The 144,179-nt window shown below is 43.6% G+C and overlaps 1 protein-coding gene across 1 annotated transcript; it reads left to right on the top strand.

Moving 5' to 3' along the window:
* Positions 1 to 31,439: 31,439 nt before the first annotated feature.
* Positions 31,440 to 125,531, top strand: LOC148514810 (C-type lectin domain family 2 member A-like). Its single transcript, XM_088480936.1, has 9 exons — positions 31,440 to 31,459; positions 32,743 to 32,805; positions 47,569 to 47,616; positions 48,306 to 48,353; positions 68,187 to 68,318; positions 87,530 to 87,616; positions 94,059 to 94,228; positions 118,238 to 118,350; positions 125,170 to 125,531. Exons 1-9 carry the CDS (start codon positions 31,441 to 31,443, stop codon positions 125,291 to 125,293), a joined length of 804 nt encoding a protein of 267 aa, XP_088337062.1. The 5' UTR covers position 31,440; the 3' UTR covers positions 125,294 to 125,531.
* Positions 125,532 to 144,179: the final 18,648 nt, after the last annotated feature.

Raw genomic sequence — 144,179 nt, 5'->3', positions numbered from 1 at the left:
TATAAAGCTCTTGAGCCCACGGGGATATTAGAAATAGTGCAGGTGGCACGTTAGTAATGCCGATCCCGGCATCATATGTGCAATGCAGAGAGATTCTCGGACTCTGACATATTAAATATACGCGGCCGAACTTTTCAGAAATAACTGTTAACATTGCTGCTCCAGCAAAGTGTGTGATTATACAGGGGTAACAGAAAGAGTACAGACGGCACTTTAACAATACCGATCTCGGCATCAGATGTGCAAGACACAGAGATTGTCTGACATTGATATACTCTATAGATGTAATTTTGCTTTAGCAATAAATATATGTTAATATCATTTGCATCACAGTATATAGTAGTAAAAGCAAATTACAGGCTAAATACTGCTACTCTCTAAAGCTGACTATACGCAAGGTCAGATGAATACTAATATTGAATGATTATTTCCATCTGGAAAAGATATTGAATACGGTATATAACAAATATTAAAAAATACAATTGCACAAAGTTTTACATAGTTTGATAAAACAAAGCCATAATATTGAGTATATCATATAAGGACTAAAAGTAAGCTGAAATTATTACCCATATGATTTGACTAATATGGTGACAAACTCAAGGAATAGATGTCCAAACTAATAACTGTGAAAAGAGGTGATTGTCAACCTCACTTATAGAACAAACAAGAAAATTACTGCGCTCTAATACTTGAGTTGGGACATTAGTAGACACAAATTGAATATATAAAAAATAAAAATGTTTAATAGACACAAAGACCAAAAATAAATCATATACAAATTAAATTGGATAAAAAAGTAGAAATCACATACATTAAATTATAATTACGCATGAACAATTAACTACTTAAACACTGAGACTGCTTGAATTGTTAATATAGAAAATAAAAGAAGAGAGTTGATCAGGCTCTCTATAAATAGTGTAGATAAACACATCGAGTCCCGTGTAAACAGCACGACCTTGGCTGAATGTAGCTGTTTAATAGAAAATAATTCCGGATTGCAATTTTGTTATATCCATAAAGCTGATGTAATTGCAATGTCCTCAATAATATTTCCATGGAGATTCTCTCCTAAAGCGTATGTATATATACACATACCAGCTCTTCTTTAAATAGTATACCCTGAATTGAAGAGTAGCTCGTCACAAATAGAATAATGGTTTGGCAGTGAAACGGGTTAAATAGACGAGGAAATGTGTATCCGGCAGAAAACAAATATAAGATCTGTCTTACTGTAGTAGCAAACAGTATATAAAGCTCTTGAGCCCACGGGAATATTAGAAATAGTGCAGGTGGCACGTTAGTAATGCCGATCCCGGCATCATATGTGCAATGCAGAGAGATTCTCGGACTCTGACATATTAAATATACGCGGCCGAACTTTTCAGAAATAACTGTTAACATTGCTGCTCCAGCAAAGTGTGTGATTAATTATACAGGGGTAACAGAAAGAGTACAGACGGCACTTTAACAATACCGATCTCGGCATCAGATGTGCAAGACACAGAGATTGTCTGACATTGATATACTCTATAGATGTAATTTTGCTTTAGCAATAAATATATGTTAATATCATTTGCATCACAGCATATAGTAGTAAAAGCAAATTACAGGCTAAATACTGCTACTCTCTAAAGCTGACTATACGCAAGGTCAGATGAATACTAATATTGAATGATTATCTCCATCTGGAGAAGATATTGAATACGGTATATAACAAATATTAAAAAATACAATTGCACAAAGTTTTACATAGTTTGATAAAACAAAGCCATAATATTGAGTATATCATATAAGGACTAAAAGTAAGCTGAAATTATTACCCATATGATTTGACTAATATGGTGACAAACTCAAGGAATAGATGTCCAAACTAATAACTGTGAAAAGAGGTGATTGTCAACCTCACTTATAGAACAAACAAGAAAATTACTGCGCTCTAATACTTGAGTTGGGACATTAGTAGACACAAATTGAATATATAAAAAATAAAAATGTTTAATAGACACAAATACCAAAAATAAATCATATACAAATTAAATTGGATAAAAAAGTAGAAATCACATACATTAAATTATAATTACGCATGAACAATTAACTACTTAAACACTGAGACTGCTTGAATTGTTAATATAGAAAATAAAAGAAGAGAGTTGATCAGGCTCTCTATAAATAGTGTAGATAAACACATCGAGTCCCGTGTAAACAGCACGACCTTGGCTGAATGTAGCTGTTTAATAGAAAATAATTCCGGATTGCAATTTTGTTATATCCATAAAGCTGATGTAATTGCAATGTCCTCAATAATATTTCCATGGAGATTCTCTCCTAAAGCGTATGTATATATACACATACCAGCTCTTCTTTAAATAGTATACCCTGAATTGAAGAGTAGCTCGTCACAAATAGAATAATGGTTTGGCAGTGAAACGGGTTAAATAGACGAGGAAATGTGTATCCGTCAGAAAACAAATATAAGATCTGTCTTACTGCAGTAGCAAACAGTATATAAAGCGCTTGAGCCCACGGGAATATTAGAAATAGTGCAGGTGGCACGTTAGTAATGCCGATCCCGGCATCATATGTGCAATGCAGAGAGAATCTCGGACTCTGACATATTAAATATACGCGGCCAAACTTTTCAGAAATAACTGTTAACATTGCTGCTCCAGCAAAGTGTGTGATTATACAGGGGTAACAGAAAGAGTACAGACGGCACTTTAACAATACCGATCTCGGCATCAGATGTGCAAGACACAGAGATTGTCTGACATTGATATACTCTATAGATGTAATTTTGCTTTAGCAATAAATAAATGTTAATATAATTTGCATCACGGCATATAGTAGTAAAAGCAAATTACAGGCTAAATACTGCTACTCTCTAAAGCTGACTATACGCAAGGTCAGATGAATACTAATATTGAATGATTATTTCCATCTGGAGAGGATATTGAATACGTATATAACAAATATTAAAAAATACAATTGCACAAAGCTTTACATAGATTGATAAAACAAAGCCATAATATTGAGTATATCATATAAGGACTAAAAGTAAGCTGAAATTATTACACATATGATTTGACTAATATGGTGACAAACTCAAGGAATAGATGTCCAAACTAATAACTGTGAAAAGAGGTGATTGTCAACCTCACTTATAGAACAAACAAGAAAATTACTGCGCTCTAATACTTGAGTTGGGACATTAGTAGACACACATTGAATATATAAAAAATAAAAATGTTTAATAGACACAAATACCAAAAATAAATCATATACAAATTAAATTGTATAAAAAAGTAGAAATCACATACATTAAATTATAATTACATATGAACAATTAACTACTTAAACACTGAGACTGCTTGAATTATTAATATAGAAAATGAAAGAAGAGAGTTGATCAGGCTCTCTATAAATAGTGTAGATAAACACATCGAGTCCCGTGTAAACAGCACGACCTTGGCTGAATGTAGCTGTTTAATAGAAAATAATTCCGGATTGCAATTTTGTTATATCCATAAAGCTGATGTAATTGCAATGTCCTCAATAATATTTCCCTGGAGATTCTCTCCTAAAGCGTATGTATATATACACACACCAGCTCTTCTTTAAATAGTATACCCTGAATTGAAGAGTAGCTCGTCACAAATAGAATAATGGTTTGGCAGTGAAACGGGTTAAATAGACGAGGAAATGTGTATCCGTCAGAAAACAAATATAAGATCTGTCTTACTGTAGTAGCAAACAGTATATAAAGCGCTTGAGCCCACGGGGATATTAGAAATAGTGCAGGTGGCACGTTAGTAATGCCGATCCCGGCATCATATGTGCAATGCAGAGAGATTCTCGGACTCTGACATATTAACTATTCGCGGCCAAACTTTTCAGAAATAACTGTTAACATTGCTGCTCCAGCAAAGTGTGTGATTATACAGGGGTAACAGAAAGAGTACAGACGGCACTTTAACAATACCGATCTCGGCATCAGATGTGCAAGACACAGAGAATGTCTGACATTGATATACTCTATAGATGTAATTTTGCTTTAGCAATAAATAAATGTTAATATCATTTGCATCACAGCATATAGTAGTAAAAGCAAATTACAGGCTAAATACTGCTACTCTCTAAAGCTGACTATATGCAAGGTCAGATGAATACTAATATTGAATGATTATTTCCATCTGGAGAGGATATTGAATACGGTATATAACAAATATTGAAAAATACAATTGCACAAAGCTTTACATAGATTGATAAAACAAAGCCATAATATTGGGTATATCATATAAGGACTAAAAGTAAGCTGAAATTATTACACATATGATTTGACTAATATGGTGACAAACTCAAGGAATAGGTGTCCAAACTAATAACTGTGAAAAGAGGTGATTGTCAACCTCACTTATAGAACAAACAAGAAAATTACTGCGCTCTAATACTTGAGTTGGGACATTAGTAGACACAAATTGAATATATAAAAAATAAAAATGTTTAATAGACACAAATACCAAAAATAAATCATATACAAATTAAATTGGATAAAAAAGTAGAAATCACATACATTAAATTATAATTACACATGAACAATTAACTACTTAAACACTGAGACTGCTTGAGTTATTAATATAGAAAATGAAAGAAGAGAGTTGATCAGGCTCTCTATAAATAGTGTAGATAAACACATCGAGTCCCGTGTAAATAGCACGACCTTGGCTGAATGTAGCTGTTTAATAGAAAATAATTCCGGATTGCAATTTTGTTATATCCATAAAGCTGATGTAATTGCAATGTCCTCAATAATATTTCCATGGAGATTCTCTCCTAAAGCGTATGTATATATACACACACCAGCTCTTCTTTAAATAGTATACCCTGAATTGAAGAGTAGCTCGTCACAAATAGAATAATGGTTTGGCAGTGAAACGGGTTAAATAGACGAGGAAATGTGTATCCGGCAGAAAACAAATATAAGATCTGTCTTACTGTAGTAGCAAACAGTATATAAAGCTCTTGAGCCCACGGGGATATTAGAAATAGTGCAGGTGGCACGTTAGTAATGCCGATCCCGGCATCATATGTGCAATGCAGAGAGATTCTCGGACTCTGACATATTAAATATACGCGGCCGAACTTTTCAGAAATAACTGTTAACATTGCTGCTCCAGCAAAGTGTGTGATTATACAGGGGTAACAGAAAGAGTACAGACGGCACTTTAACAATACCGATCTCGGCATCAGATGTGCAAGACACAGAGATTGTCTGACATTGATATACTCTATAGATGTAATTTTGCTTTAGCAATAAATATATGTTAATATCATTTGCATCACAGTATATAGTAGTAAAAGCAAATTACAGGCTAAATACTGCTACTCTCTAAAGCTGACTATACGCAAGGTCAGATGAATACTAATATTGAATGATTATTTCCATCTGGAAAAGATATTGAATACGGTATATAACAAATATTAAAAAATACAATTGCACAAAGTTTTACATAGTTTGATAAAACAAAGCCATAATATTGAGTATATCATATAAGGACTAAAAGTAAGCTGAAATTATTACCCATATGATTTGACTAATATGGTGACAAACTCAAGGAATAGATGTCCAAACTAATAACTGTGAAAAGAGGTGATTGTCAACCTCACTTATAGAACAAACAAGAAAATTACTGCGCTCTAATACTTGAGTTGGGACATTAGTAGACACAAATTGAATATATAAAAAATAAAAATGTTTAATAGACACAAAGACCAAAAATAAATCATATACAAATTAAATTGGATAAAAAAGTAGAAATCACATACATTAAATTATAATTACGCATGAACAATTAACTACTTAAACACTGAGACTGCTTGAATTGTTAATATAGAAAATAAAAGAAGAGAGTTGATCAGGCTCTCTATAAATAGTGTAGATAAACACATCGAGTCCCGTGTAAACAGCACGACCTTGGCTGAATGTAGCTGTTTAATAGAAAATAATTCCGGATTGCAATTTTGTTATATACATAAAGCTGATGTAATTGCAATGTCCTCAATAATATTTCCATGGAGATTCTCTCCTAAAGCGTATGTATATATACACATACCAGCTCTTCTTTAAATAGTATACCCTGAATTGAAGAGTAGCTCGTCACAAATAGAATAATGGTTTGGCAGTGAAACGGGTTAAATAGACGAGGAAATGTGTATCCGGCAGAAAACAAATATAAGATCTGTCTTACTGTAGTAGCAAACAGTATATAAAGCTCTTGAGCCCACGGGAATATTAGAAATAGTGCAGGTGGCACGTTAGTAATGCCGATCCCGGCATCATATGTGCAATGCAGAGAGATTCTCGGACTCTGACATATTAAATATACGCGGCCGAACTTTTCAGAAATAACTGTTAACATTGCTGCTCCAGCAAAGTGTGTGATTAATTATACAGGGGTAACAGAAAGAGTACAGACGGCACTTTAACAATACCGATCTCGGCATCAGATGTGCAAGACACAGAGATTGTCTGACATTGATATACTCTATAGATGTAATTTTGCTTTAGCAATAAATATATGTTAATATCATTTGCATCACAGCATATAGTAGTAAAAGCAAATTACAGGCTAAATACTGCTACTCTCTAAAGCTGACTATACGCAAGGTCAGATGAATACTAATATTGAATGATTATCTCCATCTGGAGAAGATATTGAATACGGTATATAACAAATATTAAAAAATACAATTGCACAAAGTTTTACATAGTTTGATAAAACAAAGCCATAATATTGAGTATATCATATAAGGACTAAAAGTAAGCTGAAATTATTACCCATATGATTTGACTAATATGGTGACAAACTCAAGGAATAGATGTCCAAACTAATAACTGTGAAAAGAGGTGATTGTCAACCTCACTTATAGAACAAACAAGAAAATTACTGCGCTCTAATACTTGAGTTGGGACATTAGTAGACACAAATTGAATATATAAAAAATAAAAATGTTTAATAGACACAAATACCAAAAATAAATCATATACAAATTAAATTGGATAAAAAAGTAGAAATCACATACATTAAATTATAATTACGCATGAACAATTAACTACTTAAACACTGAGACTGCTTGAATTGTTAATATAGAAAATAAAAGAAGAGAGTTGATCAGGCTCTCTATAAATAGTGTAGATAAACACATCGAGTCCCGTGTAAACAGCACGACCTTGGCTGAATGTAGCTGTTTAATAGAAAATAATTCCGGATTGCAATTTTGTTATATCCATAAAGCTGATGTAATTGCAATGTCCTCAATAATATTTCCATGGAGATTCTCTCCTAAAGCGTATGTATATATACACATACCAGCTCTTCTTTAAATAGTATACCCTGAATTGAAGAGTAGCTCGTCACAAATAGAATAATGGTTTGGCAGTGAAACGGGTTAAATAGACGAGGAAATGTGTATCCGTCAGAAAACAAATATAAGATCTGTCTTACTGCAGTAGCAAACAGTATATAAAGCGCTTGAGCCCACGGGAATATTAGAAATAGTGCAGGTGGCACGTTAGTAATGCCGATCCCGGCATCATATGTGCAATGCAGAGAGAATCTCGGACTCTGACATATTAAATATACGCGGCCGAACTTTTCAGAAATAACTGTTAACATTGCTGCTCCAGCAAAGTGTGTGATTATACAGGGGTAACAGAAAGAGTACAGACGGCACTTTAACAATACCGATCTCGGCATCAGATGTGCAAGACACAGAGATTGTCTGACATTGATATACTCTATAGATGTAATTTTGCTTTAGCAATAAATAAATGTTAATATAATTTGCATCACAGCATATAGTAGTAAAAGCAAATTACAGGCTAAATACTGCTACTCTCTAAAGCTGACTATACGCAAGGTCAGATGAATACTAATATTGAATGATTATTTCCATCTGGAGAGGATATTGAATACGTATATAACAAATCTTAAAAGATACAATTGCACAAAGCTTTACATAGATTGATAAAACAAAGCCATAATATTGAGTATATCATATAAGGACTAAAAGTAAGCTGAAATTATTACACATATGATTTGACTAATATGGTGACAAACTCAAGGAATAGATGTCCAAACTAATAACTGTGAAAAGAGGTGATTGTCAACCTCACTTATAGAACAAACAAGAAAATTACTGCGCTCTAATACTTGAGTTGGGACATTAGTAGACACACATTGAATATATAAAAAATAAAAATGTTTAATAGACACAAATACCAAAAATAAATCATATACAAATTAAATTGTATAAAAAAGTAGAAATCACATACATTAAATTATAATTACATATGAACAATTAACTACTTAAACACTGAGACTGCTTGAATTATTAATATAGAAAATGAAAGAAGAGAGTTGATCAGGCTCTCTATAAATAGTGTAGATAAACACATCGAGTCCCGTGTAAACAGCACGACCTTGGCTGAATGTAGCTGTTTAATAGAAAATAATTCCGGATTGCAATTTTGTTATATCCATAAAGCTGATGTAATTGCAATGTCCTCAATAATATTTCCCTGGAGATTCTCTCCTAAAGCGTATGTATATATACACACACCAGCTCTTCTTTAAATAGTATACCCTGAATTGAAGAGTAGCTCGTCACAAATAGAATAATGGTTTGGCAGTGAAACGGGTTAAATAGACGAGGAAATGTGTATCCGGCAGAAAACAAATATAAGATCTGTCTTACTGTAGTAGTAAACAGTATATAAAGCTCTTGAGCCCACGGGGATATTAGAAATAGTGCAGGTGGCACGTTAGTAATGCCGATCCCGGCATCATATGTGCAATGCAGAGAGATTCTCGGACTCTGACATATTAAATATATGCGGCCGAACTTTTCAGAAATAACTGTTAACATTGTTGCTCCAGCAAAGTGTGTGATTAATTATACTGGGGTAACAGAAAGAGTACAGACGGCACTTTAACAATACCAATCTCGGCATTAGATGTGCAAGACACAGAGGGCCTGATTCAGAGCCGCTCGTAAGCGGCCGCTCGTTCGCTCCGAGCGATGGTCGCATATCTGCGCATGCGTATAGGTCATAATTAGGGGTGTGCACCGGCCACTTTTCGTGTTTTGTGTTTTGGTTTTGGATCTGGATCTTTCTTCGTGTTTTGGATCCCGGATTGGTTTTGCCAAAACCACCCTTCCGTGTTTTGGGTTCTGGGTTTTGTGTTTTGGATCTGTATTTTTTGAAAAAAAAGCATAAAAACAGCTAAAATCACAGAATTTGTGTGTTTTTCTGCTCCTATGCTATTATTAACCTCAATAACCTTAATTTCCACTAATTTCCTATCTATTCTGAACACCTCACACCTCACAATAGTGTTTTTATATCCAAATGGTTGCACCGAGGTAGCTGGATGACTATGCTAAGAGATACGAGTGGGCGGCACAATCACGTGGTCCATCTAGGAGTGACACTGCAGTGGCAGACAGGATGGCAGTTTGAAAAACTAGGCCCCAAACAGTACATAATTCAAAGAAAAAAAAGAGGTGCAAGATGGAATTGTCCTTGGGCCCTCCCACCCACCCTTATGTTGTATAAACAGGACATGCACACTTTAACAAACCAATCATTTCAGCGCCAGGGTCTGCCACACGACTGTGGCTGAAATGATTGGTTCGTTTGGGCCCCCACAAAACAAGCTGGCAATTAATCTGTCCCTGCACAAACTGGCTCTACGGAGGCAAGATGTCGTCCTCATCCTCCTCATCCACCGATTCCTCACCCTCTTCAGTGTTGTGTACATCCTCATCCTCACAGAGTATTAATTTGTCCTTGCTGGAATCCACAACCACAGGTCCCTCTGTACGTTCTGGAGGCTGGTCTCCCTGGAAGAGTTGATAATTCATTTTATAAACATCATCTTCTCCACATTTTGTGGAAGCAACCTCCTACACCTTTTGCTGACAAGGTTCCCGGCTGCACTAAACACTCTTTCGGAGTACACACTGGAGGGGGGGCAACTCAGATAATATAGAGCCAGTTTGTACAGGGACCTCCAAATTGCTTCTTTTTCCTACCAGTACAGGAACGGACTGTCTGACATGCCTACTTGGATGCTGTCACCGATGTAATCCTTTAACAGACAGACGCACGTTTGTCGTTGCTGCTTTAAGGATGCAGGTGCGGCTACAGCCCACACATTTCACAAAGACAGAAAAAAAAAGAAGAATTTTTTTATTGTTTGTGGAGCGCACTTTGATGGTTACACCACCCTTTAACAGACAGACGCACGCTTGTCGCTGCTGCTTTGAGGACAGTATCATATGCAGTGACAGTAGACTTGTCAGAATTTGTTTGCACGTCCTTCAGTCCGGACCAGATGTCCAAACCGGCCCTTGACTTATGACACAGGCGCATGCTTGGCACTACTTTGTTGATGCATGTGCGGCTACTGCGCACACAATTCACAAACACAGAAAATATTTTTTTATTTGGTTTGGACTGGAGTGTACTTTGGGGGTTACAGCACCCTTTAATGGTCAAGCCAGCCGGCCCTTTACTTATGACACAGGCGCACGCTTGGCACTACTTTGTTGATGCACGTGCGGCTACTGCGCACACAATTCACAAACACAGAAAATATTTTTTTATTTGGTTTGGACTGGAGTGTACTTTGGGGGTTACAGCACCTTTTAACGGTCAAGCCAGCCGGCCCTTTACTTATGACACAGGCGCACGCTTGGCACTACTTTGTTGATGCACGTGCAGCTACTGCGCACACAATTCACAAACACCGAAAATATTTTTTTATTTGGTTTGGAGTGTACTTTGAGGGTTACAGCACCCTTTAATGGTCAAGCCAGCCGGCCCTTTACTTATGACACAGGCGCACGCTTGGCACTACTTTGTTGATGTACGTGCGGCTACTGCGCACACAATTCACAAACACAGGAAAAAATATTTTTGATTTGGTTTGGAGTGTACTTTGGGGGTTACAGCACCCTTTAATGGTCAAGCCAGCTGGCCCTTTACTTATGACACAGGCGCACGCTTGGCACTACTTTGTTGATGCACGTGCGGCTACTGCGCACACAATTCACAAACACAGAAAATATTTTTTTATTTGGTTTGGACTGGAGTGTACTTTGGGGGTTACAGCACCCTTTAACGGTCAAGCCAGCCGGCCCTTTACTTATGACACAGGCGCACGCTTGGCACTACTTTGTTGATGCACGTGCGGCTACTGCGCACACAATTCACAAACACAGAAAATAATTTTTTTTTTGGTTTGGAGTGTACTTTGGGGGTTACAGCACCGTTTAACGGTCAAGCCAGCCGGCCCTTTACTTATGACACAGGCGCACGCTTGGCACTACTTTGTTGATGCACGTGCGGCTACTGCGCACACAATTCACAAACACAGAAAAAATATTTTGTTATTTGGTTTGGAGTGTACTTTGGGGGTTACAGCACCCTTTAACGGTCAAGCCAGCCGGCCCTTTACTTATGACACAGGCGCACGCTTGGCACTACTTTGTTGATGTACGTGCGGCTACTGCGCACACAATTCACAAACACAGAAAAAATATTTTGTTATTTGGTTTGGAGTGTACTTTGAGGGTTACAGCACCCTTTAACGGTCAAGCAAGCCGGCCCTTTACTTATGACACAGGCGCACGCTTGGCACTACTTTGTTGATGCACGTGCGGCTACTGCGCACACAATTCACAAACACAGAAAAAATAATTTTTTTTTAGCACTTGGGGGGAGCACCCCTGATGGACAGAGCACCCCCTGGACAACACTACAGCACCCCTTTAGGACTGGGACACTGCACAGGACTTTGGAGTGGACACAGCCCCTATGGACAACTGACTGCACAACACAGTCCAGCCAGCCCCTATGGACTTTGAAGTAGTGGACACAGCCCCTATTAACAACAGCAGCACAGCACAACACAGCCAGCCCCTATGGACTTTGAAGTAGTGGACACAGCCCCTATGGACAACAGCAGCACAGCACAGCACAGCACAGCACAGCACAACACTACTCTGCACTACACTACACTACACAGCCCAGCCAGCCCTAACTCCCACCCTCCCTCTTCACTGTCCTCAGCCGAGTGAGAAAATGGCGCCGACGCGGGTACTTTATATAGGATCCAAAACCCGCGAGACTCGGAAAGTGGGATGATGACGTTTTGCCTCGATTTCAGAATCCGAGTCAGGCGGGAAAAGTCTAGCCTGACTCGGATCTGCCTCGGATCGGGGGGGCTCGGGGGGGTTCGGATTTCAGAAATCCGAACCCGCTCACCCCTAGTCGTAATGCCCATGCGCCAACCAGTCAGTGCGGTCGGAGATCGTGTGCTCGCAAAATAGCGAATGCCTGCTAATTTGAGTGACAGGATGAGGCGTTTGTGGGTGGTAACAGGCTAAGGTGCTTGAAAACGGGGAGTGGAGATCTGAACGCATTCGTGCCAAACGGTCAAAACGGGAGTTTTAAGGGTGTGCATAATTAACAAAGCAGCGTCATCGACCACGTCACTTGGTTGTCTTTTAGCCTGAACTGCTCGCATGATTGCGGTAGGAAAATGCTACCACAAGAATAGCGAGCAGTTCATACGCCTTTCGATGTACTCGATTAATCTAATAAATAGCGGAGATGATGTATGATGCGAGCGGCCAAGGGGCGTCTTTACAAAATAGCGAGCGCATGTTTCGGACGCTCGCTCAGACATAGAGGTGTCAACAGACCGCAAAGAGCGAGCGCTCAATTTAAATAGCCAGCCCCATTTTCTGAACGAGCGTCTGCAAATAGCGTCCGGCTCTGAATCAGGCCCTGAGATTGTCTGACATTGATATACTCTATAGATGTAATTTTGCTTTATCAATAAATAAATGTTAATATCATTTGCATCACAGCATATTGTAGTAAAAGCAAATTACAGGCTAAATGCTGCTACTCTCTAAAGCTGACTATACGCAAGGTCAGATGAATACTAATATATAACTAATATTAAAAACTACAATTGCACAAAGTTTTACATAGATTGATAAAACAAAGCCATGATATTGAGTATATCATATAAGGACTAAAAGTAAGCTGAAATTATTACGCTTATGATTTGCCTAATACAGTATGGTGACAAACTCAAGGAATAGATATTGAAACTAATAACTGTATAAAGCTGCTGTATAAACAGATCATCTCCTTATTTCTGAGATATGAACAACTAGCCTGCCATGTGTATCTAAGGAAAGTGGCAACAATTGTATCCTTGTTTAACCAGCTAAGCAGAGGTTCCCAAACGTTTTTGAATCGCGGCGCCCGAGAGTATCAGCATTATTTTCATGGCACCCCGAAGCCAAAAGTCTGTTATTGAGAAAAAAATTATATTGCAATTACCTGTATCCTCAGGTTGAGGTATGTGGTCTTGGACAGGTTTGCCACATATTTACATTACATTGACCATAAATAATATGATTTGGTGCTGGTACACCAACCTGAGGCACCCCTGCAATTGTCCCAAGGCACCCCAGGGTGCTACGGCGCACAGTTTAGGAACCACTGAGCTAAGAAAACAATAGATACTTTGTTTACTAATATGTAACTCCTGTAAAATACCAATCACATCAGCAAGCAGTCATAATATATTTAAGATCTCCATTTAGGAGTAGATCCAGATAATAACATTCATATTTGCTGGCTTAATTATTGCCTAGAATTATTTAGTTTACATAGACAACCAACAAACACAATTAAAATAACACTATATACAGTATATAAAATCAAGACAGCACACGCCCTTGTTTTTAGATAAACTTTATTATTTTCACAATATTCTTTGTTTTCTTATCACTCTATATTTTGTATTATAAGATTTGTTTTAATATTTTGCTTTATAAGGCCCTACTCTGGGAAATACTGATAACAATGTGTTGATATTGAATATCATTGAGAAACAATTACCACTGATACAGAACATTGATGTATAAATAAAATAAGCAATATATAGCCCCTCTTATTGTATATTGAGAAGCCCGATTAATCATTTTAAAGCATATCCAATAAAGTTTAATATATTTTATTTTATTAGGAGGGGTCTGATAGCACCCTTATTTAAATTGATTCCCTTTTTCTCTTTCTTCACATAACAATATAAAGACCACCTGTAGATATACAACTCTCCCTCTATGTGGACACAGGACCTGATTCAGCAAGGATCGCTATTCTGCTAATACGCAGTTGCTAATATCAGCGGTGAAATGCAAATGTTTGCAATTGCATTGCGATCACAGCCTAACATAAGGATGCCCACGTCCCCTTACTCACATCCGCAACATAGCAAAATAATCGGTAATATTGAGTAACATCGGTCAAACCCCACTCAGGAACTGCTAACTTTAATGCATGCTATGAGGCCTCAGGCTGCGTAGGGCATAGTGGAAAATTTATGCACGCCCCTGCAACAGCGTTGCAACGCACAGGCACGCTTGCGTTCGCCAGACCAGCCCCCATCACCACCCACAGACGGCACTTCCTGTCAATCACTCTGCCATGGGTCTGCGTACCCTTTGTAATCGCAGTTTGGATCGCAAATGCTAGTTCGCGCATGCGCAGTGCGAATTAATCACCCGATTGCGTGCATATTGGCAACTATGTTCCTTGCTGAATCAGGCCCTCAATGTGCACTCACTGCTCCTCTGTATCGCCTCCTTATTGCTCCTGGCAGGAGAGTCCTATAACAGCCTTTATTGTAAGTAGGGGTGAGCGGGTTCGGATTTCTGAAATCCGAACCCCCCCGAGCCTCCCGATCCGAGTCCGATCCGAGTCAGGCTCGACTTTTCCCGCCTGACTCGGATCTGAAATCGAGGCAAAACGTCATCATCCCGCCTTCCGAGTCTCACGGGTTTTGGATCCTATATAAGGTACCCGCGTCGGCGCCATTTTCTCACTCGGCTGTGGACAGTGAAGAGGGAGGGTGGGAGTTAGGGCTGTGTAGTGTAGTGTAGTGTAGTGCTGCTGTTGTCCACTACTTCAAAGTCCATAGGGGCTGGCTGTGTTGTGCTGTGCTGCTGTTGTTAATAGGGGCTGTGTCCACTACTTCAAAGTCCATAGGGGCTGGCTGGACTGTGTTGTGCAGTCAGTTCTCCATAGGGGCTGTGTCCACTCCAAAGTCCTGTGCAGTGTCCCAGTCCTAAAGGGGTGCTGTAGTGTTGTCCAGGGGGTGCTCTGTCCATCAGGGGAGCTCCCCCCAAGTGCTAAAAAAATAATATATTTTCTATGTTTGTGAATTGTGTGCGCAGTAGCTGCATGTGCATCAACAAGGTAGTGCCAAGCGTGCGCCTGTGTCATAAGTAAAGGGCCGGCTGGCTTGACCGTTAAAGGGTGCTGTAACCCCCAAAGTACACTCCAGTCCAAACCAAAAAAAAAATTATTTTCTGTGTTTGTGAATTGTGTGCGCAGTAGCCGCACGTGCATCAACAAAGTAGTGCCAAGCGTGCGCCTGTGTCATAAGTAAAGGGCCAGCTGGCTTGACCGTTAAGGGTGCTGTAACCCCCAAAGTACACTCCAGTCCAAACCAAAAAAAAAATAATTTTCTGTGTTTGTGAATTGTGTGCGCAGTAGCTGCACGTGCATCAACAAAGTAGTGCCAAGCGTGCGCCTGTGTCATAAGTAAAGGGCCGGCTGGCTTGACCGTTAAAGGGTGCTGTAACCCCCAAAGTACACTCCAGTCCAAACCAAAAAAAAAATTATTTTCTGTGTTTGTGAATTGTGTGCGCAGTAGCCGCACGTGCATCAACAAAGTAGTGCCAAGCGTGCGCCTGTGTCATAAGTAAAGGGCCGGCTGGCTTGACCGTTAAAGGGTGCTGTAACCCCCAAAGTACACTCCAGTCCAAACCAAAAAAAAAAATATTTTCTGTGTTTGTGAATTGTGTGCGCAGTAGCCGCACGTGCATCAACAAAGTAGTGCCAAGCGTGCGCCTGTGTCATAAGTAAAGGGCCGGCTGGCTTGACCGTTAAGGGTGCTGTAACCCCCGAAAGTACACTCCAGTCCAAACCAAAAAAAAAATTATTTTCTGTGTTTGTGAATTGTGTGCGCAGTAGCAGCACGTGCATCAACAAAGTAGTGCCAAGCGTGCGCCTGTGTCATAAGTAAAGGGCCGGCTGGCTTGACCGTTAAGGGTGCTGTAACCCCCGAAAGTACACTCCAGTCCAAACCAAAAAAAAAATTATTTTCTGTGTTTGTGAATTGTGTGCGCAGTAGCCGCACGTGCATCAACAAAGTAGTGCCAAGCGTGCGCCTGTGTCATAAGTAAAGGGCCGGCTGGCTTGACCGTTAAAGGGTGCTGTAACTCCCAAAGTACACTCCAGTCCAAACCAAAAAAAAAATTATTTTCTGTGTTTGTGAATTGTGTGCGCAGTAGCCGCACGTGCATCAACAAAGTAGTGCCAAGCGTGCGCCTGTGTCATAAGTAAAGGGCCGGCTGGCTTGACCGTTAAAGGGTGCTGTAACCCCCAAAGTACACTCCAGTCCAAACCAAAAAAATATATATTTTCTGTGTTTGTGAATTGTGTGCGCAGTAGCCGCACGTGCATCAACAAAGTAGTGCCAAGCGTGCGCCTGTGTCATAAGTAAAGGGCCGGCTGGCTTGACCGTTAAAGGGTGCTGTAACCCCCGAAAGTACACTCCAGTCCAAACCAAAAAAAAAATAATTTTCTGTGTTTGTGAATTGTGTGCGCAGTAGCTGCACGTGCATCAACAAAGTAGTGCCAAGCGTGCGCCTGTGTCATAAGTAAAGGGCCGGCTGGCTTGACCGTTAAAGGGTTCTGTAACCCCCAAAGTACACTCCAAAACAAAAAAATATATATTTTCTGTGTTTGTGACTTGTGTGCACTGTGGCTGCACGTGCATCAACAAAGGAGCAGCGCCAAGCGTGCGCCTGTGTCCCATAAGTAAAGAGCTGGCTGGCTCATTTCTTAAAGGGTGGTGTAACCCACAAAGTGCACTACTCTCCAGCAAAAATAAAAAAATATTTTCTGTGTTTGTGTGCGCTTTAGCCGCACGTATATATCAATATAACATAAATGGAGGACCAAACTTTCTCCGATAAAAATAAAATAGGGAAAGATCAAGAACCACTTCCTCCTAGTGCTGTTGCTGCTGCTGGGAGTTGTTCATCATCCCAGAGAGGAAGTAGGAACATCACTACTTTTACTAAACAATTGACCCTCCAACAGTCCCTAGCGATGAGGATGAAGTACGACAGCAGTCATCCTGAAGCAAAACGTATAACTGAGGCCTTGACTGCTATGTTGGTGTTAGACGTGCGTCCGGTATCCGCCATTAGTGCAGTGGGATTTAGACAATTGATGGAGGTAGTGTGTCCTCGGTTCCAAATCCCGTCTAGATTCCACCTGCATCCTCAATGCAGCAGCGACTAGCGTGCGTCTGTCTGTTAAAGGGTGGTGACACCCTCAAAGTGTGCTACACAAACAATTAAAATATTGTTCTTTTTTTTCTGTCTTTGTGAAATGTGTGGGCTGTAGCCACACCTGCATCCTTAAAGCAGCAGCGACAAGCGTGCGTCTGTCTGTTAAAGGGTGGTGACACCCTCAAAGTGTGCTACACAAACAATTAAAATATTGTTCTTTTTTTTTCTGTCTTTGTGAATTGTGTGGGCTGTAGCCGCACTTGCATTCTCAAAGCAGCAGCGACAAGCGTGCGTCTGTCTGTTAAAGGGTGTTGTAACTCTCAAAGTGCTCCAAAAAATAAAAAAATTATTTTAATGTGTTTGTGACTTGTGTGCGATGTAGCCACTCTTGCATCCTCAAAGCAGCAGCGACAAGCGTGCGTCTGTCTGTTAAAGGGTGGTGACACCCTCAAAGTGTGCTACACAAACAATAAAAATACTCTTCTTTTTTCTGTCTTTGTGAATTGTGTGGGCTGTAGCCGCACCTGCATCCTTAAAGCAGCAGCGACAAGCGTGTGTCTTTCTGTTAAAGGGTGGTGACACCCTCAAAGTGTGCTACACAAACAATTAAAATATTGTTCTTTTTTTTCGGTCTTTGTGAAATGTGTGGGCTGTAGCCGCACCTGCATCCTTAAAGCAGCAGCGACAAGCGTGCGTCTGTCTGTTAAAGGGTGGTGTATCTCTCAAAGTGCTCCAAAAAATAAAAAACTATTTTTTTAATGTGTTTGTGACTTGTGTGCGATGTAGCCGCACTTGCATCCTCAAAGCAGCAGCGACAAGCGTGCGTCTGTCTGTTAAAGGGTGGTGACACCCTCAAAGTGTGCTACACAAACAATAAAAATATTCTTCTTTTTTCTGTCTTTGTGAATTGTGTGGGCTGTCGCCGCACCTGCATCCTTAAAGCAGCAGCGACAAGCGTGTGTCTGTATGTTAAAGGGTGGTGATACCCTCAAAGTGTGCTACACAAACAATTAAAATATTGTTCTTTTTTTTCGGTCTTTATGAAATGTGTGGGCTGTAGCCACACCTGCATCCTTAAAGCAGCAGCGACAAGCGTGCGTCTGTCTGTTAATGGTTGGTGTAACTCTCAAAGTGCTCCAAAAAATAAAAAACTATTTTTTTAATGTGTTTGTGACTTGTGTGCGATGTAGCCGCACTTGCATCCTCAAAGCAGCAGCGACAAGCCTGCGTCTGTCTGTTAAAGGGTGGTGACACCCTCAAAGTGTGCTACACAAACAATAAAAATATTCTTCTTTTTTCTGTCTTTGTGAATTGTGTGGGCTGTAGCCGCACCTGCATCCTTAAAGCAGCAGCGACAAGCGTGCGTCTGTCTGTTAAAGGGTGGTGACACCCTCAAAGTGTGCTACACAAACAATTAAAATATTGTTCTTTTTTTTTCGGTCTTTGTGAAATGTGTGGGCTGTAGCCGCACCTGCATCCTTAAAGCAGCAGTGACAAGCGTGTGTCTGTCTGTTAAAGGGTGGTGACACCCTCAAAGTGTGCTACACAATCAATAAAAATATTCTTCTTCTTTTTTCTGTCTTTGTGAATTGTGTGGGCTGTAGCCGCACTTGCATCCTCAAAGCAGCAGCGACAAGCGTGCGTCTGTCTGTAAAAGGATTACATCGGTGACAGCATCCAAGTAGGCATGTCAGACAGTCCGTACCTGTACTGGCCGGAAAAAGAAGCAATTTGGAGGTCCCTGTACAAACTGTCTCTATTTTACCTGAGTTGCCCCCCCTCCAGTGTGTACTCCGAAAGAGTGTTTAGTGCAGCCGGGAACCTTGTCAGCGAAAGGTGTAGGAGGTTGCTTCCACAAAATGTGGAGAAGATGATGTTCATAAAATGAATTATCAACTCTTCCAGGGAGACCAGCCTCCAGAACGTACAGAGGGACCTGTGGTTCCAGCAGGGACGAATTAATACTCTGTGAGTATGAGGATGTACACAACACTGAAGAGGGTGAGGAATCGGTGGATGAGGAGGATGAGGATGACATCTTGCCTCCGTAGAGCCAGTTTGTGCAGGGACAGATTAATTGCCAGCTTGTTTTGTGGGGGCCCAAACGAACCAATCATTTCAGCCACAGTTGTGTGGCAGACCCTGGCGCTGAAATGAATGGTTTGTTAAAGTGTGCATGTCCTGTTTATACAACATAAGGGTGGGTGGGAGGGCCCAAGGACAATTCCATCTAGCACCTCTTTTTTTTCTTTGCATTATGTACAGTTTGGGGCCTAGTTTTTCAAACTGCCATCCTGTCTGCCACTGCAGTGTCACGCCTAGATGGGTCACGTGTTTGTGCCGCCCACTCGTGTCGCTTAGCATAGTCATCCAGCTACCTCGGTGCAACCTTTTGGACATAAAAACACTATTGTGAGGTGTGAGGTGTTCAGAATAGACTGGAAATGAGTGGAAATTAAGGTTATTGAGGTTAATAATAGCATAGGAGCAGAAAAACCTACAAATTCTGTGATTTTAGCTGTTTTTATGCTTTTTTTCAAAAAAATCCAGATCCAAAACACAAAACCCAGAACCCAAAACACGGAAGGGTGGTTTTGGCAAAACCAATCCAGATCCAAAACACGAAGAAAGATCCAGATCCAAAACCAAAACACAAAACACGAAAAGTGGCCGGTGCACACCCCTAATTGTAAGTCTGTCTGTCCTTGATGTAACAGTACAGTAACTAACAATATAAATACACAGGAACTTGGCAGCAGAGCCTTTTACCAGGGCCGTAGCTAGGGTGGTGCGACCTGTGCCATGGTACAGGGCACCTCAGGACAGGGGGCGCTGTTTGGGCCTGTCAATTTTCCTGTTTCTTACTTGTAGCTTCCTCTTCTTTTATTCCCAGCATTTCATGGCTGCTCCAGGAGTACCCCTATCTCTTCCCTGGCCCTTCCAGTTGCATTATCTTATGTGGAGGGGGGTGCCATTGCTCTCTCTGGCACAGGACACCAAAAAGTCTAGTTACGGCTCTGCCTTTTACAAAATCTTATTTTCCTCCCTGAGAATAGAGAAACTGAGACTTACTGTATATTCCATAATACTGACCTGTGACGGGGTCCTTCATCATGTCCCTTCTTCACCTTATGCACCATACGTGGTCTCTGGAACTTGCTTTCTTCTTCAGTATCTCTATACATTAGCTGTATTGTGAGCTGCAGGAATGATGGGTGTGCTTGTGGTGTGACTACAGGAATGGGTACTTCCTGAAATAGGTATGCAGACCACAGAGACATCATTACATTATATAGCTAACATACAGTATTCAAAAATGATATATAGTCAAGGAGCAGACATCAGACATGACAACCTTGAAATCTGTGATGGACACTGCACTGGGAAGAGGGCTAATAACAGAATAAGGGGTATTTTACTAAAGTACTGGTTCACAGTAGTGGAGTTGTTGCCCATAGCAACCAATCAGATTCTACTTATCATTTATCTAGTATCTTCTAGAAGATAATAGCTAGAATCTGATTGGCTGCTATGGGCAACATTTCTGCTTCTGTAAACCTGCACCTTAGTAAATAGACTCCTAATTGTTAATATCAATGTCATGAAAGTGAATGGCATAAATCTACTGGTATTCCTGGAGCAGGGCTTCCTTAATCCTGTCACTAATTGCATAGAGACAACCAAAACATATAGATAGAGCACCAAGCTACTATACCCCAACTACTCGATGACAGGATGCAGGATAAGTCACATGTACAGATCTGCCCAGCTATTTTGTTGCTCATGGTGTGGCGTGAGTCGCGCCATGGACTTGTGGCGTGGCGTGCAGGCCTCTGAGTCGCGCCATGGACTTGTGGAATACCGTGGTATTCAACGAAGGATATGCTACGGCATGTAATACAGTGCTTAACCGCTGGGTGGCGAGTGCTCCACTTTTGTAATTGCATGTAATATAGTGCTTAACCGCTGGGTGGCGAGTGCTCCACTGTACTGAATGCCTTGTACAGAATGCCATACTGTTAAACTTACAGTAAATTGGGTGGATATCACATTCACAGCATTTTCATGTACGCACAACCCATACTGTATTTTTAATGTCGCATAATATACATATACAGTATATAGTACTGTACCGTACGTATCATCTTATAACAGGATGAAAATCACTGCACATACTGTATTATACATACGGTACGGTGCAGTAACTGAATAGTAGAGAAGTTGCCTGAGTTGTTGTCACGGTATAACCGATACTGTAGATTAATGAGATGCACGCACAGCTTTCACTGATATGTAATGCATTACAGTATGACAATTTTTTTTTTTTTTATTAAAAAACAGCAGCGGGAGCAGTGCACAAGGATGAGGCCACTCTCTGTGGTTCACTGTAGCTGTCGTGTGGGCTAGTGGTTAGGTGATCACTTTGGTAGAATTATGGTTCCGGGTTCGATCCCTGGAAAAGAATATACCGTACCGTATATTTTTTTTTTGTCACTGTCACTGACACTATAATGAAACTACAGTACTTTAGTAGTGTTGTACTGTACTGTAATACTATAGTGTTGTTGTTTACAAGGCTGCTTAAAAGTAAGACATTACAAACAGATTCTGTGTTTCAATAGTGCAAAACTTTCGTCAATGTCTGCGCTTTCGTCAATGGGATTTCATGCGCATGCCCAGTGGAGGGTTAACAATGGGATCTGTAATGCCCAGAGAGGGCTCTGTATTTCACTGAATAGTGATTTCATACTGTGGCTATGGTGGCTGTCAGCCATCTGCTGTCTAGAATGTGAGACAGGGCTCTGCATCACAAACTGTGGGCCAAAAATGCAAAACGCAAACATGCGACAACTCATATGCGGTCTCAGCCTTGTTCACTATGGCTATGTCCCTTGGACTGTGTCTGAGAGTGGTTTCCGTCTGTGAGAGAGCGCTCTGTGTTCAAAGCTGTCTGTGCGTTTGAAGCGCAAAATAGCGTTGCATCGCAAACTTATGACATTGGTGATGCTGCTCCAACCTTGCACACTAAGTACGGTAGTAGTGGGATCTGTATGAGAGAGAGCTCTCTGTATTACACGGTTGGCGCTATGGTCACTGTCAGCCATCTGCGATGGATTAGAAATGTAGGGGGGTACAATGGGATCTGTGGCGCCAAGCCATACGCCATGTAGCGCTATGCTATCACTGAGCATGCACAGTTGGCTGTATTCCTGCAGTCAGTACAGTATTGTACTCTATGCTGTTGCATTTCCATCTCTGGCGGGCGCATGCCCAGTAGGAGGGTTGCGTGGCGTGAGAGATAGCGCTGTGATGCCATGTTATAGCTGGGCACATCAGTAGCACTGGCTGAAAAGACTTTGGCATAACTAGGGCAGGGCCGCCGTGGTTCTAGAGCCCCACCGCACTGCCGGCTATGGTACAGGTCCACCCTAGTCAGTCAGTGTAATGCAGACCACAGTGAGTGCGGTGCGCACTACACACTTACACACACATTGCTGCCAGTGCTGGGTAGTACACTCATTGGCTGCTGCGCTCACTGCCAGAGCCGGAGCTCACTCATGATCTCTGCATTCCAGCTCCTGCAGTGGGTGATGGGAGAGACCCAGAGTACCGAGCAGGAGGACGGAGGAGCAGACAGCAGCAGGGATTCAGGTAAGTCAGTGAGTGTTTTGTGTTTGTATGTCTGTGTCTGTGTGTGTGTGTGTTATGCACTACTGGCTGGGGGCATTGTATCACTACTGGGGGCACTGAATAGGGAGGACCACTATGGGGGCACTGTATAAGGGGCACTGCATAGGGGGATCACTATTGGGGCACTGCATAGGGGGGATCACTACTGGGGGCACTGTATAAGAGGCACTACTGGGGGCCTACATAATGGTGATCACTACTGGAGGCACTGCATAGGAGGGACTGTATAAGGGGCAGTGCATAGGGTGGCACAGTGTAAGGGTGCACTACTGGGGGAACTTCATAAGGGGCACTGTATAAGGGTGCACTACTGGAGGCACTGTATAAAGGGTACTACTGGGGGCACTGTATAAGGGTGCACTACTGGGAACATTGTATAAAAGGCACTACTACATGGGGCACTGCTACAGGGGCACTACTACAGTGGGCATTGCAAGAGGGGCACTACTACTTGGGGTATTAAGGTGCATATGTAATGGAAAGGAATGTTCACAGAGTGACAAGAAAGTGGTGTGTGTCATGTTGACATGCCCATTTTTCAGTGCCCACAACCCTTGTGGCATGTGACCACACCCAATTTTCACAATGGGGGGGCTCCAGTTTTCATCTTGCCCTGGGCTCCAAATACCCTAGTTACGCCACTGCTTTGGGGTGTAACTAGGGGTGTAACTTTGCCTAATACTCTGCCAGATCTTTCCTTATATAGGGAGGAGATTCTAATATTTCGCCAACATGGCGTATACCTTAGTAATATCAGCATTTATTTGCAGCAACTTTCTTCACTTTTTTAATAGAATTACACATAAGAAAATACCCTAAGGGGTTATTTATTTTTTACATTGTCTACTTGTGTGTTTTATTTTTGGGTGAAAGGGAGAGAACAAGCAGGGGCGTATCTTCCTATTGGCAAGGATGGCACTTGCCAGGGGCACGGGCTGGTGGGGGGGGCGCCACCCGGCAGTGCCACCTGCGGGCAGTTCTGTCTGTCAAGTCTGTGCTGCTTCTGATCTTGCAGTCAGCAGCATCAGCGCAGGCGATGAGGAAGGGGAGTAGGGGCGATCACCGCCTGTACAGCCACGGCAGTGTCTGTTTACTAATTGCCAATGGGGGGACGCCAGGCCCTTACTTTGCCAGGAGCGCTCAGTCCCCTAGATATACTCCTGGGAAGTTTCATTACACTTACACTATAGGTGATAGGGGTATCCCTGAGCTTACCCCTGTTAAATTCCCATTCCTAGAAGTAAACAAAGGTTCAGGTTGGGGTAAAACCAAGGCACAAAAATAGTTCCAGGTAGTTAGTGTCACTCTGTCACCCGTGCAGATGAGCGATTGTTCTGAAAAGCACAAAATAGTGATAGAATGGACTCCATTGCTGAAGGAGGAAAGAATATGGGATCAAAAACCTGCTCACTGGCGATGAAAGGTGTTTTTGGAACTGAAGCGAAACCAGTGAATACATCCAACTTGTATAAATATGTCCGACTCCTAACAATAATAAAAACTGGATGTAGGAAAAACAGTTATGATTGGCTGGAATAACACTTCTACCTCTAATCACTGACCCCCATGCAAGCTGGTATTGTTAACTATTGAAAGTTTCTATTAGAGGTGATTTATTTTTTTAAGCCTCATCACTGCAGCAATGTATATTTGTCAAAAAAAATTGACAAAAAATGTAAAGTAATGATGTCTATGTGGGCAGGGTCATAACTAGGGTAGTGCGATCAGTGCCATGGCACAGGGCACCGCAGGGTAGGGGGCGCTGTTTGGGCCTGTCAATTTTCCTGTTTATTAACATTCTCTCTTTTAGCTTCCTCTTATTTTATCCCCAGCATCTCCTGGCCTCCCATAACTCTGCCCTGGCCCTTCCCCACTATCTTATGTCCCTATCTAAAAAATGAGGGAGGGGGCACCAATGCTCTCTCTGGCACAGTGCACCAAAAAGTCTAGTTATGGCTCTGTATGTTGGCTACATACCAATTTCAGGAAAAACCTGTTATTGTGATCACACCACAAGCACACCTGGCCTTGCCATACCCTGCAGGTCAAAGCAGAGGTGTAGAGACACTGAAGAAGGAAGCAAGTTACATAGACTACAGAAGATTCATAAGGTGAAGAATGAACATGATTAAATACCCCATCACAGGTCAGTATTATGGGTTATGAGCCTGTGTCTCTGCTCTCAGGGTGGAAAAAAATATGACTTTGTGAAACTCTCTGCTGCCAAGTCCCTGTGTAGTATATAGTTACCATATTGTATTGTTACAGTATATAGTTACCATATTGTATTGTTATAGTATATTGTTACCATATTGTATTGTTATAGTATATTGTTACCATATTGTATTGTTACAGCATATAGTTACCATATTGTATTGTTACAGTATATTGTTACCATATTGTATTGTTATAGTATATTGTTACCATTTTGTATTGTTACAGTATATTCTTACCATTTTGTATTGCTACAGTATATTGTTACCATATTGTATTGTTACAGTATATTGTACCATATTGCATTGTTACAGTATATTGTACCATATTGCATTGTTACAGTATATTGTTACCATATTGTATTGTTACAGTATATTGTACCATATTGCATTGTTGTAGTATATTGTTACCATATTGGATTGTTACAGTATATTGTACCATATTGTATTGTTACAGTATATTGTTACCATATTGGATTGTTACAGTATATTGTACCATATTGTATTGTTACAGTATATTGTTACCATATTGTATTGTTACAGTATATTGTTACCATATTGTATTGTTACATTGAGCACATACAGACAGATTTAGTACGTTAGAGACTGTAATGGGACTCACCTGCCAGGAACTATACATAGGAGATATAGAGGAGCAATGACTGCAACACTGTGACCACATAGAGGGAGAGTTACATACCTATAGGTGGTCTTTATATTGTGCCCCCAAACATCCCAATGCAGCAGTGCTGGATCCGGGGGGGGGGGGCAATTGGAGCGATCGCCCCCCCTACCACAGTCCGTCCTCGGCTCGATCATTTCACTCTGCATCCATTCCTGACCTGCACGGAATTGGTTAAGGAGGTCCGTCACTTCCCTTCCTCTTATCTGCACATCTTCAGCTCTGAAGGGAGCATTTCATGTCGATCTGTCAGCTGTGCAATGTGATCCTGAGGTGGGGGGTTCAGTTGCCTGAGAAAGCTGCAGTATCAGGAAAGTTATTCCTGAATCCTCCATGCAGCCAGCTCCCAGCCTAGATCAGGTCTAACGGCGGGTATCCACTACCCGATTAAGCAGAGCGATTGCACGATTACGGCATCGTAATCGTGCAATTGCTCACCAATCGGGCACAAATCAGGCATAAAAATGTCAGAAACGATCAGCGATGTGCGCTCCTGCTGGTCGTTTCCAACATCAATCATTGCCCGAACATGCCGGTCAATCTGCCGTTAACGACAGATTGACCATGTTTGGGGGTAATGGATGGTGCCTACACTGAACGACTGATCATTCAGTGTAGGCTCTGCAGGAGATGGGGAACAACTGTATGATTATGATGTCGTATTCGTACTGTCTTTCCCTAATCTTTTAGTGGATGTGTGCCATAAAGGCACAAGCCGGGAGAGTGCGTGGGATGCTGAAAGCTCCGTTCAAGGAGCTCTGAGCTACAGTTAGCAGAGACAGCAACCAGCAGCAGCAGCTGGTATGATTCTGTACTCTCCACACTACACCCTTGCACTGTACACCACACAGCATGTAACCCTCTGCCTCACCTAAGTAAGTGACCACATATCTGGGCACCTGCCGGGGCTGGCACCTGGCTAGTAGTGGCTTCTTGTGCTTACTGTCAGCAGGGTCTGGTGAGGGGTCCCCCGGGCATTGTGCAGGGAAAACGTCTTGCACGGGGCTGGAGGGGAGATGCCAACGGCTGGGTGCCTTGCAGTGTGCCAGTGCCAGGCAGCTCTGCTCTTACCATTGGTCCTTATTCAGCATGGAACACAGATTAGATCGCAATTCTGCTGCGAAAATATGCTAATGACTGCGATCGCACTACCGTCACATCCCAATATAAAGACGCCCAATTGCCCTCTCTCACTTCCGTAATACCTTGCAAGTCTGCTAAACCATCAGTACCATCAAGTAACATCAGAGCCTCATGCACAACTACATAAGGTTAGACCGTACTCAGAAATTGCTAACCTACTGGTATGAAGTGAAAGCCCAGTCTGCGTATGCTGTATGCCCTTGTAACACTGTTCAAACGCACTGACACGCCTGTGTTTCGCCGACCAGCCCCCATCACCACCCCCAACGGTCACTTCCTGTGATGGGTCTGCGTAATGTCTGCGATCGATGTGGTCCCTTTGCGCACGCGCACTGTGATGCATGCACGAGTACGCAACAATCGGCCGTTTGCGTGCATAATCACATCTGCGGTCCTTGCTGAATCAGTCCCATTGTTCCCTACTGTATATTGTACTGTTTCTAATACTTTCAGATCTCATCTGTGTCTAGTCCCTACATGTAAACGTTCATTCACCATCATCACCACATTATTCCATGTGTCCCATTGAGCCAATACAAATGGATACATAGCTCATTATTCTACAGAATAAAATCACTTCCTTTTCAATAATTTATACAGAGGGCTGACAATCAGCTGAAAGACTATTAGGCAGTCATGCAGCGACCTCATAGGCATAAGGGTTGGTCGTCGCCTTTGGATTGGATGTATTTAGAAGAGTGAAAGTTTTTCTGGGCGGTTGTTGATCATGTTGATGTTATAGGGGTGGGATCTGTGAAGCTTTTTAAGTTCACCGTTTAGGCATGTGAGGCCTTTGTGTTCCGGATATTACCAGAGAAAGGTGTGTACACCGTGCTGTGCTATGTTATTGTGTTTTATCTTACAGCGCGTTTCTCTGTCTGTTGTATTTCTTTCCTCGCCTTCTCTACCTTTGTCCTGTCTTATTTTTATTTCTTTATTTCATTTTTCATCTAGCTCAAGTTAGTTTTGTTGTGTTTTGCTCCCAGCCACTTGCTAGACGTGCTGGAGCTCTGTTTGGGGGTCCCTCCACACCTGATCTTGCCCCCAGGTGACATGGTAGGACCTTTATTAGTTCCTGGACTGTGCACAGTTGTTGGGCTGGTCCTCCCCATGTCAGTTCCCCATGGGAGCAGCTCGTCTAAACAGGCCGAGTGGTTCAGTGGAGAAATTGGCCTTAGCAACTAATTATCTTCTACCTATCATTTTATACAATGTACTTGATAAAGGCTAGCTAGGAGCTGATTGGTTGCTATGGGCAACTTCTCTACTTGTACAATTCTCTAGTCTTTACATCTCTCCCATAAAGTGATGACAGCCACAGCTAGTACTCCTCTCCTGCCGGGGGCCCTGGAGTATCTCCATTGTCTACATATACAGTATTATACCTTTAGCAGTAGTTTATATTATTCTACTTACTTTACTGTTTCCCCCTACAGACTCCTGCTGCTTGCTTGACAATACAGTATGTCTATGGCAGCTTAGTGGATATGGCAGGGCTATTTAAACATAACAAGTGCAAGTTGTGTCCCCTTTCTCTCCCCTCTGTAAGGTATTATATGTGGCATTCACTATAGCCTGGTATTACACGGGCAGCACTTCAGCCTCCTGCTAGCGCCTTGTGAATGGACATTAATAGCGTCACTGTATTATCTCACTTTACTGTGTTTTCATGTCCAATCTGTCCTCTGTTTTATGTTTATGGGTGACTACAGTTGCAGCGTGTTCCTGTGTGACTCCTTGTATAATTTACATGTAGCTTAGAAATAAGCCACGCATTTTGGGGAACTGATTAGTTGTCATTGTATCTTATCATGTGAGGTGTAGCATTTGATGTGACAATTCAGTTACTGGCTTAGGATATGTCTGCTGTGGTGATTCCAGTACTGCTGGCAGAAAGGTGCGGCTGGCGGCCATTTGCTGTTACATGATGACTCGTGCTGTGATGATTCCAGTACTGCTGGCAGATAGGTGTGGCTGCGGATTGGTGTGACTATATTTAGTCCTTCTCATAAGGGGTCTATGTACTAAGCAGTGTTAGGAGACAGAGTGAAAAGTGATAAGTCTGTGATAAGGTGCCAGCCAATCAGCTCCCAACTGTCATTTTTCAAACACAGCCTGTGAGATGACAGTTGGGTGCTGATTGGCTGCCACTTATCACAGACTTATCACTTTTCACTGCTTAGTACATAGACCCCTAAATGTTTACAGCATCGGGGTCATGCCATTTGCCCCTACAAATAACATGGTGGATGTAATCCACACATGCCCACACTACACAGGTTGGATTTGGGTTTGACAGGGTTTTTGCTTTGTTCTAGCGCATAATATATCTCACCGGAGCTTAGCACCACCTTATTGCTCCTATGTCTATTATTTTGTGAGAAAGGTGACATTGCATAACAAGTTATCACGAGAGGGTACATCAGTTTGTAGTCCCTGAGCCTTTGGCACAATATACTGTATTGTAGTGACCCACTACAGATCCTGGCGCTGCTATTTGTTAGAAATCTTGGATAAGTACCTGCTGCAAATAATTGGTAGGGTCCAGTTAAACCAAAAAAGATCAGTGTGATCTCAAAAAACTATATTGATACAATAATTACTGCGCTGGTATCAGAAATCCGTATGGTAAATACATTTCTCTCTATTATCAGGCAGGAGGCTTGTTTATCGTACCAAATACAGGTTTATTAAATTACACATAAAACAATACACATTTGTAGCAACAATAAAAGTAGTAAATAAAATATCAGAATAATTGGAGAGATCTACGAAGGATTTGCAAAAGAAGTTCACACAATTTATACAAAGCAGTGGCAGTGTGTCACTTATGGTTGCTATACCTATTAATACACCTGCAACCTAGTGGTCCATTACACAAAATGACACAGTAGCAGCAATAATCTCATACAATTATTACCCAATGAATAAAAAGATCTATGAGAAACGTGCAAAACGACTTCTAGCAAAATGTCCAAAACAATGTATCACTTGAATGGCTGATATTTTATTGGAAAATCCGCAACATATAATTCAATAACTTGTTTAGTAACTATAGCAATAGTTTGGCTGTTTCAAAGTTCCATCAAGCAGGTCAAATCACAAGTCAAGGTCAAGTCAGTGAAAGAGATGTAGGAATTTATTTTGCAAATACTTCATAGATCTCTCTAGTTTCAGATACCTGAGTCATTGGAGCTTACAGTCTATAGTCCCTACTGACGCACACACACAGGTATATGTAGTTTGCAGGCACCATTTTTGACGTTTTAGGAAAAAAAAATAACAGGTGATGTGTTTTCACTTTTTGCTACTTGCGTCATTTTCTATTATTTCTCTTTAGGACACAAACCTATATCAGCTCTGTTCTAGCCAATGGTTGTCTATGCAGCCTTACTTCCCCCCCAGTCACACTGCCCTCCTGACACATGGGTGCTATGTTGTGTTCATGCGTTGCTCTGTGTAGTCCTTTGTAGGACGCTGTTTCCCTATAGCTGGGAGTACACAGTATACACTATGATTATGTTATCACAAGACTTTTGTGTATAGATAACTTTGCTGATGACTTTGGTAATATGGGATCAGCTATTAAGGATAAAACCCTTCTTGGATTTAAGTGGGAGCTGACTGGTCTGACGTAGGAGGAGATGTTCATTGTATGCTTCAGCACATTGCCATTGAGTAGTTGGGGTATATTAGCATGGTGTTCTGTCCACACACGTATGCAATTAGGGACAGGATTAAGGAAACCCTACTCCTGGAATACCAGCAGATTTATGCCATTCTCTAGGAGTATATTTACTAAGGTGCAGGTTTATAGAAACGGAGATGCTGACCATAGCAACCAATCAGATTCTAGCTATTATCTTCTAGAAGGTGCTAAATAAATAAGTAGAATCTTATAGGTTGCTATAGGCAGCATCTCCACTTCTGTAAACTCACATTTTAGTAAATATGCTCCTTATTCTGTTAATAACCCTCTTCCAAGTTCATTGTCTATCACAGATTTCAAGGTTGTTATGTCTGATGTCTGCTCCCTGACTGTATATAATTTTTTAATATATCAATAATGTAATATAATCACGTCTCTGTGGGCTGCATATCTATTTCTGGAAGTACCCATTCCTCTGCTCACACCATAAGCACACCCAGCCTTCCTGCACCCTGCACCTCACAGTACAGCTACAGTATAGAGACACTGAAGATAAATGAAAGTTCCAGAGACCATAGAAGATCATATAGTGAAGAATGGACATGAAGGACCCCGACACAGGTCAGTGTAATGGAATATGAGTCTCCGTTTCTCTGTTCTCAGGAAGGAAAATAAGATTTTGTAAAAGTCTCTGCTGCCATCTAGCTGTGTATCTATAGTGTTACCATATTGTATTGTTACATCAAGGACAGACAGACTTAATTAATACAATAGAGTCTGTCAGGAACAATAAGGAAGCAATAAATAGGAGCAGTGCCTCAGAAGCATTAGAATTCATTGGCCCCTTTGGATAGATGTTTTCAGAGGAGTGACAGGTTTTCTGGCCAATAGTTGGTCTTGGTGTCATGGGGAGATTTGTGAAGATCTATTTTCTAGATCTCACCTGGACCGATTAACGGTTGGTTTGTAAACAACCAATAACTGAGGCAGTTGAGTTGGGGAGAAGGATTGCACAGATCAGTATGATCTGTGCAGGCTTCTTATGTCTCAAATGTAAAGAAAGAGCTAAAAGTATAAAACTAATTTGCTTGAGGCTCTCCTTCAAAATTATAACCAGCCCCGGACCTCTCAGTCTGGGCTGGTATGGGAAAATAGGGGGATAAACAGAGTGGGGTTCCCCTGATTTTCCTAGAACCAACACCAGGTTGTAACAGCCAGAGTGGTAATGTCATAGCACGTGACACAGAGCGTGGGGTCTTACTGCCATCACATTAACCATCTTCAAATTGGTCAGCCCATTGCTGGAATTCCTCAAAAATATTCATATTCAGATGGATGATCTCCACCTAGTATAGGTCTGGTGCAAGTTATGATGGAGCGACCTTTAGTGGCATCTAAACATGCACCAATAATGATTTCAGCATCTATAGACACTGGAAGTGGGCATCTCAGTCGTTGTACATTCGGACGCATGGCTGTACACCAGGGAAGGACTTTGTAGCATAAACATAGAGTTGGACACCAGCGAATGGGTTTGTGGTGTGTGTGTGTGTTTTGTTTCCTTCCCACTTCTATATTCTGTCACCATATTTATGTGATTGCCATTCAAACTAAATTTCACTTGTTGTCAACATTTTATTTGACCAGTTTCAATATCACACAGTTGTGTGTCATTATTTATTATACACATGTTCTATCTGATGCATTGGGTCTAATGGGATGATCTACCATTACAGAGTGTATGTCACTGGGTAGGTGTCCTCTTGACCGTGATCCAATTTGTGTCTACACTTTGAAAGCCATAAAGTTTTAAAATATGTAGCCTGGTGCAAGGTGGTCAGTGTTATATGTGCACCAGTTATATAGATTCTACTAAGTTCATGATTTATGTTCTTTCCCCTTAGTGCCTCCTACCATGCCTTTGTTACACCCTTTATCCTTGAATCCTACCAGGGGACCCCTCCAAGGTAAGTATGTAACTAATACTATTTATATTGTATAACTATTAGCTTCAGCTTCTAATCACTGTAACAACATGTTCAAAATACTGAACGCTTTATTAGACAGGAATTTCTTCTGCTGTCACTCAGCTGGCAATAGCAACATGTGACAATTGTAACACTTTAAGTTAGCAACAATTTCTCAATTTGGAATTTCATTATATCATATTACTGTTTTATGTAACATTTGTATCAATTCCCTGTATATGTATATTCACCAGTGCTTAACGTGGTCCTAGGGACGTGGTGGAACTCACCCCCCTCCCCTTCCCCTCTAGCCGGTCTACCCCCTCCCCAGGGGTGCCATGCCCCTAGCCCCTCCCCTTCATGCCCACCAGGCAAGTGCCCAAGAAACATAGAGTTAGGCTGGGTACACACCTAAACGACCAGCAATCGTGCCGATGTTCAGGGCTATTTGCCTTCACCCTGGACATCACATGATTGCCAGTACACACTTAAAAGATTTAATGAAAGACGGAACAATCACTGTTCCGTCCTTCATTAATATGTATGGTGCCACATGCGATATTGTGTGATTGGCTGTGCTGCACAGCCAATCACACGATAATGCATGCGACTGCGGGAGCATGCAAATCGGGCATACACACTGCATGATATGGCCGATTTGTCATTCAAATTTGGCTAAATCTGCCAAATCGGGCCGATATCGTGCAGGTGTGTATGCACCCTTAGACATATTTTGGCTGTTAAGTTTACCAGAACCTAAAATCTTTTTGCAGCAAAAGTGTTAGAAATATATTAATTATTTCAGTACCTAATACACATATACACACACTAACAACAAATAACTATAACGTGTGCTTCAGAAGACCAAGAAAAGAAAACTAGCACAATGACTGTCACATAACCTTAGTAACAAATGCGCACTGCCTGGGCAGCAGGGACACATTTAAAACATGTTTAATTTATAGGCAAATAAGTTTAATGCCTTATCATTAAAATATATATTAGTGTGTGTGTGTATATATCATTAGGAGTGTATGTATGTGTATATATATATATATATATATATATATAGTATATAATTTTTCCAAAGCTGCCGGTACTCCTAAATCCACAATGCAGTTGGTTCCGGTGCCATAAATGAAAGCATCATAGATTATCAAAGAGAAAATCGGCACTCGTGAAACACAATGTTATAGCGACAAAAAAACAAGTGCATTAAATTATGGCCAATGTTTCAGGGCCTCAGCCGCTTCGTCAGGACACACTTGCACAAACAGTTCCCTGTTTGTGTTGTGCAAGTGAACTGTGAGTGCCGAGATTTTCTCTTGGATATTATATATATATAGTCCAGCGGGTGGCACTCCCAATAAATGTAATGCACAATCCAGGTGCCTTCCAAAGGAGTCTGACACCAGTCAGCCCAAATACAATACCAAGCAAGCAGCACTCTGTTTAAAAAAATGAAGGCTTCAACACAGGGGTATCACCAACGTTTCGGAGCCACTTTAATACTCCATTATCAAGGACCTTGATGATGGAGTATTAAAGTGGCTCCGAAACGTTGCTGATACCCCTGTGTTGAAGCCTTCATCTTTTTGAACAGAGTGCCGCCTGCTTGGTATTATATATATAAATATATATATATATATATATATATATATATACACACAGTTAGGTGCATAAATATTGTGACATTGACATAATTTTCATATTTTGGCCTTTATTCACCACCACAATGGCTTTGAAATGAAACAAACAAGATGTGCTTTAACTGCAGACTTTCAGATTTAATTTGAGGGTAATTACATCCAAATCAGGTGAACGGTGTAGGAATTACAACGGTTTCTATATGTGCCTCCCACTTTTTAAGGGGCCAAAAGTAATGGGACTATCGACTCAAAAGCTATTTCATGGACAGGTGTGGGATATTCCCTCGTTATTTCATTATCAATTAAGCAGGTAAAAGGTCTGGAGTAGATTCTAGTTGATCGCTACTACAAAGTAGATACTCTTTACTCTTTCATAATAACATGTCAGGTTAAATTAAGATAATAGATTTAGTTTATAGTTCTACAGTGGCGGATTTTACCTAGGGTCTATGGGACTTCCTAGGCTAGCAGCAGTGGTAGTGACTTCTCATTGGAAGCACTCCCTGCTAATCATAGCCAGACAGGCAGTCACTGCAGGAGGTGTCTTCTCCCCCTGGGACTGCCAGTCCAGACTGCAATAAGTCACTCACCTGCTATTATGGCAGCCCTATCTGGCTTTTTAGGGGCTGCAGCTGATGCAGTTTGCTAGCAGCACTGTTCTTAAGCCTTGCCCTCTTATTTAGGGGTTGGGTTTTTAAATGGCAGGGGCGCTGATATCTACAAGATAGCATGCCTATATGATAGGAAATGTATGAATGGTCAGTAGCACTGACTGTTTCGACAGCTGCAACTGTCATTGCCCAATTACCACAGCAGGGACAGGCAGCATCAGGGGCGGATTGGGCCACCGGGAAGTCGGGACATTTCCTGCTGGGCCGGCCAGGGCTGGGCCGGTGAGACTCAGAGCTGAGCTGATTCCGTCCCCACCTCCCTCTCTCTCCCCCTCCCCTCACAACCCCTTGCCATTCCGTGGGCGGCGGGCCCATTCACACTTATCGCGATCGGAGCATATCTGCTATCGGGCAGCATGTGCAGGAACTCACTGTAGGCAGGGGCAGAATAATCAGTTGTGCAGCTTAACTGCTGACAGCTGTGCCACACGTCCACCCATAAACTAAAGCAAATAACTCACAGTTACGGCACCTTCACATGCACAGGGGCTGACCCCTCCTCTCCCTGCTCCTCATCTGAGTCACTGGACTGCCTGTGCTGCCTCCCCCGGTCCTCACCACACTGTCCTGGCTCCCTGCAGCTGCTATTTACAGTCAGAAGCAAGGAAACCAGATACCATGGGGGTGTACTTTGGAGTAAAATGGGGAGGGCAGCTGAGAATACTGGACTGTAATATAGAGGTGGAGGTGCTGTGTGTACTAGGTGGTGATTGGGGGGGGAGTTGTGTATACTGGGCTGTAACATGTGGGTGCTCAGTGTACTGGGGGGTAATATGGGGCAGGGGGGTTTTGTATACTGGACAACAATATTGGGAGATGTGTGTACTGGGGGTGATTTGGGGGTCTGGGCATACTGGACTATAATATGTGGGTGCTGTGTGCACAGGGGGTGATATCGGGAGAGGGCTGTGTATATGGACTGTAATATTGGGTGTTGTGTGTACTGGGGGGTGATATGGGATGGGGCTGTGTATACTGGACTATAATAAGTGTGCTGTGTGTGCTGGGGGTGATATGGGGGAGGGAAGTTGTGTATACTAGAATGTAATATGTGCAGGCTGTGTGTACTTTGGAGGAGGTGTGGGCTGTGTTTCTGGAATGTAATATGGGGGTGCTGTGTGTACTTAGGGGTAATATGGGGGAGAGAGGGGGGCTGTTTATACTGGAGTATAAAATCGGGGAGCAGTGTGCAATGTAGGGTATTATGGTGAAGTGTACTGTGTATACTGAGTGGTATTCTGTGGTGGGTGCTGTGTATACTCAGTGGTATTATGGGGGTATTGTGTATACTGAGCGGTATTATGGAGGGTGCTGTGCGTACTAAGAGGGGAATCGGTATGTTATACCGCTGGATGTCAGCTGAAGATCCCGACAGGGAAGGTAAGTAGGCTATTGCTAAACCTTTCCCCCCTAACCCTAAACCTCCCTTAGGGATGCCTATCCCTAACCTCCCCCCTTAGTGCCTCACCCTAACCTCCCCCCAGGTCTGCCTAAACCTAAGCCCTCCTCCCCGCACCCTAAACCTAACCCTCCCAGGGAGGTGTCTAACCCTAACCTCCCCCGGGGGTGCCTGACCCTAACCCTCCCTTCCCCTAGCCTAACCCTCCCGGGGGGGTGCCTAACCCTAAGTCACCTCAGGAGTCCCTAATGATAGGCGTCGGTATTTAGACGCCTATCATTAGTCCCATGCCGGAATTTCACTTTCGGGAAGCCAGCAGTCGGCATTTCAACCGCCGGCTTCCTGACTACATACCCTAAGAGGTAGTATGACAGCAATGTATATAATTAGGAGAGAAGGCTATAAGAGGGCAAAATGAGAGGATTTCATACAACATGAGACCACGTACAGTATGTATTATAGACTGTTCAGAGTAGTGATTTAATCGAGTATGTATATATAATGGGACCTGTTAGCTTAGGGGTCAAAAAATGAACACTAGAGCACTTGGGGACGAATTCAGTTAGCCGTCTGGCGAAAAGCGGATTGAATTTGCCTCATTCGCCTGTTTTGACGCAGTGTTTTCTCTTTGCGCGTTCCCCTTTTCGCCCTACTCAATTGTAAATAACGTGAAAACGCGGATAGGCGAATGGTTTACAAAGCGAAACTAGCGAAAAGGACATCTTTTTTTGGGAAAATCAGTCTGTACCCCATAAAAAGCTTCAGTGACGCTGGGTATCAATATAGAATAGTAGTAGTAGCCCTAATAAAAGTAGAGCTTATTTTGTTGCAAAAGGCTGTTATATGCATATTTGTATATGTGTGGGAAAATTATAGAAAGCAATGCTTTTTTCTGAAAAATAAGTACCAAGGTTAAATTTGGGGTACCTGAAAATGGGTACTAGTATATTTTGATGTCTCTAAAATGAAGATTTAAAAAAAATCTCAAAAACATACCTGCTGCAACCTTGTGCAATCCCTAAAACACCTGTTCCAACCATATTACCACCCAAAGTACCAGGCCTCCCACTTTTTTCCATTTTCCAACACTTTTTTCATTTTCGCCCCAAAAATTTGTGAATTAAGTAAATTTTTTTACCCTATTATTAATTGGGGGGTGTCCAAAGGGTTCTGAACAAAGTCCCCACATTTTTACAACAAAATATGGATTTTACACTTATTTTCTCCTGCCTTTTGCTGGAGAAACATTTTCGCCTGTTTTAGCCTATGGAGATTTCGCCTAGGCGAAAAACTCCGGGGAATTGAATATAGAGATACTTTGAAAACAGGCGAAAAGTGCAAAATCGGAGAAAACTTTTCTCCAAACTGCACTTTTCGTGGCTAATTGAATACGGCCCTTAGATGCAAAATGATTTGCAAACAGCAAGTGTTGGTGGGAGGTTATGGGGGTGGCGAGCAAAACGCAGGGGATGTGTCTCAGACTGCAAATTCATATGCAGCTGTAAAGCCCCCAGGCATGTTAGAGACAAATACAAATCCCCACTGCTGTGACAGATCCGCTGCATTTCAGGCCCTAAGTGTCTTTTGCACAGGGGAGAGGGGACCAAGCATATTTTTGCTTCTGGGCCCATCAGTCGCAAGTTCCAACTCATTGTATAGTAAGTGAAATGGCCGAGGGGGAGCTGCTGTACAGGCCTAGCACCAGCAGCTTCTCCCATGGGCCTTTGCTGAGCTCCATGAGTCACTTCTTATGGCTCCAGCAGCAACACTGAAGGTAAGGTGCGGCTGGCACTGCTGTTCTGACTGCATCAAACAGAAGTGACACCAGGCCAGCGTCACAGCCGGACTGCACACACGCAGAAATTCATTAGTGACAACAGTTGTAGTGAGGACTTAATCGCGAAATGATTGACAAGCAGAGTTCTACTGGGGGAGATAACAGGGAGTGGCAGTAGAAAAGCATGTCACAGTTGTTTTGGGGGCGTGTCTCAGCCTGCGATTCCATACACAATGAACAACTTTGATAATCAACTGGGAGGCCACCAGCCAGCCCATTAGCGCGCCCAAGGTATCCACCTCCCACCCCAATGACACAACATGAGCTCACCTGGAGCGATAGTACCGCTGACCCTAGTAGGGAAGAATCAGCCTAAACCATGTATTGGGGAGGGAGAGCACCTGAAGCTCCATAGACAGATGACGACTGCAACTGTTCTTTCCCGCCAAACACCAAAGGTGACACCAATAATAAACATACAAAACAGGGAGAGAAGGCGGGGAACAAACCGAAAGGAAGATGTCCAAAAATGGCTGCTATAGCAATCTCCCTGAAATCCCACCCTGTAGCATCCCTCCTATAGGCTGACCCACTCACTCATCCCATAATACATTAACCCTCCATAGCCCGTAGTCAGACATTAACTGGCACAGATAGTGTAGTATGTTAAATGCACAATGGTTTACTTAGGAATCAACCGTACATCAGAAAGTTTAAAAACTGGCATATCAGGGGCAAACAAGCCAGTTAGTAGAAAGCACCGCGGCTCCGTTTTCAAACCAGGAACCAGTTTCTGATATCATCTGGGCGCGCTTTCTACTAACAGGCTTGTTTACCCCTGATATGTCAGTTTTTTTAACTTTTCTAGCATAGGGCTTGTGCAAGATTCAATGGTGTGACTGAGGGTGGTGTATAAAGCTACACAAAGCATGATTGCATCGTCTGTACACTTTGACAGTGGGCATCTCAGTCCTCACACATTCAGGTGCACGGATGTACACTAGGGAAGGGCTTTGTAGCTTCATTATCTTAAAGTCCCAAACTCAACTTCAGCAATAGTCATAAGGAAGGCAGCGAATGCCTCTGACTCAGAATCAAGGCCTGATGAGGAGTGGCCCGCCCCCTCCCCACAGACTTGCCCCCATAGGGCTGCTTTCAGAAATTTCCCGGGCTGGTTTTCAACACCAATCCGCTCCTGGGCAGCACTGTCCCTAACTGCGGCAGCTGCTGGGCTGTAAGTGAGATCTCGTGCATGCTCAGTGGAGCCAGCCGGGAGGTGAGACACAACGCATCAGCACTGTGCTTCCCTTACAGCAATGCCTGTCACCCACACACAACTGCACATTACACAGACAGCACAAAACTATGTCATCCTACTAACTTTGTGTGTTCCAGCAATAACAGATTTCCCATGTTCACCTTTCCATGTGTCAGCCTGAAGTTTGGTAGCATAGTTGGTGGCCATTTGGATAAAGACAATTTTTTATTGTTTAAAAGAAGGTACAGTATGTGCCACCTTTATCCCTCCAGCTTGTTGGGGTATTTAGCCTATGTTGAGTCCCTCTTTTCTCTGCGTAACTGATACACAATAGCGGTATAACATTATCAGGGGAGGCCATGTGCACTCCCCATGTGGGCCCCCTCATGCCTGCTCATGTGCTGAAGACTTTGGTGCGCACATTTCATTATTTCTTTACTAAATATATTGCTTCACGCAATTTTTTTAATTTGCGACACTTGCGTACATCTGTGCGTACATCTGTGTGCAAGTGAGTCTGAATCATTGTGATGTACTGACTGGTTTGTACAGTGCTGCACCACTAGCACCAGGTTCAGGTGTGTTCGGATTGCTTCGGTGGCCGATTTCCCCGTGTTCAGATAGGACACACCGTCACAGAGCGGCAAGCCTGAATTCCCCTTTTGCAGACACAATGACCAGTCAGGAGGGAAGGTGCAACACAATTTTATTATTGGTTAATATTTAACAACAAATGACAGGAGATATTTACCATATACATATGGAATGAAATAAATTACACTATTCAATGACAAGGTGTTTATTTATTACCTCCCCGTCATCTACCGGTGACCCCAGCTGGCAAGCAATGTGAAACCAACAAGAACCACAATTCCTGCAGAACTTTACCAAAAAAAATGAGAGACCTAAATGTGAATTCTGCTGGTCTAGCTTGAATCAATGGTGCTCCGGCAGTCTATAGCTGTGAAATACAGTCTGGGTTAACGCTCCCTTTTTGCTGAGGAAAACATCGGGTAAACACATGCAGGTTAGGCTTATATCAGTAGTGCACTAGCAGCCTATAGTTTAAAAATACAGTCTGTGTTAACGCTCCCTTTTTGCTGAGGAATAACGTGGGAAAAAAACACATGCAGGCCAAGCTTGTACTTGTAGTTCTCCAGCTGTAACGGCTAACAGTTCACGCAGAGTAAATGGCCCAAGCACAATAAAGCACATGCAAGTTAGGCTGGTATTTGTAGTTCTTCAGCTGTAACGGCTAATAGTTCTTGCAGAGTAAATGGCCCAAGCTCAATATTGCACATGCAGGATAAGCCGGTACTTGTAGTTCTCCAGCTGTAATGGCTAACAGTCTATGCAGAGTAAATGGACCAAGCTCAATAAAGCACATGCAAGTTAGGCTGGTACTTGTAGTTCTCCAGCTGTAACGACTAACAGTTCATGCAGAGTAAATGGCCCAAGCTCAATAAAGCACACGCAAGTTAGGCTGGTACTTGTAGTTCTCCGGCTGTAATGGCTAACAGTCTATGCAGAGTAAATGGCCCGAGCTCAACAAAGCACATGCAAGTTAGGCTGGTACTTGTAGTTCTCCGGCTGTAACGGCTAACAGTTCATGTAGAGTACATGGCCCGAGCTCAATAGAGCACACGCAAGTTAGGCTGGTACTTGTAATTCTCCAGCTGTAATGGCTAACAGTTCATGTAGAGTACATGGCCAAAGCTCAATAAAGCACCTGCAAGTTAGGCTGGTACTTGTAGTTCTCCAGATGTAACGGCTAACGGTCTATGCAGAGTAAATGGCCCAAGCTCAATAAAGCACCTGCAAGTTAGGCTGGTACTTGTAGTTCTCCAGCTGTAATGGCTAACAGTCTATGCAGAGTAAATGGCCCGAGCTCAACAAAGCACATGCAAGTTAGGCTGGTACTTGTAGTTCTCCGGCTGTAACGGCTAACAGTTCACGCAGAGTAAATGGCCCAAGCTCAATAATGCAACTTTTACTACCAGAATTGCCCGCCTGTTACACAGGGCTAAATAAACAAGTAATGTACATTACATCACGGGAACTGACAAAGCCACAGATTCACAGTAAGCATACATCTTTTGCTAATGAGATGACAGCACAAGTAATATAAATTACAGCAGCATGAATGGACTTTGAAATGGATACCGGGCCAAGCAGTGTATAAGAGACAATTTATATTAACCCCAATATCAGTAAAGATTCAAACATATCATACAAGCAAAATATTAGTCAGCATTGACAATAATAACACAGCAAGCAGTGAACAGCTTTACAGAGTGCTATAACAGATAAAGGGCACCGGAGGGTCACTATCATCCACTTTAGCTAACACACGAGTCAAACAGTAAACAGAGCCAAATACATATCACATGGCATTACATTTACTTTAAAGCTAGACATAAAATACTTTGTACATCACCCACAGTGGCATCGGACATGAGCCAACACCCATAAGGCAGGTCCCCTCCTGGACATGAGCCAGAGGTTCACAGGAAAGTAAATGACCACCAATGCAACTCTTGGGGAAAAGAGGGGGTGACCTATCTTTTACTTCCCCCCTATTTCATCACTACACACACACTTTACCTAATTTAAGACACTATGACCCCTTTCTACACCCAGTTGTGTGGGAGACTAACTCCCCGGTCCCAGCTTTTACACAAAACCTAGTCTCCCAGTCTAATCATGGTTAGCCACAAGGTAAAGGATAATGCAATAGACCCAGGGGACCCAGATAGGATAGGTGTACAGAGGGGCAGGGCCTTAATGGAGGGAAGATAGGAGCTGTGGAGGGACAGAGTATAGGGAGGTTTTGGTATGATCTCACTCCTGGCAGTGGTTATTCAGCCTCCTCCGATGTCCAGGGCAACTCTGGGATGCTAAGCACTGCACCAGAGCTCCCAGCTGCAGACCTGCGGCAGGTATTTTATAAGGAGCAACAGGTGCAAAATCCCTTTCCACAGGGGCTCTGTGCAGCACACACACACAGCAGCAGGACTGGGGCTGTCTTTTCTTCTGCCCGTGCGGGTGACAGCAGGGTTTTCATCACTGGCGGGACCTTTTCCTCAGCTGGGGCTTCATCCGCAACTATGGAGCGATGAGACCTCCTTCCCAGACAGATCCTTTTCTCTCCCAGCATGCGCAGACTTCCACATGCGGCTCCTCCTGATAACAGGCACTTAGGGAGGCAGTCCTTTATTCAGAGGGGGCTTCTTCCAAAGCAGGGTGCTCTATGCAAATCCCCAGGCAAGCTTCCTCCAGGGACTCACATCCAGCATCAGAGCACCTCCCCTGGCAGACTGGACAGGTAGCCTTCCGGGCTAATATGAAGTCTGGTAATTGTAATCCAGGGCAACATTAAAGTTATAGCATCCTTATTTTTACAGCTCCAAGGGCAGTCCACATAAACTCATTGCAGACAGCACCAGGTGCAGTATTTGTAATCCAGGGTAAATGAGAGGGGTTACTGCTCCCCTATTTGTACAGATCTAGGGACACTCCACAGACACTCTTTACAGCCAGCACCAAGTGCAGTATTTGTAATCCAGGGTAAATGAGACGGGTCACAGCACCCCTCTTTTCACAGATCCAGGGGCACTCCCCAGACAAATCCTCACAGACAATCCTTTTTTCCAGAAATTCTTCCCAGACTCTTTCTACAGAAATTCCTCCCAGACTCAGCACTGACAGCCCTGAGAAAGGTAATTTATAAACTCTCCCTCACTCTCCTACCTGTCGGTCCGACATCTATGAGTGGACAGAGGGGACCCAGCAACAGGCCGCCTACAGGGATCTCTGCCTGGACACCCAGGCTACCAATCAATGGGGCAGGATTTTCCCTCCAAAAATGGGTTGCTGACCAAGGGGCACTTTCTACCTCCCTTTTTGCACATGCTCAGTGGGGTTCAGGGAGAGCAAGGTCAGTCAAAGTTCACTATACCTGCCTATTATAGGGAATGGGGCTGCAGTATATCTATGTGTACAGACATAAAAAAAATATTGGGGGACACCTATTTGGGAACAAACTTGGGGGTACCACATCATTATATAAAGTGCACCAGCGGCCACTTTAAATTATACTCAGCTCTGTTGTGCTTCATCTGAAACTTTGTATATATTTAAAACTCATTTCTGTGCGGTTCAAGTAGCAGCCCAGCGTCTCTGGAATAGACTGAGTGATAGTTGCTGCGTCTGCTGAGCGAATTTAAAGAGAAAGTTGCTACATTGCACCTCTTCTCACTCGTGCCGCATGGCGTATTGAGGCTCGGTGTATGAGGACACATCTGTATGCACTGCACACCCTGCATTGTAACACAGGCAGCATAGTTGGTGTAATGGTTAGTCTTATTACCAAGATAAGAACATATCTATCAGTACATCATTATGGCAGGGCCGGATTAAGGTCTGCGGGGGCCCCTGGGCAACAAAAATGTGGGGGGACACTATAAAATTTGGATGAACTGGGGGTATGCGCAATGGGAACCTTATGCAGAGCCCACAGTAGTGTCAGTGCCCACAGTGGTAGTGTCCTGTATGCAGAGCCCACAGTAGTGGTGCCCTTTATGCAGTGCACCCAGTAGTAGTACCCCCAGGAGTGGTGCCCCGTATGCAGTGCCCCCTATACAATACCCCTATTAGTAGTGCCCCCAGTAGTCATGCCCCCTGTAGTCAAGTCCACAGTAGTTATGCCCCCGTTGTAGTGCCCCCAATAGTAATGCCCCAGTACTAATGTCCCCTTTATAAATTCCCCCAGTGGTAATGCCCCTGTGGTAGTGCCCTCAATATTAATGCTCCGTGTAGTAGTTCCCCAGTAGTAATGCCCCAAGTAGTAGAGCCCCCAATAGTAATGTCCCCAGTAGTAGTGCCCCACAGTAGTCATGACCCCTGTGGTTGCCCCTGTGGGTGTGCCCCCAATAGTAATGCCCCCTGTAATAGAGCCCTCTGTATAAATGCTGCCAGTAGTAATTCCCCTGTATTAGTGCCCCAATAGTAATGCTTTCTCTGTAGTAGTGCCTCAGTAGTAATGCCCCACCCCCAAGTAGTAGAGCCCCCAATAGTAATGTCCCCCGAGTATTACACCCAGTAGTAAAGCACAAAAAACCCAAAAAACGAATACTTACCTTTAGAGATGAGCGGTTCGGATTCTGTGGAATCCGAACCGCTCTGAACATTGAGGATCCGAGTCCACCCGAACCCTGTTTGGGTGTTCACCGCCTGACTCGGATCCCCGTTCGGGGCCGAACGGCGGCCGCCTGATGTCGGATTCTCACTAGAGAATCCGACATCAGATCTCCTCGCGTGTAGGGCAGAGCGCACTGATAGCGCTCTGCCCTACACAGACACAGACACACAGCCTCCAGCGGCAGCTGTGTGTTTGTTACAGCAGCCAATGAGAGTCACACAGACTCTCATTGGCTGCTGCACGGAGGGAGCCGGCTGGAGCTCACACATGAGCTCCGTCTTCCGGCTCCCTCCTCAGCGTGTGACAGAGCGGACGGCGTGGGAGCGGGGATACAGGTAAGTTTTTATATTTTATTTTTTTATTTGTGCATGGGCCGGGGGCACTACTGGGGGGGGTCTGCACTACTGGGGGGGGTCTGCTACTGGGGGGGCTATACTACTGGGGGGGCCATACTACAGAGGGGCCTGCTACTGGGAGGGGCTATACTACTGGGGGTGGGTCTGCACTACTGGGGGGGTCTGCTACTGGGGGGGCTATACTACTGGGGGGGCCATACTACAGAGGGGCCTGCTACTGGGGGGGTCTGCTACTGGGGGGGCCATACTACTGAGGGGCCTGCTACTGGGGGGGGCCATACTACTGGGGGGGATTACTACTACTGGGGGGGGCTGCTACTGGGGCAGCCTACTACAGGGGGGGCCATACTACAGGGGGTGCCCATACTACAGGGGGGCTACTACTGGGACAGCCTACTACTGGGGGGGCATGCTACTGGGGCAGCCTACTACTGGGGGGCCATACTACTGGGGGGGCCATACTACTGGGGGGGCCATACTACTGGGTGGCATGCTAATGGGGGGCATACTACTGGGGGTCCTGCTAATGGGGGGCATACTGCTGGGTGGCATGCTAATGGGAGGCATACCACTGGGGGGGCCTGCTAATGGGGGGCATACTACTGGGGGGCATTCTACTGGGGGCACTGCCTAGTGGACCCTACTACTAAGGGGACTGCATAGGGGGCACCACTGCTGGGGGACATTGTGTAAGGGACACCGCTACTGTGGGCATTGTGTAAAAGGGGCACTACTGTGTGTCTTAACATAAATAAGAGACACTACTTTATGGTGTAATGTGAATCAGGACCTATGTGCGGTGTAATGCTAATAAGATTGTGCACTGTGACTCCTAGGGCCGTAGCCCACTTTGTAAACAAGTACTGTGACTCTGCTGGCCGTACCCCACTGGGTGGGTGCACTACTTTTCATTTCTGCCACTGCTGTGTGGCAATGTGTCATAGATGTGCTTTATACTGTGGTGTCTGTGTCGTTGTGCCGCTGCTTTGTCGCTTAGTAACCAGCCAGCTCACTGCAACCTTTGGCCAATAATGTTGAAAACAATATTATAAGCTGTGATATGGTCTAAATTGACTGGAAATTAATGTTATTGAGGTTAATAATACTCTAGGAAGAAAAAAAAGACCAATTTATGTGATTTTAGCTTTTTTTGTCAATTTTTGTAAAAAAATCCAAATCCAAATCCAAATCCAAAGCCAGTCACCGCAGTTTGGCAAATCCAAATCCAAATCCAAAGCCGGACGACGAATTAGAACCAAATCCAAATCCGGCAAAAATGGTCCGGCGCACATCCCTACTTACCTTAAGCCCCACCTCCCACGTCCGCTGCTGTCCGACTCCAGTCCACTCGGCTGCTCCTCTGCACTATGGGAGAGACATCATGATATCTCTCCCATAGTGCACTGCGGGAGCCAGAAGCCGGAGCTCAGGAGTAAGCACCGGGGGCCGCTGCGGGGAGGGAACCGGTTGCCCACTGTTTAAAAATCTCGACGGGGGCCCAGCAAATAGAGCATCCATGCTGCTCTGAGCTAAGATGGGCCAGAGGAGACAGAACTGGTTCCATCTCCTCCGGCCCACTTTAACCCCCGATGGGTGTGGGGGCCCTTTACATGTGGGGGCCCAGGGACGACCGCCCCTGTCAGCCACCTGTTAATCCGGCCCTGCATTATGGTATTAAAGGGGATAGGGGTATACAATAACTTGGAATACTCTCTAGAGTATTCCAAGTTAATGTATACCCCCTTCCCATTTAATAACATAATGTAGCTGCTGAACTTGCAGTTTGTCTGCCAATCTCTCTCCAAATACAGGCAGTCAGCTACTGTAGGTCAGCTCTTTAAATTAATCTGCTCTACTGGTCAACCGAACATAATGGTGGGCTGAGCACCTCAGCAGTAAGCCTGCTGCTCTGGGTGGGTGGGTGGGCTGGATACCACGCGGCTGCCCAGAGAGACCACAATGGACCTACAGTATTTGTAAGTGGAGACCCCAGGCTGCATTCCCATCAGCCTCATTGTTACTCCGGCCCTGGTATGAAGCAGGAATATGTGTCATAACTTTGTGTATAATGCTAATTACAGTAGGCAGATTAATGTAGCTATTTAGTTAACTTGCACTGTATGAATAATGCAGAAATAATCAACATGTGGCCTTTCATCTGCTGTGGAACTACACTACCCAGCATGCCTTTGCTCAGTTTGATCATGCCTTAATAGCAAAACTGTTGCAGGGCATGCTGGGATGTATAGTTCCACAGCAGCTAGCCGCATGTTGTATAGCCCTGAAATAAAGGATACTATTAAATACAGCTTTCGCCTCATCAGTAACTTCACTAAACCAGTTCCAGAACAAGTTACACATTGATAATGTATTATGAACTCCAGATAACAGCAGGATGTATCTCTGCTATGTTTTACTTATATATGATTTTTATGTCTTTACTGATTATTCAGGATCCCCAACAGAGGAAACTCCAATCAACATCCCTAATTCTCCACCAGGTAATAATTAGAGGACACATAAAATTGTGTAGATTATTAGAGAGGGGCTGTCACCCAAACACAACTCACATTACACAGACTGCACACAACTAAATATTCTTTTAATTTCCTGTTTTACAATGTTATACTTTCATCCATAATCATCTTCTTATGGGGTCTATTAACTGGAGATGTGCACGGAACCCCATGTTTTAGTTTTGGTTCTAAATCTTTGTCATGTTTTTTTTTTTTGCAAAACTATTCTTGAATGTTTTGTTCTTTTTTAAATGGAAAAAAACAACTAAAATCATGTAATTGTGACCTGTTTTTGTTCCCACAGTATTATTGGCATCAATAACATTAATTTCCAGTCATTTCAAGTCAGTTTTGACCACCTCATAGCTCACAATATTGTTTTCACCCATACTGGTCAAAGGTTGTAGTGAGCTGGCTGGCTAAACTAAGTGACAGAGCAGCGGCACAAACACATGGCAGTTTAAAAAGAATATAGCACATCTAGGAAACAGTGGCACTGTAGTGGCAGACAGGATGGAAGCTTAATAAACTATACAATGCTATAGAATGTTTTCACTACTCAAGAACTAGATTAGAGGCATGAGGTAAATGAAGGTGGCATGTTTAGTGGAAGCCAGGTAAAGCATTGATTTATTTTACTTATTTAGGATTTTATTTATTTTTTAATTACTCAGGATCTCCAACAGAGCAAACAGCAATCAATATCCTTGATTCTCTGCCAGGTAATAATAAGAGGGAAAATTAATTATGTAGCTAATTAAAGTGGTGATTTCACCCACATACAACTGCACATTACACAGACAACACACAACTAAAAATGTATTTTCATTTACTGTGTTATAGTGCTATAAGTTCTCCTATATTCACCTTCTTATGGAGTCTATTAACTAGAGATGTGTGTGTTTTAGTTTTGGTTCCATACCTTGTTCGTGTTTTTTTTTTTTTTTGCTAAATTATCCTCAAATGTTTTGGTTTTGTTTTTCTTTAAATTGGAAAATAAAACACCTAAAAGCATTAATTTCCAGTAATTTCCAGTCAATTTTAACCACCTCACAGCTCACAATATTGTTTTCATCCATATTGGCCAAAGACATCAGCAAGCTGGCTGGCTAAACTAAGGGACAAAGCAGCAGCATGAACACAATGCAGTTTTAAAAAGAATAAAGCACATCTAAGAAACAGAGGGGCACTGGAAATGCAGACAGGATTATTATTATTTTTTTAATACAATTTTTATTGTTTTTCAATAGACAAAAGAAATATACATACAGTATACTGTAGGTATGGCCATATACATACTTGATTGACAAAACAAGGCAACAAAATAAACAAGAAAAAGGAAAGAAATAAAAAATATCAGAGAAAATCAGTAAATATAGGGCCAAATGCAATAGGGTGAGAGTTTAGAAAATGTGAGAGTTTAGCAGTAAACTCTCACATTGGTTGAGTTTTATCTTCAAAATGGGAAAACATCTGAATGAGATTTTAAATCGTGAGAGTTTTTTAAGTCTAAAAAAACATGCAAGTTCGCTCTGTTACTTTTTTTTTGGACTCTATTACATTGGCAAAGTTTAAAAAGTGTCAGAAACTCTCACTTTTCTAAACTCTCACCCTATTACATTTGGCCCTGTCTCCAAAGTTCACATAAGTGAGAATGAAAAATCTAATCTATAATTTCTAAATCATCACTGTGGATCATAAAAAATAAAATGTGAATGGCAAAACTAGATTATAAACATCTCAAAATGTTAGCAGTAACATCCATTTATGTGAATAAAAATAGAAAACATGGAAAGACCACAACTTAGGTTACATATTTCTCCGTCCTCTCCTTCCTTCTCACTTTTTGTTATTAAAAAAGCTTTTTTTTAAAGAAAATAATGAAATATTAAATGAAAATTACTATATGATGCTGTAGCATGTTTTAATTACTTAAGAACTAGATCAGAGGCATGAGGTAAATGGAGAAGGCATATGTAGTGGAAGCTAGACAAAGCATTGATTGATTGATTGATTGATTGATCTTACTTATTTTTAATTTTTATTTATTTTCTAATTATTCAGGATACCCAACAGTGAAAACTGTAATAATAAGAGGGAAAATTTAATTGTGTGTAGCTAATTAAAATGTGTCTGTCACCCACACACATTTGCACAGTACACAGCACACAAATAAATATTTATTTTCACATACTGTGTTACAATGGTGTAATTTCTGCCATTTTCACCTTCTTAGTGGGTCTACTAACTAGAGATGTGCAAAGACCCATGTGTTTTGGTTCTAAATTTTGTCAAAACCACCCTCAAATATTTTGGTTTTCGATGTCTTTAAAATTAATAAAAACAGCTAAAATAATGTAATTTGGACCTAGTTATGCTCCTACAGTATAATGTTTTCAATAATCAAGAACTATATCAGTGGCCGAGGTCAGCATAGTTAAACAGAGGTGGAGTATTTAGTGGAAGCCAGGTAAAGCATTGATTGATTTATTGATTAATTATTATCAGTAATGTAATAACTATCATGAAATACAAATCAGAAACAGGGAAAAAACTCTTAACAAAAAAGCTTCCAAAATCCCAATGATATTTTTAAAATGGAAAGTGAATACAACAGCAAACCACAAGCCTCATGACAATTCAAGAAATTCAAGGCAGAGTAAAAGAAAATCGAAGTTAATAATTATTAATTATATTATTTGATGATACTACTCTGTTCCTGTGGAGAGACTGCAGAAAATGGTGCCTATATGCCTGGATGAGAAGCTGGTGATAGATGGCATTACAAGATACAGTGCAAAAAACATGAATGCCACCATAAAGTACAGTAATATATAGTACACTGCCTGTCAAATGCACACAAACCCAGCAAAGCTGATAATGAAAAGTTGTGCATGATGGAATTGCCTTTGGGCCCTCCAACCCACACTTATTTGGTGTATATTATAAAGAAAATGCACAGTTTGAAAAACCAAGCATTTCAGCGACAGGGACTGCCACTTTTTTGGTTGAAATGCTTTGTTTGTTTGGTTCCATATAAATTGAGCAACCAATGAGCTTAAGACAGCTAACAGTATTATTAATTATTGTGACACTTGGAATATGTCATTATCATCCTCACCCTCATCACTGTTGTTAATATCATCATCACCATCACATTGATGGTGTCAAATTTCATTCATTATATACTACATGTCTCTCTCAGTAATCAAGCAACCAATGCCCTTAAACACAGTTTATACTGCTGTTAGAAAGAATACATAGGGGCATATTCAATTAGGGGCGAGAATAGCAAAAATCCTGCACAATACCAACAAGGAAATCTCGACAAGGGATGTAAGATAGGTGTCGAAATACCGACGCCTATCTTCATCCCGATGCTGGAACGCCAAAGGATGCCAGCCCGAACTAGGTAGGTCCAGGACATCCTTAGCATTAGCCACATGGGGGATTGTTAGGTTTAGGGGGGGTGAGGTTAGGGTTAGACACCCCTTGGGGGGAGGGTTAGGCTTTGGCAGGGCCTTAGCAAGGGTAGTGCGGCCGGTGCCATCGCACAGGGATCCACAGGTCAGGGGGCACTGTTTGGGCCTGTCAAATTTCTGTTTATTATCATTCTCACTTGTAGCTTCCTCTAATTTCATCCCCAGCATCTCCTGGCCTTCCCTATCTCTTCCCTGGCCCTTCCCCATGAGTACATTTCCCTTTTTTGGGTGCATTATGTCCCTTTGAAAAATGAGGGGGGGGGCGCCAATGCTCTTTCTGGCACTGGGCACCAAAAAGTCTAGCTATGGCTCTTGGCTTAGGCGCCCCAGGGGGAGGGTAGAGTTGGGCACCCTACGAGAGTGTTAGGTTTAGGGTGCGGTAAGGGGGGGTAAGGTTTAGACACCCCCGGGGGAAGGTTAGGGTTAGGCACTAGGGGGAGAGGGGTAGGAATAGGGTACTTACCTGTCCTGTTCGGATTTTCTCCCTTCAGGCTGCTGGCATCAGGATATGAATAGCTGCTGGGACTTCATACCCATTCTGCAAATCTGACTCTGATACTTCTGTAAAATAAAAAAAGGGATTTGCCCTCCAGCACACTGCAGCAAAATCAACAAAGGTATTAGTTACATACATTTGCAAATATATGAATAAGCGCCAGGCCATCGTCAAGGCTCCTCTCTACTGGCGTCCCTAACATTAAGGGGTTCATGTCCGAGAAGCAAGGTACCCAAAAAAAATTCCAGCCAAGGACCATCCCCAGGGCATCACATGAAAAGGGGAAAAAAGTTGATAGTGAAGTGTAAAGGATAGATGTGTAAAGATAAATCAACAAGTGTTTATGAAATGTGAAAGAATTAAAATGACATAAATAACAAACAAACAATTAGAAAAGTGATAAAAATATTCTATGTGATTAAGTGGTGATGCCCTGTAAAAGGTCCAGCCAGAACAACTCAGGGGGCCCCACTCCCAAATGCTCACCCTAAAATAATTATTGCTACATAATAGTAGCACCCACTCGGTCATATAATTACAAATTGGTGTACTGCATAATAACAGCACATGTAAAAGCTGAGAGCTAACTCACCTTGGAGGTAGCCCAGAAACCTCCACATGGCACTATAAAGGACCAGCACCTCCTTATACATTATATTTGTTGTCAACTTTGGATATCTCTGAGTGCCGTTCTTTCTGGATATATCTTTATTTTTGGATTGTGCAGTAGAGGCAGTTGTGTTGGTGTTGAGAGTGCCGGCAGATTTTGGATTTTATATATATACAGTTTATGTGAGACTGTTTAAGCCAGAGAGCCCAGTTGAGCTGAGCGAGCCATTGGGGGCCAGGAGGCCTGGGTCTGTACCTGCAGGAGGCAAGGGAGACCACAAGACTCTCAGACTGTGTGACATTGAAGCAGCTGGGCTGTAGGCTTAGGAAGCCTGGGCCCACTGTATACCTGGAGGATACAGGGAAGGCACAGACACTGACTGTGTTTGTATAGCTGTGGCAGCCAAGCCAGGCTGGAGCAGGCGATAGACCTGCAGAGAAGCAGGCTGAGACATTATTGGCAGATTAGCTGCACCCTTATAGAGAGTGTTCAAGAAGTGAGTTAGACGCCCTGTAAAGCATCATTTATTTACTTGAAAGCTGTGTGTGGACCCTCATTAAGCACCCAAACACTGCACCAATCCACCCTCTGCCGAGCTAATTACCCCCAAGATATCACTAATAAATATATATATATATATACATTCCATAGACAAAAAACCTTACGGTTTTACATGTCCCATTATGGCTTCTTAGACATGATCTGAAATTTCACAAAGCCTACTGGATTTGTGCCACTCAAACTAAAAAAAGCAATGAAATTACGATCATTAAGGCTGACGCCTTAATGGACATGTTCCTTGCGCAATACAGATATGGTATGCCATCACACCCTGTGGTTCACTGCAGATTCAGCACTCTCACAGAATTAGATTGCTGTCACTAACAAAATGATGGAGCTGCTAATTCACAGAATTGTGTGCTCATTGGAATACACTCCAGGGCACCCCAGGCCCAGGCTGATAGCCCGGGGTTATCCCCAGCACCCCTGGGCGGTGGGTGCTGGGTTGATTGTGTTGTGTGGTGCTTATTCTGTGATGCGTAGAAATTGCAAAATGTGAAGAGCAGCATGGATATCTTGCGCTGTATGGTGTATAGATGCTAGGGGGTATATTTACTAATGTTCGATTTTTATATTTGATTTTATGGTCAATTTTAGTTGACTAAAATCAAATCGAACTTCATCAAATCCCACATTTACTAAACTTCGATTTTGAGTTTGATTTTCAAATCAAATTCGATTTTGTTCAATTGTGATTTCTTCGGTATTGAATGGATTATTCATAAAATTGAACTCAAAATTGAACACAACATCCCCAAAATAATAGACCTGCTTTAGGCTGCCAATTTTAGCATGAGCAGGTGCCAGTTACATAGAAGCATGCACAGGTCAGTGAGATCCGTGCATGTTTCTGTGTGTAAAAACCTAGAAAACTGTTAAAACTGTTAAAATAATAAAAAAATGATGTGAGGTCCCACTTAAAAGCACAACCAGCACCAGGCTGGTCCTTCGTATTTTCCATAAGCAGCACCAAACTTTCCTGCAGGATTGTACTGCCACAGCCAGGGTACCCTTTCACCAGGTCCGCCAGCCAAAGCATTAACCCAGTGGGTGCCGAGTTGACTGTGTAAAAAATAGATTAAATAATAATGACTTTTACAGTAGAACTACAGTAGTTAAAATAAACACAGGACACACACCATGAAATATAAGTTTTACACACATACACACAAACATACCTACAATCCCTGTAGCCATTCATGTCCTCTTCTCCAGGTAGCATCCACGACACGTAAAAAAAAAAAAAAATGTACTCACCAACCCTTGTTTGGATCCCTGAAGGCATCCATGGCTTCAGAAAAAAACAAACTGGCAACATGGACCCATGGACATGCCCCGTCCTCTAAGGATGGGACATCGCAAATGAGATGGCTCAGCCTCGGCATTTCACATAAAAATTCTTTGGCTGAGCTTTCATTGGCTGAGAGAGGTGAGCCTCTCACAGCCAATGAACGGTTCACACCATTGACTAAAAAGGGTAGAACTGCTTGGTAGCAAAAGGTTTAGGGGGGACCACACATCTTTTTATTTTACACTTTTCATAGGTTTTTTCCACACAGAAACATGCACGGATCTCACTGATCTGTGCATATTGCTGTGTAACTGGCACCTGCTCATGCTAAAATCACCAGCATGAAGCAGGTCTATTAGTTTATTATTTTGGGGATTTGAGTTTGATTTGGTGTTTGATTTCAAAACAAATAATAGTAAATCAGGGGATCCTATGTTGGTCTATGTAAAGTACCAATGTTTTGACGATATTTAATTTGGAGTGGGATTTGACTGGGATTCAGGGCCTGATTCAGACCCACTCGCAAATTGCGGCCACTCGCTGGCAAAAAGGGGCCAGATATTTAAATTAAGCGCTCGTACTGCGTCTCGTAAGGAAGCCCTCTATGGCTTAGCGAGCCCCGGCAATAAGCACTCTCTAGTGCAGGGGTTCCCAACCACGGTCCTCAAGGCACACTAACAGTCCAGGTTTTAAGGCTAACCATAGCTGGGCACAGGTGACTTAATTAGTACCTCAGTTATTTTGATTTAACCATCTGTGCTTAAGCATGGATATCACTAAAACCAGGACTGTTAGTGTGCCTTGAGGACCGTGGTTGGGAATCACTGCTCTAGTGTATAAAGACGCCCCCTTGCCACTCGCAACACATGTCATCTCCAGTATGTGAAGGATTATTCGGTAACATCGAGAGCCATCGGAGCTGCTCGCAGCGCTTGAGGTAGACCTTACCCTCCCGCAAGCACTGCGAGCAGTTCAGGGTAATAAACAACCAAGTGACGTGTTCAATGACGCTACTTTGCTAATTATGCACACCCATTAAACTCCGTTCTGACGGTCAGACACGCCTGCGTTCGCAGTGCCACTCCACCGTTCACAAGCACCTTCCCCTGTTACCATCCACAAACGGCGCTGTCACTCATTCCACTGGGCAGTCTTTTCAGGGTGAGCGAGCGAGCAAAATCCGATCGCTCATACTAGTTTGCGCACGCGCACTGTGACTTATACACATGCACAGACGAGCGACCATCACTCAGAGCGAGCGCAACTTAGCATCCGAGTCTGAATCAGGCCCCCAGTATTATGTTCGATTTGATATTCGATTTGATATTCAAAGGCAAAATCAAATGAAAACTGAATGCAAATAGAATGTGAAATCACTCAAAACTCAAAATCGAACATTAGTAAATATACCCCTAGGTGTGTGAGGATTCATCATTATACTATTGCCAGATGTCCACAAGTTGGTAGCTGTGTAACGGATGTGAGTAACGAGATCAGTCCACATATTGATTCCAAACCAGAGGTTTCAATCTGTCTTGGACTAAGGGCCTAATTCAGACTTGGGAATAGAGGGCCTGATTCAGACCCGGTCGCAAGCGCTGAGCGCTCACAACCGGGTCGATGGTGGCCCAGAGCGCATGCGCACGATGGAGCCGGCTCCGTCGTGTGCATGTGCGAGACTCGGATAACGACGGGCGCTCCGTCACTCCGGGTCTTGCACCAAAGGGGGCGAGCTGTCGATGAGTGACAGCTCGCCCCGCTTGGTGGGCGGGCCAGGGGCGTGACCTACTAAATGGAGGCGTTCCCAAAGGAATGCCTGCCGTTTGGGGGCGGCCCCACTGACATCACCAGTGATGTCAGTGGGAGAGCTTCCGGCTGGGGCTTGTGGCCACGAGACCCTACCACAAGGGTCTCGTCGCAAGCCCGATGGTCGCGTGGTCTTGACCATTGCGATCATCTTCCTGGCCGCTCGCAACAGCTGTGGGTGGTCACCCACAGCTATGCTACTTGCCAGAAGGCCGCACAAAAAACGCCCTGATTCAGAGCGAGTGCTCTATCGGAGCATCCGGCTCTGAATTAGGCCCAGAGAGAGATATCTCTCTCACTGATCATCTTGGTGACACCATGCTGCACTGCACTTGGTGCAGATTTGAAATGTGCAGAGAGAATTAGATTTGGGAGGAGTGTTTCCAACCTGACATCTAAATTGTAGAGTAATAATAAAGCTGTGCAGGATTTGTGGGCTACATGCAAAAGCAGCCAGTATTTACCCTACATGTAAAAAACTGTATGTATTTATTTACACTCCTTGCATTGCAATATGGTTTGTTCAGGTTCACAGTTGAGAGAGATATCTCTCTCTATTCCCAACTCTGAATCAGGCCCTAAGCGCTGTAAAGCTGCACAGCACTGTGACACTCCAATAACACAGACTCTTACACAAGCAGATACTTATATAATGATATATTCATTGGCATTTTCGCCTCAAAAACAGATCTAATCACACCAGTTGGAGATTGTCATAATATATTGTTTTCTTAGTTTCGCTACTGCGTTGTGTCTATAAAAAACTACACCATTACGTGCACCATTTACACTTGCACCTGTCTATGGCACCTTCTAAACATGGTCTGTGGAAGCGGCTAATTATCTGAAAGCACAGGCAATTTTACTGACACACCCACGACACTACCATTACACGCCCATGAGATTAATTATTTTACATTCAAACTTAATATTTCTAAAACAGAATTAATTATATTTCCACCGTCTAATAACAGTTACCAACCTGATTTCTCTATCACTGTTAATAACTCGACAATCCACCCTGCCCCACAAGCTCGCTGCCTAGGTGTCATCCTTGTCTCTGAACTGTCCTTTGTTCCCCACATTCAATCTGTCTCAAAATCATGTTACGTACATCTAAAAAACATATATAAAATCCAACCATATCTCACACAAGACACAGCAAGAACTCCAATCCATGCACTTATTATTTCCCGCATTGACTATTGCAATAGTCTCCTTACTGATCTTCCCAAAAACAGGCTATCGCCATTACAATCCATTATGAATGCAGCTGTGAGGCACAGACGGTGTAATGGTTAGCATTACTGCCTCACAGCACTGAGGTCGTGGGTTCGATTCCCACCACGGCCCTAACTGTGCGGAGTTTGTATATTCTCCCTGTGCTTGCGTGGGTTTCCTCCGGGTACTCTGGTTTCCTCCCACACTCCAAAAAATATACTGGTAGGTTAATTGGCTCCCAACACAAATTAACCCTAGTGTGAGTGTGTATGTGAGCATGTGGTAGGGAACTTAGATTGTAAGCTCCACTGGGGCAGGGACTGATGTGAATGGCCAACTATTCTCTGTAAAGCGCTGCGGAATATGTGTGCGCTATATAAATAACTGGTAATAAATAAATAATAAAAAATAAATCTTCCTCGCCAAACGTTCATCGTCTGCTGCTCCGCTCTTTCAGTCCCTCCATTGGTTGCTGGTTTTCTACCGTATTCCATACAAAATACTTTTACTTACACATAAGGCCATTAACAAAACCACACCAACTTACATCTCCTCAAAATATCTCCCAACCCGACCTCTCCGCTCAGCACTATATCAGTACTTTTCATCCCCATGCATTACTTGCTCCCATTCACTTTTACAGGACTTTTATCAGGCTGCACCTACTCTATGGAATGCTTTACCACGCACAATAAGATTTTTCTCTAGTCTTCAATCCTTCAAGCGTTCCCTGAAAACTCACCTCTTCAGGCAAGCTCATCAGATTCCAGAACCTCCCACATAACCTTCATAGCTTCCATATTTAATTACATCCCCTTTCACAGTTCACACATAACCTCAAACATAGGGCCTGATACAGACCCGGTCGCTAGATGCGTACGCTCGCACAGAGCGTATGCAAATATCACTAAATGGCGAGCGATTGCTTTGTGTATTTAGACGCCCACTAGCAGACGTCATAGCCCGGAACTGTATGAAAGCATCAGTACATCGGGAAATGTAACAACCCTGTTGTTCACCTGCTGGAACTTCCAAGTGGGCCTCTCCATAAGGTTATTTTATTTATTTCACCACACAGCAGAGAGGCGGAGTTCCCACCCTTTACATAGTAAATAACACAGTAAGGAAGGAGATCAACAATATTTTTATTCCAGTTAGTATGAAATTGGGATGTCACTTTTAAATTTGTCACTTTGGCCAAAAGGTGAAAGGTACCAATTAACTTTTCCAAGATACACAGTTATATTACCATATAACAAGATAAAACACATACAACTTAACATCTACTCAGTAACATTTATCGGTGTACATTATTATCAGTTAACCAGCTTACAATATACAGTACTCTTAAGGCCTATACTTTATCATTTCAGATATCAAATCTATATATGTGGTTTAAATCTAGCCCGGGAATTTATCTATTAACGTTGCAGCTGAGGTTGGTGCACGCACTCCAAGGGGTACTGATGCCAGTCACATGGAATTGGTACAGCAGTTTGGGTGAGGGGTTAATGAGAGACGCAATATCCTTGGTGAAGTCTCAATCAGCCAGTAAAAGGGATTTTGTATCCCAATGATTTCATGGAGGGATGATGGTTCTATGCTTGGCTTACTACATACAGCTTCAATGGATGAGGCGAGGAATCTGTAACTGTATGGTATTGTACTGTCTTTACCTCTTTCACGGATCCTTTGAGTACAGTGTGGTTTTTTAGTAACCGCTGGGTATTATTTTATTTAGTATTTGCACTGGCTCAGTGTAATGTCTCATAAACAGGGCTGCCATCAGAAATCGTGAGGCCCGGTACTGACAAAATAGGCAGGGCCCCCCTGGGGGATGGTGCAGAGGTGGGCGGAGCTGTGTATAATGTGGGTGGAGTTACACTGGGGGGTGGGACGTCAATTGGTGATTAAACCAATTTAAAAATTCTCAAAGTTTGGGGTCGGGAAGGAAGGATGGACATGGGGACACACGGCTGGGAAGCCTGGACTGGGAGGGCACAGAAAAGGCTGAACTGGGGGTGCACAGAGCAGGGAAGGCTGGACCTTAATTGGCGGGCACAGGGTAGGGAAAGATGGCTGGACTAGAGGGGGGCAAGGCAGGGAAGGCTAGGTGTACTAGTGGGGAGGCACAGGGCAGGACTGGGAAGGGGGGGACAAGGCAAAAAAGACTGGCTGGATTAGAGGGCACAGGGCAGGGAACGATGGCTGGTTTAGGGTGAGCACAGGGCAGGGAAGGCTGGCTGGACTGGGGGGGGCACAAGGCAGAGAAGGCTGTCTGGACAAGGGGAGCACAGGGCAGACGAAGGCTGGCTGGAGTAGGGGGTTTGGGTAGAGAAGGCTAGCTGCACTAGGTAGAGGGGCATACGGCACGGACTCTGAGTCCTACCTTGCTTCTCAGCGTCAGCGGGCCCGGCCCTGGGAGACAGCGGTGCAGATATACAGCAGCCTGGGAGAGGCAGCGCAGCGCTGCCGGCGGTATTTCAAATATGGCGTTGGCCGCGAGCCAATCACAGCTCGCGTACCAGCAGCCAATCTGGAGCAGCCATTGAGGCCACTCCTGATTGGCCGCCGGTCCGCGAGCTGTAATGCTCGCGGATTGTGACATGTTTCAAATCCCGCCGGCAGCGCTGCGCTGTCTCTCCCAGGCTGCCGAAGCCTGATTCATATTATCTGCCCTGCTGTCACCGGGCCCCCGCTCTGTCCGGGCCCGGGACTCCAGGCCCGGCAGACCCCCCCTGATGGCGGCCCTGCTCATAAATAAATAGGTCTAACACTGCTGCAAGATTTCCCTGTCATTAGAGAACAGTACAACAACTGCTGATGAAGCTGGTGAGGGGATCCTGGCTATATATGAGGGTAATCCTGTGTAGGCGCTCTGCAGGCATGTGGTGAGTCTCAGTCACGTTACTGACCTTCTCTCCTGCTGTCTGCTCCAACTGAGTCAGGTCAACACTGGACAGTATCTCAGTGATCTGGGCAGTCCTAACCCATCACCACCTTATCTCTTATATGGGTGTCCCACACTCCAGGATCAGGCAAGATAAAGGGGATGGTCACTAGTAGCTCCTCCCTGACAGAGCCAATCTACCTCATCAGCATGGCGGTGACAGGGGCTCCTACCAGCGCAGCTCAGTCTCTCTCACAGCCGCTCTCCAACTGCCCTGACCAACTCCCACTGGCTCCAACTGTCACTGGCCTTACCACCTGACATAGATCATGTGACCTCCTCCTGACATCTTGATGTGCTGCAGAGGCTGCTGGGGATAGTGACCTGCCTGTGTAATGACATGTATTGTAGTGCAATGCACCGCGTCAAACGTAATACCTCGCACAGTGGGGTATTACAGAAACATCGGGAGGGACCGCAGCGCTTGTGGCTGCCTACACTCTACCAAAAGCATTGCGAGCAGTTCATTGTAAAAACCAGCCAAGTGACGTGTTCTATCACGCTGCCTGTTAATTATGCACACCTATAAAACGGTGTTGTAACCCTCGGGCACGCCTGTGTTCGCATCTTCACTCCCTCGTTTATGGTGGCCAGCCCCTGTAACCACCGTCAAACGGCTTCACCTGTCACTCACTCTGCTGGGCTGTCTAAACACAGTGAGCGAATGATTCCCAATCGCTAGCACTGGTTCGGGCACGTGCACTGCGAATTATACGCATGCGCAATTTGCGAACCATCGCTAGAAGCGAGCAAACGCATCCCTGCGACCAGGTCTGAATCAGGTCCATTGTCTTTTCACATCCTCCTGACATTTGGCAGACATTCCTGTGTGACTTGATTATGCAGCCCACCAAGAAACTCTGCATTCTGGCTGGACCAAAAGGCAATACATAGCACCAGAGCCGGCCCTAGCCAAATTAGTGCCCTAGGCAAGATTTTAGGTGGTGCCCCCTTCCCCGTGGGATCCTGAAAATGGGTGTGGGCAGCACAGCATGGTAACAGCACCCACCCTCACCCACCGCCCCTATCCCAGCAGAGCACCCCTCTCCTAGCAGTGAGCACCATTGCACTCCGGCCCTAAACAAGTTTCAAACTTACTTTACTTGAGTGCAGACTGCAGAGCCATCCGACTCAATGTACAGCAAGGCTCGGGCAGCGGACGTGCTTTCCCATCTCAGGCTGGCAGGCCGCAGCTGTGTGTGATTATTGCTGGAGGCGGAACCCAGAGCTGTGAGGTGTGACTCACTACTCCGAGCTCCGCAAAGGCCCATGGTGCAGCAGCCCTCCTGTGACCATTTACTTATAGTTCTGAATGAGCCTCTGCCCATGCGCAGCAGCTCATTCTGATTGTTTGACGTCTCAGAGCCGGCCCGGTGCTAACCCCTAGCCACTGCCCAGGTGCTCCGCCACCGCAAATTGATGCCGGCTGTTCTGCTGCTGCCAGGTCCGATCAGAACTGTCAGCTTAGCTCCAATCGTGGACACTATGAAGCGGCAGTAGCAGCTGCCAGAGTCTCTGCCCAGCCGGCAGCAGGTGCCCCAGCAGTGCCAAACCTCCACCAGCCCTAGCCAGGCTTGGATGCCCCTAGGCATTCCAAATGCCCATGGCATTTGCTTAGTTTGTCTATGCCTAGGGCCGGCCCTGCATAGCACCTATCCTTGTGTATCATTGCCTATTTCCCTATAGATTGTAAGCTTGCGAGCAGGGCCTTCCTACCTATATATCTGTCTGTTATTACCCTGTATTGTTCTATTAATGATTCCAATTGTAAAGTGCAACAGAATATGCCGTGCTATATAAGAAACTGTTAATAAATAAATAAATACATTCACTATAGGCCACTACCCAGGATAGCCCATGATTTGCCTGTCCATTTCTGATACCATCTGTCCCTTATGCAATAGCACATTTATGCATACACTAGTACAGTGGTTCCCAGACTCAGTCCTCTAAAAGTCCAGGTTTTCAATATATCCATACTTTAGCACAGTTAACTTAATTAGTACCTCAGTCAGTTTGATTATACCGTCTGTGCACAATCATGGATATCATTAAAACCTGGACTGTTAGGATGCCTTGAGGACTGAGTTTGGGAACTTACTGCACTAGGAGTAACACATGCACTGAATATATCAAGCATATATATATATATATATATTAGGGGTGTGCACCGGCCACTTTTCGTGTTTTGTGTTTTGGTTTTGGATCTGGATCTTCTTCGTGTTTTGGATCTGGATTGGTTTTGCCAAAACCACCCTTCCGTGTTTTGGGTTCTGGGTTTTGTGTTTTGGATCTGTATTTTTTTTTTAAAAAGCATAAAAACAGCTAAAATCACAGAATTTGTTGGTTTCTCTGCTCCTATGCTATTATTAACCTCAATAACCTTAATTTCCACTCATTTCCAGTCTATTCTGAACACCTCACACCTCACAATAGTGTTTTCATGTCCAAAAGGTTGCACCGAGGTAGCTGGATGACTATGCTAAGCGACACGAGTGGGCGGCACAAACACGTGACCCATCTAGGAGTGACACTGCAGTGGCAGACAGGATGGCAGTTAGAAAAACTAGGCCCCAAACTGTACATAATGCAAAGAAAAAAAAGAAGTGCAAGATGGAATTGTCCTTGGGCCCTCCCACCCACCCTTATGTTGTATAAACAGGACATGCACACTTTAACAAATCAATCATTTCAGCGCCAGGGTCTGCCACACAACTGTGGCTGAAATGATTGGTTCGTTTGGGCCCCCACAAAACAAGCTGGCAATTAATGTGTCCCTGCACAAACTGGCTCTACGGAGGCAAGATGTCATCCTCATCCTCCTCATCCACCGATTCCTCACCCTCTTCAGTGTGTACATCCTCATCCTCACAAAGTATTAACTCGTCCCCACTTGAATCCACCACCACAGGTCCCTCTGTACCTTCTGGAGGCTGGTCTCCCTGGAAGAGCTGATAATTCATTTTGATGAACATCATCTTCTCCACATTCTGTGGAAGCAACCTCCTACGCCTTTCGCTGACAAGGTTCCCGGCTGCACTAAACACTCTTTCGGAGTACACACTGGAGGGGGGGCAACTCAGGTAAAATAGAGCCAGCTTGTACAGGGGCCTCCAAATTGCCTCTTTTTCCTGCCAGTACAGGTATGGACTGTCTGACATGCCTACTTGGATGCTGTCACCGATGTAATCCTCCACCATTCTGTCAATGGTGACAGTATCATATGCAGTGACAGTAGACATGTCAGAAATTGTTGCCAGGTCCTTCAGTCCGGACCAGATGTCCAAACTTGGTCCTGCCTGCCCTGCATCACCGCCAGCGGGTTGCTTAGGATACCTAAGTTTTTTCCTGGCAGCCCCAGTTGCGGGAGAAAATGAAGAAGGAGCCATTGACGTGTCACGTTCCGCTTCAGCTGACAGTGTGTTCACCAGCAGGTCTTTGCACCTCTGCAGGCTTGTGTCGGCCGGAAAGAGAGACACCACATAGGCTTTAAACCTAGGATCAAGCACGGTGGCCAAAATGTAGTGGTCTGATTTCAACAGATTGACCACCCTGGAATCCTGGCAAAGCGAATGAAGGGCTTCATCCACAAGTCCCACATGCCGAGCGGAATCGCTCCGTCTTAGCTCCTCCTTCACTTTCTCCAGCTGCTTCTGCAAAAGCCTGATGAGGGGAATGACCTGACTCAAGCTGGCTGTGTCTGAACTGACTTCACGTGTGGCAAGTTCGAAGGGCTGGAGAACCTTGCACAACACGGAAATTATTCTCCACTGCGCTTGAGTCAGGTGCATACCCCCTCCTTTGCCTATGTCATAGGTGGATGTATAGGCTTGTATGGCCTTTTGCTGCTCCTCCATCCTCTGAAGCATATAGAGGGTTGAGTTCCACCGCGTCACAACCTCTTGCTTCAGGTGATGGCGGGGCAGGTTCAAGAGTGTTTGCTGGCGCTCCAGTCTTCGGCACGCAGTCGCTGAATGGCGAAAGTGGCCAGAAATTTTTCGGGCCACCCAAAGCGTCTCCTGCACGCCCCTGTCGCTTTTCAGAAAATTCTGCACCACCAAGTTTATTGTGTGAGCAAAACATGGGACGTGCTGGAATTTGCCCAGATGTAATGCCCGCACAATATTGGTGGCGTTGTCAGATATCACAAATCCCCAGGAGAGTCTAAGTGGGGTAAGCCACTGGGCGATGATTTCCCTCAGTTTCTCTAAGAGGTTGTCGGCGGTGTGCCTCTTACTGAAACCGGTGATACACAGCGTAGCCTGCCTTGTAACGAGCTGGCGTTTCTGAGATGCTGCTACTGGTGACGCTGCTGCTGTTGCTGCGTAAGGTGATACATCTACCCAGTGGGCTGTCACAGTCATATAGTCCTTAGTCTGCCCTGTTCCACTTGTCCACATGTCCGTGGTTAAGTGGACATTGTGTACAATGGCATTTTTCAGGACACTGAGGACACTTTTTCTGACGTTTCTGTACAGTCTCGGTATCGCCTGCCTAGTGAAGTGGAATCTAGACGGGATTTGGAACCGGGGACACACTACCTCCATCAATTGTCTAAAACCACTGCACTAATGGCGGATACCGGACGCACGTCTAACACCAACATAGCAGTCAAGGCCTCAGTTATATGTTTTGCTTCAGGATGACTGCTGTCGTACTTCATCCTCCTCGCTAAGGACTGTTGGAGGGTCAATTGTTTAGTAAAAGTAGTGGTGTTCCTACTTCCTCTCTGGGATGATGAACGACTCCCAGCAGCAGCAACAGCAGCAGCGGCAGCAGTAGGCGTAGCAATGCAGGATCCTCCAGAGGAATCCCGGATAGGAGAGTCAGTCATGCCAGTGACATGGCCTGCAGGACTACTTCCGATCCTGACTAAGGAGGAAATTGACGAGGAGGGAGTTGACGGTGTGGTTTGCAGGCGCTTGGATACAACAGGACAACGGGATTTAGGTGTCCCTGGACTGCTTACGGTCTTAGCCAAAGTTTCTGAACTTGACAGTAACTTTTTATGAACGCGCTGCAGGTGCCGTATAAGGGAGGATGTTCCTAGGTGGTTGACGTCCCTACCCCTACTTATTTCACCTTTACATATGGTACATATGGCAAGACAGTTGTTGTCCGGATTTGGATAGAAATATTGCCAGACCAAAGAGGTGGAATGTTTGGTCTTCTGCCCAGGCATGACCGTGATGGGCTTTTTCATCCCACGGACAACAACTGTCTCCCCCGGAGCCTGATTTAAACAAACCACATCACCATCAGAATCCTCCTCGCCAACTTCCTCCTCAGCGCCAGCTACACCAGTATCCTCATCCTGTTGTACTTCAACAGTGACATCTTCAATTTGCATATCAGCAAGTGGACTGTGGGTGCTCCTTTCAGCACTTGCAGGGGGCGTGCAAATGGTGGAAAGAGCCACCTCTTCCCATCCAGTGCTGGGAAGGTCAGGCATCGCAACCACCACCACACTTGGACTCTCCTTGGGGATTTGTGATATCTTCTTAGAAAGCACAGTTCTTCGCTGTGCTTTTGCCAGCTTAACTCTTTTGATTTTTTTAGTGGGAGGAGGGCTTCCATCGTCATGTGAAGCTGAACCACTAGTCATGAACATACTAGGGATCGACCTTAGCCGTTCCTTGCCACTCCGTGTTGTAAATGGCATATTGGCAAGTTTACGTTTCTCTTCAGCTGATTTAAATGTCTTTTTCAAGGTCATTTTCCTGAACTTTGCCATTTGGGATTGTATGTGCCCTCTACTATGACATTGGGCATCGGCCTTGGCAGACGACGTTGATGGCATGTTATCGTCTATGTCATGACTAGTGGCAGCAGCTTCAGCACTAGGAGGAAGTGGTTCTTGATCTTTCTCTATTTTATTTTTATCGGAGAAAGTTTGGTCCTCCATTTATGTTATATCGATTTGATATATACGTGCGGCTAAACACAGAAAATAATTTTTTTTTTGGTTTGGACTGGAGTGTACTTTGGGGGTTACAGCACCCTTTAACGGTCAAGCCAGCCGGCCCTTATGACACAGGCGCACTCTTGGCACTACTTTGTTGATGCACGTGCGGCTACTGCGCACACAATTCACAAACACAGAAAATAATTTTTTTTTTGGTTTGGACTGGAGTGTACTTTCGGGGGTTACAGCACCCTTAACGGTCAAGCCAGCCGGCCCTTTACTTATGACACAGGCGCACGCTTGGCACTACTTTGTTGATGCACGTGCGGCTACTGCGCACACAATTCACAAACACAGAAATTATTTTTTTTTTGGTTTGGACTGGAGTGTACTTTCGGGGGTTACAGCACCCTTAACGGTCAAGCCAGCCGGCCCTTTACTTATGACACAGGCGCACGCTTGGCACTACTTTGTTGATGCACGTGCGGCTACTGCGCACACAATTCACAAACACAGAAAATAATTTTTTTTTTGGTTTGGACTGGAGTGTACTTTCGGGGGTTACAGCACCCTTAACGGTCAAGCCAGCCGGCCCTTTACTTATGACACAGGCGCACGCTTGGCACTACTTTGTTGATGCACGTGCGGCTACTGCGCACACAATTCACAAACACAGAAAATATTTTTTTTTTTGGTTTGGACTGGAGTGTACTTTCGGGGGTTACAGCACCCTTAACGGTCAAGCCAGCCGGCCCTTTACTTATGACACAGGCGCACGCTTGGCACTACTTTGTTGATGCACGTGCGGCTACTGCGCACACAATTCACAAACACAGAAAATAATTTTTTTTTTGGTTTGGACTGGAGTGTACTTTCGGGGGTTACAGCACCCTTAACGGTCAAGCCAGCCGGCCCTTTACTTATGACACAGGCGCACGCTTGGCACTACTTTGTTGATGCACGTGCGGCTACTGCGCACACAATTCACAAACACAGAAAATATATTATTTTTTTAGCACTTGGGGGGAGCACCCCTGATGGACAGAGCACCCCCTGGACAACACTACAGCACTCCTTTAGGACTGGGACACTGCACAGGACTTTGGAGTGGACACAGCCCCTATGGAGAACTGACTGCACAACACAGTCCAGCCAGCCCCTATGGACTTTGAAGTAGTGGACACAGCCCCTATTAACAACAGCAGCACAGCACAACACAGCCAGCCCCTATGGACTTTGAAGTAGTGGACAACAGCAGCACTACACTACACTACACTACACAGCCCTAACTCCCACCCTCCCTCTTCACTGTCCACAGCCGAGTGAGAAAATGGCGCCGACGTGGGTACCTTATATAGGATCCAAAACCCGCGAGACTCGGAAGGCGGGATGATGACGTTTTGCCTCGATTTCAGATCCGAGTCAGGCGGGAAAAGTCGAGCCTGATTCGGATCGGACTCGGATCGGGGGGGCTCGGGGGGGTTCGGATTTCAGAAATCCGAACCCGCTCACCCCTAATATATATATATATATATATATATATATACATATAACACATGCACCGTATATTTCAAGCATGCACAGTAGCAAATTACTAATCCATGTGATCATCAGCATTGCGTGTGGTGTGCATGTACCTCTGAATAAGGTTCTCAGGCTCAGCCTTGTAGGGCTGCACCACTATCTAAGCTGACTAGTACTAGACTTATAAATATACATTAAAATCATAACGGTGCACAGCAATCCGCTGACTCGCTTATCACTCTTATCTGCTTTTTCCTGAAAAATACATACATTGTAATGTTGTTGATCACTTGATGGTGGTGAGGTTGATGTTGACAAACAGTTTATAATGATGATGTTGCAAGATATAATGATTATGAGGAAGTTAATGACTGTATGAAAGGATTAATTGAAAAGGGTGATAATGGTTAAAGAGTGTAAGAAAAATGAATATGACCGAGGAGGGTTATGATACAGGTGGAGAGGAATCTGACATGGGTAGAGGGGTCTGCATGGTTCACCTCAGCTGCTTATATGCAGTCCCCCTATGCCTGTCACAGTGATAAATGTGGTCCAAACTGCAATTAGAAAACCAGGTGCCAGGTCTAAAACAATACAATTGATTGGGGAGGGGCGGGCCATGACTACATGATCCGCATACCTGGACTGGATGATTGGGGAGGGGACGACCACCCTCCCGCCCATTTCAATAAAACTGTTTTTTTTTTAGTCACTACGCATGATGTCATGACGACACTCAGCACCCCTGGAAGGGAGAGGTCAGAGGAGCCGCAGCACATGAGCAGCGCCAGCAAGCCACCCAGCCCAGGAGAAAAAGCCAGAAGGTGCCTCCTTCAATGTGGTAAGTAATGAGACTTGTAATTTATGGGATGATTTGTTTCAGCATGTGGTGTACAATGATTATATTTAGGCTAAGTATACTCACTTGTATGTCACATACTAAAACAAATTTGTTTTTTAATTTCACTAATCACATAAACACCATTGAGGCAGCCATTTTGAGTGTAGCCTGGCCAACAGTAACATCTATGAGCTTTATTTTCCTTTTTTTTCCTTCTTTTCTTTTTCCCTTGTATTTATTTTTTATATGATTTGATGTAATTATTTCACACGGTTTACAATTATTGATATTATGATGTCCAGTTCTTTTGTGGCCTAGTGATCTTATTTTCTGATGCAACATATAAGTATGGTGTTTATATAGTGATTTAAATCAGTTATGTTGACTATATTATTCACCCTCTGCTGTGGCCAATTATGTTGTGGATCAACTTGTCATCGGCTGATGTTTTTGTATTTACTACCTTGTTTATCTGCTTTTTATAATTTGTAATATTTCTTGAAATAATAAACAGATACAAAAAAATAAATCACTTAGCCACATGCAGCCTCAGGAGGGGGGAGCTGGTGGGGGGCTCCCTATTTTGTCAGTCCCAGGGCCCCCACAATTTCTGATGCCGCTCTGCCCTTCATAGAGGGAAGAGGACCAGCACACCATGTTGAAAAGATTCATGGAATTTATTATAGAAAAACAAAAGCAGTTAAAAGCATCAGCTATTATGGACCATCGAGTATCTACATATCAAAGGGTGGAATTATCTGAGGTAATGTCCTCATGTAGCACCCATTGCCCAATAGGCATTCCGATGTACAGTAATAACATCTTTATCAAGGGACTGCCAACAATATCTGGCACAATGCTGACTTAAATACTAGAATAATCATAACCAACATGGCTCAGCTGTCAAACACACGTGTATGCCAACAGATTTGCTGGTGTGCTGGTCCTCTCCCATTGTGAGCCCCTGGTGGAGATATTTTGACTGGATGGCTTGTTATTACATATATAGAGTATATATATCCACATGCAGTGGCACTCATTGGATTTTCTTAAATAATTCAAGTTCCAAACAGTCCTTCACATTCCTAATGACGGGTTATAATAAACCCAAAATGTCGAAGGACTGTTTGGAACATGAATTATTTAAGAAAATCCGAAGAGTGCCGCTGCATGTGGATGTATGTTGATTTAAAATTTGTCTGCTGGGACCGCGGTGTTCCTATGAAGCACAGGGAGTGCCGACCTAATGGAAATTGTATGCATGTATATATAATATATACATATATTTTTCATAGACAAATAAACCTTACAGTTTCACATGTCACATTAAGGCTTCTTAGACATGATCTGAAATTTCACAAAACCTAATGAATTTTTGACACTCAAACTTAAAAAAGGAATGAGACGTGTTCCTTGCACAATACAGATATGGTAATCCATCACACCCTGTGGTTAACTGCAGATTCATCACTCTCACAGAGTGAGATTGCTGTCTCACAAAATGGTGGAGCTGATAATTCACAGAATTGTGTGCTCATTGGAATACACACATGCAGTCTATGCAACTGAGGTCTGAGCAGTTACGGTATGTGGCACACACATCCCACTCAGTGCTCAAAATCTTCCTATTCAGTCACCACAATAATCTCACGGGGTTACAACATCCTTCTCACTCCATACATCCATCTCATTCAGAATACACATTCAGCTCCCTAATTTCTAAAACTATCATACTCTGTCTATACATGTACACTATCTGCACCTCCAATCCCTACTCCTGTGTGGTCCCCCAACTGTGCTAGTTCTTTATTCCCTCATCCGCACCAATACGTCTTTCCCCACCCATGCCGCTTTGTCTTCCCCTCATCTGATCCACTCTTTCTTCCTCCATCTGTACCACTCTGTCTCCCCCAGCCATGCCATTCTGTCAAACCACTCTCTTCCCCACATCCGCACCAATCTGTCTTCATCAATGCCTGCTGTTGTGTGTTCTCCCATTTGTGCTCATCTGTATTTCCTCATCCACACAAATCTGTCTTTACCCATCTGTGCTGCTCTGTGTTCCTGCGTCCATGCCATTCTGTACCCCCATCCACGTTGCTCTGTCTCCCCAAACTTTGTCACTATGTCTCCCTTTATCCACGCTGCTGTCTTTCCCCCATCCACAACACTCTTATCTCATCTGTGCAGCTCTATCTTCTGCTCAGACCACAGTTGCATAGACTGCATGTGTGTATGCAATGAGCACACAATTCTGTGAAAAAGCAGCTCCACCATTTTGTGAGTGACCGCAATCTCACTCTGTGAGAGTGATGAATCTGCAGTTAACCACAGAGAGAGATGGCAACACATCCATTAAGGCATCAGCCTTAATGATCGGAATTTTATTGCTTTTTTAAGTTTCAGTGTCAGAAATTCAGTAGGTTTTGTGAAATTTCAGATAATGACTAAGAAGCCTTAATGGGACATGTGAAACCGTAAGGTTTTGTGTCTATAGAATTTCATTGATTTTTTATAATTTATTACCATCAGGGATGGGAGCAGCAAATCGGGCCACCCGCAGGGGAGAAGGGTAACAAAATAGTAAACTAAAGCTGGTGGTGGAGGAGACAGCACACAGGAGGTGTTTCGGGGGTGTAGAGGGACAGACAGCTGAAGGGGCAGTGGGGCAGAAGTGGTGGTGTGGAGCAGAGCACAGGAGCAGCAGCAGGGGACAGAGGGGTTCACTGGCGCTAATGGTCCCAGCCCTGAACTTCTTCTTAAGGTCCCTAAACATGGAAAAATGTGCTCATGATGCGATATCATGAACAATTTCCCTTGAACTCTCCCCAGTACTCCAGGACACAATATGGTGCTTAAACAGCACATTTTGACATAAGAACTGTCATGCCAGCCCCGGGATTTTTACAGCTGGTCCTGGTTGTGAAAATACAGGGGACAAATGACATAGGGGTCCTCTATATTAAACACAACCAGCACCGGGCTTTTTAGAACCAGTCCTGGTTGCCAACATACAGGGAACAAACGACACCGGGGTCCCCTGTATTCAGCACAACCCGCACTGGGCTCTGAGCTGGGCCTGGTTCTGGAAATAAAGGGGAACAAAAATATGTAGGGTTCCCCTGTAAATTCCACAACCAGCATCACACTTTTTCTAGCGGTGGGGGTAAGGCCACAGCCAGGGGAGCCCTTTCACCGGGTCCCCTGGCCGAAACATTACCCCTGACTGCTAGTGAGCCCAGACCGAGGATCCCTGGGGAGCTGGGGACCCCCCAATAAAGGGGTCCCTCTGTCCAGGGCACTCCAGGCCTAGGCTGATAGCCGGGGGCTATCCCTGGCAGCCCTGGAGCAGTGAGCGCCAGGTTGAGTATGTAAAGTGTGGTGCAAGTAAAGAGTTAAAAGTATTGTCTTTTGCTGTGGATCTACAGGTCCAGCAAGCCTCCCCACACATGTACACACACTATCTAACATACTAACCTATGTATCCCTGTAGCCCATCGTTCTTCTTCTCCAGTAGAATCCATAGGGTACGTGTAAAAAAAATATCCATACTCACATTCTCCAATGCGTGGATTGCGGCCTCTTCAGTCCAAAGTAGGCATCCTTGGTCTTGGCTAAAAAAAAACCCTGAAGTACGCGAGCCACCGAACTTAAGCCGTGTACACACTAGATGATCTGTCAGCCAATATTAACTATAACAATATTGTTCATCATGGCCGATATCATCCAGTGTGAATGTGGTGAACGACCAATGATGTGCAATCACGCAGGTCATTGACGGTATCTTTTGTCATCCGTACCTGCAGCCTAATTTGCCTAATGTTGTTGACGATATCGTTCAATGTGTACGAGATGAACAATGAATGATCAACGAACGATATAGGAGCCACACATGCTACTGTCTGTAAAAAAATAAATCAAAAATACAGAAGGATAGGTGCATCTGCACACACCAACAAGACTAAATATATGAGGACATCATATTTATATACTAAGGTAAATCGTTGTTCCATTCGGGGGTGCTGTCAGCAGACAAAAGTAAAAGTAGACAAATGTTGCAAGGAAAAGAGAGTTTTGTATCTTAAGGAGGCTCACAAAAATTATCTTGATTTTTATAAAAACTTAACATTTATTAGGTATACTCTAAAAAAGTCCCTTTCTTTGGGACAGTAGCCAGAGAAATATAAGTTAAGATATTAGAAAGTAGTGACAGAAAGTGTTTGAAAATATGAAATAAAATAAGTATAACCCCGCTGTGTGCCTGTGTTATTAATTCATCATCGTAAGTATTTAGATAATTAGATTGAGCTCTGAGTCATAGGGGTAAATGAGAGAAAGAGAATGATGTCATAATGATTTATAACCGGTTGAAGGTAACCTAATGAGTGAGACCAAAACGTTTGGTCTCCAAATAGGTTTATATTAGTTGTTATTAATTTATGGGTGTCTTAATTCATCCAATCAATATGTTTATATCAAATAAAAAAATATATTTTTATTCTCTCATCAGCTTTTATACAAGACATATACTGAGTAATTATAATACCAATCAGCTTTATACAAGCCATATACTGGATAATTATTTCATTCCCATATGTATAAAGCCGGAGACTACATGACTGATTCCATCAGATAATTCAGCCTTATTATTAGGTGATTCTTGGTCAATTCATCTCTTAAAATGTTTGTCTTATAATTCAATATATACTGTGCCTATTAGTTATATGCACATAAATGGTAGTAATTTTACAATTAAAAAAGCTGTATAAAAGCTGATTGGCATATCTATAATTACCCAGTATATGGCTTGTATAAAAGCTGATTGGTATTATTATAATTATCCAGTATACGGATTGTATAAAAGCTGATGAGAGAATAAATATATATATTTTTTATATTATTATTATTATTATTATTATTATCCTTTATTTATATGGCGCCACAAGTGTTCTGCAGCGCCTTACATAGTACATAGAACTAACAAGTGAACAAGAAACAAGTAACTTACAGTACATTACAGTGCAGGACAAGGACATAATTTATATATATTGCTGCAATAGCAGTTAGACACTCACAATAAGCAGCAGGGAGTTGGCAGTCAAGTGTTAGGTGCCCTTATGGGGAGAAAAGAGTCAAAGAAAATGTAAAGAGAAGCACATGAGGGAAGAGGTCCCTGCTCGTGAGAGCTTACATTCTAAAGGGCAGGGCAGACAGACAGGCGTGACACAGAATGGGAAGATAGGGAGGAAAGAGCATGAGGTGGGTTAGGATGAGAGCTGGAAGACCTTGATGAAATAGTGGGTCTTGAGAGCCCATTTGAAGATTTGTAGAGAGGTGGAGAGTCTGATAGGGAGAGGGAGAGCATTCCAAAGGTAGGGAGCAGCACAGGCAAAATCTTGGATGCAGGAGTGGGAGGAAGTAATCAGTTGGCAAGAGAGGCGGCATGCATTAGATGAGTGAAGTGGACGGGCGGGAGTGTGAGGGGAAAGAAGATCAGAAATGTATGTGGGAGAAGATTTGGTGAGGGCTTTGTAGGCGAGTGTAAGAACCTTGAATTGGCATCTGAAGGGGAAGGGGAGCCAGTGTAGGGCTTGAAGGAGAGGGGAAGCAGATGTAGAACATCTGGAGAGGAAGATGAGCCGAGCAGCAGCATTGAGAACTGATTGTAGTGGAGAGAGGTGAGAGACTGGGAGGCCAGCTAGGAGAAGGTTGCAGTAGTCCAATCTGGAGATGACCAGTGAGTGGATGAGGGTTTTAGTGGCATCCTGGGTGAGGAAGGGTCTAATCCTGGAGATATTTTTTAAGTGGAGATGGCAGGACTGCAAGAGGTGCTGAATGTGTGGTTTAAATGAGAGGGAGAAGTCTAGGATAACTCCAAGGCAGCGCACTTTGGAGCTAGAGGAAGTAGTTGTGCCATCAATAGATAATGAAATTGTGGGAAGTGAGGTAGTGGAAGAGGGTGGGAAGGTGATCAGCTCAGTCTTAGACATGTTAAGTTTAAGAAAGCGCTGGGACATCCATGAAGAGACAGCAGAGAGACAATTGGAGATACGGGTAAGGAGCAAGGGGGAGAGCTCAGGGGTGGAAAGGTAAATTTGAGTATCATCAGCATAGAGATGATATTGGATGTCAAAGGAGTTAATGAGTTCACCTAAAGAGGATGTGTATAGGGAGAAAAGGAGAGGTCTAAGAACAGAACCTTGGGGAACTCCTACTGTTAGTGGAAGTGGGGGTGAAGAGGGGTCATGAGAGGACACAGAGAAGGAACGATCAAGGAGGTAGGAGGAAAGCCAGGAGAGGGCAGTGCCACGTAAACCAAGAGAGTGAAGGATTTGCAGGAGGAGAGGGTAGTCTACAGTGTCAAATGCAGCAGAGAGGTCAAGAAGAATGAGCAGAGAGTAGTGGCCCTTGGATTTGGCAGCAAGGAGGTCATTGCTGACTTTCGTGAGGGCAGTTTCAGCGGAGTGGAAAGAATGGAAGCCAGATGGAAATGAGTCAAGGAGGGAGTGGAAGGAAAGGAATGTGGTAAGGCGGTTGTAAACAATATGCTCAAGTAGTTTGGAAGCAAAATGGAGAAGAGAGATGGGTCGGTAGTTGGAATGTATGTTAGGATCAAGGGAAGGTTTTTTAAGAATGGGGGAGACAAGGGCATGTTTGAATGCAGAAGGGACAGTGCCAGATGATAGGGAGAGATTAAGTAGGTGAGCAAGATGGGAACAGACAGAAGGAGACAGGTAACAGAGGAGACGGGAAGGGATAGGGTCAAGAGGGGAGGTGGAAGGAGGGGGGGGACTTGATTGGGGCCATGACTTCCTCTCCAGAAACAGGGGAGAAGGATGTCAGAGTTGGTGAGAGAAAATTGGAGGGGTGGTCAGGGAAAAGAGGGGGAGGAGTGCTGAGGGTCTGATGGGATATGATGTCCTTACATATGGAGTCAATTTTAGAAGTAAAGTAGATGGCAAAGTCAAGGGCAGAGAGTGAGGAGGGGAGGCGAGGAGTGTAAGGGAAGAGGAGGGAGTTGAAAGTGGCAAAGAGACACCTGGGGTTTGAGGACTGGGAGGAGATGAGATTCTTGAAATATGTTTGTTTGGAGAGGGACAGGGCAGCACTGTAGGATGAGAGAATAAATATGAAATGGAGGAAGTCAGCCTTAAAGCGTGATTTTCTCCACTGACGCTTGGCAATTCTTGAACACTTTTGCAGGTACCTGGTGCATTTGGAATGCCAGGGATGAGGTGTGGACCTGTGAGGGTGAGTAGTTGTTGCCGGAGCAACAGAGTCCAGAGCAGAAGTAAGGGAGGAATTGTACAGGGAAGTAGTTTGTTCAGGACAGGAGAGAGAAAGGATAGGGGAGAGAAGAGAGTCTAGCAGGGAGGAAAAAGCAACAGTGTCAATAGTCTCAATGTTCCGCTTAGTAATGGTAGCCTTAGGAGGTAAAGGAGGGGAAGGAGAGAGGGATAGGTTAAAAGAGAGAAGGTTATGATCAGAGAGGGGGAATGGGGAATTGGAGTAATCAGAAATATCACAACGGTGAGAAAAGTCAAGTGGGTGCCCACTCACATGGGAGGGTGATTAGGTCCATTGGGCGGGACCAAATGAAGAGGTGAGGGTAAGGAGTTTAGCTGCAGAGGGTTCTGTGGGAATGTCAATAGAAATATTAAAATCAACTAGGATAATGGAGGGAAGATCTGAGGAGAGAAAGTGAGGAAGCCAGGAAGCAAAGTTGTCAAGAAATTTGGAGGGTGAGCCAGGGGGACGGTAAATGACAGCTACTCTGATGTTTACTGGTTGGAAGTGGCATATGGCATGAACCTCAAATGTTGGGAATGTAAGGGATGGTTCAGAGGGTATTAGCTGGTAGGAATAACTGGTGGATAGAAGGACCCCAACACCACCACCATGGCGACCCCCAGGCCAGGGGGTGTGGGAAAAGGTGAGGCCCCAGTGGATAGAGCAGCAGGAGAAGTGGTGTCAGAGGGTGAGATCCAGGTTTCAGTAATGGCTAGGAGATACAGGGAGTTGGAAAGGAAAAGGTCATGAGTGGGGACCAGTTTATTACAGACTGACCTGGCATTCCAGAGGGCACAGGATAGAGAGATAGTGTTTGTGGGGGAGATGTGAATAAGATTATCCGGGTTGCTATAACGTGGAGGTAAGATAAATTTGAGGGACCGATATGAATAGAGTTTAGTGATGGTGCAGGCACCTGAGCTAGAAAGGGATCCTGTAGGAGGTGGGCATGGGGGAGATGTGGATGGCAGTGGGGTGAAGTGACAGGGAGAGGAGTGTAGGAGGAGGGTTTGGTGTTAACATAGTAGGACAAAGGGGGGGTAGAACAGGAACAAAGTGGAGTAGTGGGGTAGGAGGGAAGTTGGCAGACAGAGGAGGAAGAAGTGGAAGAGATAAGGGGGAAAGGATAAAGGTGGAAGCAGGGGGCAGAACAGAGGATAAGGTGGAAACTGATTGAAGGAGAGAGTTAAAGAAAACTTTGCCATGGTGTTTTAGAATTAAACAAGAGGAATGATTTTTAGAAAAGTAAATGAAATATGAGTGCAAGATATTTGTAGAAATGCAAGTGAAAGAACAGTGATGGTAAATATGTATGTTGATAAACAAGTTTGTTATTGAGAGGATTAAAAGTGTGGATGTAATGTGTGCAGAATTTGAATAATAACGCAGATTGTAAGCAGATAGAGGATGTGAGGCTAGGCAAGAGAGCTAAAGATAAAGGACAGTGTTTCAAAGAGGAAAGATGTAAACTGACATGGGGACAAGGACAATAAGCATTGAGATGTACGAGAGTATCAGAAGGCCAGCATTATTAATAGCATTAGAACTGTTGTTTTCTTGTCTTGATTGAAAAGGGAATCCTGGTTTAACAATCCTGATTCTTTAGACCGTTGAGGTTTGTTGTTTGTTGGCTCTTAGAGTTTCTTACATCAGTTTCCTTCGTTTAACGCTGGTCTAACACTACAGTTAATGCACTTAAAAAATTCTGCACTTTGAAAATCTGCACCATCCAGCTAGTAACACAAACTTATATTGAGAAGCAGGGAGGTGTGGACACTAATTAATGATAACCACCCATTGGCCCTCCACAAGAAAGCTAGCAATAAATATGGCTAAAGTCAACAAGGAACACATACCAACCTTCTAGGACTAGTAATAAATCAGACCTTCACTTCAGTCAATAGACTGAGACAATCCTTATAACAATTTAACTAGTACAAATCATAAGGCATTAGAAACAATAGCATAAGGATTAAGTAAAGCATAAGCTAGTTATCTATAAGTATAATTAATAAAGCAGGCACAGGAGATGGAATACTCTGCAGTCAGATTCAATTACCTAGTACAGCTGAGGCTGAGACATACAAATACAATGCAGCAGAATATGCTGGGACCTGTAGTCGTTTACCTGTTGATTACAGACAGAGAAGAGAGTTGGGGTCAGTTCAGTCAGGAAAAGCAGAAGAATTAACTAATCAATAATAACACTGGTCTAACACTACAGTTAATGCACTTAAAAAATTCTGCACTTTGAAAATCTGCACCATCCAGCTAGCTATCCAGCCAGAAACACACACTTATATTGAGAAGCAGGCAAGTGTGGACACTAATTAATGAAAACCACCCATTGGCCCTCCACAAGAAAGCTAGCAATAAAAATGGCTAAAGTCAACAAGGAACACATACCAAACTTCTAGGACTAGTAATAAATCAGTATTATAATCAAGTGTGGATTTACATCGCTCTTAATCTTTTCTATGAATTGTCCCTAGCTGCGCCACTAGTAGAGTTATCCCACCCTCCCTGAATAGTGATTAAATAAATTTTAGTGGTGCGCTCTGGGGCAATTATAGATATGCAGCTGCAACTCAATGAAAGTGCCACTATGTTGGTAATTAAATTGCACAGTGTCCCGTAAATAAATTCGAAAGTCCCGACTTTAAAGCTGTGAAACTGCCAAACTGTAGGCAGGGTGTTCTTAAAAAACGTTGTTAAATAACTGGCTGGATAGTGTACGATGCTTGTCCCTGACTGGGATTGAGTATGTCAGAAAATACTACTGTATCTCATATAGGAATGTCCTTAGATGGTGCCAGTGATTAAAATGTTGTGATATCTGTAGGATGGGTGTTCTTACAGTATGCTTCAAGGTATTAGAAATGCCTTTACCTCCTCTCCACCTCAAATATAATACAGTAGCACAGATCAGGGATCTTGGTAAATGCTATAGTGCAGGTAGGTAAGAATGAATCGTACTTACCCCATATGCTGTGTTGCTTCTGTTGGTTCTCCTTGTCCCAATGCTTGTGTGGATGTTTATGAGGGGATATGGTGGGTAGGAAATGCTGCTGCACACTGGCTCATGCTATAAACATCTACAGACTCCAGTCTGAATTAAACTGCTTTATTGCAAGTGAATTATGGACTCAAGTGAGTCCTATCATCTATAAAAGCTTCCTGTACATAGGAAACATAAGGCTATAAACATGACCAATAATAATGAATGTATAAAAAAGTCTCTCATAAAAGTTCTGTCAATAGGGGGCGTGTTAAATTTCTGAAAGAATTAGACAAAATTCTGCAGGAAGGTAAATCGATTGGTATTTTGGACAAACATGAGTTTGAATTTATTAGGAACAATCAACCAGTAATCCCTGTGTTTTATTATTTGCCAAAAATACATAAGGACAGCAGCAACCCCCCAGGCAGACCCATCACATCAGGGATAAACTCACTAACAGCTTCACTTTCACAATATATAGATCACTTTCTGCAGAAATATGTCAAGGAACAGAAATCATATCTTAGGGACACCACCCAGACCCTGAACATCTTACAAAATCTGGAATGGAAGGCAGATTACTGGTTAGCAAACAGCGATGTTCCATCTCTATATACAGTGATCAATCACAAACAAGGTATAGAGAGCGTCAGATATTTTTTAGAAAAAGATCCCGACCTTGATGCATTGCAGATTAAATTCATACTACAAGTCATAGAGTTTATACTCACCCATAATTATATGTGGTTTGAGGAAGAGTTCTACCTACAACGCCGTGGCACTGCGATGGGGACCAGGTTTGCACCAAGCTATGCAAACTTGTTCATGAGCCTTTGGGAGATCAGGAGCATATGGGGCGCACATGAGCTTGGTGCAAACTTGGTCCTCTGGAAACAATACATTGATGACGTATTGTTTATATGGCAGGGAGATGAGGAATCACTGCAAAAGTTCACACAATACATCAACTTAAACAATCAAAATTTGAGCTTTACCACCAAATATGATAAAGAGAAAGTAGAATTCCTCGATCTGGATATATACATTGAAAATTCATACATTAAAACCAGAACACACTACAAGAAAGTAGATGTGAACAGTTACATCCTGGCTGCAAGCAATCACCATCCAAGTTGGATTCTCAGTATCCCCCAGGGTCAATTTACATGAATCCACAGAAACTGTACAGATATAAAGGAATATGAAATACAAGGACAAAAATTAAAAGAACAGTTTTCAGCAAAACAATATGACAAAACACAAGTGGAGGAAGCTTATGAGAATGTAAAAAAGAGACCTAGGGAACAATTACTAATATATAATGACAAAAAGATGGAGGAGGACACGAATAAGAACAAAGTATACTTTGTTACTAATTACAGCACGTCAGCTCCCAAATTAAAAACATACTTAAAAGACATTGGCCAATTTTGCAATAGGACAACAAACTGTCAACCATTTTGTCTGACCAACCGAATGTAGTGTATAGAAAAGCCCCTGATTTGAAACAAAAATTAGTTAGAAATCATCTAAAGAACAACAAATGTGGAATACAATCCACATTGGATGGTAAATCCATTAATAATGGTTTCTACCACTGTGGACAGTGTCAACCATGCAAATCCCAAGGGTATCGTAGCACCATTCCGGCCAACAGTATTTCCAGCAATATAACTATATCGTATTTTGTAATCTTGTTTAGTTTAAGCTGCAATAGCAAAAACAGCATCTACATTCTAGAGTGCCCATGCCGGCTACAGTATGTAGGACGCACTACTAGAAGTTTGAAGATCAGGGTTGGAGAACACATTCGCAACATCAAGAAAGGGTTTGAACAACACAGTGTGTCAGAACACTTTAAGAACAAACATGACATGGACCCAAAGGAACTAAAGTTTTTAGCAATAGATCAAGTTGCACCGAACTGGTGGGGTGGTGACCACAATGCTAGAATTGATAAAATAGAAAGCAGGTGGATTTTCAACCTACGTACGTGAATACCAGAAGGATTAAATATAGATCCATAACCAGAATTAATAATCCATGGTGCGCAGCCAGTCACGGTGGTTAATATTCAGGAGGTTCAGCATAATCATATACACTGTATAAACATACACATGTTCATACAAATTATTTAATTTCTCGTTATGTTTCTTCACTAATGTATTGACCTAATTAATGAATTGTACACCTGTACGACATAGGGTTCAAGTTTCCACATTGCACTATACTAATAGCACCATATAACCGCCTTGGTTGTGGTGTATATAATTATACAATTATGAACTAGGCAATCAATTATGAATAATTATATAATAAGTTGCTTAAAGGATAAATATGTTTTTTTGTGACATATGGCGATAGGTTCATTAAGGAATTAATGACTACAGTAAAGTGCAGTTAATTAATTTTAAATAGGGGTATTACCATCAGAAAGAGAGGATGATCGTAATAACACTGCATTATTTGCAGTATAAGCAACCAAAAAGATGGCCCCCGCATAAACATTAGCAATAAGTCCATACAGGACTAATACATTAGTAAGATGGCCACTAAAGGAGTGGTAGATGGTAAGGAGAAACAGGACCAATTATTCACAAATATGGCCACCTTCTGACTGTGCAGCTATATCATTGTTAGTATCCACAGGCAAGATGGCCGCTAGAATTTGTTTGGGTATTGCACACAAACTCTAGTGCCAGTGCAAAACCAATAACACTAGGATGCATTGCTAGATATGGCAGGAACTATGACAAAATGGCCGCCGGAGACCGCGCATGCGCAGTAACCATATGGGGACTCCTATGCACACTCTAGTGCCAGATATCATATCAGCGCTGATAGGCTATGACGCGCTTGCGCGCGCAACCCGGAAGTGTGCACAGCACACACAGAAGCCCCAGACACAGTCACTAATGCACTACCTATATAAGGACACTGAAAAGAAGGGTTGGCACCCTTGAAAAAGTCTGCGAAAATCAGGTGAAACGCATAAAAAAAAAAATAGGGCCATGCTCCCTATTGACAGAACTTTTATGAAAGACTTTTTTATACATTCATTATTATTGGTCATGTTTATAGCCTTATGTTTCCTATGTACAGGAAGCTTTTGTAGATGATAGGACTCACTTGAGTCCATATTTCACTTGCAATAAAGCAGTTTAATTCAGACTGGAGTCTGTAGATGTTTATAGCATGAGCCAGTGTGCAGCAGCATTTCCTACCCACCATATCCCCTCATAAACATCCACACAAGCATTGGGACAAGGAGAACCAACAGGAGCAACACAGCATATGGGGTAAGTACGATCCATTCTTACCTACCTGCACTATAGCGTTTACCAAGATCCCTGATACTGTGCTACTGTATTATATTTGAGGTGGAGAGGAGGTAAAGGCGTTTCTAATACCTTGAAGCATACTGTAAGAACACCCATCCTACAGATATCACAACATTTTAATCGCTGGGACCATCTAAGGACATTCCTATATGAGAGACAGTAGTATTTTCTGACATACTCAATCTCGGTCAGGGACAAGCATCGTACACTATCCAGCCAGTTATTTAACAATGTTTTTTAAGAACACCCTGCCTACAGTTTGGCAGTTTCACAGCTTTAAAGTTGGGACTTTGGAATTTATTTACGGGACACTGTGCAATTTAATTACCAACATAGTGGCACTTTCATTCAGTTACATCTGCATATCTATTATTGCCCCAGAGTGCAGCACTAAAATTTATTTAGTAATAAATCAGACCTTCACTTCAGTCAATAGACTGAGAGAATCCTTATAACAATTTAACTAGTACAAATCATAAGGCATTAGAAACAATAGCATAAGGATTCAGTAAAGAATAAGTTAGTTATCTATAAGTATAATTAATAAAGCAGGCACAGGAGATGGAATACTCTGCAGTCAGGTTCAATTACCTAGTACAGCTGAGTATGGGACATACAAATACAATGCAGCAGAATATGCTGGGACCTGTAGTTGTTTACCTAGTACAGCTGAGTATGGGACATACAAATACAATGCAGCAGAATATGCTGGGACCTGTAGTCGTTTGCCTAGTACAGCTGAGGCTGGGACATACAAATACAATGCAGCAGAATATGCTGGGACCTGTAGTCGTTTACCTAGTACAGCTGAGGCTGAGACATACAAATACAATGCAGCAGAATATGCTGGGACCTGTAGTTGTTTACCTGTTGATTAAAGACAGAGAAGAGAGTTGGGGTCAGTTCAGTCAGGATAAGCAGAAGAATTAACTAATCAATAATAACGCTGGTCTAACGCTACAGTTAATGCACTTAAAAAATCTGCACTTTGAAAATCTGCACCATCCAGCTAGATTTACGATATATAAACATATTGATTGGATGAATTAAGACACCCATAAATTAATAACAACTTATATAAACCTATTTGGAGACAAAACGTTTTTGTCTCACTCATTAGGTTACATTCAACCAGTTATGATTCATTATAACGTAATTCTCTTTCTCTCATTTACCCCTATGACTCAGAGCTCAATTTAATTTTCTAAATACTTGCGATGATGAATTAATAACACAGGCACACAGTGGGGTTATACTTATTTTATTTCACATTTTCAAACACTTTTTGTCACTACTTTCTAATACAGTATCTTAACTTCTATTTCACTGGTTACTGTCCCAAGGAAAGGGACATTTTTTTAGAGTATACCTAATTATTGTTAAGTTTTTATGAAAATCAATATAATTTTTGTGCACCTCCTTAAGATACAAAACTTTCTTCTACTTGCAACATTGGTAAAAAAAATAAAAACAGATGCACGCAGGGATCAGGGAGATCCGCGATACCTGCATCTGTCTTTAATAAAATAAACACAGATGCAGGGATGGATTAGTGAGAATCGCCCGTGGATCTGTTAAAAAAATAAATAAATAAAAGTGTTAAAATGTAAAAATACAGTGGTGTGCCCCCCCAAATGTACAACCAGCACAGGGCTTTAGACACCCAGTCCTGGTTGTGCTAAATACAGGGGACAAACAATGTATGGGTCCCCTGTATTAAGCACAACCAGCACTGAATTCAGAATCAGTGCTGGTTGCCAAAATATGGGGGACAAATGATGTAGGAGTCACCCGTATTTTGCGCAACAGAACTGGGCTCTGAGTCAGTGCTGGTTCTGAAAACACAGGGGGAAAAAGGCGTAGGGTTCCCCTTAATTATCCAGAACCAGCACCAGACTTTTTCTAGCTGGGTCCTAATGCCACAGCCAGGGGAGCCCTTTCACTGGGTCCCGCGGCTGAAGCATCAACCCTGACCGCTAGTCAACCCAGGCTGGGGATCCCTGGGGAGCTGGGGACCCCCCCAAAAAAGGGGTCCACCTCTCCAAGGCACTCCAGGCCTAGACTGGTAGCCCAGGGCTACCCCCCCACCCCTGGATCGGTGGGTGCCAGGTTGATTTGTGTAAAAATGTGGTGAAAGTAACGTTAAAATATTGTTTTTTGTAGTATAACTACAAGTTCCAGCAAGCCTCCCTTGCATGCTGGTACTTAGATAACCACAGGTACCAGCATGCGGGGTATTACGGGAATGCTGGTACCTGTACTTCCCTGCAAAAGAAATATTACAAAAAGACAGGACACACACACCATGAAAGTAAAACTTTATTAGAACATACATGTACACACACATGCACATATACTCAGCTATGTGTCCCTGAAGCCATCACGTTCACTTCTCCAAGTAGAATCCATAGGGTACTTGTAAAAAAAAAATCCATACTCACCTTCTCCTATGCATGGATCAGGTCCTCTTCGGTCCAAAGTAGGCATCCCCGGTCTTGGCAAAACAAAAAAACGAGTTGCGTGAACCACCGAACTTAGTCAATGGTGATAACTGACAAAGTAACCTTAAGTTACCTTTGCTGTTCTCACCATTGAAGTCAATGGTGGAACCTGCTCATTGGCTGAGAGGTGGAAGGATCGCCTCTCTCATCCAATGAGCACTCAGCGGCGGGGTTTCTATAGTGAAGACCCGCTGCTGAGCGGTCATTCGGGTAGTACTGTCCTTTGACGACAGTACTAAGCTCGATGGAACGCATAGGAGTAGGTGAGTATGGTTTTTGTTTTTACAGGTACCCTATGGATTATCTACATGGAGAGGACATGATGGCTTCATTGATTTATAGGTGTGCATGTATGTTCTAATAGTTTTACTTTCACGGTGTGTGTGTCCTGTCTTTTTTTTATATTTCTTTTGCAGTGGAACTACAGGTACCAGTGGGTCTGTAATGCCCAGCTTGCTGGTACTTGTGGTACTACAAGTACCAGCATGTGGAGGAGGCTTGCTGGGACATGTAGTTCTACTGCAAAATACAATATTTTAACTCTTTACTTCCACCACATTTTTACACAAATCAATCCGACACTCACCGCTCCAGGGGTGTCGGGGATAGCTCCCGGCTGTCAGCCTAGGCCTGGGGTGCCCTGGAGAGGGGGACCCCTTTATTGGGGGCCCCCCAGCTCCCCAGGGATCCCCGGCCTGGGTTGACTAGCGGTCAGGTATGATGCTTCGGCTGGGGGACCCGGTGAAAGAGCTCCCCTGCTGTGACATAAGCCCCCCACTAGAAAAAGTCTGGTGCTGGTTCTGGATAATAAAGGGGAATTCTACAAATTTTTTCCCCTGTATTTCCAGAACCAGGACCGACTCAGAGCCCAGTGCTGGTTGTGCTGAATACGGAGGACCCCATGTCATTTATCCCCCATATTTTGGCAACCAGGACTGGTTCTGAATAGCCCAGTGCTAGTTGTACTGAATTCAGGGTTTGTATGTTGTTTGTCCCCGGTATTTGGCATAACCAGGACATGGTTTGCAACAGAGTTTGTACATCGTTTGTCCCCGGTATTTAGCACAACCAGGACATGGTTTGCAAAGCCCAGTGCTGGCTGTTCTTTTGGGGTGGGAGGGGGCCTCGCTGTTTTTTACAATTTTTTATACTTTTGGTTTTTTAAACACAGCAGCACAGAGGGATCTCACTGATCTGTCCGTGCATCTGTGTTTATTTTTATCACACAGATGCAGGCATCACGGATCTTCCTGATCTAAGCCTGCATCTGTCTGCCACTGCCCGCATCGCTGCTGGGTCCCGCAGCCCTCACTGTCAAGGCCTGCTACCCCCCTCAAGTCCTGGCCACAGCCTGCTACCCCCCTCAGGTCCTGGCCACACCCGGGTCCCACTACACTACTGCCTGCAAGGGACAGCCATCTTTGTGCACCCAAGTGAAGCCACAGTGAGTACACCCGCTGAAGGCACCAACTGAGGCTGTGCAACAATTTGAAGCTTCCTAGCTCTATAAAAGGGCATTTGTGAGGTAATAGTTTAAAAACTGTAACTTTCTCAATTACCTAAACCCCAAAAGCACCTACCCTGGAATAATAGCTACCTAATAAAACAAACCTTGAGTCTACATTTGCCCCCTACCCTGAGTTATGCCTTCCCAAAAATGCCCCATAGAGAACAGCAGAAAAGTGGTCCTAATTGAGAGTGCCAGAAAAAACTGACAATTGGAAGTTTAGGAGCTCATTCTGACCCGCTTGCACCCTGCGTATGCAAATCCAGCGCACGCCTAGCAAGGCAGGTGATCGCTCGGCAAGGCATTAGCATGCCCACTATGTCTTGGTGTGCGATCACTTAGTGTATGCAGATGCCCACCAGCCATTCTTAAGACGCCCACTTGCGCACGTCATCTCCTAGAAGTGCATGAAAACATTGGTACATCGAACACCATTGGATGCGATCGCAGCGCTTGAGGTTGACTATACACTGCCACAAGCACTGCGATCACTTCAGAGTGAAATCCCACCAAGTGACGTGTACTATGACGCTGCCTTTTAATTATGCACGCCTCTGAAACGGCGTTGAGACACTCAGGCACACCTGCTTTCCCACCTCCACTCCTCCATTTCCAGTGGCCTGCCCTTGTCACCACCCACAAATGGCTTCTCCTGTCACAGTCTATGTGCAGGGAGCGAATGCATCCCGATCTCTCGCACTGGTTCGCGCACGCACATTGCGATGCATACACATGCGTAGATTGCAAATATCGTCCAGCTACGAGCGTTCGCATCATAGCGAATTGGTCTGAATCAGCTTCTTAGATCACTCCCAAATCTGAGACTGCTTGTATATGTGACTGGCAGGTAGCACTTCCAATAGGAAGCCATTGCCAGTCACACAGTGTAGCCAGTGCACAGCAACTTTTTATCAGTAAACCAATTTTATAGTAATGTTCATTTTCCGGGCATTAAGTCACTTAATTTTCTACAAAACTAGATGAAAATGTTTCAGTATTAAGGCCATGCATTATAAAGGTAACGCAGGAGATATCACTGATATCTCCTGTTCACCTTTCTGCCCTGATATGACCCGTTGTCCTCATACACTAGTATGGGAACTGAAATTCATCAAGCTATTTTCGGAGCTTGACTGAGAGCATTCGCCATCTTCAGATGGCTTTTGCTTCCGCACACCCGCTCCTTCACTATGAGAAAGCATCCCAGGTTGCGAAACCCTGTCCCGCTCTTTCTGCTGGGGTTTTGTGTGCCTCAGTGAACCGTAGTTCACACAGGCACACTAGCACTGCCAAGTCAGGCTCGGCAGTGCTAATTTTCACTGCTACGACAGGTGATTTTCGGATCATCTGTCTCTGCACCAGAGCAATGATGAATTGCACCGGTGCTCGCCGCGAGTAAGAGTTTTAAATATCGGGACCTTCTGGCCCTCAGTAATTAACATAATTATGCCTCTTAAAGTGTAAGTGTATTGTATTGCTTACACTTATCTATGATATCAGTTTATCGCTCTGATTCCCCAATGCATGAGTCACATTTAACTATATCTTATTTTATATCCAATCCATTTTAGTATTCCTGAAACATCGGATCTATATTGGTCTAGTGGCTGCTCTATCAGTTGTAGTGATCGTTATAAGTGTTGCTCTCACCAGGACAGGTAAGAACAGATACTGTATTTTACAGTCTTTACCTAATATCACATTAGCACCGGGACACCGTGATCTGCACTACATAGACGGGGTTACTTGTTGGAGAAGCATAAAGTAACGGAGTATTCCAGAGTATTGGTCCCATGGCTGCACATGTAATTTCTGTTATTTAAGAGATTTATTAAATGATTTATTTGAAGCATTGTATTGTTTATATATATATATATATATATATATATATATATTATATATATATGTATATATATATATATATATATATATATATATATATATATATATATATAGATGTGACAGTATGTGGTATCACCGACACATACAGGTGTTACAGGAGACATATGATTGATGCAAACTTGTAGATGCCCAATGTATACATGTAATGTTTCATTTATCAAAGTTAAGCATAAAACTTTCACACAGCTAAAGGTGATCACCAGGGTCAAGCCTAGAAATACAGAACAGACTTCTTACTTATAGACACAGCTAATTACAGATAGGAAACAAAATGGTAATTATATACCAGACAATACACAGTAATCTAAGGGGTATGCAGTCGGGAAGCTGGCAGACCTTATACTGACAGCCGGCTTCCCGACGGTCATATCCCGGCAAGGGTTAAATGACAGGTGTCAAAATCCCAACGCCTGTCATTTTACCTACGCCGGAGACCGGCGCCCGGCATCCCGATCGAAGAGATGCCGGGTGCCAATGCGGACAGCGTGGGGGGGGGTATGTTTAGGGCTCCCGCGGGGGACTCAGGGTTAGGCAACCCCCCCCCCGGGAGGTTAGGGTTAGGCTAGGGGGAGTGAGGGTTAGGGTTAGGCACTCCCAGGGGGGACTTAGGGTTAAGCACTCCCTGGGGGAATTAGGTTTAGGCTGCGGGGAAGGGAGGGTTAGGTTTAGGCACTTAGAGGGGGGAGGTTAGGCACTCTAAAGGAGGGTTAGGGTTAGGGGGGGAATAGGTTAGTTTATACTTACCTTAGGGACGATCGGGATTTCATCCTGTGTCGGGCAGCCACTGTCGGGATATGCGGGCCATATGGCCGGTGGTAAATCATACCGATTCCATCTAAGGAATCTACTTAAATACATAATACAGAAATGACATAACTACATGCTTACAACAGGCATGTAAAATACAGATCTTTTTTTGCTCCATACCAGCATACTGGAGAATAAATTGAGAAATTTGCTCTCCCCCTCCTGCTCTTCCTCTGGTCATACTTTTCCATGTTCCCTTCTTTCTGTTTTCCGCAATGTGAGCAGTTATTGGGAGAAATGGCATTCGGATGTCCTGAGTCAGATATGCTCCCCCTGCACTGACTCGGGAATAACTTTTTAGAATTATTATATAGATGTTAGATAAGCACTGAATGTATAAATCTGTATAATTCCCTAGGAAATAGCTTCAAGCATAATCTTCTCTATTACAGGACAATCTACTTTATTGCTGTCACTTTAAAAACAACTATTTGTGCTGACTGAAGTCACAATCTATAATTACAATTATTAGCTTTAGTTTTATTCATGAATAGTCTGGTTATGTTTACGATGAACCTTTTTGCTTCCAGCATAATTTTGGGGACTGATGTTTAGCATTATGTGGATTCCAAAGTGGAGAACCCAAATGTAATAGCCTACGATTTACTGACAGCGGTGAGATTTCAGCAATGTAGATTTTAAAGTGGCATTTTTTTAAAGGCAAAACCAATCTGGTTTGGAGTATAAAAGATGTCGCTTTAAGTCTCGAGGCTACGTCACCGAAATCTCACCACTTCCCGCAACTCACAGTTACATTTGGGCCAAAGTAGATTTAAAAAAAACTCCTGTGTAAGATTCAAGTGAAGATGTAAAACTGCAGATGTAGCCACACTCCCACCAGGCCGCTTCTGTGGATCCTATAAATGGCACTAGTAGTTTGGGTTTATCTTTGCCTTTGATTTTTCCATCATCTGCTCCTTATCACTACCCTGTGCAGTTGTTTCCACAAATCAAGTTTAAACATCTAACATATTTGCATGCGTTCACTCAGACCAATGTGTTACAAATGGACATAGTGGCAGAGAGGTTAGCACTGCATGTTTCACAACACTATGGGTTCCCTCCCGAGGCACTATCCATATTGAATTTGTCACTCCATCAAGGACAGCTACTTTGCTCGAGCAGAAGAAACTCAGATGTAAGTAGCACAGGTGCTGGAGGACCTACAGTAAATAGCCAAAATAGGTTTAATTCCCAGACAATGTTAGATCATTCAAAAAAGACTCAACATGGAGCACAAGAGAAAAACAGACTGCACTTGACTATCATAATAGTGTTTCTTTCTTAAAAGTAGATACAGTATCTATAAATCAACACATAAGATATTTAAAATACATATACAAACAATATTAACTATGACCAAAAGCATCACAAAAAGCAGATAAGCAATAAAGTCTCAGCACCTCAAACCAGTACAGGTTGAGTCTCCCATATCCAAAATACTTGGGACCAGGGGTATTTTGGATATCGGAATATTCCGTAATTTGGAATATTTGCATATCATAATGAGATATCTTGGGAATGGGACCCAAATCTAAACACAGAATGCTTTTATGTGTTATATACACCTTATACACACAGCCTGCAGATAATTTTATACAATAGTTTTAATAATTTTGTGGCTCAAACAAAGTTTGTGTATGTACATGAAATTAATTTATGCTTCATATATACCTTATACACATTGCAAGGTTATTTTATGCTATATTTTTAATAATTTGTTTCCTTAAACAAAGCTTGTGTACATTGAACCATCAAAAAGCAAAGGTTTCACTATTTTAGTCATGCTAAAAATATTCAGTATTTCAGAATATTCCATATTTCGGAATATTTGGATATGGGAGACTCAACTTGTACTGACAAAAGATTACAATCATGTACTATGAACAATAGGTAAGGTATCAAACCCTAGCGCCTGTATGAATGAGTTATACTTATCTAAATAATATCAGTGTAATCTTTTCATTGACAACTCTTCCTCAGGAAAGTGATGAGATTATGATGAACCTCATGAAAAAGAGAAATAAAAAAAATCTAGTGCAGATCGTTTTTATCAATATGATGGAGTTAGGCTGGCTTGTACCATAAGGGGAGTCTCATAGATCATACCCCTAGGAAACTATTAGCCACTTGCACATTGAAATATAACACATTTAGTAAAACACATAAAATGAAACAAGATGTTTGTAATCATGCTAAATATTTCCACGACAATAATTGATCCACAGAACAGTGAGGAATACTGTTTTGAAATAAAATTTCCTCAACCAGTCATCCAATACATAATCACAGGTGAAAGTTGGCCTCCTACCAGAATCAGGCAAATTAGGGGCATCTTTAGAGAGGAGGGGGCCTGTAGCCATTCCCCATCTGGGGCCCCGTCCTCTCTTCCCACCGAAGCATTAGTAGACTCTGGGCAGTAGAGTGTGCCCAAAGTCTACTGCACATGCGCAAAACAATGGAAAAATTGGCACGGAAGTCATTTTTCCAGCTTTTTGTACAGCACTCACACCTGGCGTGGGACCTTGGAGAGGTAAGTTTTAAACAATATGGGTGCATGGTGTGCCGGGGGCCCCTGTGCACCACACACCTTGCACCCATTATAGATACGCTCCTGATCTTACTGACGGAAATCGCTACTGCGAACAGATTGCTTTGCCCCTTGACCGACCACTTTTTCCATGATATGGGCATACCTGGGCAGTAAGTGGGTGGCACCACGATTCACAGCAAGTTGCATTATTACCTCCCCACCCATTTCACTGAATAAGCTCTCGGGATCTGAGAGGGTGGTCTATTCTCCCATGATTATTCCCCGGAATCCAGGAAGATAGGCAAATCTGAAATGCACAGCTACATGGCTAAGTGGTGCAGTGCCATATGTCATGCTGAGGGGGTGGGGTCATCAGCACCAGGAAGGAGGAGCACTGCCCGGAGTATCCTTAGAATGCTCCGGGTGGCTTGACAGGCTGCAGGTTGCCAGCAAAGAGCATCTTTTGGACATTAGGGGGTATATTTACGTGCAGGTTTTTAGAAGTGGAGTTGTTGCCAACAGCAACCAATTAGACTCTACTTATCATTTACTGTATCCAGGGGAGTAGTGAGGGTGGTTCCAGTGGAGCATGAGCTACGGGCGCCAAAATGGACAGAGGGCACCATCCAGGGTTCCGGAATTCATGGGCACTACTCAGTATGATAGCCACCTGTTAGCTTTATCTTGTTTTGTTTGCTCTATATCCTAAATAAGTTACGGCTCTGAGATCTGTTTCTATATTTCATGCTCCCTCAAGCTGCCCAGATTGCCTCCCCTCCTGCCCTCCCTCCTCTGTGATCATCTTCTGTCATCTCCCCTTTCCTGGCACATTGATTACATTCTCTTCACACCTCTTTAATTCCCTCTCTTCTCTAGCCTGTGTTTGGAACTTTGCCCTGTCCACTCCTTTCTTATTGGCCTCTGACCCCTCACCCTCCTTTTCTTATTGGCTTCTGTCACCTCCCCTCTCTGATCGGCACTTTACTCTCCACTCTCCTCTTTGATCCCCTCTCTCCTTCTCTCCTCATTCATTCATTGTGCTTCAATGGACTTAAAAGTGACACATCTGAGGTAAAGTCCTAAACTTCAATTATAAGGTATTAGATTAAACAAAGTTACTGCTTTGCTATTTAAAGTAATGAGGTATTCCCAGGCATGACCACAAAGTGTTATTTGAAAGGTCTTTTAAAAAATATTAGGAGACCTGAAATAATAATAATGTTGGTAGACAGGACATGATTAGTAGTACTCACATTAATATAGGTGCAATGTATATTTACCCCACAGGCTGGCCATACCCCACTGGCACAGTTCAGTGCATGGAGGGGGCAGGTATGACATGCACTTTCCCTGGGCGCCGTGGTTCCATGCTACTCCTCTGACTGTATCTAGCACCTCCTAGAAGATAAAAGGTAGAATCTGATTGGTAGCTATGGGCAACATCTCCATTTCTAAAAACCTGCACTTTAGAAAATAAACCCCTAGGTGCAGCTCCGCTGGCTGCAGGGTGACTTCCCAGACTGTGTATGTTTTAGAAAGCGAAGGTTGTATAGACATGAGACAAAATGGGGTTTTGCTGATTGGCTGGCTTGACAGCCTTGTTACTAGGCAGATTAAGTGGGTTAAGGGGTCAGGTGGTTGTTAGCTGACCAATGCTGTGAATTGCGGGTGTGCCTGTGATTAGGGGTATAAATGAGGTGATGTGCATGTGCTCTGCCTCTTTGCTAATTCTGGAGAATTGCTGAGCATCACCCTGTGCTGCATTGTGTTCTCCTCTGTGCTTCATTTCACTCTCATTCTTTCATTCCCTCCATTTCATTCCCTCTTATCCCTTCAACTTTTTAATTTCATCCCCTTTTATCCCTTCATTCTTTACATTTCATGCCCTTCTGTCCCTTCATTCCTTTCAATTCATTCCTCCTCTCATCATGCCCCGTCCCAAGAGGTCCGCCCCCGCCAGCCGTTTAGCTGAATTTTCGCGCACACTGAGTTCAGCCCCTGTACACCCGCTCTCCACCTCCCCTTCATCCTGCCCCCCTCATTTTCCCCCCTGAGCCTTCTGCCCGGTCCTCCTGCTTCCCCTGACTTGTTTGCCTCAGCGGGGGCGAGCGCTCCCACTTCTCTCGCTGTGTCACTTGGAGCCATGCATGCCTCTGCAGCTGCGGAAGCCCCACCCCTTTGGCACCCTCTTCCCCTGCTTGCAGTAACGAGCGGGGGGCTTCTTCAATCCTCCCTGCACCAGGGTCCCCCATCCCCGTTTGAGTGGAGGGTCCGGTGGCCAATTTCCCTCCAGCGGTCATTTTGGATCCTACTTGAGTAGTGGGATCCAGCCCCTCCCTACAGCCGTGAGTTTGCTTAACAGCTGAGCAGTGTGGTAGACAGTGCACACTGCCTCCTGTGATTGTCCCCCCCCCGTTTTTAGGGCATATCCTCCGCAGCCCCCCCTTTTATGTTGGGTGCATTACCAACCAGCACTTTTGCCAGCTCCCATCTTCACTCCTCTGCCACCTTTACTTCTTGGGCCCAGCCTTCTTGGAGCCCTGGCCCTGCTCCACCCATTGTCTCTGCTTATTCCTCTGCCCCACCTTTGTCTGCTTATCCCCCGTATGTTTCCCCTTCCTTTCCTCCCAGCTATCTTTATTGGCAGCCTTCCTCTTTTTCTGGCTCTTCTCCATGGCACCCCTTCCACCCTTCTGCCCTCTTCTGATAAACACAATAATATATATATTTTTTTTTTCATAGGAATATCTTATTGTGACATTTTAAAACAGAAAAAACTATAGCCAATTACTGCAATCTCTATACATAAATAAATGAATAATGCATAATATATGTTCATATTTATTTCTGTGCAACAGTAACACCAGGAATCTCCATACTGAAGTCTGAGCCATGTGAGGATGATTGGATCAGGAATATGGGAAAATGTTACTATTTCTCTGACAACACTGATACATGGAACAACAGCCAGAGCTTCTGTGCCTCACATAATGCATCTTTGGCTCTTATTGATGATGAGAAGGAACTGGTGAGTATATGAGGGCGTCTTGTGTGAGCTGTGACTTGTAGGACACAGGGAAGTTACAGTACATTGATGTTTACAGTGTACTTTCCTGAGATTAGCAATTATTCTGACTGTACTGTATAGTACAATGTTTCATTATAATTGTATTTTTGGTTTTTACTGTTTTTAAATTAGTGATGGTGGTAAGAATACATCTGGGAACCACTACTAAAACATTCATTACATTGACAAAAAAAAAATCATCTTAATATTGTAATACTGTACTTGATATGATCTGTCTAAGCAAATATTAGAAAGAATTGCTCGTTTCGTCTGAGATTTACTTCACTGTCATTTTGCCAAATTGCCTTCTTATGGTGTTTTATGTGCATTTTGTAAATTGCGACATTGACTGGTGGCCAAACTGCTTTATTGAAAAACCTCCTGATCTGAAACCACCATATTGATTTTTACACATGGAATTAATACAAAGATGTTTCTAAATTGTCATGGACAAGAACATTTTGAAACTTGTAACCTTTAGTGTGAATCCATTGACCATTTGCCTGGCATGGTCACATCAAATGGGACCACACCAGACTGGGCTTTCCAAATGCCCAGTGGGAGGCTGCCAGAACATAATCTTCCAGTAGCCTCAAATCTTAGAGGAACCTCCCAGCAAGGTTGCCATCAGATATTGTGGGGTCCAATACTGACAAAATAAGCAGCCCCCCCCCCCCCCTGGGGGGAGGCAGAGGTGGGTGGAGCTACACTGGGGGGTGGGACATAAATTGGTGCATTTAAAAATTCTTAAACTGTGGGCTGTGGTTGTTATTATAGCATGTCAATATATCAAAGAATATATGAAACTATGCAAAAGAAAATTGTAAATTCACACACACAAAACCAGACTTAAGATATATATATATATATATATATATATATATATATATATATATATATATATATATCTTTAGTCAAATGGCTGGCACTCCACATAAATGCAAAATAAATTACTTGCCCTGGTGCCTTCCTGGAAGTTCAATAGAACACCCACTTACATATGGAGAAAGGGAAAGGCAGCACTCACAGGTCTGATGAAATGAAAGAATCAAACTTGACAGCTGTGTCTGCCTTGTTTAACGTTTCAGTCTCACATGACTTTTATCAAGAACATGGCAGACACAGTTGTCATGTTTGATTCTTTAATTTCATCAGACCTGTGAGTACCGCCTTTCCCTTTCTACACATATATATATATATATATATATATATATAAATACAGTAAATTCAGTGCGCAAATCAATCAATCAATGCATAAACACATATAATACTGTGAAAAGTTTTTTAGAATCCAATAAATAGATGGATTTTTGGAACAAAGTAAATCTGTGTTACAGACGCCAGATATAGCACAGGCCACAGGTACCACACAGGCCGGCGTCTTCCCCACGTTAAAACCCGGATCCAAGCGGGTATTGGTTTATCTGGAATTGAGAGCAAGAAAGAAGGGGCGCCACAGTGCATGAAACTGTAAAACAGATTTTATTGCAGACAGCGGACATAAAACTCGTTCAATGAATATGCATACCACAATCAGCGGTCAGATACCATCGCAAGTAATAAAAATGAAGAAGCCTGAATATCACCCGAACGTCTCCGGGGACTCCGTCGGCTATTCGACCAGTAATGGAAAGCAACGCCAAACCACGAAGTCGATGACGAAACGCGTTGGGGCGTGGTTTGGCGTTGCTTTCCATTACTGGTCGAATAGCCAACGGAGTCCCCGGAGACGTTCGGGTGATATTCAGGCTTCTTCATTTTTATTACTTGCGATGGTATCTGACCGCTGATTGTGGTACGCATATTCATTGAACGAGTTTTATGTCCGCTGTCTGCAATAAAATCTGTTTTACAGTTTCATGCACTATGTGGCGCCCCTTCTTTCTTGCTCTCAATTCCATATATATATATATATACACACACACACACACACACAGTCAGGTGCATAAATATTGGGACATTGACAGAATTTTCATATTTTGGGTTCTATTCACCACCACATTGGCTTTGAAATTAAACAAACAAGATGTGCTTTAACTGCAGACTTTCAGATTTAATTTGAGGGTAATTACATACAAATCAAGTGAACGGTGTAGGAATTACAACGGTTTCTATATGCGCCACCCACTTTTTAAGGGGCCAAAAGTAATGGGACTATCAACTCAAAAGCTATTTCATGGAGAGGTGTGGGCTATTCCCTCGTTATTTCATTATCAATTAAGCAGGTAAAAGGTCTGGAGTTGATTCTAGGCGTGACATTTGCATTTGGAATCAGTTGCTGTCGACTCTCAATATGAGATCCAAAGAGCTGTCACTATCAGTGAAGCAAGCCATCATTAGGATAAAAAATCAAAACAAACCCATCAGAGAGATAGCAAAAACATTAGGTGTGGCCAAATCAACTGTTTGGAACATTCTTAAAAAGAAAGAATGCACCGGAGAGCTCAGCAACACCAAAAGACCCGGAAGACCACGGAAAACAACTGTGGTGGATGACAGAAGAATTATTTCCCTGGTGAAGAAAAACCCCTTCACAACAGTTGGCCAAATCAAGAACACTCTCCAGGAGGTAGGTGTATATGTGTCAAAGTCAACAATCAAGAGAAGACTTCACAAGAGTGAATATAGAGGGTTCACCACAAGATGTAAACCATTGGTGAGCCACAAAAACAGGAAGACCAGATTAGAGTTTGCCAAACATCTAAAAAAGCCATTACAGTTCTGGAACAACATCCTATGGACAGATGAGACAAAGATCAACTTGTACCAGAGTGATGGGAAGAGAAGAGTATGGAGAAGGAAAGGAACTGCTCATGATCCAAAACATACCACCTCATCAGTGAAGCATGGTGGTGGTAGTGTCATGGCGTGGGCATGTATGGCTGCCAATGGAACTGGTACCCTTGTATTTATTGATGATGTGACTGCTCACAAAAGCAGCAGAATTAATTCTGAAGTGTTTCAGGCAATATTATATTCAGTAAAATGCTTCAGAACTCATTGGACGGCGCTTCACAGTGCAAATGGACAATGACCCGAAGTATACTGCAAAAGCAACCAAAGAGTTTTTTAAGGCTAAAAAGTGGAATGTTATGCAATGGCAAATTCAATCCCCTGACCAGGGCCGAAACTAGGATATCTGTCACCCGGTGCAAGGCAGCAATTTTGCGCCCCCCTCCCTTCCCGTACCTGGATTTAGTCCGCATGGAATCTGCTGAAAACGGCCATCCAAAAATGGCCGCCGCCAAGGAAGAGACAGACGCTAGAGGTCCAGTAAGGACCTCTAGCATTAGTCTCCTCTTCGGCGGTGGACATTTTTAGATGGCAGAGTCTGCATTTTCACCCCCCCGCAATTCCCTCCCGGTGCACGTGCACCTCTAGCCCCCTCCTAGTTGCGGCCCTGCCCTGACCTGAATCTGATTGAGCATGCATTTCAAATGATTAAGACAAAACTGAAGGGAAAATGCCCCAAGAACAAGCAGGAACTGAAGACATTTGCAATAGAGGCCTGGCAAAGTATCACCAGGGATGAAACCCAGCGTCTGGTAATGTCTGTGCGTTCTAGACTTCAGGCTGTAATTGCCTGCTAAGGATTTGCAACAAAGTATTAAAAAGTGAGTTAGATTTAGCATTGTTTAGTTTGTCCCATTACTTTTGGCCCCTTAAAAAGTGGGAGGCACATATAGAAACCATTGTAATTCCTAAACCGTTCACCTGATTTGGATGTAATTACCCTCAAATGAAATCTTAAAGTCTGCAGTTAAAGCACATCTTGTTTGTTTCATTTCAAAGCAATTGTGGTGGTGAATAGAGGCCAAAATATGAAAATTCTGTCAATGTCCCAATATTTATGCACCTGACTGTATATATATATATATATATATATAAAATATATCTCAAGAGATGAGCGTTTCGGAATCGGAGGAATCCGAACCGCTCTGAACAGGTGGAATCTGAGTACACCTGAACTCAAGCTCGGGTGTTCTTGCCTGACTCAGACTCCACCTCGAGGCCGAACGTCACCCGACCGATGACGGATTCTCACGAGCCTTGATTGACATTCGGCCTCGATAACGGTGCCCGGGACTCGCCGTCATTTCAAGCTTCATGCTGCGGAGAACTGAGCTCTGCATGTCGGGACTGGCGTGGGCTGATCGGAGGCTCACACCACACGCTGATGTAAGCTGCGCTTACTCTGCTGTATTAGCCTGGCCCTGTACTATCCAGAGGACTCAGTGGACATTTTTTTTTTGTGCTGTACTCTAATGTGCTTACAAGCACAGTGACTTCTTTGGTATAAGCCCTCTGTGTATAGCAGCACCGTGACTAATTGGGCCTTAGCCCACTGTATACAAGCACAGTGACTTCTTTGGTATAAGCCCTCTGTGTATAGAAGCACCATGACTAATTGGGCCTTATCCCACTGTATGCAAGTGTGACACCCTTCCCCGCTATAAGGTGACAATCACCAAGATCCCCGGTGGATTGGGTAGGTTCTGAGAATCAGGTACACTGCAATAGGGATGTTTTCTCTTTCTTCCTTGGCAGAGAGGTGAAGACAAACCAACCCCAGACCCAAGAATCACACAAGGTTAGAAAATCTCAGTATATTTAACAGGCCACGGTTCTGACTTTAGATGATGGAAAAGTTAGTCCATTTTAAACAGTAAAATGAGTCACATCTGTCATGATTGGTGTCTGCGAGTTACCTGTCTCAGGTGGTGATCGGGTTTCAACGGAGGCCGGCATGACTGGAATCACAGAGAATGTAAATAGCTCTATTTTCAAGACTTGGGTAGCAGTGAAAACTGCCTTTGATGATAAATGACAGGAACTGGAGGGACCGGACTGGGACCGGCAGGAAGACTTGTTGAATTGAACTGAAGAACTGAGAACTTGACTCTGGACAGGAACAACGTGGACTGAACTGATGATCTTGGAACTTGATTCTGGACTGGAGCAACGTGGACTGAACTGATGAGCTTGGAACTTGACTCAGGACTGGAATGTAACAATGGCTGAAGGGAAGTCAGGTAATGCTGAGACGAGGCTAACAGGGTAATCTGGAATTACTATGACAAAGGCTAGAACTCAGGTGCAGGCTGGATTGGATAATAGGGAATAAAAGGTTTCAGGAAGGAATGGGTAGGTTTAGGAATTTTAGGTTCAGGGAGGGGAGTAGGTAGGTAAAAGGGGCAGGAGTTGATCCACAGCAGGAAGCAAGGCAGGGTGACACGATGCAGGTTTACAGAGTGCCAGGGACCAACCAGGGGTAGGACTAACAGCAGAGCACAGGCCAGGTATGCTGTAACAGGACGTCTGGATGCCAGGTATTACAGTAGCAGGTTTTCGGGATGCACCAGAGGTTGCTGTCAGCAGGCTTACTGGATTGCCAGGTTTGGCTGTAACAGGTTTTCTGGAAGCACCGGGGGTTGCTGCCAGATTTACTGGATTGCCAGGTACAGCTGAAACAGGTTTTCTGGATAGCGCCAGGGATTGCTGTAGCAGGTTACAGGGACAGACTTGAATGCATGAACCATACACCACGGGAAGACGAGATGTTCAGGCCCAGAATGCTATCAGGAGAGGATATATATATATCATGGGTCTGGCAGCAATTGGTGGATACGGACAGGTGGTCTGGTAGTAGCATTCTGAGTGGTGGAAGGCACAACATGCAGAGGGAGTATTCATCTCTGCAGCTCTGAGAATCAGAACCACACCTGTGATTCCAATCAGGGCTAGCAGTGCTCACAGACAGAGGAGAGGCCAGGTGCAATAATCAGAGCAAATCCTCCAGGCAAATTACACAGATCCATGTGGAAGCTGACAGGGGTAAGTCCCAAGGCAAAAAGGTGACAACTAGACAGGGTCGTAACAACATCCATGGTACTATAGCATTTCCATAGGTAGTTAAGATAATTTACATATAACACATAACCATGTAATTACGAATCCTTAAATAAGCATTCCTCTTATACTAATAACACTTAAGCAAATCAATATATATAAATTTCACTCTGCCCTAGATACTGTAGGACTCACATGTCCTGACTTAAACCTAGTTGTTACAATATTGGTGGTGCTCATAAATTGTTACTGTGAATCTGCCCCTGGATCCATAATAGATTATACTCCTGTTTTGAATTCACTTGTAAATAACAGTCTTAAAAGGCAGTCCTTGGTGCGTTGCAAATTTACAAATATATATATATATATATATATATAGAGACATTTCCATGCAGATAATAACTTTCTGGGCCAGATGTAATCCTCAGCTATAGCTGCTAATTAAGTTTGTAGTTGTAATACTGTATTTGGTATAATTTCCACAGAATACTAATCTGCTGGCAAAGCTGGCACTGTAGTTTATGTAGGCAGAGTTCTCTGCTAAGTTTAGGGTGCAGGTGCCATTTACAGTCAGTGGAGCAGAATTCAATCACCTCTCCTGAAGTCACAAGTACAGTGACTTATTGGGCATAAGCCCTCTGTGTATACAAGCTCCGTGACTGCTTGGGACTTTGCCCTCTGTATACAAGTACAGTGACTTATTGGGCATAAGCCCTCTGTGTATACAAGCTCCGTGACTGCTTGGGACTTTGCCCTCTGTATACAAGTACAGTGACTTATTGGGCATAAGCCCTCTGTGTATACAAGCTCCGTGACTGCTTGGGACTTTGCCCTCTGTATACAAGTACAGTGACTTATTGGGCATAAGCCCTCTGTGTATACAAGCTCCGTGACTGCTTGGGACTTTGCCCTCTGTATACAAGCACTGTGACTTCTTGGGCATAAGCCCTCTGTGTATACAAGCTCCGTGACTGCTTGGGACTTAGCCCTCTGCATATAAGCACTGTGACTTCTTGGGCATAAGCCCTCTGTGTATACAAGCACCGTGACTAATTAAGCAGTAGCCCTCTGTTTTCATCAATATGGATCATGACAACCAACCGAGTGTAGGGTAGAAGCAGCAAGAAAATGCTAGCAGTGCAGCTGCTGGAACCAGTCATGATAACGATATTAGTCATTCACTATCATCTAAAGCTGATGCTCAAGGGTGTAGAGGTTTTAAAAAATTAGGGTATCCAAAATCCAAAAATCGAGATTTCACACGGGTAAACACAAAAAACCTCTAAAGGTTAATGCAGAGAAACAGAAAATTGGCAACATACCATTCGCCACATCCAGTGGCAAGGAAAGGCTCAGGCCTTGGCCTTTATTTCTTAGTGGTGGTTCTGCACCTGTCAGTGAGGCATCTTCTGTCTCTCATGACAATGAAAGACCTTTTCGCAGAAGTGTAAACAACTGAAAACCACTAAGGCAGTAGATCAAACTGTGCATTCAGAAACACAAATGTCAGAAATCCCTGAGTAGAGTCTAAGTGTGTCCATGAGTGCTATGTGTGAGCCTGACCTTTCCCAGAAGCCACCTTCCACAGTTTCTGCTAACTCTGTATTTGTGGGAATGAGCAGCATAAGTATTGCTGATGATATAGAAATTGAGGATGCCAACATGTAATTACAAGAGGATGAGGGGGATATTTCTGTAGCTGAAGCTGGCACTAATGAGGAAATTGAGGATGAGGATGTTGTTTGTGTAAGTCATGCACTGGTGGAAGCAGCTCTTAGCCATTATAAGAAGAAGGCCACTGTCATGCCTGGAATTAGGACCAACAAATCCACCTCTTATGTCTGGAATTATTTTGACCCAAATCCTGACAACATTAGTCAAGCCATATGTAGCCGTTGTGGAACCACAGTAAGTAGAGGGAGGTTAAGCATCTAGGAACCTCCACGCTATTACATCCTCTGCAGAGAGCTCATGACAAACATTTTATAATATCAGAAACTGGTGCTAAAAAAATAACAACAAGCAGTCCAGCATCAGCTAGCTCCATTCTCTCTACTAGATCCCAGCATCTGCAATCTCCACCGCTAAAGCCTTCATCCTCAATATCCTCAGTAATGATCAGAGGTAGTCCAGAATCCAATTTACTAGGTGACTCATTCCCTTTCCAGGACTCCTCACAAGAATCCTTGAGCGCTACGCCTGCTGCTGCTGTTAGGGATGGATCTTCATCCCAGAAGTGGACCAAGAAGACTATGAGTAGTAGTTTAACAAAATAATTCATTGTTAAACAATCCTTTGCAAGGGGAAACAAGTATGACAGCTCTCACCCAGTCGCACAGCGGATCACTGACACAATGACAGCTATGCTAGTATTAGATCTGCTTCCAATATCTGCAATTAATGCAGTGGGTTTTACACAGTTAATTGAGGTCCTGTGTCCCCGGTACCAAATTCCATCTCTGTTTCATTTTAACCGAAAAGCCATTCCTCGGCTGTACCAGGACGTTAAAAAGAACCTAATTAATGCCCTACAAAATGCCATTGTAACAACGGTCCACTTAACCACAGATATGTGGACAAGTGGTAGTGGGCAATCTAAAGATTACATGACTGTGACAGCCCACTGGGTGAGTGAATCGCCTTCAGCAGCAGCAGAAGCAGTATCTAACAAGCAATGCCAGCTCATTCAGAGCTGGCATTCCGCTGACAACTTCTTAGAAAAACTAAGAGATGTCATAGAAACATGGCTTACTCCACTTGGACTCTCCTCAGAATTTGTGATTTCTGACAACACTACAAATATAGTGAAAATAATTACAGCTGGGTGAATTTCAACACATCCCCTGTTTTGCTCACACAATCAACTTAGAGGTGCAGGGTTTTTTCAAAAATGACAGGGGCATTCAGGAGATGCTGTCTGTGACCCGAAAAATTTGGGACATATTAGGTATTCAGCAACAGCTTGCAGGAGATTGCAGCACCTGCAAGAACACTTTAATTTGCCCTACCATCAACTGAAGCAAGAGGTGGTAACAAGGTGCAAATCAACCCTTTATATGCTTCAGCGGATGGATGAACAACAAAAAGCAATCCATAGCTATATGACAAGCCATGACATTGGGAGAGGAGGGGGAATGTACCTTAACCCAACACAGTGGAGAGAACTTTCTGTCTTGTGCAAGGTGCTCAAACCATTTGAAATAGCCACATGTGAAGTGAGAGCTGACACTGCTAGCTTGAGTCTGGTGATTCCCCTGATTAGGCTTTTGGAAAATTAGCTGTAGAAATTGAAGGAGGAGTTAAACAAAGCTAATCTGGAAAGTATGCCGGACTTGTAGATCAAGTCCTTTATTCGCTTCGCCAAGATCCATAGGTGGCCATGATCTTGAAATATGATCACTACAGTTTAGCAACCATGCTTGATCCTAGGTTTAAGTCGTATGCTGTGTCTTTCTTTACAACTAACCCAGATATTAAATATGCAAAGAGCTACTGGTGAGCAAGTTGGCAAGTGTCGCAAGCACTACGACTTCTCCTCCTTCATTTCTTTGGCAGCAGCCAGAAAAAAAACAGCTTTCCCAAAAGACCCAGTGGTGATGCAAATAAGTCAACCATACATTTTGACATCTGGTTGGGTCTAAAAGAATTGCCCAACATTAGTGACACCTCTACCATAACTCCATCTGATGTGATCACCATCAAAAGAATGGTGGAGGATTATTTTCATGACACCATATAAATAGGCATGTCACAGAGTCCCCTTCGAGTATTGGAAGGAAAAAAAGGAAATTTGGAGGCTCTTGTATGAACTGGCTTTGCATTACTTAAGCTGCCCACCCTCCAGTGTGTACTCCGAGAGAGTTTTTAGCACAGCTGGGAACCTTGTGAGCGAACGGCATAGGATGCTCCTTCCTCAAAATGTGGAAAAGATGATGTTCATCAAAATGAACTGGAAATTCCATGAGGAAGACCTTTCCCGGCAATTACGTGACAGTACAGAGTCTTCTGTAATGGTGGATTCTACTGGGGATTAATTAATATTGTGTGAGGATGATGTACACACTGAGTAAGGATGGTAATGACAATGACATCTGCCACTGTAGAGCTGTTGCCTTAAGACAATTTGTAGCTTGTGGGGGCCCAAACAAACCATGCACTTCAACCACAAAAGTGGCAGTCCCTGTCGCTGAAGTGCTTGATTTTTAGTGTGTACATGTCTTTTTAATATCCAACATATGGGTGGGTGGGAGAGCCCAAGAACTATGTTCTTTAAACTGTGGTGTCTGTACCACTGCGCTGCTGCCCTGTCGCCTTAGTAACCAGTCAGCTCACTGCAACCTTTGGCCAATAATGGTGAAAACAATATTACAAGCTGTCAGGTGGTCTAAATTGACTGGAAATGTTATTGAGGTTAATAATACTCTAGGAACAAAAAAAAAGAACAAATAATGTGATTTTAGCTCTTTTCTGTAAATGTTTGTAAAAAATCCAAATCCAGATCCAAAGTCAGTCACGGCAGTTTTGGCAAATCCAAATCCAGATGACAAATTGCAGCAAAAAATGGTCAAGCGCACATCCCTAAAATAAAATAATAAAAAAATATGTATATGTATATATATTATATATATATATATATTAGGGGTGAGCGGGTTCGGATTTCTGAAATCCGAACCCCCCCGAGCCCCCCCAATCCGAGGCCGATCCGAGTCAGGCTCGACTTTTCCCGCCTGACTCGGATCTGAAATCGAGGCAAAACGTCATCATCCCGCCTTCCGAGTCTCGCGGGTTTTGGATCCTATAAAAAGTACCTGCATCGGCACCATTTTCTCACTCGGCTGTGGACAGTGAAGAGGGAGGGTTGGAGTTAGGGCTGGCTGGGCTGTGTAGTGTAGTGTAGTGCAGAGTAGTGTTGTGCTGTGCTGTGCTGCGCTGTGCTGCTGTTGTCCACTACTTCAAAGTCCATAGGGGCTGGCTGTGTTGTGCTGTGCTGCTGTTGTTAATAGGGGCTGTGTCCACTACTTCAAAGTCCATAGGGTCTGGCTGGACTGTGTTGTGCAGTCAGTTCTCCATAGGGGCTGTGTCCACTCCAAAGTCCTGTGCAGAGCTAAAAAAATAATATTTTTTGTGTGTTTGTGAATTGTGTGCGCAGTAGCCGCACGTGCATCAACAAAGTAGTGCCAGGCGTGCGCCTGTGTCATAAGTAAAGGGCCGGCTGGCTTGACCGTTAAAGGGTGCTGTAACCCCCAAAGTACACTCCAGTCCAAAAAAATAATAATTTTCTGTGTTTGTGAATTGTGTGCACTGTGGCTGCACGTGCATCAACAAAGGAGCAGCGCCAAGCGTGCGCCTGTGTCCCATAAGTAAAGAGCCGGCTGGCTCATTTCTTAAAGGGTGGTGTAACCCACAAAGTGCACTACTCTCCAGCAAAAATAAATAAATATTTTCTGTGCTTGTGTGCACTTTAGCCGCACGTATATATCAATATAACATAAATGGAGGACCAAACTTTCTCCGATAAAAATAAAATAGGGAAAGATCAAGAACCACCTCCTCCTAGTGCTGTTGCTGCTGCTGGGAGTTGTTCATCATCCCAGAGAGGAAGTAGGAACATCACTACTTTTACTAAACAATTGACCCTCCAACAGTCCCTAGCGATGAGGATGAAGTACGACAGCAGTCATCCTGAAGCAAAATGTATAACTGAGGCCTTGATTGCTATGTTGGTGTTAGACGTGCATCCGGTATCTGCCATTAGTGCAGTGGGATTTAGACAATTGATGGAGGTAGTGTGTCCCCGGTTCCAAATCCCGTCTAGATTCCACCTGCATCCTCAAAGCAGCAGCGACAAGCGTGCGTCTGTCTGTTAAAGGGTGGTGACACACTCAAAGTGTGCTACACAAACAATAAAAATATTGTTCTTTTTTTTTCTGTCTTTGTGAAATGTGTGGGCTGTAGCCGCACCTGCATCCTTAAAGCAGCAGCGACAAGCGTGCGTCTGTCTGTTAAAGGGTGGTGACACCCTCAAAGTGTGCTACACAAACAATAAAAATATTGTTCTTTTTTTTTCTGTCTTTGTGAAATGTGTGGGCTGTAGCCGCACCTGCATCCTTAAAGCAGCAGCGACAAGCGTGCATCTGTCTGTTAAAGGGTGGTGACACCCTCAAAGTGTGCTACACAAACAATAAAAATATTGTTCTTTTTTTCTGTCTTTGTGAAATGTGTGGGCTGTAGCCGCACCTGCATCCTTAAAGCAGCAGCGACAAGCGTGCGTCTGTCTGTTAAAGGGTGGTGACACCCTCAAAGTGTGCTACACAAACAATAAAAATATTCTTCTTTTTTTTCTGTCTTTGTGAATTGTGTGGGCTGTAGCTGCACTTGCATCCTCAAAGCAGCAGCGACAAGCGTGCGTCTGTCTGTTAAAGGGTGGTGACACCCTCAAAGTGTGCTACACAAACAATAAAAATATTCTTCTTTTTTCTGTCTTTGTGAATTGTGTGGGCTGTAGCCGCACTTGCATCCTCAAAGCAGCAGCGACAAGCGTGCGTCTGTCTGTTAAAGGATTACATCGGTGACAGCATCCAAGTAGGCATGTCAGACAGTCCGTACCTGTACTGGCAGGAAAAAGAAGCAATTTGGAGGTCCCTGTACAAACTGGCTCTATTTTACCTGAGTTGCCCCCCCTCCAGTGTGTACTCCGAAAGAGTGTTTAGTGCAGCCGGGAACCTTGTCAGCGAAAGGCATAGGAGGTTGCTTCCACAAAATGTGGAGAAGATGATGTTCATAAAATGAATTATCAACTCTTCCAGGGAGACCAGCCTCCAGAACGTACAGAGGGACCTGTGGTTGTGGATTCCAGCGGGGACGAATTAATACTCTGTGAGGATGAGGATGTACACAACACTGAAGAGGGTGAGGAATCGGTGGATGAGGAGGATGAGGATGACATCTTGCCTCCGTAGAGCCAGTTTGTGCAGGGACAGATTAATTGCCAGCTTGTTTAGTGGGGGCCCAAACGAACCAATCATTTCAGCCACAGTCGTGTGGCAGACCCTGGCACTGAAATGTTTGGTTTGTTAAAGTGTGCATGTCCTATTTATACAACATAAGGGTGGGTGGGAGGGCCCAAGGACAATTCCATCTTGCACCTCTTTTTTTTCTTTGCATTATGTATAGTTTGGGGCCTAGTTTTTCAAACTGCCATCCTGTCTGCCACTGCAGTGCCACTCCTAGATGGACCACGTGTTTGTGCCGCCCACTCGTATCTCTTAGCATAGTCATCCAGCTACCTCGATGCAACCTTTTGGACATAAAAACACTATTGTGAGGTGTGAGGTGTTCAGAATAGACTGGACATGAGTGGAAATTAAGGTTATTGAGGTTAATAATAGCATAGGAGCAGAAAAACCCACAAATTCTGTGATTTTAGCTGTTTTTATGCTTTTTTTCAAAAAAATACAGATCCAAAACACAAAACCCAGAACCCAAAACATGGAAGGGTGGTTTTGGCAAAACCAATCCAGATCCAAAACACGAAGAAAGATCCAGATCCAAAACCAAAACACAAAACACGAAAAGTGGCCGGTGCACACCCCTAATATATATATATATATATATATATATATATATATATATATATATATTGTTGTACTACATCCTATTGTTATAATGTTTTTTCAAGAAATAGAGACTCACATAAAGTTTGTTTTATCTTTCACACTAAAATTTTGGTCTCCCATGTTTGGATCTTAATTTTGATAGAAACCATTATTAGATGTTAATTAAGGATAATAATACACACTGAAAACCTAATTCAATATATAATTAAATATTAGATCTAGTTTAGAGTACTTTTTATATATATAATTTTAAACAATGTTAGAACATACTAGTAAGATATTACTTCCACTTCAAAGTATTTATATATGATTTTAAGCAATGTTTTTAACACACTAATAAGAAGGTTACTTTCAAAAATATCTTCCTTAATTACTTGCTCCTGTGCAAATCCCAGACTTTTCTTATGCTACTTTAACCTAATATTAAAATTATCCAATATTAGATTAATGATATAATAGGGCTAGTTTAGCCAACAGAAAATAGTGATTACGTTCAGAAGAATAGTTCTCCACCCTTGTGAATCTGGAAGTAAATGACCGGCATTGTCCTGATGCTCCCTTTTATACCTAACAGTCTATTACATCACTTCCTTTATTGAAGTAATCCATCTTATTTCTAATACCACTTAAATTATATATTTTTTTTGTGATTATTTAAACAATTAGTGTATAAAGTGACATTAACCTTAAATGTAATTTAACTTTCATTTATTAATATAGAATTCGTCAATTTGTTTAATTGTGTTCCAATTATATCTTTAAATGTATTCCAACCCTCTATTTGAGATTCTAAGTGATTGTGATTATTCACCAATCTGTGTATATACCTCCTTGTATGGAACGCATCACTATGTATAGTTCCTAGCTTTGGAATGCACCGTAATAAGTGTTCACATTGCTCGTCACAACGTATACACATCCGTCCATCAAATGGGTATAACTTCCTAGTGTCCAACAGTGTGCATCAACCCATGGAATGCATGGTTCCATTCTGGGATGACTTCCTGTATGTTCCATCCCTGGAGTATATCTGTGGAACGCACAGCCACATTAATTATCTATGTGTGTATGTTGTTCTATTGTTCATGGAACACACAACCATTTTTATACGTGTGTACGCAATCAAGTTACCTGACTCCTATCTATGGCCATCCATTTTAATTTATTTTATACCTTGTCTCCAATTACACTCATTGACACCACAAATAACCAATATTTTACAATATTCTACATATCCAAATCCTCATAATAAAAATAATAATAATAAAGTCTTCATGATGATTAATACATAAATACATATACAGTATAACCTATCTTTTTACAGATTTCAATAGCCAATCGTATCACAATCGTTTAAAAAAAGTAAAATTAATAGGTTTACATATATGTAATATTTATCATAACATAACTTATAGAGATGATTATCATTTTATTATTTTTATAATGAATGACAAAAACTTACAAGAAAAAGCTATATCCATAACCTAATTCGACCCCACAATATCCAACCCTCTTTATCATATATAAGAATTACTGGAAAGAGACTATATCTATATCTTTGTTAAGTCCTTTAGGTATCAGATATTGTAACATATATATCCAATAAGACTCTCTTCTTGCTAATGCTAAATCCCTATTACTTATCCTTTGATCTTCTTTTACACATTCAAGAACAATGGATTTCAAACCTCTATCATCGGAGTTGTGAACTTCCAAATAATGCCTAGGTAAACTGAGTCAATACCTTGTTTTTAATATTTCTTAGGTGTTCCTGTATTCTTATCTTCAAAATTCTCTTCATTTTACCTACATAATACAGATCTGCAGGTAATTCGATAAATAACATACTTAGAATTACAAGTGCTTCTTTTTACATATGTTTACAGCATATACATTTGTTACAGGGATAGCTGCCAATTGTCTTAGTTATAAAGTCTAGTCCAATGGAGTGAGAATGTAATTTTCCCTTTGATTCATTGGAGCTAAAATGCTTTTAAAATTGGCTGCTTTTCTAAATTAAACATCAGAAAAAAAAATAATAATAATAAAAAAAAATATATATATATATATATATATATATATATATATATATATATATATATATTAGGGGTGTGCACCGGCCACTTTTCGTGTTTTGGTTTTGGATCTGGATCTTTCTTCGTGTTTTGGATCTGGATTGGTTTTGCCAAAACCACCCTTCCGTGTTTTGGGTTCTGGGTTTTGTGTTTTGGATCTGTATTTTTTTGAAAAAAAGCATAAAAACAGCTAAAATCACAGAATTTGTAGGTTTTTCTGCTCCTATGCTATTATTAACCTCAATAACCTTAATTTTCACTCATTTCCAGTCTATTCTGAACACCTCACACCTCACAATAGTGTTTTTATGTCCAAAAGGTTGCACCGAGTTAGCTGGATGACTATGCTAAGCGACACGAGTGGGCGGCACAAACACGTGACCCATCTAGGCATGATACTGCAGTGGCAGACAGGATTGCAGTTTGAAAAACTAGGCCCCAAACTGTACATAATGCAAAGAAAAAAAGAGGAGCAAGATGGAATTGTCCTTGGGCCCTCCCACCCACCCTTATATTGTATAAACAGGACATGCACACTTTAACAAACCAATCATTTCAGCGCCAGGGTCTGCCACACAACTGTGGCTGAAATTATTGGTTCGTTTGGGCCCCCACAAAACAAGCTGGCAATTAATCTGTCCCTGCACAAACTGGCTCTACGGAGGCAAGATGTCATCCTCATCCTCCTCATCCACCGATTCCTCACCCTCTTCAGTGTGTACATCCTCATCCTCACAAAGTATTAACTCGTCCCCGCTTGAATCCACCACCACAGGTCCCTCTGTATGTTCTGGAGGCTGGTCTCCCTGGAAGAGCTGATAATTCATTTTGATGAACATCATCTTCTCCACATTCTGTGGAAGCAACCTCCTACGCCTTTCGCTGACAAGGTTCCCGGCTGCACTAAACACTCTTTCGGAGTACACACTGGAGGGGGGGCAACTCAGGTAAAATAGAGCCAGTTTGTACAGCGGCCTCCAAATTACTTCTTTTTCCTGCCAGTACAGGTATGGACTGTCTGACATGCCTATGTGGATGCTGTCACCGATGTAATCCTCCACCATTCTGTCAATGGTGACAGTATCATATGCAGTGACAGTAGACATGTCAGAAATTGTTGCCAGGTCCTTCAGTCCGGACCAGATGTCCAAACTTGGTCCTGCCTGCCCTGCATCACCGCCAGCGGGTTGCTTAGGATACCTACGTTTTTTCCTGGCAGGCCCAGTTGCGGGAGAAAATGAAGAAGGAGCCGTTGACGTGTCACGTTCCGCTTCAGCTGACAGTGTGTTCACCAGCAGGTCTTTGCACCTCTGCAGGCTTGTGTCGGCCGGAAAGAGAGACACCACATAGGCTTTACACCTAGGATCGAGCACGGTGGCCAAAATGTAGTGGTCTGATTTCAACAGATTGACCACCCTTGAATCCTGGCAAAGCGAATGAAGGGCTTCATCCACAAGTCCCACATGCCTAGCGGAATCGCTCCGTCTTAGCTCCTCCTTCACTTTCTCCAGCTGCTTCTGCAAAAGCCTGATGAGGGGAATGACCTGACTCAAGCTGGCAGTGTCTGAACTGACTTCACGTGTGGCAAGTTCGAAGGGCTGGAGAACCTTGCACAACACGGAAATCATTCTCCACTGCGCTTGAGTCAGGTGCATACCCCCTCCTTTGCCTATGTCATAGGTGGATGTATAGGCTTGTATGGCCTTTTGCTGCTCCTCCATCCTCTGAAGCATATAGAGGGTTGAGTTCCACCGCGTCACAACCTCTTGCTTCAGGTGATGGCGGGGCAGGTTCAAGAGTGTTTGCTGGCACTCCAGTCTTCGGCACGCAGTCGCTGAATGGCGAAAGTGGCCCGAAATTTTTCGGGCCACCCAAAGCATCTCCTGCACGCCCCTGTCGCTTTTCAGAAAATTCTGCACCACCAAGTTTATTGTGTGAGCAAAACATGGGACGTGCTGGAATTTGCCCAGATGTAATGCCCGCACAATATTGGTGGCATTGTCAGATATCACAAATCCCCAGGAGAGTCTAAGTGGGGTAAGCCACTGGGCGATGATTTCCCTCAGTTTCTCTAAGAGGTTGTCGGCGGTGTGCCTCTTACTGAAACCGGTGATACACAGCGTAGCCTACCTTGTAACGAGCTGGCGTTTCTGAGATGCTGCTACTGGTGACGCTGCTGCTGTTGCTGCGTAAGGTGATACATCTACCCAGTGGGCTGTCACAGTCATATAGTCCTTAGTCTGCCCTGTTCCACTTGTCCACATGTCCGTGGTTAAGTGGACATTGTGTACAACGGCATTTTTCAGGACACTGAGGACACTTTTTCTGACGTTTCTGTACAGTCTCAGTATCGCCTGCCTAGTGAAGTGGAATCTAGACGGGATTTGGAACCGGGGACACACTACCTCCATCAATTGTCTAAATCCCACTGCACTAATGGCGGATACCGGACGCACGTCTAATACCAACATAGCAGTCAAGGCCTCAGTTATACGTTTTGCTTCAGGATGACTGCTGTCGTACTTCATCCTCCTCGCTAAGGACTGTTGGAGGGTCAATTGTTTAGTAAAAGTAGTGGTGTTCCTACTTCCTCTCTAGGATGATGAACGACTCCCAGCAGCAGCAACAGCAGCAGCGGCAGCAGTAGGCGTAGCAATGCAGGATCCTCCGGAGGAATCCCGGATAGGAGAGTCTGTCATGCCAGTGACATGGCCTGCAGGACTACTTCCGATCCTGACTAAGGAGGAAATTGATGAGGAGGGAGTTGACGGTGTGGTTTGCAGGCGCTTGGATACAACAGGACAACGGGATTTAGGTGTCCCTGGACTGCTTACGGTCTTAGCCAAAGTTTCTGAACTTGACAGTAACTTTTTATGAACGCGCTGCAGGTGCCGTATAAGGGAGGATGTTCCTAGGTGGTTGACGTCCCTACCCCTACTTATTTCACCTTTACATATGGTACATATGGCAAGACAGTTGTTGTCTGGATTTGGATAGAAATATTGCCAGACCAAAGAGGTGGAATGTTTGGTCTTCTGCCCAGGCATGACCGTGATGGGCTTTTTCATCCCACGGACAACAACTGTCTCCCCTGGAGCCTGATTTAAACAAACCACATCACCATCAGAATCCTCCTCGCCAACTTCCTCCTCAGCGCCAGCTACACCAGTATCCTCATCCTGTTGTACTTCAACAGTGACATCTTCAATTTGCATATCAGCAAGTGGACTGTGGGTGCTCCTTTCAGCACTTGCAGGGGGCGTGCAAATGGTGGAAAGAGCCACCTCTTCCCATCCAGTGCTGGGAAGGTCAGGCATCGCAACCGCCACCACACTTGGACTCTCCTTGGGGATTTGTGATATCTTCTTAGAAAGCACAGTTCTTCGCTGTGCTTTTGCCAGCTTAACTCTTTTGATTTTTTTAGTGGGAGGAGGGCTTCCATCGTCATGTGAAGCTGAACCACTAGTCATGAACATACTAGGGATCGACCTTAGCCATTCCTTGCCACTCCGTGTCGTAAATGGCATATTGGCAAGTTTACGTTTCTCTTCAGCTGATTTAATTGTCTTTTTCAAGGTCATTTTCCTGAACTTTGCCTTTTGGGATTGTATGTGCCCTCTACTATGACATTGGGCATCGGCCTTGGCAGACGACGTTGATGGCATGTTATCGTCTATGTCATGACTAGTGGCAGCAGCTTCAGCACTAGGAGGAAGTGGTTCTTGATCTTTCTCTATTTTATTTTTATCGGAGAAAGTTTGGTCCTCCATTTATGTTATATCGATTTGATATATTCGTGCGGCTAAACACAGAAATAATTTTTTTTTTGGTTTGGACTGGAGTGTACTTTGGGGGTTACAGCACCCTTTAACGGTCAAGCCAGCCGGCCCTTTACTTATGACACAGGCGCACGCTTGGCACTACTTTGTTGATGCACATGCGGCTACTGCGCACACAATTCACAAACACAGAAAATATTTTTTTTTTTGGTTTGGACTGGAGTGTACTTTGGGGGTTACAGCACCCTTAACGGTCAAGCCAGCTGGCCCTTTACTTATGACACAGGCGCATGCTTAGCACTACTTTGTTGATGCACGTGCGGCTACTGCGCACACAATTCACAAACACAGAAAATTATTTTTTTTTTGGTTTGGACTGGAGTGTACTTTCGGGGGTTACAGCACCCTTTAACGGTCAAGCCAGCCGGCCCTTTACTTATGACACAGGCGCATGCTTGGCACTACTTTGTTGATGCACGTGCGGCTACTGCGCACACAATTCACAAACACAGAAAATATATTATTTTTTTAGCACTTGGGGGGAGCACCCCTGATGGACAGAGCACCCCCTGGACAACACTACAGCACCCCTTTAGGACTGGGACACTGCACAGGACTTTGGAGTGGACACAGCCCCTATGGAGAACTGACTGCACAACACAGTCCAGCCAGCCCCTATGGACTTTGAAGTAGTGGACACAGCCCCTATTAACAACAGCAGCACAGCACAACACAGCCAGCCCCTATGGACTTTGAAGTAGTGGACAACAGCAGCACAGCACAGCGCAGCACAGCACAGCACAACACTACTCTGCACTACACTACACTACACTACACAGCCCAGCCAGCCCTAACTCCCACCCTCCCTCTTCACTGTCCACAGCCGAGTGAGAAAATGGCGCCGACGCGGGTACCTTATATAGGATCCAAAACCTGCGAGACTCGGAAGGCGGGATGATGACGTTTTGCCTCGATTTCAGATCCGAGTCAGGCGGGAAAAGTCGAGCCTGACTCGGATCGGACTCGGATCGGGGGGGCTCGGGGGGGGTTCGGATTTCAGAAATCCGAACCCGCTCACCCCTAATATATATATATATATATATATATATATATAAAAATAGAAAGGTGAGAACAAGCGCCTTATAATGTAGCTAGTTACACAAAATTATCACCATGCTACTTCAGTAGTAATGCGTACTGTATGAGCCTAAACAATTAGGCATGTATTATGGTGTCTTTTCCTAGAACTGTTCAGGAGGTACTTCTTATCATATGTAGTAAAAAAACTCATCGTGTAGTAATTAAAACATACTTTAATAAACCACACACAAAGAATGGGTAATTACATTTAAAATGAATCAAAAAGGCTTATCTGGAGGTTGTAATAACGGAGGTCACCGATTCCTCAACGTGTTTCGTCTCTTATTGCGATAATCGCAGGACTTCATGAGGTACCTCTTATAATATGTAAACTCCTGACGAACAGTTCTAGGAAAAGATACCATAATACATGACTAATTATTTAGGCTCATACCCATTACTATTGAAATAGTGTGGTGATAATTTAGTGTAATTTACTACACTATAATGCGCTCGTTCTCACCTTTCTATTTTCATAAATCTACGAGATCGCACAACAATGGTCCCACTGGAGAACACACAGCAGCCACTGATTGATTGGGATTATAGTGGAATACATTGTGTCTAAAAAATGAGAATCTGCACAGAAAACCGAACGGTAGTAGCGATGGTGTCAGTACCATATTGTATTATATATATATAATTTTTTACAAAAACTAATGTCAAGGATCATTTTGATTATGGTCACACCCAGTGGCGGATTTTACCTAGGGGCTGCGAGGCTGGAGGTGGCTTCCTATTGGAAGTGTTACCTGCCAGTCGCGCTCAAGACAGGCTCGCAAGTGGGTCGATGGCGCATGCACGAGCCCCGGAGCCCTGAGAAATCACTCGCTTCGGAGCCCGCATCCAAAAGGAGCGGCTGTCGATGTTGATCGACAGCTCGCCCCGTTTGGTAGGCGGTTGGGGGGTAGCTTGCCAAATGGAGGCATTCCCGAAGGAATGCTTGCCATTTTGGGGCGGCCCCACTGACATCACGAGTGATGTCAGTGGTGAGCTTCCGGCTCTATTAGAGCCAGAAGCTCACTGGGGCTTGCAGGAATGAGACCCTACCACAAGGGTCTCGTCGCAAGCCCAATGGTCGCGATGGTTGCGACCATCACATGGCCGCTCACAAAATCTGTGGGTGGTCACCCACAGCTATGCGAGTGGCCAGGAGGCCGGTTTTAAAAAAACATGCGGCCGCCCTGTTTCAGAGCAAGCACTTGCTTTTTGCGAGCGGCTCTGAATCAGGCCCAGAATTTTTTGGTGAGAATAGATAGTCCAGTGAAATTTGAGGTACTTGAAAATGTGTGCTAGCATATTTTTGTGTCTCTAAAGTGCACTTTTTAAAAATTTGAAAAATATACTTGCTGCATGCACCTGCAATCCTAAAAACACCCATCCATATAGCCCCCAATAAACCTATTTCGCTAGTTTTTATCCTTGTCCAAACACTTTTTTCATTTTAAACACAAAATGACATGTCTTTTTTGGTGTGTTCTAAGTGATTTTTAATTTTTTTGGCTGATTTGTCCTTTGGGGGGTGTCCAAAGGATTCTGAATCAATTCCCCACATTTGCACCCCAAACTAGAGATTTTGCACTTTTTTTCACCTGCCATTCATTGAAGAAACTTTTCCGCCTGTTTAGCATATTGACTTTCCGCTTAAGCAAATTGGTACCGGAATTGAATTTGGAGATAAGATGCAAACAGACGAAAAGCGGCAACAGGCAAAACTTTTCCACGGATCGCGGCTTTTCACCTCCTAAGACACCCACTGCTGGTGGTGATACAGATCAGTCAGCAAAACCTAATGACATCTGGTTGGGTCTGAAAGAACTACCTACAATGAGTGACATGTCTACCGTGACTTTGTCTGATACGGTCCCCATTCAGAGAATGGTGGATGATTGTTTTTTTAGAGATAGCATCCAAATAGATATGTCAGACAGTCCCCTACTGGCAGGAAAAAGAGGCAATTTGGAGTCTTTTACACAAACTGGCTTTGCTGTACTTAAGTTGCCCACCCTCCAGTCTGTACTCTGAATGAGTTTTCAGAGCAGCCGGGAACCTTGTCAGTGATCGGTGTAGGAGGTTAATTCCCCAAAATGTGGAAAAGATGATGTTCATCAAAATGAATTACAAATTCCACGAGGAAGACCTTTACCAGCACTTAAGTAAAAAAAATACAGAAGTGTCTGTAATGGTGGATTTCAGTGGGGACGAATTCATATTGTGTGAAGAAGAGGAGGATGTACACACTGATGGGGATGATGATGACGACGACATCTGATTTTAACTATGTTGTAAAGTCAGTTTGTATGGGATCATTGCCACCAATGTCCACTGCGCATTGGTAGCTTGTTTTGTGGGGGTTCCAAGCAAACCAATAATTTCAGCCACAAGTGGCAGTCCCTTTCGCTGAAGTGATTGGTTTGTTAAACTGTGAATGTCCTGTTTCATATATACAACATAAGGGTGGTTTGGAGGGCCAAGGACAATTCCATCTTGCACCCTTTTTCCTTTCCATTATGTGCTGGTTGGGGCATTGCTGCCTGAAATTTTTAATGTAATAGTTTATGAATGTCCAGAAATTGTAATGGCCACAGACAGCTTCTCCTGTATGCGCCTTTCATTTTTTTTTTTTAAAGAAAGTTCTGGACCAACTGCTGCTGTTGTGTCAACCCAGCGGCACAAGTGACATTCAGCCAAGGGTTCTCAGCCCTCAAGGCTGCTATATGGCCCAAAGGCCGCATCCTGCTTCACGGACTAAAGGCCACCTGTCGTCACTCCTCACCAGCCCTCAAGGCTGTAACGGCCGCAACTTACCAAGAGTTCCAGCTGTCAAGGATGTTGCAGGACTGGTTCCTTCCTAATCATAGCTCTGTAATTAACTACTACTCAGCCCAGATGCTGCATCAACAATGAACTATCAACTATCAATTATTCAGCCACTGGCTGCACCAATTATCAAGTATCAACTCTTTTTACTTCAGCCAGTGGCTGCACCAACTATCAACTATCAATTCTTAGTTCAGCCAGGGTATGCACCAATTATGAAGTATCAACTCTTCTTACTTCAGCCAGTGGCTGCGCCAACTAGCAACTATCAATTCTTCAATCCACAAAGGGTACCCCAACCATTATCTTTGCACAGTCCTCAAATCTATTTATCACTCAGTTTTGAGCCAACTAGCTGGATGCAACCTTTTGGCCCATAACTAGATGAAAAAATCAATATTGTGAGTTGTGAGGTTAATAATACTGTAGGAACAAAAACAGGCACATTTTAAGTGATTTTAGCTGTTTCTATGATTTTTAAAGAAAAAATCCAGATCCAAAACCAAAACACGGGGGTCGGTGCACATTTCTACCTTTAACTGGAAATAAGGTTCTGTGTGTTGAATTGAAAGCTTTAATGGCTCCAATTACATTGTGATATGTTACATTAGTACATGTTATGAGTTTGTACGCAATATTATGGTTATGTGTACTGTTTGATATTCAGACAAACTTGTATTTTCTTCTTAGGAGAAAAATTTGAAAAAATATATGTGCATGGGCAATTACTGGATTGGACTATATTGGAATGATACTAATAATGGTTGGACTTGGACTAATGGAACATTATGCACTGAGCATCTGTGAGTTTTTCCTCTGTTTTCAATATGTAAAATTGATAATGATAATCAAGGGGACAATATCCATCAGTGACGTGCGGTGAGGTAAATGGCTGGGGAGGCACTGACTGGGATCAGAGCCAGATTTACAGATACATATATGATGCCTAGGATTGATGTGGACATTACACAAAGGTGCAGCAGTATATAGTGCTGGAAATTTGGTGTGTTTTGATCAGGGGTGTGCGGAAAAGGCAGACAGGGGAGGCAGTGCCTCACCTGCCATACAGTGCCTCACCTGCCATACAATTTTTACTCCAGAGTTTTGACTATAAAAATAATTAGAATAATGCAAAGAAGATATTTATAATATTTTCTTAAAATTTTTCTGATCATTTTTATAGTCAAAACTCTGGAGTATACCTAAGTATGCCAGGAAAGGATCTGCCTCACCTGACCGCACATCACATCAACTTAGCTTCATTAACAATGTTACTGGCTATACTGTACTGTGATGTTTGCAGTAGCAGAGACTAAACATAGTAGTTATGTCATACTTCCCTACTTTCCCAAAATCTCCTGAATTTGTGGGAGAGTCTCCAAATCCATAGGTAAGTGGTTAAGTCTCCGGCATCCTGGTGCTTTCTGGGTACAGTGGACGGGATACCAGAAGATGCAATTCAGTGGGCAACGGTCGAACTAAAAGTATCAAAGTCTGCAGGGATTTTTCCCCCACCACTCCAAGGGACCTGATAGAGCGAGATTGCTGTTCCATTCACCTCCATGGACCCTCCAATCATGAGTTGGTAAGAGACTGTACCATCTAATTGGACCTACCACCAAGCACCCTCTATTCAGTGACTGTAACTCAGGAGTCATATAGGAACAGGACATTATTATTATTCATACAGCCATCCATCATCCATATGCAGAGTTAAGGAACTTATGTCAGATGTTTTACTGCAGTGCATATCTATACTAAGTACAGTTTTAACTGTTGTTTTAATTATGTCAGGTAATAAATTTTATTAACATATGTATTACACTCCATCTGATTGTGGTTTAAATTAGGGGTGAGCGGGATCGGTTTTACTCGGTTTTACTCAGTTCTTATCGCCACTTTACCGCAAATTCGGCTCGATTTTATTCGCTATCCAAAACACGTGTTCGGCGATAGCCAATAAAAAGATCCGAGTAAAACCGAGTAAAACCGAACCCGCTCACCCCTAGTTTAAATACACTGATATCCTCACAATAGCGCTGTACACTTTTATGCCCTTGTTAAACCCTGCTAGTTACCTGGGTTGGATTGCCGGGTCATTCGACCCAGGAATCCAACCCTTTCCCCTTTTACACCAAGGAGCAATCCGGGTTAACCCTGCAATAATCCGAATTTTAGCTCTGGTGTAAAGGTGGTGTAAATGAAGAGAAGAACAACATTAGTTGTCTTGTGTGTGGTTTACTTAATTGTCCAATATTAAAATATAGCTTTTATTCATTCCCAATAAGTTACAAGTTTGTACAGCGAAATATTAAAAGCTCACATAAAGAGACATATGCTAGTAAATACAAAACAAATAAAAGTGTATTAAAACAAATAGTCCCGCTGTGTGTGTTCCTATTATTCATATTTCAATCAGCCTATATTATGTTACCAGGTAAAGTCAATGTACATCTTAGTATAACTTCATAGAGTCTCACTTATACTGAATATTAGTGATATCTTTTATCCAACCCTTCAATGTGCTTCACCGTTACCGTCTGGTATAACTTCAATTAGTAAATGGGATTAGTATTCTCTTAATCTCTCCACAGGGGGATTTTGGACAATCCTGGTTTATTACCCTCTTACATAGGCCCTCATTCAGAGCCGTACGCTCTGAGCAGAGCGCACGCTCTGAATGAGGGCCGGGCTCCATTTTCATGGAGCGTCCTCCTGGACGCTCGTATAGCTGTGGGTCACCACCCACAGGCTATACGAGCGTGCACTGTGATGGTCGCGATGGTCGAGACCATCGCGACCATCGAATTTGCGAGCCGGAGCCTGCGGTTGAGGTTTTCAACCGCAAGCTCCGGAGTGATTTTGGCTCTATCAGAGCCAAAATCACTCCCACTGACATCACTAGTGATGTCAGTGGGCCGGCTTCTGACGGGAGGCGTTCCCATGGGAACGCCCCCGTCAGGGAGGCACGCCCCCGGCACGCCCACCAAAGGGGGCGTGCTGTCAATCAACATTGACAGCACGCCCCCTTTGATCGGACACAACGAGCGAAGGACTTTCCTTCGCTCGTCGCGTCTGGCGCATGCGCACGACGGAGCTCCCTCCGTCGTGCGCATGCTCAGTGCATAACATCGACCCACTTGCGAGCAGACAGCCGCTCGCGAGTGGGTCTGAATCAGGCCCATAGTCCCTTGCGTGTGGACAAGTGTTACAATATTGAGGTCCAAGATATTAATCCCATGTCAATTTAATATCATAGCAATGTTATTGAGTGATAAATTCCAGTTTATTTCCCTCTATTTAGTCCAGTTATATATTGACACAGAATTGTAATACAAGGTCCGGAATAATCACTTCAACACCAATATTGTTATATGCAACAGGCACTATGTCCTGTTATTCCAACCATCCCATTTACTATTAGGAACACACACACGGCGGGACTATTTGTTTTAATATACTTTTATTTGTTTTGTATACACTAGTACACAGGTTCTCAAACTCGGTCTTCAGGACCCCAATAAGTGCATGTTTTCCAGGTCTCCTCACAGAATCGCAAGTGAAATAATTAGCTCCACCTGTGGTTATTTTAAAATGTGTCAGTGAGTGATGATTACACCTGTGCACCTGCTAAGTGACCAGGAAAATGTGTCAGTGAGTAATGAATACAGCTGTGCACCTGCTGGTTGACCTGGAAAACGTGACCTGTGTGGAGTCCTGAGGGCCGAGTTTGAGAACCACTGCTCTAGTATATTTCTCTTTTATGTGAGTTTTTAATGCTTTGCTGTTGAAACTTGTATCTTATTGGGAATGAATACAAGTTATATTTTAATATTGGATAATTAAGTGTGCCACACACAAGACAACTCCTGTTGTTCTTCTCTTCATTCAAAATTTCTGAGACCGTTTAGAGCTGTTGTAAATGTGTGTGAGGGGCCAATGTTACCGATGTATAAGGACTGCAGGTTATTATAAATGTGAGAAAGTGGTAGTGGGCGTCTCTATGAGTGGTTGCAAACATTATCATATTTTCACGGCAGAATTGCGTGCGATTATGCAGGCGCAATAGCGATAGGTGCTGAATCAGGCCCATATTATGGTCACTGGGAATAATTCATTGTAAATTCAATATAATCCTTAAATATTCATAGTTGTTCAGAGCCAGTTGAAACTTCAAAGTGCACAATATGGAATTGCAGTTTGCACAGATACAAACCCACCACTGTTACATACTCTAATAGGCCAATAACACTGAGAAACTGTGGGGCTCATTGCACAGTCCTGTAGCTGCATCTTTGGATGCAGCTACTGTGCTAAAATGTCGTAATAGTGCAGGAGGCATCTTGTGTAAGTAGGAACTTCCTGCCAGCTTGTGTGATCCACAGAGGATGTAGTCATCATCCCATCAGACGGGATGCCGACGGTCTAAATACCGGCGCCGGAATCCCGACAGTGTCAGGATCCCAGCTCTGGTATCCTGACCGCCAGCATCCTGAAGATAAGTATCGGGGGAAGGGGAGGGTTAGGTTCAGGGTATAGGGTTAGGCATACTTACTGACTTTGTATAAATCCTTTCCGGGAGCAGACCAGAGACCTGCTGCTGTCTTTCCCAGAAATGTCTGCAATTTGTGGGTCTGCAGGGAGGGGGCGGGGCTAGATTATGCAAATGTCATCATTTAGCCCCGCCCCCTCATCGCGGACTTGCAAATTCTCTGTTAACTCTCCCCAATTTGCCCGCTTCACTAGGAAATGGGCAGGACGCGGGAGATCTGCCTACACTTCCTGGAAGTGCGGGGGCTACATGAAAAATTGTGAGCCTCCCGTGACTTCCGGGAGTGTAGGCAAGTATTGGGTTAGGCATTAGGGGGGAGGGTTAGGGTTAGGCACTAAGGGGGGAGGGTTAGGTTTAGGGTGCGGAGAGGGGAAGGTTAGGTTCAGGCATCGGGGAGAGAGGGTTAGGGGGTAGGGGTTAGGGGTAGGGAACATACCTCTTAGTGTCAGGATTATGACTGTCAGGATGCCGCTGTCAGTATTCTGACAGCTGGCATCCTGACAGCTGGGATCCCATACCCAACACAATCCACAGCTGTGTCCAAGGACGCAGCATCAGATTACTCTGCATGACCATCGGTCATCTGGGTGACCTTCATGTTACTCAGGATGGCCGATGTTTTCACGCAGCTGAAGCCAGTGAAGCTGCATATAAAGTCACAGCTACTGACTTCAGCACACCCAGTAAATGGGCCCACCCTTTTCTAGGCTACTGCCTTACACCGCCCCTGCAAAGCCCCCAAATGGCCGCAGTCTGTTGGTCATGCTGCGGCGTCTGGGCACTGCGAGTAATCTCTCACATGTGCAGATCTTTAAACTATCAGGACTATGAGCCATATTCAATTAGAGGCGAATTCATTCCATGCTCATCCCCGCTTTTCGCCTAATTCAATTGCAAAACAGGCGAAAACGGAAATAGGCGAATGCAGAACAGGCGAAAAGTACTGAAAGAATTGGGTAAATCAGTCTGTAACCCAGAAAAAGATGCACTAACATAGGGAATCTATATAGATGTGTACTAATAGCCCTAATAACATAGGGAATCACTATAGATGTGTACTAATAGCCCTAATAACATAGGGAATCACTATAGATGTGTACTAATAGCCCTAATAACATAGGGAATCACTATAGATGTGTACTAATAGCCCTAATAACATAGGGAATCACTATAGATGTGTACTAATAGCCCTAATAACATAGGGAATCACTATAGATGTGTACTAATAGCCCTAATAACATAGGGAATCACTATAGCTGTGTACTAATAGCCCTAATAACATAGGGAATCACTATAGCTGTGTACTAATAGCCCTAATAACATAGGGAATCACTATAGATGTGTACTAATAGCCCTAATAACATAGGGAATCACTACAGATGTGTACTAATAGCCCTAATAACATAGGGAATCACTATAAATGTGTACTAATAGCCCTAATAACATAGGGAATCACTATAGCTGTGTACTAATAGCCCTAATAACATAGGGAATCACTATAGATGTGTACTAATAGCCCTAATAACATAGGGAATCACTATAGATGTGTACTAATAGCCCTAATAACATAGGGAATCACTATAGATGTGTACTAATAGCCCTAATAACATAGGGAATCACTATAGATGTGTACTAATAGCCCTAATAAAACTATTTTGCGTACTTAAGTTGTGTAAATTGCTTGCTATTAGCGTCTAGGTAAAAGTGGTGAAGAATGGCATAAAGCTGTATTTTTTGGTGAAAATAAGTATTCCTGTCAAATTTGGGATACTTGAAAATGGGGGCTAGCATGTTTTTATGTCTCTAAAGTGAACTTTTAAAAAACGTGAAAAATCCACCTGCTGCATGCACCTGCAATCCCAAAAACACCTGACCCATATTTGGGGACCCCCAAGAAGTCTATTTCGATACTTTTAATGTTTATCCCCCCACTTTTTAAATTTTCACCCCAAAAATGACGTCTTTTTTGGGGTGTTCTTAGGTTTTTGTTTTTGTTTTTTTTGCGTATTTGTCCTTTGGGGGGCTGTCCCAAGGGGTCTGATTTGTTTCCCCACATTTGCACCCCAAAATAAAGATTTTGCATTTCTATTCACCAGCTATTGATTGGAGAATCTTCTTTGGAGAATTGTTTCCGCTTAGGCGAAATTGTCCTGGAATTGAATTTTGCAAATATTTTTTAGGCAAATTTTTCACAAAAAAACAGGCGAATATGGCTTTTCACCTCTAATTGAATTCCCCTCTATGAATCAGGCCCTATATGATCCCCTAAACCAGAGGTTCTTAACTCCAGTCCTCAAGTACCACGTACAGCTCATGTTCTGTGGATATCTTTAATCTTTTTTGCTGGGTCAGTAATTATCCCATCTGTTACCACATACAGAAATCCTTAAAATATGACCTGTTGGGGTACTTGAAGACTGGAGTTGAGAACCTCTGCCCTAAACCCCCATAGCATAGTACTGTGGTAAGCATGTTCCTGTGACAGGAAACTTCAGGTGATTTGTACTAGTGTATTGTGTATAGCAGTTTGTGGCACTGGAACGTGGAAATAGGATATGCACTATGTACCGCAGGGTGTAAGTTACAGACAAAATAAATAGTGTATGGGAGGCCAGGAAATTATAAGGTTTCTGTAACATTAAAATAAATAATGTAACCATAGATCCCCATCATGATATCATTTAGCCCCATAGATGCATCACAGAGCTCCACAATGCCCCATTTAACCTCTTAGGGCCTGATTACGAATAGCCAGCAGCTCCGTGTCCTGCCACATCTAGTTACTCTTAGCATACTGCGCAGCCACTGTAGCGAACACGCACATCATTGTATATCTCCTGCCATTCTGAGTTGGATGGATTTTGACCACATCTCTTAGGTCCTGAAATGTAAGTGAGTATGTGAGTCCATAGTCTGTCTCAGTAATGTCTATTCTTACCATTCTATCAACTTATATGATTATTGGAGATGCTACTATCGCTAATCTGCATTATGCAAATGTCTGCCCTGAGCAACATCAGCATCCCGATGCATTATATCACAACACAATGTTGCCTTTTGTTGTTCCCAGATTAGCAAACAAGAGCCTGCTAGGAAATTCTAATGGATCCAAATATGTTTTCCTGAGTCGTGATGGAGTTAAAAATGGGAAAGGAGAACATAAAAAGAATTGGATTTGTACAAGAAGAAGCTGAGGTTTGCAGAGATGAGTGAGCATTGCTGATGTGCTCCACTGTCAACAGGATTCCATGAGCTACATGAGATAACCGTCCTCCCCTTGTGACGAAACTAGTGGATAACTTTGCACAGATAACACTGGGGAACAGTCAGTCAATCTGTTGCCAGGGATTTAAGAGTCAATTTCGATTAATTTAGTGCTCCCGATCATGGATATGCCAGGCTTATTTTTCAATTGGCTCTAGTTTTTGAGATATGCACATGTCTTTAATATTTATGAAAAATTGAATTAAACAATCTTAAAAATAGTTAAAAAGATATTTTTTTATTCTGATTAAATTTGATTCGGAAAATGTCATTAAAAGACACAGGATAATTACATACATAAGTGTTAGAAAGCTATGAGAACCGTTTTTTGTAGGGATGTGCGAATGACCATTTTGCCAGATTTGGATTTGGTTCTAATTCATCATACCAGCTTTGGATTTGGATTTGGATTTTTTACAAAAATTGACAGAAAAGCTAAAATCACATAAATTGGGCTTTTTTTTCTTCCTACAGTATTATTAACATCAATAACATTCATTTAAAGTCATTTACAGTCAATTTAGACCACCTCACAGCTTTTAATATTGTTTTCACCATAATTGGCCAAAGGTTGCAGTGAGCTGATGGTTACTAAGCATCGGAGCAGCGGCATAGACACCACAGTTTAAAGCACATCTATGAAACATTGTCACACAGCAGTGGCAGAAATGAAAGGCAGTGCAAGATGGAATTGTCCTTGGGCCCTCCTACCCACCCTTATGTTGGATATTAAAAAGGACATGCACACTTTAACAAACCAAGCACTTCAGCGACAGTGACTGCCACTTTTGTGGCTGAAGTGTTTAGATTGTTTGGGCCCCAACAAAACAAGCTACCAATTGGCTTGAGGAAACAGCTCTACAATGGCAAGGTGTCATCATCATTGCCATCCTCACCCTCATCAGTGTGTACATCATCCTCACACAATATTAATCCCCGGTGGAATCCACCATTACAGAAGACTCTGTACTGTCACGTAATTGCCGGGAAAGGTCTTCCTCATGGAATTTCCAGTTCATTTTGATGAACATCATCTTTTCCACATTTTGAGGAAGTAGCATCCTACGCCGTTCGCTCACAAGGTTCCCAGCTGTGCTAAAAACTCTCTCTGAGTACACACTGGAGGGTGGGCAGCTTAAGTAATGCAAAGCCAGTTCATACAAGAGCCACCAAATTGCCTTTTTTTCCTTCCAGTACTCGAAGGGACTCTGTGACATGCCTATACCTTTAGTCCAATTGCGGAGTGATTCCACGCAGGTTTTACAAACTTTGTGAGGCACCCAAATCTTGTCTTGCTGGCTTATGTGATGTCCAAAATAAGCCTGATACGCATGTTTTACGAATAGTTATATATTTTTTTCTCTTTTGCAACAATATATTTGCCACAAATATTACATAAAACATCATGGTTGTTGGTACACCGTCTCCGAGAAGAATTAAATTTTACTGCAAAACCGTTTTGTTTCACACATTCAGAGGGCCGAACAAAGCAACAGGAGGTGTGCTAACTGCGTCACTCGGTCCTCTCCGTTGCTCCTCTCTGTATGCTGGGAGGAGGCGTGGCTGTGATCTGAGGATGTCCCAGCAGGCTCAGCAGTGCATTGCTCCTCTCTGTATGCTGGGAGGATGCGTGGCTGTGGTGTGAGGATGTCCCAGCAGACGCAGCAGTGCGTTGCTCCTCTCTGTATGCTGGGAGGAGATGTGGCTGTGGTCTGAGGATGTCCCAGCAGGCTCAGCAGTGCGTTGCTCCTCTCTGTATGCTGGGAGGAGGCGTGGCTGTGGTCTGAGGATGTCCCAGCAGTGCATTGCTCCTCTCTGTATGCTGGGAGGAGGCGTGGCTGTGGTCTGAGGATGTCCCAGCAGTGCACTGCTCCTCTCTGTATGCTAGGAGGAGGTGTGGCTGTGGTCTGAGGATGTCCCGGCAGGCTCAGCAGTGCATTGCTCCTCTCTGTATGCTGGGAGGAGATGTGGCTGTGGTCTGAGGATGTCCCAGCAGGCTCAGCAGTGCGTTGCTCCTCTCTGTATGCTGGGAGGAGGCGTGGCTGTGGTCTGAGGATGTCCCAGCAGTGCATTGCTCCTCTCTGTATGCTAGGAGGAGGCGTGGCTGTGGTCTGAGGATGTCCCAGCAGGCTCAGCAGTGCATTGCTCCTCTCTGTATGCTGGGAGGAGATGTGGCTGTGGTCTGAGAAATGGAGGCATTCCTGAAGGAACGCCTGCCGTTTGTGGGCGGCCCTACTGACATCACCAGTGATGTCAGTAGTGAGCTTCCGGCTCTATTATAGCCGGAAGCTCACTGGGGCTTGCGGCAGATGAGACCCTACCACAAGGGTCTCATCGCAAGCCCGATGGATGCAATGGTCGCGACCATCGCAACCATCACCTGGCCGCTCGCAAAAGCTGTGGGTGTAGGTTAATAAAGTTTGAAAAAACCTGCACTTCACTGTATGCAGCTGATGGGTGGCAATGGGTAATCCCTATAAGTACCCAAAGAACATATAAACAACAAGACAATAGTCACCCAAGTGCAATTCCAATAAGTCCAATAAAATGGAAAGTCCAATTATAAACAAGACGAGGTTTAACTCAAACTCCAACAAGGGTTAAAATTATCACCTTTATATTGTTTACAAGGCTACAATCCAGGAGGCGGGGACTGTTTTCAGAGGCACTGGAGTTTGCTGAGATACTGTACCACGAATTCCTGTTCGCAGGAACTGTTATATGAGCGACTTAAGGTGTATTCTGTACACCCACACCATCTGACGTAACCCATGGGAGTGTGAAGATTTCTCTACAATTTTAACCCTTGTTGGAGTTTGAGGAAAACCTCGTCTTGTTTATAATTGGACTTTCCATTTTATTGGACTTATAACTTCACCTCGGACGCTCATTTAGGAAGTATTTACTGTGGTTACTGTGTATCTGAATTGCGCTTGGGTGACTACTGTCTTGTTGTTTAAAAGCTTTGGGTGGTCACCCACAGCTTAGTGAGCGGTCAGGAGGCTGTTTTTTTTTAAAAAAAGCGGCCACCCTGATTCAGAGCGAGCCCTCGCTTTTTGCGAGCGGCTCTGAATCAGGGCCTAAGTCTGCAGCCACCACCATTAGAACTTTAATAAAACAGCACCTAACTCTAAACCCCTCAGAACTTGAAGCAAGTCTCTAACGAAAATATCCAAACCACCCCTGGAGAGATGCACCCCATCGCTACGAAAGAGGTGCCTATCGTAAAAGGCAATCCCAGGGTGTCTGACCACGCCCCACCCCTTTCCAAAACAGCCCTGCCCACAACTGAAAATATTCGCCTGCGGGACCATTCCACCACAGCAGGATGCTCTGCCCCTCTCCAGAACAACCTCGTAACAATTTCAGACCAGATGACCCTACAGAAAGGCCATCTCTCAATCCACCAAAAAACTAACGAGTAGGACTGCGCTATAGTTATCTGGTAATAAACACCTGCATATCATTTGTTTGCATAAAAGACTTCAAGGATTCTCAAAAACTAATAATTATACAGATTTATTCACAACCCATGATATACATAATTAAAAACACATAAAAACAAAAACCATATATTCAATATGTTTAAAAATGGCACTAGTAGCTAGTTCTTTTAAATCACTTGTGACTTGCTTGTTTGTCTCCATAGACACCTTGTAACGACATATAATATCCAAATGATAAAAGGAGATATGGTCTCCTAGTGTAAGAAAAAGACTTTGGCTGTATAAGTTCTCAATCGTCCACAGATGGCAAAGTGGAGCTATAACCTTTGCATATGCTTATGCTGATAATAGCAGCTCAAGAGTGTATTTTCTACTTGTGAGATTAGCGCAAGGACTAGTTGCTGTTTATTCATCAACTAGAATTGTTTTTCATCTCTCAATCAACGCCACCAAGTCCCTCCTCATTGTCATGCGCAGATCGAGACATGACCTAGCGGTAAGGTCGTTGCCTCCCAAATGTACCAGAAGAAATTGAGGGTATCTGAATCTGGCTACTGCATCTGTCAGGACCACCTCTAACTCTTCCCACCTCATACCACGGCGCCGAAACCAGCGTACATTTACTAGCTCAGGGAGCTCCCATGAATCAAGCACAACCTCCGACCTATCCAACTAATACATGTAGGAATGACCCACAATCCAAATAAAGGAGTCATCCAGGCGACTTCCTGGTAGGAAAAAGTTAAAGGAATAATAAGCAGTCTGTGCAGCAAGCCAATGTTATATCGAAGGGAGGAGTGTGAACAAACTAATATCCTAGGCCTATTTAAAATTCCTAACACCTGACATGAGGGATAGGCAGGGAAAGCATCCCAACTTGGCTTGAGGCAAAAACACAAAATGTCCACCGGCCAGCAGAAGCCTAAATTAAAACCATTGATAAAATGAAAATTCCTCAAGACCCCCACCTAGGGTGAGTAGCTAGTCCCCAAGTTGGGATGAGGAGCGGGCCGAAATCAGATGTAACCTAAAGCAAAACACCAAACTTCAGCCCACTCAAGCGCCCGAATTCCGACCATGCCACCGTCATGGACCAGCCACCATAGGCTGATCCATGATGCAAAGGGCCGAAAATCAGCAGACGACAACCCAGCAAACAGGTGCAATGCCCCAAAAACTCCCAAGACTAGACTGGCCAGAAGCTCACCAGCCAAAGAAGAAACCGCAGGGGCCACCGAAACTTGCCTGCGACCCCTCCAGGGCCCCAACACGCCCCTGCTCTATAACAAATTAGGCAGCCTTGCTGAGTTGCACGCTGCCCGCTGAGTTCCCGACCCAAAAGGCTGTGGAGAGAGGCCACAGCTTAATAACAAAAACTGAAAACCCCTCTGCCACCCTTCCGGGGATAATACGCCGAAGTATGTACAACATAAAGCTGATAGCAGCCCCAGGCTGGAGCAAGAATCAAAAACCAGCTCTTACCTCCTGACCTCTACCATAAGAGAAACTGGCTCCATGGCTCCCATGATGCCAGATAGGCTTAATAGGTCCCAGGGGCCAGGGACCGGTGGGCTAATGCCTCCAGGCTGATCGAATCACCTGCCAGACATAATCGGGGCATAACTCACCGACATTGTCAGCAAAAGGGGCAAGTCTCTTAAACCTCACCCAATCGAAATGCGACAGCACATCTGCAACTCCATTATCTACTGCGGGAACATGCTGTGCGCGAAAATGAACATTGAACTGCAAGCAACGCAAAACAATTTGAGCAGTAACCCTAATGGCGGGCAAACTCGAAGCCTTATGCTTATTAATAGCCTGCACCACCCCCAAATTGTCGCACCAAAATATAATTGCACGATTCTGCAACTTACTCCCCCACAGCTCAAGCGCAGCCATAATTGGGAAAAGCTCTAAAAGCAACAGGTTTCTTGTGAGGCCTTCTACAACCCAGTCAAGGCGCAGCGCACCAACTTGTCCCCAAGGAAAGCCCCAAAACCTGTATTTCCTGCAGCATCTGTAAATAGCTGCAGGGCCACATTAGATATCGGTGTACAAAAGGTGCTGAATTAAATGGAAAGGGACCAACTATTCTCCCCAATTCAGTTTCCCTATAAACCTTCTCCCACAACACTGCCATCAGCTCCCGGGCTGAACGTAAATTTCTACCCGAACCGTAATTAACAGTGCCAATTATGGAGAGCAGGAATCAAAGCGTAAACCCTTCGCACAAAAGACGGCATCAGCGCAAATCAGATACCCATCCAGCCAGGTCGACATTGCCTCCATGCGCACTGGGGTGAGCTCGCTACTTAGAAGGGGGGCTGCAGCGCTGCGGCTTGTGTTTCCCCCTCTTCCTCCTGACCTCCCCCAGGCACCAGTGCATAATCCTTAATGGGGTGAGGTACTCCGCACCGAATGCAGCCATGCTGAAAATGACAATGGGCCCCTAACGAGCACTGTCCGTTGTTGAAGGCAAAACATTTTCTCTGCCCGATCTTAGGGCCTGCCCCTCTTGCCGTCGCACCAGATACAGCCGCTGGACCACCATAAGACCGATGAGGAGGTGCCCCCTCCTGTTCAGCCGCTGCAGCTGTGTCACAACCAAGAACACTTCCACGTCTTTGGTCCTGAAATCCATTATGTCCTTGGTGTGCTGTTTACTCCTAAAATCCTCATCATAAACCCTTCACGGACTACCTCTTGCAGTGCTAAATAGCTGATGGATCAGATACATGTACCTAATCACCTTCATGTGTTCGTCAGGGCGTGTCTCCAGATAACATGAAGCAAAAATGTACGTGTTCTTCAACCAAGTATGATAAGACATGTGCATCTCCACTCCCATTCCCGCTTTCTTTTTTGCCGCACCCCAAGCCTTCTTACCCCGGATAGTGAGGGCAAATATGTTGACGTATAATCCACGCCTAATCCGATCCTTGACCCTGGGCCAAAATACTCTAAGCACCGCCGTATTTCCACATAGGACCCCATCTGACATGTTAGATTCAACCGACATGCTGCTGCTAGAAGATTGGCGCTTGCGCTTATGCTTCCTAGCCTTCCTTTTGCCTCCTTTTACTATCTGACCGCTGCTCAGTCCCAGACCGCCCCTGTCTTCTTCTTCACAGCGCAGTCCCTGACGCACTCCCCAAGGAGCTGCCCACCCAATCAGGGTCAGTGGAAGACTCACCAGAGGTAGACACTGTCGCACGGTCTGCGACCGCGGCTGTAGCACCCACACTCCCGGCTTGACGCTGCATCTTGCTACTGGATTCCACGTAACCTGCTGAGAAACAAGCAGAATTTTCCAAGACAGTTCCAGTTTGACCATGTCCCACAGGGACCGACCCAGAACCATCCCTAACCCCGCGCAGCAGAGTGGTCAACACCGCAGGAGCACCGCTGTTGCAAGTTTCCCTGCTAATAATGATGGATCCCAATCAGCACCGCCAGGTAGCGCATGTCACCCAGTACTGGTGGTAAGCAGCAGCACCAACGCTGACACGAGAGAGGTTCACAGCGCTGAAACTACCCACACTCCCATCCCAACGCCTCAGGAGTCCCCCAATCCTGTGCCTGACATAACGTCAGCACCATGGCTGACCACCGCACCAGCAGGCGCACCACCTGTGCATGTTATTTGCACAGATAGAGACGGCTGTATACTTGTTTGATTACTGTAAATGATGATTGCCCTTTTCAAGGCATATATCATATTTCCAGGCAAACATGATGGCAGTTATTATACCCAGTAGCGGAGTTACAGCTATGTTCTACCTGTCACTAGACTGCCCGAGATATCGCCCCTTCCCCTAAGTGCCCACCCCCTCCTCTATGTCTATTCTACAGTCACCCTCTTATTCCTGCCGGATGCTGGAGACCCCATCCTTACCCCCAACCCTTCCTTTCCAGTCTAGCCCTTGTCGCTCATCCAGTTTTTTCCTTTCCTGTGCCTTGGAGCCCAGCAGGGACCACACAAAGCTGGGTGAACACTTGGATGACTCTTTGTTTCTTTTTATATCTTTTTATAGGGTTAAGTATGAAATCCCAGCTGTCGGGATGCTGCTTTTCAGAATTTCGACAGCGGCATCCTGACAGCCAGAATCCCAACACCCATAGGAGGGCACGTATTTTCCTTACCCCTACCCTAACCCTCCCTCCCTGGTGCCTAAACCTAACCTCCCTCTCCCTGCACCCTAAACCTAAGACCCCGTCCCTGGTGCCTAAACCTAACTTCCCCCCTCCCATAGCCTAATCCTAACCCTCCCTCCCTGGTGCCTAAACCTGACCCCCCCTTCCTAGTGCCTAAACCTAACCTCCCGCTCCCTGCACCTTAAACCTAAGACCCCATCCCCTGTGCGTAAACCTAACCTCCCCCCCCTAGTGCCTAAACCTAACTTCCCCCCTCCCATAGCCTAATCCTAACCCTCCCTACCCGGTGCCTAACCCTAACTCCCCCCCCTAATGCCTAACCCTAACCCCGCTAGCTAACGCTAACCTCCCCCTAACACCGCGATACTTACCTTCAGGATGCCGATGGTCGGGATACTGGTGCCAAGATCCTGGCCTGTCAGGATTTCGGCACCGGTATTTGGACCGTCGGCATGCCGCACGGCCGGATGCTGACTACATCCCCTTTTTATACGTATGAAGGTGCTTTTTATTGCACTATGAGAGGTTTCTTTTATCCATATGCCTAAACACCATAATAATGAGAGTGGAAACCGGTTACCAAAGAAACCTTGATATGATTGTATCTGTGAGATACATGTAAGGCATAACGTAAGCATCACCTGCATACACACTATCCAGGGAGTGTGTGTTGTATGCCACTTATTTAATACTTCAGAGGATGATAAAAGAAACCTTTATATGAATGATAAACACCTTTGGATGTAAGCATTTATGTGAACATTATTGAATACTCCATTTACACTGGTGACTTCCTATGGTAGAATGGTACATACAGTATATTGCCTTACCTGCATTCCTATGGGAGTTCACCTCTATACTTCCTGAACTAACACTCAGGGTGTATATACTATTACGAGACAATTTTCTAATGCCTGGTCTTTGGTGTTATTCTGTTTTTTACATATTCTGACTGAGGAACTATGATATCATTGAAGGCGGGAGAAGTGACATATCTCATCTTTGACTGAAGTGAGAAAGGACTATTTCTTGGAACTGAATTGGTGCTAGTTTTCATTTCCTTCGTGTGTTATATATTTATTTAGATGCGAGTTGTATAAGGATGTGATTTGCTGCCTTTTTTTAGCACCTAGGTTAGGACTCGTACACTTTGGCCCTGATTCAGAGCCGGACGCTATTTGCGCTCGCTCGTTCATTAAAAAGGGGTGGCTATTCAAATGAACCATTCACACTTTGCGGTCTGTTCACGCCTCTATGTCTGAACGAGTGAACAAAACTTGCGGTCGTAATTTTTAAAAAGACACCCCCTGGCCGCTTGCACCATACGTCATGTCCGCTATTTAATAGATTAATCGAGTACATCGATCAGCGTATGAACTGCTCGCTATTCTTGTGGTTGGTTTTTCCTACCGCAATCTTGCGAGCAGTTCTGACTATAAATCAACCAAGTGACGTGGTCAATGACGCTGTTGTATTAATTATGCACACTCATAAAACGCCCGTTTTGACCTTTAAGCACGCCTGCGTTCTGATCTCCACTCCCCGTTTTCAAGCACCTTCCCCTGTTACCACCCACATATGCCTCCTCCTGTCACTCAAAATAGCAGGCATTCGCTATTTAGCGAACAAACGATTTTTGGCCGCACTGACTGGTTCGCGCATGCGTATTAAAAACTGTACGCATGCGCAGATGTGCGAACATCGCTCATAACGAACGAGCGGCCGCTTACGAGCGGCTCTGAATCAGGGCCTTTGTTATTTAATATTTGCTACTGTAATACTGATTTGACTATATTTAGTACATTCAAATACATATATCATAGCCTGGGTTAGAAACTGTTGAATACATTAAATATTTGTTTAAACATTAAACAATCTTTAGATTTGCATGGAATTATGAGAAAAGAAAGAACTCTGCACTAAGGACAATGTAACCAATGACATATAAGGTTACAATGATCTTGTGAGAATGTCTACATCTTTCTGTGTTATCTGTAATAGTATAGGGATTACTGTATATAAATTCAGTATTGTACAGTGTTGAATACATCTGAAAATTTAGAACTAATACGAATAATGGTTTAAAAATTTATTCTGTTTATGTTTTGTTCAAAAAGTTTTTCTTCTGGAGATTTTATTCCCTGAATAATGATTTAATATACTGATCAGGATTTGTTTTAAAATGTTGTCACAGTTTGCAGACCCTTTTCTTTCACCATATATCAGTTCCCTGCAACCATTCAATCTCCCGCCCCATTCTCCATTTCTCATAGAAACACCATATTACCTGTATTATCCCATAATAAGTAAAAGGAGTATTGCGTATCAAAGGGATGCGCCAAATCTGATTCTGAATGCCTGTATGATTTAGTGAGATGGACAATGTGTTCAAAATCACTGCTCAAGTTACTGCTCATGGTGTTTCTCACAGTGGTAAGGAAGGAAGTATAAATAAATATGCTCTCTGGATTTCTTCCCTTGCCCAATCCGTTTGCAGGTCATGTAACACGTTTGCAAAAACAACCCAGGCACATCTGCTGCTGCGTTAGCACTCGATCATCTACCATGAATTTAATACCTCTCCAATGTATTGCAGGTTGTCATCATTCTTATTCCTTAAGTAGAAATGATGGAATATGTATGTTGATGTAGATTTGGGATGGGTTGAAGCATGGCCATATGCAATGGCCACTGCATGGGTTACTGGGAAAAGCTGTTAACTGATATTGTGTGCAGATATGGGCTATCTTTAGAAATTTCCTCTGACAGAAGAACATCTGTTACTGCTCAAGCCATAAGAATTATGTATAAACCAACCAATCCTCACCTCTTAACTACAGAGCAGTGATAAAGTGGAGATTTTCAATAAACCTATTTTTGACAAGAATTGTGGAACATTCCGAAACACACAGGCTTGCCTTGGCCTAGCCTCTTGTGCTCTATCCAAAGAATATGTAGAGGTGCATTTCAGTTATCACCCTATGAATCCCTCTTTGTGTTGGAAGTGAAAGTAGGTCTCACGCTTGGTGAAAGGCACCAGGACTTTATACTCTGATGAAATTTCTATTCCAACTGTGGCACTGCTTGCCAGGATTGACTTGATAAGCCAGCTTCAGTGGCTTTGGACGGACTGTTATTGCTCATTCTATTAGTCCAGGCATGTTTAAATAGCTTTCCTGGCAGGTTACCCATACTGGTCATAGTACCTACTTCCTTGAATTTACCTGTACTGCCCAGATACAGCATTTAGTTGATGATACTGGTTCCATATATTGCTTTCTTATTACAGACCTTTGCTATACTTCACTCCTGTGACATGTTACTGGCATCTACAGTGCTTCTAGGTTGGAAGAACAACCACCACAGCCTACCCACTCCTAGCATGAGGTGAGGGCTATATAAGAGCAGTGACAATAGTTGTAAAGGAAGGCGAGTGCACCACTAAAGGAAGGCGAGTGCACCACGAGACGAAGGCGATTGTACCACAAAATTAAGACGAGTGCACCACAAGACTAAGGCGATTGTACCACCGGAGTAAAGTCAAAACAGGCGAAAATTACGTCATCGGCAAAAAGTTTCCGCCAAAAACACGCAGAAACGGCTTTTTGCCTCAAATTGAATATGGGCCCATGCCGATGATAGCATTTATTGTGTTCCAGTGGCATCTAGTCTCCTGTTGATCTGTCTAAAGTTCCAGAGTACAGTCCAGCTGTGTTTCCTCACTACTGTTTGATCCATCCAGGCAGCCCGGTCTGCATACAGTATCATCTGCTGTTGCCGCTTGTGTCATCTTGGCGGCACAGCGTGCATTCCAACATCTAGGGTACGCTACCTAGTGTACCAGCACCAGTGTCAACTCAGCGACATAGGCCGCACTTCAGCGTCCGAAGTGCGCAAGTCCCAGTACCCAGGGTACGCTGTTCTGTGTACTGCTGCCAGTGTCATCCTGGGGGCACTTGGCGCACCTCAGCGTCCGATTGGGAAAAGTTGTGTACCACCGCCGGTGTCATCCCGGCGGCACTTGGCACACCTCAGCGATGTGTACCACCGCCAGTGTCATCCCGGTGGCACTTGGCGCACTCAATCATCATCATGCCAAGCGTCCAAAGTGCGCAAGTCCCAGTACCCAGGGTATGCTGTTCTGTGTACTGCCGCCTGTGTCATCCCGGCGGCACTTGGCGGACCTCAGCGTCCGATTGGGCAAAGTTGTGTACCACCGCCGGTGTTATCCCGGTGGCACTTGGTGCACCTCAGCATCCGATTGGGCAAAGTTGTGTACCACCACCGGTGTCATCCCGGCGGCACTTGGCGCACCTCAGCGTCCGATTGGGCAAAGTTGTCTACCACTGCCGGTGTTATCCCGGCGGCACTTGGCACACCCAAGCATCATCCTGCGAAGGTCACCAGCCCTCAAGGCTGCTACATGGCCTAAGGGCTGCATCACGGCCCAAAGGTCATGTAGCAGCCTTGAGGGCTAGTGATCTTGGCACCGCATCCTGCCAAGATCACCAGCCCTCAAGGCTGCTACATGGCCTAAGGGCTGCATCATGGGCCAAAGGCCGCATCCTGCCAAGATCACCAGCCCTCAAGGCTGCTACATGACCTAAGGGCTGCATCATGGCCCAAAGGCCATGTAGCAGCCTTGAGGGCTGGTGATCTTGACATGATGTGGCCCAAAGGCTGCATCCTGCCAAGATCACCAGTCCTCAAGGCTGCTACATGGCCTAAGGGCTGCATCATGGCCCAAAGGCCGCATCCTGCCAAGATCACCAGCCCTCAAGGCTGCTACATGGCCTAAGGGCTGCATCACGGCCCAAAGGCCATGTAGCAGCCTTGAGGGCTGGTGATCTTGACATGATGCGGCCCAAAGGCTGCATCCTGCCAAGATCACCAGTCCTCAAGGCTGCTACATGGCCTAAGGGCTGCATCATGGCCCAAATCTTGCATCCTGCCAAGACCAGTGTCATCCCGGCGGCACTTGGCGCACCTCAGCATCCGATCGGGCAAAGTCGTGTACCACCGCCAGTGTCATCCCGGCGGCACTTGGCGCACCCAAGCATCATCCTGCCAAGCGTCCAAAGTGCACAAGTCCCAGTACCCAGGGTACACTGTTCTGTATACTGCCGCCAGTGTCATCCCGGCGGCACTTGGCGCACCTCAGCATCCGATTGGGCAAAGTTGTGTACCACTGCCGGTGTCATCCCGGCGGCACTTGGCACACCCAAGCATCGTCCTGCCAAGCATCCAAAGTGTGCAGGTCCCAGTACCCAGGGTTCACTGTTCTGTGTACCACCACCGGTGTCATTCCGGCGGCACTTGGCGCACCTCAGCATCCGATTGGGAAAAGTTGTCTACCACCGCATGTGTCATCCCGGCGGCACCTGGCGCACCTCAGCATCTGATTGGGCAAAGTTGTGTACCACTGCCGGTGTCATCCCGGCGGCACTTGGCACACCCAAGCATCATCCTGCCAAGGTCACCAGCTCTCAAGGCTGCTACACGGCCTACGGGCTGCATCACGGCCCAAAGGCTGTGTAGCAGCCTTGAGGGCTGGTGATCTTGGCGCTGCATCCTGCCAAGCTCACTAGCCCTCAAGGCTGCTACATGGCCTAAGGGCTGCATCACGGGCCAAAGGCCGTGTAGCAGCCTTAAGGGCTGGTGATCTTGACATGATGCAGCCCAAAGGCTGCATCATGCCAAGATCACCAGTCCTCAAGGCTGCTACACAGCCTAAGGGCTGCATCATGGCCCAAAGGCCGCATCCTGCCAAGACCAGTGTCATCCCGGCGGCACTTGGCGCACCTCAGCATCCAATCGGGCAAAGTCGTGTACCACCGCCAGTGTCATCCCGGCAGCACTTGGCACACCCAAGCATCATCCTGCCAAGCGTCCAAAGTGAGCAAGTCCCAGTACCCAGGGTACACTGTTCTGTGTACTGCCGCCAGTGTCATCCCGGGGGCTTTTGGCGCACCTCAGCATCTGATTGGGAAAAGTTGTGTACCACCGCTGGTGTCATCCTGGCGGCACTTGGCGCACCTCAGCATGTGATTGGGCAAAGATGTGTACCACCACCAGTGTCATCCCGGCGGCATTTGGCACACCTCAGCGTCCGATTGGGCTGCAACTCAGCCCAAAGGTTGCATCTAGCCTATTACCAGTCCTCAAGGCTGTCATACAACTCCAGGACTATTTACATTCCTGCCTTCAAGACTGTGCTGAACTAGGCTCCTAGGTGATCATAGAATAAAACACAGTAGTAATACTGATAGAGCACTACTTAGGAGTGTAATCCATATAGTAATAAAAAGCAGCTGTAAATAAGAGGATAGTCAGTCCTCAAATAGAGAAAACTATACAACAACAGGATAACAGCGCTCAATAGATAGAAGGTAAAATTCAATAAATATTTATTATCTAATATGATAACATGGAATATATTCCATACATAAAAATTGAAACATATAAAAGAAATCTGTTGTATGGTTTCCTAGGTAATCATCCCTACCTAACATAATGAAGGCGAGTTCACCACAAAAAGAAGGCGAGTGCACCACAAAAAGAAGGCAAGTGCACCACAAGACGAAGGCGAGTGCACCACAAAAAGAAGGCAAGTGCACCACAAGACGAAGGCAAGTGCACCACAAGATGAAGGCGAGTGTACCACAAGATGAAGGCGGGTGCACCACAAAAAGAAGGCAAGTGCACCACAAGACGAAGGCGAGTGCACCACAAAAAGAAGGCAAGTGCACCACAAAAGGAAGGCTAGTGTACCACAAGATGAAGGTGGGTGCACCACAAGACGAAGGCGAAATAACAAATAAAATATAAATATAACTTTGAGCTTACAACTAAAACCTTGCACCATGTCTGCTGTTCTTCCATGCTGCCCTGCACACACAAAATAGCAAACGGCCAGAGCAAAATCCACGAAAAGAAAGTGAAAACAAGAAAATATAGGAAGGGAGAGAGGGAGGGTGGTAGGTGTCCAATATTTGAGTTTTTTATTTGTATAGTTTTATTGTATAATTTGATCAAAGGGAGGAATGGTGAAGATGACAACCTGACTATACAATAATAACCATATACTAGTTTCAAAAAGAATGTAAAATTCTGCACAGAAATAGTAATAGTGATTATATTCCTATTCCCCAGATGAATAAATATTTTCAAATTATTTCCTATATTTCTTATCTGTATTTATTTGCAGGATATTTATTTTGGGGATGTGGTGCTACCAAACTCATTAAACATATTGTCATAATACAAGAAGAGGAAAGAATGAGTTATTGTGGTGCACTCTAGAATATTTTTCACAGTGGTAATATGCCACTCATAAATCCTATGATATATAAAATTTAACCTTTATTAGTTATGTAATAAAAAAGACATAAGAATTGTCTCAAATGTTGATGGCGAAATTTTAAAAATGAAAGTAAAAAAGTTTATTGAAAAGTGAAATTAAAAAAGTATTAAATAATGCTTATTCTTAGTTCATTGCGTGTGTGCGTCTATTTCTTTATATGAATGCCTTTTATTGGTTGTATATATTCCAACGAGAAAAAGCCAAAAGTGTATTTATTATTATACTCCAAGGTATTATTCAATTATTTATTAAGTATCGATTTTGTTTCAAACAAAATTGATTGTATCAGTTTTTAAAGATACTCTAGATACTTAAGATGTTGCCTAATTGGCAGCAGATCAAATCAATGTGTTTGATTTTGTAATATATTTTTCAGAATATGTTTTTGTAAGTATAATATGATCACATTGATGCTGTTGCCAAATTAGTGCCTGTTTCACTCTAATGAAATCTTCAGCACTTCAGCTGGAAATAAGTATGTTAGATTCCTGGTGGAGATCTATGTTTTAGATAAATTAGTATTTATTCATGGGCTTATTGCTGCCCAATAATTTAGATGTTGATAGTGTTGGATCTATACATTAAAACATCCTCCCCTATCTGAGTTCAGTCTCACTCTATGTTAATTGCATTCCATTATAGGCAGGCACAGAGAGTATATAACTTGTGCCACAGATGTATTAATGTTTGCTTATTGGGACTGATTCTATATATTCCCAGTTGTACATGATGTCCAATAGCCTAATGTAAATGTTAGATGTTTCATTGGATCACCGATGATATATTGCAGCTTATATATTTACAGCAGGTAACACGGGAATATTATGCCTGAGGACTGAATAATTTCATCAATCCCCCGAAAAAGCACCCTGTTTTCTAATACAGCAGCTACACAGGTATTTTACATCACACATAATTGTGTTACATGCCAGTATTCAGCAACGGGTGTCTTTTACCTTGATGAAGCCATAGGGCGAAATGCGCATTGGGATTTGGAGATCTAGTTTGCCGTGTGTGTGCAAACCAACGAGACAGCCTTATGTGTAAATGTTGTTAAACTGCCTGACATAAACATAGCCGCGATTTAGCGGTGACCTAATAGAAATATCCACAGTAACGCTGCACGGTGAAAAAGCACTGCCTCACGGAAGGTTGACTGAACGATTCCATCATTAGGCATAACATACCCATGACACCTGCTATTAACAATACTCATATACAATACAGCCTCCGCACTAATTGACAGTGTATCTTGCGGGAAACCGAAAAATAATCATCTGACTATCAGATATAATACACCCACGACACCCGCTGCTGAATACTGGCATGTAACACAGCTGCAGTATTACAGAGCAGCGCGTCCTGCGGGAGGCTAATATAATTAATCTATTTACCAGGTGTAACATTCCCGTGATACCCGTTGTGAAAAACATCATTTACAACATAGCCGCAACTTACTAGCGGCGATCTAAGGAGGTATTTAATAGACGTATTAAATCACTGGATAACGTGTGTAGTAGAAATTATGTGTGATATAAAATACCTGTATGCAATATAGCTGCTGTATTAGAAAACAGGGTGCTTTTTCGGGGTATTGATGAAATTATTCAATCCTCAGGCATAATATTCCCGTGTTACCCGCTGTAAATATATAAGCTGCAATATATCATCGGTGATCCAATGAAACATCTAACATTTACATTAGGCTATTGGACAGCATGTACAACTGGGAATATATAGAATCAGTCCCAATAAGCAAACAATAATACATCTGTGGCACAAGTTATATACTCTCTGTGCCTGCCTATAATGGAATGTGAATAACTGTTTTATATGGTACATTTGAGAGGTTTACAGTTGAAATAGTATAAAATTATGTATTTTAGAGGTAAATGACCACATGTAGGGGCAGATTTAATATGCTGCAGTTTTTCAAAGCTATCAATGACCGATGAAATTCAAACGACAAAAGTAATTAGTGCTACACAAGCCATATTTACCATTAATTACTATTGTTATTTGAAATCCATCATTTAAAGCCACCGCTCATAAGATCATAAATCTAGCCCCTCATATCTATCTTTAAGAAGGGTAAATAAGGAAGGTAAAAGTAATTGAATGAGTATTTTATGATGACACAACATGTCTTATGTTATGGTGCATACACACGGTCAGATCTGTCAGACGAACAATGAACGATAAACGATTTGAACGATTTTACCATCGATTTCATGAACTACGAATGATTTTGACAGTATTAAAATGAATGAAAATTGACCAAGCCTGACTGCAAACACATCAGATGTCAGATATCGTTAGCTGACAAACGGGAACGCGCATCGTTCATTGTTGCAGGGACACGTGTCAGATTTTCTTTCAGATATGAATGATTGAACGAATTTTAAAATCGTTATAGTACAAAGCTGAAGGAAAATCTGTCCCTGTGTATGCACCATAAGGGCTAATTTATGTAATGTCTGTTATGAGGCCCCATCTAGACACGGCAGGAGTAGAGAGCTTACTAGGCGAGCATAACGACATCCTATATTTTAAAATGACCAATTAGACATAAAAGCAGAGAAATCTTGTATTTATCCATATACTATATGGAATCTGTAAACTTGGCAAAAGTGATTTCCCTATGTGACAAGAAGTATATATATATGTTTGCACATTTATGCTTTGTATGAAATGTGTCCTCATCAATGTTAAATTGCAATAAAGGCTTCATTTTTACTAGAGAAGGCTTTGAATAATTTTTGTATACCCAAAGAAATATAGATATAGACATACAGACACAAAATATCTAAGGAATGGCACACGGTTACTGGAGCTACTTGCCCAGGTGCTCACCAAAAATAAGTACAGCACTCGTTGGACTAATATACAGATCAAAACAAACTGTACAGCCCATAACTCCAACGTTTATCTATTATCGTGGAACAGGAGAACATGTACATATCTTATCTTTAATGTACCTCAAGTGACAATCGGCACAAATCCAAGTTGGGCCTCACGTGCGACCTCTGCATCACTTACGGGAAAAAACAGAAGTACGTCATAGTCCCCACATCACATTGCCCTTGCAACCCGTAACACCTGCGGTGTCCCATCACCATTAATGACGTAAACAGTAAACATGATCTGTCACTATAGTAACAGACTAGTGGCAATATAAGAAAGATAAGCAAAATACCTATGTAAATCTAATTTAATGTAAATACTGTATTTATGTATATACTGTAAACTACCTGCCATTAAGGCGTAGATACTTGGTCAAAGAAAAGCACTGTATCATTAAACAAGCTAAAAAATGTTTTTGTTTTAATAAGCTCCCCTGGTTGGGGTTAGGCACCGCCCCGGGACGGTTAGGTTTAGGGTGCAGGAAGTGGGGGTTAGAGTTAGGCACTACCGGGTGGAGCTTAGGCATCAACGGGGGAAGGTTAGGGCTAGGCACCACCGGCAGATGGTTAGGGGGAAGAGTTAGCGTACTTACCAGCCCCTGTCGGGATTTTGCACATCGGGATGCCACTGTCTGTCATTTGGCCACCGGCATCCCATCCGGCGGTATATCATACTGATCCATATATATATATATATATACACACAGGCGTCACAAGGGGGGTGCGGGGTGTGCGGGCCACACCCGGGTGTCACCAGCAGAGGGGTGACACCAAAGTGCTTGCGCCCCCTCAGTGACAGGAGCCGGGTGCTGCATTACCTGCAGCACTTGGCTCCTAGCACAATGAGGGAGTTGGAACTTCACACCGAGGCCAGCCTGCACCTCCCGCACCCCCGTCTGAATAAAAAAACGGGTGTTCTGGGCATTCCACGGGGCCACGCCCCCAC

The sequence above is a fragment of the Taudactylus pleione genome, unplaced genomic scaffold, assembly GCF_031769625.1.
Source record: "Taudactylus pleione unplaced genomic scaffold, aTauple2 ptg000258l, whole genome shotgun sequence".
NCBI lineage: Eukaryota > Metazoa > Chordata > Amphibia > Anura > Myobatrachidae > Taudactylus > Taudactylus pleione.
This window is presented reverse-complemented; position numbering and strand designations above follow the sequence as displayed.

Coding starts and splice junctions, on each gene's coding strand:
- LOC148514810 (XM_088480936.1), top strand. Junction 47,617..48,305: donor CATCCCTAATTCTCCACCAG/GTAATAATTAGA, acceptor TTAATTACTCAG/GATCTCCAACAGAGCAAACA. Junction 48,354..68,186: donor TATCCTTGATTCTCTGCCAG/GTAATAATAAGA, acceptor TTTTTTTTTTAG/TCACTACGCATGATGTCATG.